The sequence below is a fragment of the Sander lucioperca genome, chromosome 20 (assembly GCF_008315115.2).
Source record: "Sander lucioperca isolate FBNREF2018 chromosome 20, SLUC_FBN_1.2, whole genome shotgun sequence".
NCBI classification, from domain to species: domain Eukaryota; kingdom Metazoa; phylum Chordata; class Actinopteri; order Perciformes; family Percidae; genus Sander; species Sander lucioperca.
The window spans coordinates 27824902-27969080 of record NC_050192.1 but is presented as its reverse complement, the minus strand read 5'-3'; the positions used below and the strand labels follow the sequence as shown (position 1 = coordinate 27969080).

The 144179-nt window shown below is 41.4% G+C and overlaps 2 long non-coding RNA genes and 33 other non-coding genes across 35 annotated transcripts; 15 read left to right on the top strand and 20 right to left on the bottom strand.

Moving 5' to 3' along the window:
- Positions 1-52470: 52470 nt before the first annotated feature.
- trnag-gcc lies at positions 52471-52541 on the bottom strand. The gene has a single exon. It is a non-coding gene; the product is annotated as a tRNA-Gly (tRNA).
- A 1185-nt stretch (positions 52542-53726) lies between these two features.
- trnag-gcc lies at positions 53727-53797 on the bottom strand. The gene has a single exon. It is a non-coding gene; the product is annotated as a tRNA-Gly (tRNA).
- A 1113-nt stretch (positions 53798-54910) lies between these two features.
- trnag-gcc lies at positions 54911-54981 on the bottom strand. The gene has a single exon. It is a non-coding gene; the product is annotated as a tRNA-Gly (tRNA).
- A 2127-nt stretch (positions 54982-57108) lies between these two features.
- On the bottom strand, positions 57109-57180 carry trnad-guc. Its single transcript has one exon. It is a non-coding gene; the product is annotated as a tRNA-Asp (tRNA).
- A 275-nt stretch (positions 57181-57455) lies between these two features.
- Positions 57456-57528, top strand: trnav-aac. Its single transcript has one exon. It is a non-coding gene; the product is annotated as a tRNA-Val (tRNA).
- Positions 57529-58988: 1460 nt separating this feature from the next.
- trnad-guc lies at positions 58989-59060 on the bottom strand. The gene has a single exon. It is a non-coding gene; the product is annotated as a tRNA-Asp (tRNA).
- Positions 59061-60853: 1793 nt separating this feature from the next.
- Positions 60854-60925, bottom strand: trnad-guc. The gene has a single exon. It is a non-coding gene; the product is annotated as a tRNA-Asp (tRNA).
- A 267-nt stretch (positions 60926-61192) lies between these two features.
- On the top strand, positions 61193-61265 carry trnav-aac. The gene has a single exon. It is a non-coding gene; the product is annotated as a tRNA-Val (tRNA).
- Positions 61266-62732: 1467 nt separating this feature from the next.
- On the bottom strand, positions 62733-62804 carry trnad-guc. Its single transcript has one exon. It is a non-coding gene; the product is annotated as a tRNA-Asp (tRNA).
- A 259-nt stretch (positions 62805-63063) lies between these two features.
- On the top strand, positions 63064-63136 carry trnav-aac. Its single transcript has one exon. It is a non-coding gene; the product is annotated as a tRNA-Val (tRNA).
- A 1467-nt stretch (positions 63137-64603) lies between these two features.
- trnad-guc lies at positions 64604-64675 on the bottom strand. The gene has a single exon. It is a non-coding gene; the product is annotated as a tRNA-Asp (tRNA).
- Positions 64676-64937: 262 nt separating this feature from the next.
- trnav-aac lies at positions 64938-65010 on the top strand. Its single transcript has one exon. It is a non-coding gene; the product is annotated as a tRNA-Val (tRNA).
- Positions 65011-66477: 1467 nt separating this feature from the next.
- On the bottom strand, positions 66478-66549 carry trnad-guc. The gene has a single exon. It is a non-coding gene; the product is annotated as a tRNA-Asp (tRNA).
- A 262-nt stretch (positions 66550-66811) lies between these two features.
- trnav-aac lies at positions 66812-66884 on the top strand. Its single transcript has one exon. It is a non-coding gene; the product is annotated as a tRNA-Val (tRNA).
- Positions 66885-68351: 1467 nt separating this feature from the next.
- On the bottom strand, positions 68352-68423 carry trnad-guc. The gene has a single exon. It is a non-coding gene; the product is annotated as a tRNA-Asp (tRNA).
- Positions 68424-68682: 259 nt separating this feature from the next.
- Positions 68683-68755, top strand: trnav-aac. Its single transcript has one exon. It is a non-coding gene; the product is annotated as a tRNA-Val (tRNA).
- A 1467-nt stretch (positions 68756-70222) lies between these two features.
- Positions 70223-70294, bottom strand: trnad-guc. The gene has a single exon. It is a non-coding gene; the product is annotated as a tRNA-Asp (tRNA).
- Positions 70295-70556: 262 nt separating this feature from the next.
- trnav-aac lies at positions 70557-70629 on the top strand. Its single transcript has one exon. It is a non-coding gene; the product is annotated as a tRNA-Val (tRNA).
- Positions 70630-72096: 1467 nt separating this feature from the next.
- Positions 72097-72168, bottom strand: trnad-guc. The gene has a single exon. It is a non-coding gene; the product is annotated as a tRNA-Asp (tRNA).
- A 262-nt stretch (positions 72169-72430) lies between these two features.
- On the top strand, positions 72431-72503 carry trnav-aac. The gene has a single exon. It is a non-coding gene; the product is annotated as a tRNA-Val (tRNA).
- Positions 72504-73970: 1467 nt separating this feature from the next.
- trnad-guc lies at positions 73971-74042 on the bottom strand. The gene has a single exon. It is a non-coding gene; the product is annotated as a tRNA-Asp (tRNA).
- Positions 74043-74322: 280 nt separating this feature from the next.
- trnav-aac lies at positions 74323-74395 on the top strand. The gene has a single exon. It is a non-coding gene; the product is annotated as a tRNA-Val (tRNA).
- Positions 74396-75862: 1467 nt separating this feature from the next.
- On the bottom strand, positions 75863-75934 carry trnad-guc. The gene has a single exon. It is a non-coding gene; the product is annotated as a tRNA-Asp (tRNA).
- A 268-nt stretch (positions 75935-76202) lies between these two features.
- trnav-aac lies at positions 76203-76275 on the top strand. Its single transcript has one exon. It is a non-coding gene; the product is annotated as a tRNA-Val (tRNA).
- Positions 76276-77742: 1467 nt separating this feature from the next.
- On the bottom strand, positions 77743-77814 carry trnad-guc. The gene has a single exon. It is a non-coding gene; the product is annotated as a tRNA-Asp (tRNA).
- A 280-nt stretch (positions 77815-78094) lies between these two features.
- Positions 78095-78167, top strand: trnav-aac. Its single transcript has one exon. It is a non-coding gene; the product is annotated as a tRNA-Val (tRNA).
- Positions 78168-79634: 1467 nt separating this feature from the next.
- trnad-guc lies at positions 79635-79706 on the bottom strand. Its single transcript has one exon. It is a non-coding gene; the product is annotated as a tRNA-Asp (tRNA).
- Positions 79707-79978: 272 nt separating this feature from the next.
- Positions 79979-80051, top strand: trnav-aac. The gene has a single exon. It is a non-coding gene; the product is annotated as a tRNA-Val (tRNA).
- A 1467-nt stretch (positions 80052-81518) lies between these two features.
- Positions 81519-81590, bottom strand: trnad-guc. Its single transcript has one exon. It is a non-coding gene; the product is annotated as a tRNA-Asp (tRNA).
- Positions 81591-81862: 272 nt separating this feature from the next.
- trnav-aac lies at positions 81863-81935 on the top strand. The gene has a single exon. It is a non-coding gene; the product is annotated as a tRNA-Val (tRNA).
- A 1467-nt stretch (positions 81936-83402) lies between these two features.
- trnad-guc lies at positions 83403-83474 on the bottom strand. Its single transcript has one exon. It is a non-coding gene; the product is annotated as a tRNA-Asp (tRNA).
- Positions 83475-83742: 268 nt separating this feature from the next.
- trnav-aac lies at positions 83743-83815 on the top strand. Its single transcript has one exon. It is a non-coding gene; the product is annotated as a tRNA-Val (tRNA).
- A 1467-nt stretch (positions 83816-85282) lies between these two features.
- trnad-guc lies at positions 85283-85354 on the bottom strand. The gene has a single exon. It is a non-coding gene; the product is annotated as a tRNA-Asp (tRNA).
- Positions 85355-86108: 754 nt separating this feature from the next.
- Positions 86109-86338, top strand: LOC118493995. The gene is made up of 2 exons (XR_004896052.1): positions 86109-86190; positions 86288-86338. It is a non-coding gene; the product is annotated as an uncharacterized LOC118493995 (long non-coding RNA).
- Positions 86339-87571: 1233 nt separating this feature from the next.
- Positions 87572-88362, bottom strand: LOC116034060. The gene is made up of 3 exons (XR_004100968.2): positions 88178-88362; positions 87931-88061; positions 87572-87761 (listed from the first exon to the last, which is right to left on the bottom strand). It is a non-coding gene; the product is annotated as an uncharacterized LOC116034060 (long non-coding RNA).
- Positions 88363-144179: the final 55817 nt, after the last annotated feature.

Below are 144179 nucleotides of genomic sequence, written 5' to 3'. Positions count from 1 at the left end.
TATTACAAGCATTTTCTGATCTGCCACCTCTACAGCTAAGGGTTAAGACATCTAAAACTACATGGTTAAAGTTATTGTCCGTAAGATTTTCATCTATAGTTAACTGTCTAGAAAGTACCTATCTATCAAAAAGTGAGTTAAAACAATGGTGATTGAGCATATGATCCACTGATGAAAGCGCTTGTATTTGCTGCTTTGTCAAGTAATACAATCTGTCTGCGGTGACTTTCCCACCCTAAATTAAAATTCAGCACACAGTGACACTTTTTACGTCAGTCAGCAGCGGTTGGTCTTTCCCCATCTGCTCAGGTGGAGCTTGGCAGTGCCGGTTATGCTGCGTTTTATTGTACACGGAAATTGGAAACTTCCGACGAGGAAAGATGCAAACAAACAGTAGGTTAATCGGCCGGGTGCTACATTTAATTACTGCTAACTCACAATGGCGGACCAACAGACGCTGTAGCAGTCATGCTATGCCCTGCTACACCCTGCTATGCCCTGCATTGCAGACATGGGGGACTCGAGTCACATGACTTGACTCGAGTTAGACTCGAGTCGCAAATTTTAGGACATGAGACTTGCTTGATAAACATTCATAAAAGACTCGACTTGACTTTGACTTGATATTCATGACTTGACTTAGACTTGAGTCAAATGACTTAAAATGACTTATTTTTTTTCCCTTCTGATATTGATGAGTTAACTTTACGATTTTAGTGCTGTTGAATGCACGGGAACCCGTTGATATGACGCAGCACGCGGCGGCAGACCTGCGGTAAACGAGACTGGCTACGGCTAGTAACTTAACATCATGGATCCCTCTGCACCGAAAATAATAAAGTTTGGCTATAAGGATTACACATCTGACCAGGCAAAGAAGAAACGAATGGCAGCTTGCAAGGTCTGCAGTACAAAAATGTCCGACGTCAACCACCACCACGTCGGATTTCATCAGACACTTCAAATCGGGAGAGATTCGGTTCCAGTCCCCATATTCAGCTGAACCACTTTTTGAACGTTTGTGATGGACAGAACTCCCTTCAGTTTTGGGCCATGAATAAGCACACCCTCCCCTCTTTGTTCAAGGTGGCGGTAAGAGCGAATAAAACTAGGCAGACACACGCATGCAGACGTATGTGAATAAAGCCAGGCACACATACACACACACAACACACTCTGCACTCTCACACACACGCACATGCACCTACACACATTCTCTCACCAATAATAACTTTTCACTCACTCTCTCTCTCAAACACGCACACATTCACTCACAAATACACTGACAAATATTAACATATACTATTCATTCCATGTGATAAATACACTCCAATCTCTCCAAATTACACAAAGGTGGTGGGATTCAGCTACTCTTAAAGAATGTTTTTTTTTTTTTTCTTTGAGAAGGAAAGGTTAAAGGATGTTTCTGTACCATAAAAGTGAGGCATGTTTGAAGAATATTATTTGACTTAGAAACCATTATACTTGAATTGTTTGAATTAATGTCATGATTTGATGTTATGTTTGAGGCATATTGAACAAATGTATGTTGATTTATTGTTGGCCTTTTTATCTGTATACATTTAAACTGAATGGATAAAATGGATGGATGGATGGATGGATGGATTTAAACTGTTCAGATGTATGTGGCTTGAACGCAATGTCTTTTGAATATTGAGTAGGAAAAAATGCAAATAAAACTCCAGCAGTTCATAACCACTGTCTTTAGCTTGTTTAAAAATGGAAACTTTGTATGACTTGACTTGAATTGCTTGATTGTCACAAAATGACTTGGACTTGCTTGAGACTTGAAGGTTAAGACTTGAGACTTGCTTGTGACTTGCCCATGTGTGACGTACTCCCATCTCTGCTGCATTGCCCTGCTACGCCATGAACTACTACAACAACTACTATTTCTAGTCATTGTTCCATTATGTTTATTGTGACTATAATTGCCACTGTTCATCATACCCCCAACCGGCACCGGCAGACAACCGCCTACCAAGAGCCTGGGTCTGTCCGAGGTTTCTCTCTAAAATTAAGTTTTCCTCACCACTCCAGGTTTCTGCATAAAAGGGAGTCTTTCCTCGCCACTGTCGCTCTCAATGCTTGCTCTTGGGGGAATTACTGGAATTGTTGGGTCTTTGTAAATTATAGTGTGGTCTAGATTTCTCGAGATAACTCTTATCTCGAGAAATATTTGATACTATAGATGAAATTGAATAGAATGAAAACCGTTCAACTCTGAGTCCAAATTTAAAAAAATAAAATAAAAAATTAACTCCCACACCCACAAGAGGACCGAGCTGATGCTGGCTGAGATGACATGTCAACCTCTTCCATCGACTGTAGCTGGTCTGTGTGCAGCTCAGGTGGGACATAGACACCTGACGCCCGGCCGGTATTGAACCACCCTCTCTGAGTCGCTTTTCGGGACAAATTCAGGACATGATAGCCGGCTGGGCTCTCATCTCACAGCAGCAAAATAATTTACCATGTAACATATGCGCAATATTTAATGAAAGACGGGGGATATAATCTAAGAGGACAATGTTCAAACAACCTCTTGTGCGAACTGCTGTTAAAAGCATGTGTGTTTCAGTTTATGGGGTGACCTTATGGAATGGACTGAACAATGACATCAAACAGAGCCATAATTTCATTCAGTTAAAAAATAGATTAAAGAAATCAATACTTGACCAATACAGAAAAGAATAGACTTTTCTTTTGCAACATTGTTGATTGTTCGAGATAAAAAAAAAAAAATGAAATGAAATCTGGGAAAATCACACGTAACAGAAATCAACTCCAAGCGGTGTGTTGAGTGTAATCTAATGCTCCTTTGATTGCCAAATAAGGTGAAAATCCAGGATGCGGGCTATATGCTCTATTTATATCAGACTTATTGTCATTCTTTCGTTAGAAAAGATGTGGTGTAATCATTTGAACAATGATTATATTTACCATTTAGTTTACTTGTCAAGGTAGAAAACGCTGAAAGTGATTATAATGTTTTAGCATCCGTTTCATGTCTTTTGTGTTTTACGCTGCAGGTTATACTCTGCTTACAACTCAGAACAGCATCAGAACCAAATATCATGAAAAACGCTTTTTATGCAGGAGTTGCTCACAATACCTCAGAGACTTTGTGTGTACTGAATTGAACGACGCACAGCGTAAATGACCGGACTATTACTGCATCGGATGGCAGCCAGAAAATACTTTTTTCTACAAATAGATATAGAAAAATAACACATTTAGGCTGAATCCCATTTCTCTGTCTTACCCCTAGCCCTTGGCCCTCGAAAATGAGTGGTAAGGAGTAGGGGTGAAAACATACCCCTATGAAATGAGACGCCACTTGGTTACATCATCATACATACTTAGGTCTGTTTGCAATAAATATTTGTATTAGGGCTGTCAATCGATTTAAAAAAATTAATTAATTACATACTCTGTAATGAATTAATCAAAATTAATCGCATGCATAATTAACGGTGCCTGAACCGATACTTTTTAAGAAAGTAAAAAAAGAAAAGAAAAAAAAAGGGTACTCAACAACAGTTGGTGACATTAAAGAACGGCTTGTTTATTGCTAAGGCCATATGGTCAAAATTAAATGATTTAATAATAATGTATAACAATAACTTATTTCACTACTAAATTGCTGTTGAACGACAAAAACAACCACCAGGTGGGAAAAGGACATTTACAATAACTTCAAATGCACCACGAGGATGTAGTTTACCAGTTTCATTGAACTGAAATTGTCTGTGTTGTTTTTCCGACGGCTAAAACACAGTCAAACTTTACACCGTTTAGCGTTAGCTATCAGCATTTTAACCGTATTTAATCCAGCTACTAGCTAGCGGTAGACTAACGTTAGCTGCTGTTGAGTATAGTGTTAACTAGCGTCACGTGCAGCGGTGTTTGTGTTGCCTGTATCGTCTGTTTCAGAGCATCAGAGAGAAGAGGGCAGACACATCAGTGGCAATAGATTTCGGTAGCCAGGGTTGGCAGGAAGAAGATTTTTACAAGTAAATGTTCCAATTAATGATCCAGAAATTAACTAAAATTAATTAATTAATTATTTTGACAGCCCTAATTTGTATACACACTGCATGGTGTGTTTATCTGTTTCAGTTATCACTGTTTTGAATGTCATTGATGTTCAGAAACTCTCTTAACAAAAAGCTGTCTTTATTGCCAAATAAAGTAAACATTATTACAACTATTACAACTATTAGAACCATAACTTACATGTCACACACATATAAAAAAGGCACTCAAATGTATAAAACTAAAAAAAGACACACAAGACCACAAACACTACAGCTATTCTGAAATTCCAGACCCCATTCTGATGCCTGTTGGCCAGTAATCTTTCCCTCCATACCCCATTTCTTTCATTAGTGTCCTGTATCATAACCAACAACAATGTACAGGTGCATGAACAGGAATGAATTGCACGTTTACAATAATAAAGTAACCAATACAATAATGAATGGCTACAACATGAACGCAGAAACTTCTGCTCGTTTTCAGCCCAGAAAGTGGATCAGCTGCTGGGTTTCCTCCGGCGTCCCTGTGTGATACAGGACGGTATATGTAAAGCACGTATCGATGTCTCCATACCAAGTAGTGTTATCCCCACTAACACAGAACGTTTAGGGAACGCTGGGGAACGTTAGTTTCTGGTTCCCTAAAGGTTAGTTCGAACCAGACCAAAAACTAACGTTTAGGGAACTTTCCCTCATGGTTATAACGTTCCCTAAACGTTAAGGGAACCAACCAACGGGAACGTTCTCCTGTGGTTGCACTGTACCTCCACACAACGTTCCGTTTGGTTGTTTTTGGTTGTTCTGAGTGCGGTTTTGAAAATGTTTTATACCAGCTCCATTTAAGTTTTTGAAGTAGCATATAAAAGGTTTGCAGTCACTTGATTTAGATTCACTCAAAAATGATTGGTCTTATAAAATCCAAGTAAGATAAACAACATAGCAAGAGAATGTATTTATTTTTAGGCTGATAATTTTGTTAAAAACAATAATTTGTGCTCGATTTCGTTTTTTTAACTGTATTAGGTGAAAATACTTAAAACAAGAATCTATCGATTTTCACAACTAAGAAAATTCACTTCTTTCATTTCACTTCTAACAAGTGGCTCAGTTCAGTGTAATTCAACCGTTACACCCCCACGCCAGTAGGGGGAAGACAGTGCTTCTGCTCTCAGGTGACCGATTCAAGTCCTGTCCTGACTTCCGTATACAACACCGGTATACATACCTGGCAAACAAGGCAGACAAAAGATCCGTTTGCTTGGTCCCCTATTCGAACTGAAATACTGCCATTGACTAAAACATATGCTGACTACACTTCACCGACGGTGTTATAACTCAAAGTAGGACGAAGATACCAAGAAAGAAATTGTCAGCGGTCAACAGTAAAGACTTTTCTCTGCTCAAGACTGCTAGCCCGTATGCTAACGCGGGAAACAAGTTAGCTTTCCACAGCTAGCTATGCCGTGAGCGCTGCTAGCCCCATGGATACATCAACGTTGGCCACAGAGACTGAGCCTTCCCTCGGTAATGTTTTAACCACCATAAGGAACCTGGACAACAAGGTGAGAGATTTTGGTAAACAACTTAAAGAAAGCTCCGACATGGTTGCCAGCATTATACAGCAACAATGGAGCTAGGAAGCTAGCTAACGTTAACTTAATATATTATGTGTCCCTAAGAGCCGATGTGGGTTCAGGGTTTAACACTTATCTTACGATACATCCGAGGGCTGTGTGCTGTAAAGCCTGTAACGTGGATGAGAGATAAAGCCATGGATGTATTAAGAGAAGCTCTATTCACCAAACTGCAGGCTAACCTAGCACGACATAATGATTACACCTCCTTGGTTGTCTAAATACATCCATCGTTTATTTAGATAATCATGGTAAGACCTTAAGTACAGACTATGTATTATTATTTACACTTCAAATATTCTTTTTGCAATCAGTACAAATTGTATGGTCTTTTATTTCAGATGAATCCATTCCACAAGCAAGAAAGCATTTCAGGATAGAATGTGTCTGGAAGCCCTGTCCGTAAGTTAACATTCATGCATGCGTTTAAGAAACCAGAGTCATATTTCCTACCATGGAACTACTGACACTCAACCTGGTGCATATCATGTGACTGTTCTGATGCGTTTGTCCCTTCCTGCCCTTTTTCAGGTCAGCAGATGTTATTGCCTCCACCACCTGCAGGTAAGTGTATTTTTTTTTTTTTTTTTAGCCATTGTCTAATGTAACAGCATAGGTTCATCTTTTGCAATGTCATGTGCAAGAAACTTACCATAAATGAACTGACCAATATTCATATCGACTTTCTTTTTAGATGAGTTAACACCACACAGGAAACCAGCCGGTCGCCCAGAGCTGGATGGGTCTATTGTAACGCAAGCTCTGCCTGTCACTTCATCTTGGGACCCAGTTGAAGGTACAGTGGCTGTGAATTTTCCATTTCCGATTAAATACAATTTCATGACAAGGAACTTGAGAGTAACTTAACTTTTTTGTTGTTGTAAACAGCAGAACTCATCACACAGAGAGGCAAGAAGACTCAGTTAAGTTGTTCACATATGAAAGTATATAATGTATAACAACTAAAACCATTCCATAGCCATGAGGACATCCATTGACACATTTGAGGAAAAGATGGATGAGCTGCTCATGCTTTTAAGGAGCTCCCAGTCACCTCCCTCTGCTCCAGTCGAAGACGTGTTGCTGTCGCCCTGCTCGACAGTCACTGAGCTGCAGGAGTTAGACAGGAGTCTCAGTCAACAGGAGAGGAGGAACAAAACGGTAATTAAGTGGCCCTACCCTGCCCTAAGATAACACTATATAATTGCATAAATTCAAATATCATTATAACTGAACTGACTTCTCTTACAAAATTATATTGTACAAGCTCTCCACTTTGTTCTACATGTGTAATTTGTATTTCTATATGTTTTACAGCAACTTTTCCTGACAACCTTTGGAGGTTCGACCGGAGGTACTGCCATCCGTCTCATGCTACAGCAAGTGGCAACCAATGACATAAAACCGTATAGCCTGCAGGGCAGAAAGACAAAGAAGGCCTTCCAGGACCTGACAATCTGCAGAGTTATAACAGGCAGGTGTTATTTTATTGTTCACATCAGTATTATGCTTAGCTTGGCTGATAAGAGGTTTTAATTTGACTTGTAACTTTGCTTCTACTTGCTACTCTAGCGGCCTCCCAGAAAAACTTCCCCGTGCGGGTTCTGGGCTCCATCATTTCCCAGGACCTGAAGTGGGAGTCTAACATCCTTAAAAAGGCTCAGCAGAGGATGTACTTCCTACGGCAACTGCGGAAGCATGGCCTTCCACAAGAGCTATTGGCCATCTTCTACACTGCTGCCATCCTCCTGCCTCGTCCCCTCTGGCAGGCCCTACAGATCCCTGCACACAAAAACAACCAGACACAAGAACAGCTTCTTTCCACTGCCATCACTCTCCTGAACTGCTGATGAGAGGGGTCATCCCCTCTTTTGCCATTCACCTACACATTACATACTTTATCATTCCAATATGCATTTTGCATACTACATTTGCACTATTACTTTGCACTCTACATTTATACAATATATTGTGTTAATGTGCCTATATGTATGTTGTCTCTATTGTACAGTATGTGTCTATATGGCCAATTAAACTGATTCTGATTCTTATATAAATATATATTTATGTTTTTATTTTTTGGTACCATGGTTGTTAAAAAATAACGTTAGGGGAACGTTCCATAAACTTACTTAAGGGTTATTATAGCCTTCACACTGGCAGTTGAAATCAGCTCCGAGGCGGCTTCGAAACGACCGGAAGTCATTCATTTCCTATGGAGATTCGCAGACTGCATGCGAATGGGTCCGAACGAGTGCGGTGCGAAAAAAAATCGTGTCAGTTGGTCATCCGGATGCGCTCAAAAATTGAACTCTTGCGAAAGGCTACGGACGGTTCCTATCCGACAATTCCAGCGTTGCTATGGTACTGATAAACCTGCTAATGTTAATTAGTTAGCTAGCAACAGACATCAAACTATTGACATTATACCGCTATATCGTGTTTTTGTCGTTTTTTAGTGTTACTAAAGCCTTTCCCAATGTTCTTTCCCTAAACCCAACCTTTATTTTTTTCTTTACAAGCGTGTGACGTTCTCGCAATAGCACGGCACGTTCTCTCGATAGCATGCCACGTGGTGTGTATGCTTACATCTGCTGTATACAGCGTAGACATACACGTGGATAGCTCAAAATGCGTACAGATAACACGCCATTTGGCTTTAGGAAAGTGCCGTGTATGTTTACGCAAAGTCATGATGCCATGTTGAGATAAGCTACCTGGCTGTGTATGGATTGTGGTGGCCAGCTGCGTAGCTGTGGGAGGGCCTATGTTGGCCTGGGCCCACCCATTTGGCACTCAGGCCCAACCAATAAGAAGGCTTCCTTCTTGCTTCTTGTTAACCATATGATGATGATGGAAGGTCAGATTTTTTGAGTAGCAGTACATTTCACAAATGCCAGATTGCGAGCAGGCCCTCCTCTTTCACTCATTGCACAGGCAGAGGAACAGAAGCCTTCGTTCATGTGCGAAACAAAGCAGTTTTCCTAAGTTGTTACAAAAAGACTCTGTAAGGGGCAGGAGGAAGAAAATTTAGCTCAATCCCAACCCATCATTTTTAACCCAGACACCTACTCCTGCGCGTGTAGCGCTAAGTAGTAACGACCATAGACTGTATATAAAGACAAAACTGTACAAAAGGACGTCTATCAGCAAGAGTCCATGTCGGAGAAAAGGGAGAAAGAAAAAAGAGACTGCCGCTGTCCGTAGGATAACTAGCCAGTTGAGATTGCGTGTGTGTGTCCTTGAAAACTGTAAGTCATATAATTTATGTTGTCAGTTCATTTAAGCCTGTTATTGTATTACTCTATAGTTCTTGCAACTTCAAAGTAAGTTAACTGGTGATTTGTGTTGTTTGTATTCTTCACCTGCTAGCTAAAATGCACGTGGCAGTTGATTCAATATAAAAGCAATTGTTGAACGCCCTTGTTCACTTTGTATTTTAGGTGCATTATTTACATGCTGAAATAGTTACACTGCATTAAGATAATGTAATTACTAGTGGGTCTATTGTTATTATTTGCTATTTATAATTTCTATGCATTGTGTATGGTAGCCTTTACAATTTTATTTATTTGCAGAACCACACACACACACACAAAACCATACCTAAGCTACCCACGCCCATGTTTTTACTGTTGCTTGATCTTAATAAAGCATCAAAAGAGAGAAGTTGTCTCCGTCTGTGTTTTAACAGACACACCTGGGGCGAAGTTGGAAACCAGAATCAGCTACAGTGAAGTTTAAATACAAGTCTCCTATTGTGGTCGGGTTGGATCAGTGAGAGGTTTATGCCTCGACGCAGAGGTCCAGGGTTCAGATCCAACCTCTGACGATTTCCTGCATGTCTTCCCCCTCTCTCTCCCCTTTCTCACCTAGCTGTGCTGTCAAATTACATTTTTATTTTACTTTTTATTTTAAAGTTAATATGAACCTTTTATGAACCTATTCTGTTTACACTTTATGCTAGTAGATTGTTTTTTTCAGATTCGTTTTTATTTCACACTTGCTAGAGAGAGAGAGAGAGAGAGAGATCTGCAAACAGATAGTCAACGAGACACACATGGAATCAGGCTCCTTAGATGTTGACTAAGTGGTCAACACTATGTATTTTCTTGCCTTTGTTTTGGTAGTTGTGGTGTTTGGTTTAGCTTCATCGTCTGCTTTATGTTTACTTGCCAGTCCTTTCACAAACTTGTCCATGCTTTGTTAACTGCACCATGAACCATGCAGCATTTATTTATATTTAGCCTGGCAGCGGGGAACCACTGATGTAGCCTAAGCTTTTATGATTATACTGGGTGCATTCAGACATAAGTATAGTTGTAATTACCTATTTAGGTTAACATATGTGTATCAGAACCTATTAAGTATGATTGGTCTTGGCTAGGCCCAAATGATTTTCTCTTTTGCCCACCCACACTGTGATTTCTGCCTACGCTACTGATGGGGGCTGTGTTTGTGTGTGTCCTTAGAGATGAAAATGCAACGCCAGAGAGCGAGACTGATGACGCCTTAATGGCCCATCAGCGCAGTATACAGACTCTAGGGCGTCGGGTTTGGTGGTTATTCATGGGAACCAAAGACGTCACTTCCACCGATCAAGTGTCACTTAGGACCAGCTAACCTCAGTAGCATGTTTTGGACCTGTCCTGCTCTCTCTCGGTTCTGGAATTCTGTATTTGACTCACTCTCGGCCATCACATCTACCAAAGTCCTCCAATGCCGCCAGTCCTCTGCCCGCTACCAACCCACTGCCATCCTACTTCACTGAACTGGTGGCTTTTCTCACATTATTAGCGAGGCGTGTCATTCTGATGCACTGGAAGAGCCTGTCTCCCCCCTCCCACAGCCATTGGATAAGGGATGCCTTGTCCTTCATGAAATTAGAGAAAATCAAACACTCCCTCCGTGGCTCCAATGACAATTTTTTTAAGATTTGGCAACCCTTTCAAGAGCATGTCCAGTCCCTCCGGCTGGATGCTCCCCCCACTGGCTAAACAGCTCCCTGAACTGCATGTTCTTGTGGCTCCTGGCTGGCTCACGTTCTCTGCCTGTACTAGCAGCACACAGTGTGTCTCGTCTGTGAGTGTCTTAAGTGTCTCGCGTTCTGTTTTTTTTTAAATTTATTTTTATTTTCTTGTTTTGTTTTCAGGTTTTGTTTTTTGTTTTTTTTTCCCATTGGTATGTGTTTCCAGGTTTGTGATTTTGTGTAAGTATTGACAAACTTTATCCTCTTGTTTTAAGTAACACCACTTTCTGTTATTAGTGCTTACCTCACCTCATTCAATGGTCTGTTGTATCTTACTCACTCAGATGTATATAAGGGTCTGTGTCGGTTCTTTTTGTTGAAAACTCAATAAATAAATCATAATTAAAAAAAAGACGTCACTTCCAACATGCCATTTTTGTTTCCGATACAGCAGGCTGTCTGATACTGATACTGACAGATACGCAAGTGTTTAGATACAGTCATGGCAACAGCACATCTAAATAAGACAGAAGGACGTCAATATTTGAAAAAGACAATGGATATTAGTTGTGATCCATATTTATTACCTCTAACTGTATTTTGTCCCTTAAAATATGCGAAGTATCTGCCCCAACTTACTTTTCCTTGTACATAATCCATCCCCATTCACCGGCGATAGCCTAAAGGCTTTCAAGAGTACATATGCCTATCGATACACCGTTGCAGGATGGGTAAATGACACCAAGATTTTTTTTTTTATATATGTATATATATGTATATATATGTATATATATATATATATACACACACACACACATATATACACACACACACACACATATATACACACACACACACATATATATACACACACACACATATATACACACACACACACACATATATACACACACACACACACATATACACACACACATATATATATATATATATATATATATATATATATACACATATATATACATATATATATGTGTATATATATATATATATATATATATATATATATATATATATATATGTATATATATATATATATATATATATGTATATATATATATATATATATATATATATATATATATATATATATATATATGTATATATATATATATATATATATATATGTATATATATATATGTTCTCATGAGAGAACAGTAAAATTTTGTGGCTTGTTTGGTGCATATTTATCCATGTAGCTCTCTCAGTCTCGGCCCCTATTACTAGCAGATGGGTCCCTCCTTATTTAGTCAGCCAGACAATTTGAGCTGTAGCTTTAGAGACCGTGGGATTTCCCAAATTGAATAAATCCCGCTTGCATATATAAACACAAAACTGCTTTGCTAGCTCCATTGTGTTGTAACTAAGACATCTGCTGAAAAAATAATTGTATTCATTAGCATGATTGCCGTACTGTTTAGTTAAAAAACATCCAAAACACTGTACGAAAACATACCAGACATAGGCTTTTATTTTGAAAAGTCGAAGCTTGCAGACAGCACCAAGCTGGGAGGGCATGAGACGGGAGGTTTCCAGGCTGTAGCCAAATTATCAGCTTTCGGTCCCGGTGATTATTTGTGAAATTGTGCAAACGACAGCCTTTTCAAGGCATTTGAGAAGGAAGGAGTGGTAGCATGCAAGCCCCCAAATTTACACTTGTCTGAGAAATGGAGTTTTGGCTAATGTTCAGCTTCGGCAAGCTTACCTGTGCTAAAATATACAATGACTGAGGAAGCCTAGTGACGAGTCCATAGCAACCAGTGTTGAATTTGTTATTTCCCAGTATCCTTTGTTGAATGGTCTCAATGTTTTATTGTTTTATTTCATGTGAATACTAGTTTACTAGATGAGTAACTTAGTATTTGAAGTAATGCAGTAATGCAGGAAGTGTGCATTTAGTTTCCATGCTTATTGTGTTTCCACAACTATGTTAGTGAGTAAATCTACTGAAATAGCCACCACACCCTAACAGAGGAGTATGATGCGTAAGATGAGAATGCAGAGATTTTATCACATACATAAGTCATGGCTGTAAAGAAACAATGGCTGTCTGTATATCTTTGCCAAGCGCAAACCAGTACAGAATGCATTAATACATTGTTGGGGAGGGTCATCCCTTTTTTCCATATCATTTTGGAGGGTCACCCAAAATGTATTGCTGGTGAAGCGAGGGTCAGGTCTTTTTTGATTAAAGATCCCAAAACTCCTCTGGTGGCCCCTGAAATAAATAACGAACAGTCCCTTAGTTGCGTACATAGATAAAGTATATGGGTCTTGTACCTGTGACTGGTCATAAAAATGGCAGCGACAAAGAACTAGTGACGTCAGGTGGTCCCTATGAATAGTACCCATACAGTGTCTGGCAGTGCTAGAGTTAAAGTCCTGTAAATGCGGGATGAAAATAATGTAAACTTTGAATTGAGGATTTGATCAGTGTACTTTGTTCTTTTGACTTGCTACACGTGTGATGGCTCTGTTGTTGAGGCCTGAGATAAAGGTTGTAGAAAATCTTTTTGAATTAGTATTGATTTGGCTCTACTGTGATGTCAACTAGATGAAAAATCAACATGATTTATAAAAGTTTTTGCTGACACACCTCACATTTTCCCCCTGGTCAAATGGAAATGGCTTTGGAAAACAAAGGTGCCCATCTTGCTGAATTACATCTAATCTCTCCCCCACCCCCCTACCTGCTTCATACCTAACAGGCTCATTTCAAACAATCCAGGGGCTGCTGTGGCTGCTATGAATACATTTGTGTCTTCTCTGCTGCCCCCAGAAGCCTATGATGTAAGAGGAGGGAGCCTGAGGGAAGTCTCCTCCTCCATAATAAAGGCACTGGGAAGTGAGAGCCTTCATCAGCTCTCCACACAATCAGGGCTTTGACCCACCAGTACAGAGCGCTCAGAATGGAAATGAACTCGCCAATGAAGTGATAGTGTGGTTGAAAGAGATTGTGTGAGAGAGAGTGAATTTGCAACAAAGGCCTATAGGTGTCTCGACAATAAGGAAGCACTTGGACTCTCTGTGGTCTCATTTCTTTTGAGTTTTGTTTCTGTTATCATCCTCAAGTGTTTGCAGTTACTCCAAATCTGGATGAAGGCGTCTTGCATACCTTGACAGCAGCCGAGGGTCACAGCATCAAGAGAGGACTTTCACCTACACAGCATCCATACTAATGCAGCAGCCAGAAGGGAATACTTAATCATGCTGCAGGGCATCCTCCTCATCCCTGCAGAGGAGTTACAGCACAAACACTGAAGGTCGTCATACTCATATGGCCCACGTGCACAACACCTCTCAAGTTACCTCAGTGACTTTCTCTAAATTGCTTTATTATTTGAAGGTCCCCAAAGAGGGGAGTGTTTTTTGAGGTGAGTGCTTAATATTTGTGGGTTGGATGACAAAAAGCAGAGGCAAACAAATCAATAAACGTGGGAGGGAAAGCAGCTTGGGGCAAAAATAATCTGTAACCAGCTATTATAGCAAATAGCTACACTTTTTTGTTAGTTTGGGAAAACACTAATTTGCTTTCTTCAGGGACGGATCTACAAGAGGACAAGTAGAGCATTACCCCCGCAGCTGCACCCCTAACTTTGGTGTTCCAGAAACTGTACTTGTAACAAGCTTCTCAAAGCAATGAAATAAACAATACATTGATCAAAAGTGAATAATTGGGGCCCGAGCGCTGACAGCGGTGAAGGCCCTATTGAAACTGAAGGAATTATTAGGGCCCGAGCGCCGACAGCGGCGAAGGCCCTATTGAAACTGAAGGAATTATTGTTCTTTTTCCTGGCAAATTAATTGCCTTTTTGAGGGGCTTAACACACTCAAAAACTCACCAAAATTGGCGGTCGCATCAGACTGGATGCGACACATTTACGTATTTTACGGGTTTCAGGAATTGGCGCACAAAAATTGCTCGCTGGTGCCCCCTAAAATAATTGAGCCCCTGCAGTACGTTTAACAAGAAACTTGGTACACATATGTAGCATGTCAAGACGTACAAAAAACGTCATTGGAGGCAAACCCTAAACCCAACAGAAAGTCTGTCATGTTGAATTGAAAGTTCGAAATTAGTGCGATTTTGGCCATTTCCATGTGTCGTACTTTAACGAACTCCTCCTAGAGATTTCATCCGATCAACTTCAAATTTGATCTGTACCATCTTAAGACGTTAAAGATGAAAAGTTATTAAAAGAAAAACATTTCGTCATAGGGCATGGCCGTGGCGGGGTGGTCATTTTGTGCGTTTCGCCATCGAAACAGGAAGTGGGTGTAACTTGAGTGTACATTGTCCAATAGGCTCGAAACTTTTCAGGATTCAAACTGTCAAACGGAGTGGGCGTGGCGTGGCGGCCATTTTGAGTGTTTAGGGATGAATGACAAAGTGGCTGTAACTACAGTGTCATATCTGCTTGAAATTTCCCACAATCAACAAGAGTCCAGGGGTCTCATTTATAAAATTGTCCGTAGGATCCTTACTATAAGTGTACGTACGCCCAAAAGCCCAAAATGGCATACGCCAAAAAAAAGTCAGATTTATAAAACCGTGTGTACGCACACCTGTAAGCAAAGTTCCCTTTATAAATCAGAGATTACCTACAAGTGTGCGTACTTGAATCCACCTCTTAACCCACCCTGTACACGCCCATTTTTAACCATAAATAGTCAATGCAAAGCACCTCGTGAATGCTGATCAGTATATGAATGACACTGGCAGTTGTTACACCGAATCATGACGACTGGCGGAGAAAAAGCAAAAAACTTCTCAGACGTTCAGGAATTGCTGCAAATTGAATTATAATTTCGGCCTGTTCTTGCACAGTGTAGGGAAACCTGGTCTATAACTACATGTAGCCTATTAATAATACGTCTAAAACAGCAGGCATTATGCCACTCGGGGACAGCTTCGATATACCAGACGTATATAATAAGATTTCACAGAACTATATATTATATCCAAACAAGCCTTAGTGATAAAGTTGAAGATTATATACAATACTTATTAATTTAATTTTAATTTATTAAAAAAAAACACTGTCTGACACTTCCCTCTGGAAACAGCCGGTTTCCCCCAGAGTGGCGAGGCCCTATATTTGTACCGGGATGGCACGGTTCCGGCGTGTTTCCCTACTGGACCCAATTCAATACATAAATCCAAGAGCTCAGCTTTAGGGAATCTAAATCGGCATATTAGCCAGTCATCGTCATGGTCCCTGAAGTCTCTTTTTCTCCTGATTCTTCCATTAGCGTAGTCCTCCTGCAGGGCCAGCTGTGCCATGCAGCATTACGCACAGGTTCACCGCAGTATTTGTTTACAACAATTTGTGATTGTTAACACCTTGCCAACACAGCATCAACTAGTGGTATCCCCCACCCCACCCCGAGATACAATTTGAAGACAAAGAAAGTCTAATAGGCAAACACACTTTTCTTCATGCAGGTTTTGTCACGAACAGTATTAAAGTTAGGACCAATAATGAGGACATTAAGTGTAACGATTGCGCGAGAGCTTAGCGGCTGTATTTCTAGACTTTGACATTTGATGATATATGCACAGTATTAAAGATATATATTTATTTATTTAGGCTACACTGTGTTCTGCCGTTATCTAATGCTAGGGTATTTAAATGTTATCATGTATTCCATGCAGTCGGGCCATCTCCTCCTCCTGCGCTCCGTAGTGGACAATGTGACGGTAAGACAGCGCCGATTAAACATTAAGAACACATTTTTATTAAAGATTTGAGTTGGATTTTACAAGGTGTTTATGGAACAAGTATCACTAAGTACAAGCGCAAATAACACTGCTGGATTTAATCTTCATGGTAACGTGGATGATAAAGAGTGATGAAATGTGCGTGAGTCATCAATACTTGAAAATATTACGAGTAATCGTTATTCCCTTTTACTTTCTGCAGTCTGACTTCAGTTCACCAGCTCACCATCTGCGTCGCCAATTCCTATTTTGTCTCCAAAATGTGCGTATGCATGGGTCAGAGTTTGCGTGGAGGACTGCACATTCTCCCGTCAAGTTTGTTTTTTATAAATCACAACCTTTGCATGGGAAATGGCGTACGCACATTTTCAGCCCCGTTTTGTGCGTATGCCACGTTTATAAATGTACAGGACATGTACAGTCCAATATTGACTTGTGTGAGGTGTCATTGAACTCAGCAGAGAGTTCCTTCTTCATTGGTGATGGTTTGGCCCGCCCCCTACGCTTAAACCACACCCCCTTTCATTATTGGTGACCCATTTAAGGTAGTCTTGTGTAAGGTATCATTGAACTCAGCAGACAGTATCTTTTTGATTGGTGATGGTTTGACCCGCCCCCTATGCTGTAGCCACGCCCCTTTTCATAACATTTGAACCATTTAAGGTAGAGTCTTGTGTGAGGTGTCATTGAACTCAGCAGAGAGTTCCTTCTTCATTGGTGATGTTTAGACCCGCCCCCTATGATTAAGCCACGCCCCCTTTCATAACTGGTGACCTGTTTAAGGTAGAGTCTTATGAGATATTAATGAACTCAGCAGAGACTTCCTTTTTTATTGGTAAAGGTTTGCCCCGACCCCTATGCTTTGGCCAAGCCCCCTTTCACAGCTAATGAACTGTATGAGGTGTTGTGTGAGGTATCATTGAACTCATTGGATTTATGTATTGAATTGGGTCCAGTAGGGCAATCATTGAACTCAGCAGGGAGCGCAAATCTATTTATAAATTTATCCGGCAAATTAATCACCTTTTTGAGGTGCTTAACATACTCAAAAACTCGCGGTCGCATCAAGTCTGGTGAAAATTTACTTATCGTAACGTCTAAAAAAGGCCAACAAAAAAGGGGACAAAAACTTCAAATACAAAGGCAACAAAAAGGCGACAAAAACGTCTAAAAAAGGCGACACAAATGCTACAAAAAGGCTACAAAAAATTCTAAAAAAGGAGACAAAAAGGCAAAAGAAGAGCCAACAAAAAAGGCAACAAAAAGGCGACAATAAAGGCGACAAAAAAGGCGACCAAAAGGCAACAAAAAAGGTGACAAAAACATCTAAAAACAACGATAAAAAAGGCTAAAAAAAATTCTAAAAACGACAACAAAAAAGTCTAAAAACGGGGACAAAAAAGTCTAAAAAAGGAGACAAAAAAGGAGACAAAAAGGCAAAAGAAGAGCCAACCAGAAGAACCAAAAGTTGTGACAATTTGTTGCGTTTTTTTATCGTCGTTTTTAGACATTTGTCACCTTTTTTGTTACCTTTTTTAGAAGTTTTTGTCGCCAATTTGTTTTTACTCAAAGACTCATTAAAGACGCATTTTTGTTTCCTTTTTGTCGCCTTTTTATGATGTTTTTGTCAACTTTTTTGTTACCTTTTTTAGAAGTTTTTGTTGCTTTTTTTTGTCGCCGTTTTGTCGGCTTTTTGTGACGTTTTTGTTGCCTGTTTAATCAACTTTGTTAGGAGTTTTTGTTGCCTTTTTTATGTTTTTATTGCCTTTTTTAGACGTTGTTGTCGCTTTTTTGTGACGTTTTTGTTGCCTTTTTGTGACGTTTTCGTTGCTTTTTTTGTTGCCTTTTGTAGACGTTTTTGTTACTTTTTTGTGATGTTTTTGTCGCCTTTTTGTGACGTTTTCGTTGTCTTTTTTGTCGCCTTTTTGTAGCATTTGTGTCGCCTTTCTTAGACGTTTTTGTTGCCTGTTTTAGATGTTTTTATTGCCTTTTTTGATGTTTTTTTTTTTCACCTTTTTGTGTTCTTTTTTCTTGGATCTTCTTTTGCCTTTTTGTCTCCTTTTTGTCTCTTTTTTAGACTTTTTTGTTGTCTTTTTTATCAACTTTGTTAGACGTTTTGTTGCCTTTTGTAGACGTTTTTGTCACTTTTTTATGACCTTTTTGTCGCCTTTTTTAGAGTTTTTTGTCGCCTTTTTTATCAACTTTGTTAGATGTTTTGTTGCCTTTTGTAGACGTTTTTGTCGCTTTTTTATTGCCTTTTCTGTTGCCTTTTTGTAGCATTTGTTAGACATTTTTGTTGCTTTTTTATGTTTTTTTTTTCACCTTTTTGTCTTCTTTTTTCTTGGCTCTTCTTTTTCTTTTTTGTCTCCTTTTTGTTACCTTTTTTAGACGTTTTTGTTGCTTTTTTTGTCGCCGTTTTGTCGGCTTTTTGTGACGTTTTCGTTGCCTTTTTTGTCGCTTTTTTGTCACCTTTTGTCGCCTTTTTGTCGCCGCTTTGTCGCCTTTTTTATCAACTTTGTTAGGAGTTTTTGTTGCCTTTTTTATGTTTTTATTGCCTTTTTTAGACGTTGTTGTCGCTTTTTTGTGACGTTTTTGTTGCCTTTTTGTGACGTTTTCGTTGCTTTTTTTGTTGCCTTTTGTAGACGTTTTTGTTACTTTTTTGTGATGTTTTTGTCGCCTTTTTGTGACGTTTTCGTTGTCTTTTTTGTCGCCTTTTTGTAGCATTTGTGTCGCCTTTCTTAGACGTTTTTGTTGCCTGTTTTAGATGTTTTTATTGCCTTTTTTGATGGTTTTTTTTTCACCTTTTTGTGTTCTTTTTTCTTGGATCTTCTTTTGCCTTTTTGTCTCCTTTTTGTCTCTTTTTTAGACTTTTTTGTTGTCGTTTTTAGAATTTTTTGTAGCATTTGTGTCGCCTGTTTTAGACTTTTTTGTTGTCTTTTGTAGACGTTTTTGTCACTTTTTTATGACCTTTTTGTCGCCTTTTTTAGAGTTTTTTGTCGCCTTTTTTATCAACTTTGTTAGATGTTTTGTTGCCTTTTGTTGCCTTTTGTAGACGTTTTTGTCGCTTTTTTATTGCCTTTTCTGTTGCCTTTTTGTAACATTTGTTAGACATTTTTGTTGCTTTTTTTATGTTTTTTTTTTCACCTTTTTGTCTTCTTTTTTCTTGGCTCTTTTTCTTTTTTGTCTCCTTTTTGTTACCTTTTTTAGACGTTTTTGTTGCTTTTTTTGTCGCTGTTTTGTCGGCTTTTTGTGACGTTTTCGTTGCCTTTTTTGTCGCTTTTTTGTCACCTTTTGTCGCCTTTTTGTCACCGTTTTGTCGCCTTTTTTATCAACTTTGTTAGGAGTTTTTGTTGCCTTTTTTATGTTTTTATTGCCTTTTTTAGACGTCGCTTTTTTGTGACGTTTTTGTCGCTTTTTTGTGACGTTTTTGTCGCCTTTTTGTGACGTTTTTGTCGCCTTTTTTATGATTTTTTTGTTGCCTTTTTTAGACGTTGTTGTCGCTTTTTTGTAAACCTTTTCGTCGCCTTTTTGGTCGCCTTTTTGGTCGCCTTTTTTAGACTTTTTTTGTCGCCTTTGTATCAGCTTTGTTAGATGTTTTGTTGCCTTTTGTAGACGTTTTTGTCGCCTTTTTGTGACGTTTTCGTTGTCTTTTTTGTTGCCTTTTTTGTCGCCTTTTTGTAGCATTTGTGTTGCCTTTCTTAGACGTTTTTGTTGCCTGTTTTAGATGTTTTTATTGCCTTTTTTGATGGGTTTTTTTCACCTTTTTGTCGTCTTTTTTGTTGGATCTTCTTTTGCCTTTTTATCTCCTCTTTTTCTCTTTTTTAGACTTTTTTGTTGTCGTTTTTAGAATTTTTTTGTAGCATTTGTGTCGCCTGTTTTAGACGTTTTTGTCGCCTTTTCTGTTGCTTTTTTTTTAGAAGTTTTTGTCGCCTTCTTTGTTGGCTCTTTTCATGCCTTTTTTTTCTCCTTTTTTAGACGTTTTTGTTGCTTTTTTGTAGCCTTTTTGCCACCTTTTTTAGACTTTTTTGTCGCCTTTTTTATCAACTTTGGTAGACATTTTGTTGCCTTGGTGGACGTTTTTGTCACTTTTTTATGACCTTTTTGTCGCCTTTTTTGTCGCCTTTTTGTCGCCTTTTTCAGACTTTTTTGTCGCCTTTTTTATCAACTTTGTTAGATGTTTTGTTGCCTTTTGTAGACGTTTTTGTCACTTTTTTATGACCTTTTTGTCGCCTTTTTTAGAGTTTTTTGTTGCCTTTTTTATCAACTTTGTTAGATGTTTTGTTGCCTTTTGTTGCCTTTTGTTGCCTTTTGTAGACGTTTTTGTCGCTTTTTTATTGCCTTTTCTGTTGCCGTTTTTTTTTTTCGCCTTTTTGTCGCCTTTTTTGTCGCCTTTTTTAGACTTTTTTGTCGCCTTTTTTATCAACTTTGTTAGATGTTTTGTTGCCTTTTGTTGCCTTTTGTAGACGTTTTTGTCGTTTTTTTGTAGCCTTTTTGTCACCTTTTTTAGACTTTTTTGTCGCCTTTTTTATCAACTTTGTTAGACGTTTTGTTGCCTTTTGTAGACGTTTTTGTCGCTTTTTTGTAGCCTTTTTGTCACCTTTTTGTCGCCTTTTTGGTCGCCTTTTGTAGACTTTTTTTGTCGCCTTTTTATCAGCTTTGTTAGAAGTTTTGTTGCCTTTTGTAGACGTTTTTGTTGCTTTTTTGTGATGTTTTTGTCGCCTTTTTGTGACATTTTCGTTGTCTTTTTTGTCGCCTTTTTTGTCGCCTTTTTGTAGCATTTGTGTCGCCTTTCTTAGACGTTTTTGTTTGTTTGTTTTAGATGTTTTTATTGCCTTTTGTTGCCTTTTGTAGACGTTTTTGTCGCTTTTTTGTAGCCTTTTTGTCACCTTTTTTAGACTTTTTTGTCGTATTTTTTAGACTTTTTTGTAGCCTTTTTTATCAACTTTGTTCGACGTTTTGTTGCCTTTTGTAGATGTTTTTGTCACTTTTTTATGACCTTTTTGTCGCCTTTTTTAGAATTTTTTGTCGCCTTTTTTATCAACTTTGTTAGATGTTTTGTTGCCTTTTGTTGCCTTTTGTAGACAGTTTTAATCTTACAGTAACGTTATTTAGTCAGACCCCTAACGGAAAATCTCAAGGCGCGCACACACACAGTAGCGCGGTTGTCGTCGCACTCGGTTGTAAAAAAAATAAATAAAAAGTTACAATTAAAAACGAGTCCGCGGATGTATTAGCTACAGCCTTGCGCTATAGATTGAGCTTATCCTGGCATTAAAAGTTATGGTCACTTAAGCCTAACGTTAACCGGCCGCTCAAAGCCATGTTCAAAATACATTTCACTGTGGCTACGACTAGTTGCTGGCACTCTCCCCTCTTCCCCTCCCCGCACACCGTGTCTAATTGCAGAGCAACTTACAAACTTGGTTGTACGTTTTATTTATTTATCGCCATTTCTTTTTACATGCAGCAAAAAAAACTATTACGATAAATAATGTACCCGGGTTGTAAATTATTGAAACCTAGCAAGGCGCAGTTTAGCTAACGTCAACGTTAACTAGCTAACGCTGAGAAAGGGTGACACACATTATTATATTGTAACATTAGCTAGGCCAAGAGAAAACTTGCACTGAGAAACGTCTCACAAGGGCCAACGACTATTATCACTCACCAAGTTAAATTAAATAAATTCATGTTTAAATATGGTCCGTGTACTTGGTGGCCAACGGATTTTCGTTTTGAAAGGAAAAAAACAAAAACGAAAAACGGCCAGTTTCCCAATTACCATTGTAAATAGGAAAACAAAAAACGGAAAACAACCCATTATTCGTTTTTTGTTTTGATATTAAAAAACGGAAAACGAAAAACAATCTCGTTATCCGATTATCTTTGATGTATTTGTAGATGGAACTCGGAAATTAAAATGTGTGTATAAATCTTATTCCTTTGTCAGTACCCGATCCGTACCGCCTGTAAAATCCGTTCTGTGCACTGCCTGATCAGTTCTACGCTTGCGCGAGCACCGGCAAACTTCACAGCTCTATGCACGCATTGGCTTAAGGATGTTTGGACATTCCCGGTTACCGGAAGAAAACATTAGACAGTGACAGTAGACCGTTATGATGGCAGAGATGAAGTTTACAAGGTGTTTGCTGGAGTTGCCTAAAGTATCTGTTAATGATATACGGAGGGTCGTCTGGCCATCCAGTACAACACCATGTAGCAAATTAAATAAAGGCTTCAAATTTTACGTTTCATCATTTCTTTGCAACTTTGAAGGTAATTTGCTAACGCTAGCTAGCTTGAGCTAGAAGCCTTGCTTTGGTGTTTTAAGTCATGACTCCATCCTGCTTCAGGTTAACCATGCTTTTAATAAAGTTTAAGCATGTGTATACCTCTCACTTCATGTGTTTGTACTTTTATGAAAGTATCGGGTAAAACAGGGCTACAAATGAGATCTCTGTGAGAGACCAGCATACTCCTAGCAAACTATTATGTAGCTTAATGCTGGACATTTCACCCCTAACTCCGGTCACTTTACTGTATTTGTATTTGTTTAGTATTTGGTTTAGAAGCCTTTATTGGTGATTTTTACGGTACAAAGTCCTGCTACATACGTACATAGCTAGCTATATGCTCCGCTATGTCGCGTTAGCATGCAGCTACAATAGTTAGCTATGAGTATGCTAACGTTAGCTTGTAGTGGAACGAAGCAGCACTTTCTAATGTCAAAAATCACAGATAAAGGCTTCTGAACCAAACACTACACAATCGGACATGTTTCAGCAGGAATGTGACCCGGAATTGGGGAGAATTTAACAACATTGCCAGCTAAGATGACCGTTAGCATGTAGCTACTATAGTGTTTACTGCCGTTGGCATGTAGCTACTAGTGGTATACAGCAGTGGTGGCTGGGAGAGCTGTCATCCCATCTTCAAAAGGACACTTATGTACGTTTACACTTCATCGCATTAATAATAGACAGTCTATGGTTATTAGTCAAGACGAAGTATTAAAGGTAAAAACATGAACGTAAACAACACAACAACGATGTCGCTACACGGTTTTGGATCAGTGACAAGTTTCAAATGTTTGTAGCTATGACTATTGTATAATAAAGATTTAATAAAAAAAGATTTAATAAAAAAGTTGTAATGTTTGTACCATGTAACACATGGTACAAACATAGACTGTAAATCGCACATGGACATTGTTAGTTTTCTACTACGTAATTATGCGCATGCACAGAACGGATCTTACAGGCCAATAAATGCTATTGAAGGGCGGGTCTTGGCGTGGCGGGAGTAACTTCCGGGTCACGAAAAAATACCAATGCAAAATTAAGGAATACGATTTATACACACGTACTTTAATTTCCGAGTTCCATCTACAAATACATCAAAGACAATCGGATAACGAGATTGTTTTTCGTTTTCCATTTTTTAATATCAAAACAAAAAACGAATAATGGGTTGTTTTCCTATTTACTAATGGTAATTGGGAAACTGGCCGTTTTTCGTTTTTGTTTTTTTCCTTTCAAAACGAAAATCCGTTGGCCACCAAGTACACGGACCAAATATACTGTATGTATTACTTACACATGGATGGCGGATGGGAAACAATGCAGCTGTAGCTAGTCATTCCCGTTAAAGCTGTGTGTCCTATCCAACGTCAGCGTCAAGTCCCAGCTTCCCATTCACTTCTATGGAGCAGCCGTGCAAAGCATTCTGGTAGCGTCGCGGGAAGCGGGGCGTCCAGTTGTCAGTGTCACTTCCCGATGTGAGTCGAGTGCAGATGTGAGTCGCGCATGCTCAGATTTAAACTGTTTACGGCAAAACGTGTCATACTGAAATTTGTGAAATCTATAAAATAATAAACGTTTCTCTTTACATACAATAACAGAAGATGGTAATCATTTCAAAAACGTTGTAGCTATCTATGACTGTTTGGTTGCTAACGTTAGCTCAAAACGCCATTCAAGTGACAGCCTTTGTTGTGTTTGATTGCTAACTTTTAGCTAGCAGTCATTTCAAAAACGTTGTAGCTATCTATGACTGTTTGATTGCTAACGTTAGCTCAAAACGCCATTAGGCGACAGCCTTTATTGTGTTTGACTGCTAACTTGTAGCCAGCAGCAGCAGTCATTCAAAAACGTTTTAGCTATCTATGATTGTTTGATTGCTAACGTTAGCTCATAGACTGTGCGTTAGCTCAAAAAGTCGTTAGCATCTTGTAGGCTACTTGTCGCAAAGTGACGCATGCGCGACTCACATCTGCACTCGACTCACATCGGGCAGTGACAGTCAGTACCCGATCCGTACCGCCTGTAAGAACCGTTCTGCGCATGCGAATGATTACGTAGTAGAAAACAAACAGTGTCCCTGTGCGATTTGTACCACGCATGCGTTGAAACACTTTACGACCAAACATCACAACTTTTGTATTAAATCTTTATTATACAATAGTCATACAAACAATCAAGACTTGTCACTGATCCAAAACCGTGTAGCGACGTCGTTGTTGTGTTGTTTATGTTAATGTTTTAACTTTTAATACTTCGTCTTGACTAATAACCATAGACTGTATATTATTAATGCGATGAAGTGTAAACGTACATAGCTAAGTGTCCTTTCGAAGACGGGATGACAGCTCTTCCAGCCACCACTGCTGTGTACCACTATAGTAGCTACATGCTAACGGCAATAAACATGTCATCTTAGCTGGCAATGTTGTTAAATTCTCCCCAATTCCGGGTCACATTCCTGCTGAAACATGTCCGATTGTGTAGTGTTTGGTTCAGAAGCCTTTATCTGCGATTTTTGACGTTAGAAAGTGCTGCTTCGTTCCACTACAAGCTAACGTTAGCATACTCATAGCTAACTATTGTAGCTGCGTGCTAACGCGACATAGCGGAACATATATAGCTGGCTATACATGTACGTATGTAGCAGGACTTTGTACCGTAAAAAATCACCAATAAAGGTTTCTAAACCAAATACTAAGCAAATACAAATAAAGTAAAGTGATCGGAATTTGGGGTGAAATGTCCAGCATTGAGCTACATAATAGTTTGCTAGGAGTATGCTGGTCTCTCACAGAGATCTCATTTGAAGCCCTGTTTTTACCCGATACTTTCATAAAAGTACAAACACATGAAGTGAGAGGTATACACATGCTTAAACTTTATTAAAAGCATGGTTAACCTGAAGCAGGACGGAGTCATGACTTAAAACACCAAAGGAAGGCTTCTAGCTCAGGCTAGCTAGCGTTAGCAAATTACCTTCAAAGTTGCAAAGAAATGATGAAATGTAAAATTTGAAGTCTTTATTTAATTTGCTACATGGTGTTGTACTGGATGGCCAGACGACCCTCCGTATATCATTAACAGATACTTTAGGAAACTCCAGCAAATACCTTGTAAACTCATCTCTGCCATCATAACGGTCTACTGTCACTGTCTAATGTTTTCTTCTGGTAACCATAGAGCTGTGCGCAAGCGTAGAACTGATCAGGCAGTGTCGTAAAACACGTCGACACTGTCACTGTCTAATGTTTTCTTCCGGTAACCGGGAATGTCCAAACATCCTTAAGCCAATGCGTGCATAGAGCTGTGAAGTTTGCTGGTGCTCGCGCAAGCGTAGAACTGATCAGGCAGTGCACAGAACGGATCTTACAGGCGGTACGGATCGGGTACTGACACCAGTCGCCCGCTCTGGCTCATTCTCATGTAGTTGAATCAGATGAATCCAACCAACGTTGTGCAAATGAGTAGCGGCCAGCTCAGCTCACCACCTCTCAAAATCTGACGTAAATCTTTCAAACTGACCTTTGTCGATCTGAAATGAAGACAGATTCAGCAACTGCATGGCCTATTTCTCGCTTAAAATGTTTTCAGAAACACGTTTCGGTTAACTATTTTCGTAAAATACGAGATTGTATACTCCCCGATCGAGCCGCCATTAAGGTTCTTTTTAAATTCCGGAGTAGCCAGAGCCACGTGACGCGTTTGTCCAATCAGCTGCCGGTCAAGGGCGTGGAGCAAGCGGTCGTTGTTTTGATTAATCCACTTCTCATTGCATTGATCTGTATGATAATGATTCATCAGATTTTTCTTTTAATCACGTTTTACAGACAAGAATGAATCATTAAACACCATTCATTCATGTAATTTAAGCAAATTCCTAATCAACACATGCCCAAGTCTATTTTTTGAGTGTTTGTTGTCTTTTTAAGAAGTTTTTGTTGCCTTTTATTTTTTACTCAAAGACGCAAGACTCAACGACTCATTAAAGAGCATTTTTGTTTCCTTTTTGTCGCCTTTTTGTTTCCTTTTTATCGCCTTTTTGTGAGATTTTTGTTGTGTTGTTGTGACGTTTTTGTTGCCTTTTTTAGTCGTTTTTATTGCCTTTTTTAATGGCTTTTTTCACCTTTTTGTCTTCTTTTTTCGCCTTTTTTCGACGTTTTTCACAACTTTTTGTGACGTTTTTGTCACCTTTTTGTTGCCTTTTTTGTTGGCTCTTCTTTTGCCTTTTTGGCTCCTTTTTGTCTCCTTTCTTAGACTTTTTGTTGTTGTTTTTTTGTCGTCGGTTTTAGACATTGTTGTCACCCTTTTTGTTGTCTTTTTTAGTAGTTTTTGTCGCTTTTTATTTTTTACTCAAAGACGCAAGACTCAAAGACTCATTAAAGATGGATTTTTGTTTCCTTTTGTCACCTTTTTGTTTCCTTTTATCGCCTTTTTGTGAGATTTTTGTTGCGTTGTGACGTTTTTGTCGCCTTTTGTCGCCTTTCTTGACGCCTTTTTTGTCACCTTTTTGTTGTCCTGTTTTGAATTTTTTGTCGCCTTTTTGTAGCATTTGTGTCGCCTTTGTTAGACGTTTTTGTTGCCTTTTTTAATGTTTTGTTCACCTTTTTGTCTTCTTTTTCGCCTTTTTTAGACTTTTTTGTTGTTTTTTGTCGTCGGTTTTAGACGTTCACCCTTTTTGCTGTCCTTTTTACAAGTTTTTGTCGCCTTTTTTGTTGTCCTGTTTTGAATTTTTTGTCGCCTTTTTGTAGCATTTGTGTCGCCTTTGTTAGACGTTTTTGTTGCCTTTTTTAATGTTTTGTTCACCTTTTTGTCTTCTTTTTTCGCCTTTTTTAGACTTTTTTGTTGTTTTTTGTCGTCGGTTTTAGACGTTCACCCTTTTTGCTGTCCTTTTTACAAGTTTTTGTCGCCTTTTTTGTCGCCTTTTTGTAGCATTTGTGTCGCCTTTGTTAGACGTTTTTGTTGCCTATTTTAGACTTTTTTGTTGTCCTTTTTTGAATGTTCTGTCGCCTTTTTGTATCATTTGTGTCGCCTTTGTTAGACGTTTTTGTTACCTTTTTTAGACGTTTTTATTGCGTTTTTTTAATGTTTTTTTTCACCTTTTTTCGCCTTTTTTATACATTTTTCACAACTTTTTGTGGCGTTTTTGTCACCTTTTCTGCCTTTTTTGTTGGCTCTTTTGCCTTTTTGCCTCCTTTTTGTCTCCTTTTTTAGACTTTTTTGTTGTTTTTTGTCGTCTGTTTTAGACGTTGTCACCCTTTTTTTTTTTTTTTGTGAGATTTTTGTTGCGTTGTTGTGACGTTTTTGTTGCCTTTTTGTCGCCTTTCTTGTCGCCTTTTTTGTCGCCTTTTTTGTCGCTTTTTTCTTGTCCTGTTTTGAATTTTTTGTCGCCTTTTTGTAGCATTTGTGTCGCCTTTGTTAGATGTTTTTGTTGCCTTTTTTAATTTTTTTTTCACCTTTTTTTAGACGTTTTTCACAACTTTTTGTGACATTTTTGTCTCCTTTTTTAGACTTTTTTTGTTGTCGTTTTTTGTCGTCGGTTTTAGACGTTGTTGTCACCCTTTTTGTTGTCTTTTTTAGAAGTTTTTGTCGCCTTTTTTGTTGTCCTTTTTTGTTGTCCTTTTTTGAATTTTTTGTCGCCTTTTTGTAGCATTTGTGTCGCCTTTGTTAGACGTTTTTGTTTGCCTTTATGTTTTTTTCACCTTTTGTCTTCTTTTTTCAACTTTTTATACATTTTTCACAACTTTTTGTGGCGTCTTTGTCACACCTTTTCGTTGCCTTTTTTGTTGGCTCTTTTCCTTTTTGCCTCCTTTTTTGTCTCCTTTTTTAGACTTTTTGTTGTCGTTTTTTGTCGTCTGTTTTAGACGTTGTCACCAAGAGTCAAAGACTCATTAAAGATGCATTTTTGTCGCCTTTTTTTTTCACAACTTTTTGTGACTTCTTTGTCACTTTTTTGTTGCCTTTTTTATTGCCTCTTCTTTGCCGTTTTGTCTCCTTTTTTTGTTTCCTTTTTTAGACTTTTCTGTCGCCTTTTTGTCGTCGGTTTTAGACGTTGTGTACCCTTTTTGTTGTCTTTTTTAGAAGTTTTTGTCGCCTTTTATAGTCAAAGGCGCAAGACTCAACAACTTATTCAAGATGCGTTTTTGTTTCCTTTTTATCGCCTTTTTGTGAGGTTTTTGTTGCCTTTTTTGTAGCTTTTTGTCGCCTTTTTTGTCGCCTTTTAGACTTTTTTGTTGTCCTTTTTTGAATGTTGTGTCGCCTTTTTGTAGCATTTGCGTCGCCTTTGTTAGACTTTTTTGTTGCCGTTTTTAGACTTTTTTTGCCTTTTTTAATGTTTTTTCCACCTTTTTGTCTTCTTTTTTCGCCTTTTTTAGACATTTTCACAACTTTTTTTGTAACCTTTTTGTTGCCTTTTTTTGTTGGCTCTTCTTTTGCCTTTTTGTCTCTTTTTTGTCTCCTTTTTTAGTCTTTTTTGTTGTAGTTTTTTTAGACTCATTCAAGATGTATTTTTATTTCCTTTTTGTCGCCTTTTTTGTCACCTTTTTGTAGCATTTGTGTCGCCTTTGTTAGACGTTTTTGCTTCTAAAAAAGGCATAAAAAGAGCCAACAAAAAAGCCGCCAAAAGGTGTCTAACAAAAGACGACAAAAAGGAAAGAAAAAATGAGTCTTTGAGTCTTGCGTCTTTGAGTAAAAACAAATGTGACAAAAAGGTCTAAAAACGACGACAAAAAACGCTACAACGTCTAAAAAAGGCGACCAAAAGGCAACAAAAGTGTCTAAAAAAGGCGACAAAAAGGAAATAAAAATGAGTCTTTGCATCTTTCAGGAAGCGACATAAAAGTGATAAAAACGTCTGAAAAAGGAGACAAAAAGGAATACAAGCGCCAACAAAAAAAGACAACAAAAGGTGACAAAAACTTGTGAAAAACGTTGAAAAAATGCGAAAAAAAGAAGACAAAGGTGAAAAAAAATAAAAAGCAATAAAAACGTCTCAAAAAGGTAACAAAAACGTCTAAAGGCGACACAAACACTACAAAAAGGCAACAACAAATTCAAAAAAAGGACAACAAAAAAGTCTAAAAAAGGCGACAAAAAAAGACAAAAAAGGCGACAAAAAAAAAAAGTGACAAATTATAAAAAAGCGACAAAAAGGAACAAAAATGCGTCTTTAATGAGTCATTGAGAATTTGAGTCTTTAATGAGTCCTTGAGTCTTTGAGTAAAAAATAAAGAAAAACTTCTAAAAAAAATGGAGACAAAAAAGGCAAAAGAAGAGCCAACAAAAACGCAACAAATACATCACAAAAATGCAACAAAACGTCACAAAAAAGCAACAAAAACGTCTAAAAAAGGACAACAAAAGGCTACAAAAAAGGCAACAATAATGTCTAAAAGAGAGACAAAAACGTCTAAAAAGGCGACAAATAAGGCAACGAAAACGTCTAAAAAAGGTAAATAAAATGCTAAAAAAAATCTTGGAGCGAAACATGTATTCAGAGCTTCTGATTAGAAACTACTGTAAAGCTGTTTAAATGACAGAAACATGGTTAGAAAATTATAAGAAGTTATGTTAAGGCCCAAACGCATCTTTACTGCATAGAGACATCTGTATTGGAACTTCTGCTAAGAACCTACTGTAAATCTGTTAAAGTGACAGAAACAGGGTTAACACATCATAAAAAAAACTCTGTGAAGGCCAAAACGCATCTTTCCAGCATAGAGATATATGTGTAAAGGCACTGTAAATTGCAGTAGTTGAGAAACTACTGCGATGCTGTTTAAGAGCCAGAAAAAGGGTTGTTTGCTTCATGATTCGAATAAATCTTGGAGCGAAACATGTTTTCAGAGCTTCTGATAAGAAACTACTGTAAAGCTGTTTAAATGACAGAAACAGGTTTAACACATCATAAAAAAAAACTGTGGAGGCCAAAACGCATCTTTCCAGCATAGAGATATATGTGTAAAGGCACTGTAAATTGCAGTAGTTGAGAAACTACTGCAATGCTGTTTAAGAGCCAGAAAAAGGGTTGTTTGCTTCATGATTCGAATAAATCTTGGAGCGAAACATGTTTTCAGAGCTTCTGATAAGAAACTAGTGTAAAGCTGTTTAAGTGACAGAAACAGGGTTAACACATCATAAAAAAAAAACTGTGGATGCCAAAACGCATCTTTCCAGCATAGAGATAAAGGCACTGTAAATTGCACTGTAAATTGCAGTAGTTGAGAAACTACTGCAATGTTGGTCTTAAACAGGGTTGTTTGCATCATGATTCGTATAAATCTTGGAGCGAAACATGTTTTCAGAGCTTCTGATGAGAAAAAAAGGGTCTTTATTGCATAGAGACATCTGTATTGGAACTTCTGCTAAGAACCTACTATGAATCTGTTAAAGTGACAGAAACAGGGTTAACACATCATTAAAAAAAACTCTGTGGAGGCCAAAACGCATCTTTCCAGCATAGAGATATATGTGTAAAGGCACTGTAAATTGCAGTAGTTGAGAAACTACTGCGATGCTGTTTAAGAGCCAGAAAAAGGGTTGTTTGCTTCATGATTCGAATAAATCTTGGAGCGAAACATGTTTTCAGAGCTTCTGATAAGAAACTACTGTAAAGCTGTTTAAATGACAGAAACATGGTTAGAAAATTATAAGAAGTTATGTTAAGGCCCAAACGCATCTTTACTGCATAGAGACATCTGTATTGGAACTTCTGCTAAGAACCTACTGTAAATCTGTTAAAGTGACAGAAACAGGGTTAACACATCATTAAAAAAAACTCTGTGGAGGCCAAAACGCATCTTTCCAGCATAGAGATATATGTGTAAAGGCACGGTAAATTGCAGTAGTTGAGAAACTACTGCAATGTTGGTCTTAAACAGGGTTGTTTGCATCATGATTCGTATAAATCTTGGAGCGAAACATGTTTTCAGAGCTTCTGATAAGAAAAAAAGGGTCTTTATTGCATAGAGACATCTGTATTGGAACTTCTGCTAAGAACCTACTATAAATCTGTTAAAGTGACAGAAACAGGGTTAACACATCATAAAAAAACTCTGTGGAGGCCAAAACGCATCTTTCCAGCATAGAGATATGTGTGAAGGTAAATTGCACTGTAAATTGCAGTAGTTGAGAAACTACTGCAATGTAGGTCTTAAACAGGGTTATTTGCATCATGATTCGTATGAATCTTGGAGCGAAACATGTTTTCAGAGCTTCTGATAAGAAACTACTGTAAAGCTGTTTAAGTGACAGAAACAGGGTTAACACATCATAAAAAAAAAACTGTGGATGCCAAAACGCATCTTTCCAGCATAGAGATATATGTGTAAAGGCACTGTAAATTGCACTGTAAATTGCAGTAGTTGAGAAACTACTGCAATGCTGTTTAAGAGCCAGAAAAAGGGTTGTTTGCTTCATGATTCGAATAAATCTTGGAGCGAAACATGTTTTCAGAGCTTCTGATAAGAAACTACTGTAAAGCTGTTTGACAGAAACAGGGTTAACACATCATGAAAAAAAAACTGTGGAGGCCAAAACGCATCTTTCCAGCATAGAGATATATGTGTAAAGGCACTGTAAATTGCAGTAGTTGAGAAACTACTGCAATGTTGGTCTTAAACAGGGTTGTTTGCATCATGATTCGTATAAATCTTGGAGCGAAACATGTTTTCAGAGCTTCTGATAAGAAAAAAAGGGTCTTTATTGCATAGAGACATCTGTATTGGAACTTCTGCTAAGAACCTACTATAAATCTGTTAAAGTGACAGAAACAGGGTTAACACATCATAAAAAAAACTCTGTGGAGGCCAAAACGCATCTTTCCAGCATAGAGATATGTGTGAAGGTAAATTGCACTGTAAATTGCAGTAGTTGAGAAACTACTGCAATGTAGGTCTTAAACAGGGTTGTTTGCATCATGATTCGTATGAATCTTGGAGCGAAACATGTTTTCAGAGCTTATGATAAGAAACTACTGTAAAGCTGTTTAAGTGACAGAAACAGGGTTAACACATCATAAAAAAAAAACTGTGGATGCCAAAACGCATCTTTCCAGCATAGAGATATATGTGTAAAGGCACTGTAAATTGCACTGTAAATTGCAGTAGTTGAGAAACTACTGCAATGTTGGTCTTAAACAGGGTTGTTTGCATCATGATTCGTATAAATCTTGGAGCGAAACATGTTTTCAGAGCTTCTGATGAGAAAAAAAGGGTCTTTATTGCATAGAGACATCTGTATTGGAACTTCTGCTAAGAACCTACTGTAAATCTGTTAAAGTGACAGAAACAGGGTTAACACATCATAAAAAAAACTCTGTGGAGGCCAAAACGCATCTTTCCAGCATAGAGATATGTGTGAAGGTAAATTGCACTGTAAATTGCAGTAGTTGAGAAACTACTGCAATGTAGGTCTTAAACAGGGTTATTTGCATCATGATTCGTATGAATCTTGGAGCGAAACATGTTTTCAGAGCTTCTGATAAGAAACTACTGTAAAGCTGTTTAAGTGACAGAAACAGGTTTAACACATCATAAAAAAAACTGTGGAGGCCAAAACGCATCTTTCCAGCATAGAGATATATGTGTAAAGGCACTGTAAATTGCAGTAGTTGAGAAACTACTGCGATGCTGTTTAAGAGCCAGAAAAAGGGTTGTTTGCTTCATGATTCGAATAAATCTTGGAGCGAAACATGTTTTCAGAGCTTCTGATAAGAAACTACTGTAAAGCTGTTTAAGTGACAGAAACAGGTTTAACACATCATAAAAAAAAACTGTGGAGGCCAAAACGCATCTTTCCAGCATAGAGATATATGTGTAAAGGCACTGTAAATTGCAGTAGTTGAGAAACTACTGCAATGTTGGTCTTAAACAGGGTTGTTTGCATCATGATTCGTATAAATCTTGGAGCGAAACATGTTTTCAGAGCTTCTGATAAGAAAAAAAGGGTCTTTATTGCATAGAGACATCTGTATTGGAACTTCTGCTAAGAACCTACTATAAATCTGTTAAAGTGACAGAAACAGGGTTAACACATCATTAAAAAAAACTCTGTGGAGGCCAAAACGCATCTTTCCAGCATAGAGATATGTGTGTAAAGGCACTGTAAATTGCAGTAGTTGAGAAACTACTGCAATGCTTTTAGAGCCAGAAAACAGGGTTGTTTGCATCATGATTCGAATAAATCTTGGAGCGAAACATGTTTTCAGAGCTTCTGATAAGAAACTACTGTAAAGCTGTTTAAGTGACAGAAACAGGGTTAACACATCATAAAAAAAAAACTGTGGATGCCAAAACGCATCTTTCCAGCATAGAGATATATGTGTAAAGGCACTGTAAATTGCACTGTAAATTGCAGTAGTTGAGAAACTACTGCAATGCTGTTTAAGAGCCAGAAAAAGGGTTGTTTGCTTCATGATTCGAATAAATCTTGGAGCGAAACATGTTTTCAGAGCTTCTGATAAGAAACTACTGTAAAGCTGTTTAAGTGACAGAAACAGGGTTAACACATCATAAAAAAAAACTCTGTGGAGGCCAAAACGCATCTTTCCAGCATAGAGATATATGTGTAAAGGCACTGTAAATTGCAGTAGTTGAGAAACTACTGCAATGTTGGTCTTAAACAGGGTTGTTTGCATCATGATTCGTATAAATCTTGGAGCGAAACATGTTTTCAGAGCTTCTGATAAGAAAAAAAGGGTCTTTATTGCATAGAGACATCTGTATTGGAACTTCTGCTAAGAACCTACTATAAATCTGTTAAAGTGACAGAAACAGGGTTAACACATCATTAAAAAAAACTCTGTGGAGGCCAAAACGCATCTTTCCAGAATAGAGATATGTGTGAAGGTAAATTGCACTGTAAATTGCAGTAGTTGAGAAACTACTGCAATGTTGGTCTTAAACAGGGTTGTTTGCATCATGATTCGTATGAATCTTGGAGCGAAACATGTTTTCAGAGCTTCTGATAAGAAACTACTGTAAAGCTGTTTAAGTGACAGAAACAGGTTTAACACATCATAAAAAAAAACTGTGGAGGCCAAAACGCATCTTTCCAGCATAGAGATATATGTGTAAAGGCACTGTAAATTGCAGTAGTTGAGAAACTACTGCAATGCTGTTTAAGAGCCAGAAAAAGGGTTGTTTGCTTCATGATTCGAATAAATCTTGGAGCGAAACATGTTTTCAGAGCTTCTGATAAGAAACTACTGTAAAGCTGTTTAAATGACAGAAACATGGTTAGAAAATTATAAGAAGTTATGTGGAGGCCCAAACGCATCTTTACTGCATAGAGACATCTGTATTGGAACTTCTGCTAAAAACCTACTATAAATCTGTTAAAGTGACAGAAACAGGGTTAACACATCATTAAAAAAAACTCTGTGGAGGCCAAAACGCATCTTTCCAGCATAGAGATATATGTGTAAAGGCACTGTAAATTGCAGTAGTTGAGAAACTACTGCGATGCTGTTTAAGAGCCAGAAAAAGGGTTGTTTGCTTCATGATTCGAATAAATCTTGGAGCGAAACATGTTTTCAGAGCTTCTGATAAGAAACTACTGTAAAGCTGTTTAAGTGACAGAAACAGGGTTAACACATCATAAAAAAAAACTGTGGAGGCCAAAACGCATCTTTCCAGCATAGAGATATATGTGTAAAGGCACTGTAAATTGCAGTAGTTGAGAAACTACTGCAATGCTGTTTAGGCCAAAACAGGGTTGTTTGCTTCATGATTCGTATGAATCTTGGAGCGAAACATGTTTTCAGAGCTTCTGATAAGAAAAAAAGCTACTGTAAACTGCTGTTTAAGTGACAGAAACAGGGTTCACACATCATAAAAAAAAACTGTGGAGGCCAAAACGCATCTTTCCAGCATAGAGATATGTGTGAAGGTAAATTGCACTGTAAATTGCAGTAGTTGAGAAACTACTGCAATGTTGGTCTTAAACAGGGTTGTTTGCATCATGATTCGTATAAATCTTGGAGCGAAACATGTTTTCAGAGCTTCTGATAAGAAAAAAAGGGTCTTTATTGCATAGAGACATCTGTATTGGAACTTCTGCTAAGAACCTACTATAAATCTGTTAAAGTGACAGAAACAGGGTTAACACATCATTAAAAAAAACTCTGTGGAGGCCAAAACGCATCTTTCCAGCATAGAGATATATGTGTAAAGGCACTGTAAATTGCAGTAGTTGAGAAACTACTGCGATGCTGTTTAAGAGCCAGAAAAAGGGTTGTTTGCTTCATGATTCGAATAAATCTTGGAGCGAAACATGTTTTCAGAGCTTCTGATAAGAAACTACTGTAAAGCTGTTTAAATGACAGAAACATGGTTAGAAAATTATAAGAAGTTATGTTAAGGCCCAAACGCATCTTTACTGCATAGAGACATCTGTATTGGAACTTCTGCTAAGAACCTACTATAAATCTGTTAAAGTGACAGAAACAGGGTTAACACATCATTAAAAAAAACTCTGTGGAGGCCAAAACGCATCTTTCCAGCATAGAGATATATGTGTAAAGGCACTGTAAATTGCAGTAGTTGAGAAACTACTGCAATGTTGGTCTTAAACAGGGTTGTTTGCATCATGATTCGTATAAATCTTGGAGCGAAACATGTTTTCAGAGCTTCTGATAAGAAACAAAGGGTCTTTATTTAGCATAGAGACATCTTATTGGACTTCTGCTAAGAACCTACTATAAATCTGTTAAAGTGACAGAAACAGGGTTAACACATCATTAAAAAAAACTCTGTGGAGGCCAAAACGCATCTTTCCAGCATAGAGATATATGTGTAAAGGCACTGTAAATTGCAGTAGTTGAGAAACTACTGCAATGCTGTTTAAGAGCCAGAAAAAGGGTTGTTTGCTTCATGATTCGAATAAATCTTGGAGCGAAACATGTTTTCAGAGCTTCTGATAAGAAACTACTGTAAAGCTGTTTAAGTGACAGAAACAGGGTTAACACATCATAAAAAAAAACTGTGGAGGCCAAAACGCATCTTTCCAGCATAGAGATATATGTGTAAAGGTAAATTGCACTGTAAATTGCAGTAGTTGAGAAACTACTGCAATGTTGGTCTTAAACAGGGTTGTTTGCATCATGATTCGTATAAATCTTGGAGCGAAACATGTTTTCAGAGCTTCTGATAAGAAAAAAAGGGTCTTTATTGCATAGAGACATCTGTATTGGAACTTCTGCTAAGAACCTACTATAAATCTGTTAAAGTGACAGAAACAGGGTTAACACATCATTAAAAAAAACTCTGTGGAGGCCAAAACGCATCTTTCCAGCATAGAGATATATGTGTAAAGGCACTGTAAATTGCAGTAGTTGAGAAACTACTGCATGCTGTTTAAGAGCCAGAAAAAGGGTTGTTTGCTTCATGATTCGAATAAATCTTGGAGCGAAACATGTTTTCAGAGCTTCTGATAAGAAACTACTGTAAAGCTGTTTAAGTGACAGAAACAGGTTTAACACATCATAAAAAAAAACTGTGGAGGCCCAAAACGCATCTTTCCAGCATAGAGATATATGTGTAAAGGCACTGTAAATTGCAGTAGTTGAGAAACTACTGCAATGTTGGTCTTAAACAGGGTTGTTTGCATCATGATTCGTATAAATCTTGGAGCGAAACATGTTTTCAGAGCTTCTGATAAGAAAAAAAGGGTCTTTATTGCATAGAGACATCTGTATTGGAACTTCTGCTAAGAACCTACTATAAATCTGTTAAAGTGACAGAAACAGGGTTAACACATCATTAAAAAAAACTCTGTGGAGGCCAAAACGCATCTTTCCAGCATAGAGATATATGTGTAAAGGCACTGTAAATTGCAGTAGTTGAGAAACTACTGCGATGCTGTTTAAGAGCCAGAAAAAGGGTTGTTTGCTTCATGATTCGAATAAATCTTGGAGCGAAACATGTTTTCAGAGCTTCTGATAAGAAACTACTGTAAAGCTGTTTAAGTGACAGAAACAGGGTTAACACATCATAAAAAAAAACTCTGTGGAGGCCCAAACGCATCTTTCCAGCATAGAGATATATGTGTAAAGGCACAGTAAATTGCAGTAGTTGAGAAACTACTGCGATGCTGTTTAAGAGCCAGAAAAAGGGTTGTTTGCTTCATGATTCGAATAAATCTTGGAGCGAAACATGTTTTCAGAGCTTCTGATAAGAAACTACTGTAAAGCTGTTTAAGTGACAGAAACAGGGTTAACACATCATAAAAAAAAACTCTGTGGAGGCCAAAACGCATCTTTCCAGCATAGAGATATGTGTGAAGGTAAATGCACTGTAAATTGCAGTAGTTGAGAAACTACTGCAATGTAGGTCTTAAACAGGGTTGTTTGCATCATGATTCGTATGAATCTTGGAGCGAAACATGTTTTCAGAGCTTCTGATAAGAAAAAAAGTGTCTTTATTGCATAGAGACATCTGTATTGGAACTTCTGCTAAGAACCTACTATAAATCTGTTAAAGTGACAGAAACAGGGTTCACACATCATAAAAAAAACTCTGTGGAGGCCAAAACGCATCTTTCCAGCATAGAGATATGTGTGAAGGTAAATTGCACTGTAAATTGCAGTAGTTGAGAAACTACTGCAATGTTGGTCTTAAACAGGGTTGTTTGCATCATGATTCGTATAAATCTTGGAGCGAAACATGTTTTCAGAGCTTCTGATAAGAAAAAAAGTGTCTTTATTGCATAGAGACATCTGTATTGGAACTTCTGCTAAGAACCTACTATAAATCTGTTAAAGTGACAGAAACAAGTTTAACACATCATAAAAAAAAACTCTGTGGAGGCCAAAACGCATCTTTCCAGCATAGAGATATATGTGTAAAGGCACTGTAAATTGCAGTAGTTGAGAAACTACTGCAATGTTGGTCTTAAACAGGGTTGTTTGCATCATGATTCGTATAAATCTTGGAGCGAAACATGTTTTCAGAGCTTCTGATAAGAAAGAAGTGTCTTTATTGCATAGAGACATCTGTATTGGAACTTCTGCTAAGAACCTACTATAAATCTGTTAAAGTGACAGAAACAGGGTTAACACATCATAAAAAAAACTCTGTGGAGGCCAAAACGCATCTTTCCAGCATAGAGATATATGTGTAAAGGCACTGTAAATTGCAGTAGTTGAGAAACTACTGCAATGTTGGTCTTAAACAGGGTTGTTTGCATCATGATTCGTATAAATCTTGGAGCGAAACATGTTTTCAGAGCTTCTGATAAGAAAAAAAGTGTCTTTATTGCATAGAGACATCTGTATTGGAACTTCTGCTAAGAACCTACTATAAATCTGTTAAAGTGACAGAAACAGGGTTAACACATCATTAAAAAAAACTCTGTGGAGGCCAAAACGCATCTTTCCAGCATAGAGATATATGTGTAAAGGCACTGTAAATTGCAGTAGTTGAGAAACTACTGCAATGCTGTTTAAGAGCCAGAAAAAGGGTTGTTTGCTTCATGATTCGAATAAATCTTGGAGCAAAACATGTTTTCAGAGCTTCTGATAAGAAACTACTGTAAAGCTGTTTAAATGACAGAAACATGGTTAGAAAATTATAAGAAGTTATGTGGAGGCCCAAAAGCATCTTTACTGCATAGAGACATCTGTATTGGAACTTCTGCTAAAAACCTACTATAAATCTGTTAAAGTGACAGAAACAGGGTTAACACATCATTAAAAAAAACTCTGTGGAGGCCAAAACGCATCTTTCCAGCATAGAGATATATGTGTAAAGGCACAGTAAATTGCAGTAGTTGAGAAACTACTGCGATGCTGTTTAAGAGCCAGAAAAAGGGTTGTTTGCTTCATGATTCGAATAAATCTTGGAGCGAAACATGTTTTCAGAGCTTCTGATAAGAAACTACTGTAAAGCTGTTTAAGTGACAGAAACAGGGTTAACACATCATAAAAAAAAACTCTGTGGAGGCCAAAACGCATCTTTCCAGCATAGAGATATGTGTGAAGGTAAATTGCACTGTAAATTGCAGTAGTTGAGAAACTACTGCAATGTAGGTCTTAAACAGGGTTGTTTGCATCATGATTCGTATGAATCTTGGAGCGAAACATGTTTTCAGAGCTTCTGATAAGAAAAAAAGTGTCTTTATTGCATAGAGACATCTGTATTGGAACTTCTGCTAAGAACCTACTATAAATCTGTTAAAGTGACAGAAACAGGGTTCACACATCATAAAAAAAACTCTGTGGAGGCCAAAACGCATCTTTCCAGCATAGAGATATGTGTGAAGGTAAATTGCACTGTAAATTGCAGTAGTTGAGAAACTACTGCAATGTTGGTCTTAAACAGGGTTGTTTGCATCATGATTCATATAAATCTTGGAGCGAAACATGTTTTCAGAGCTTCTGATAAGAAAAAAAGTGTCTTTATTGCATAGAGACATCTGTATTGGAACTTCTGCTAAGAACCTACTATAAATCTGTTAAAGTGACAGAAACAGGTTTAACACATCATAAAAAAAAACTGTGGAGGCCAAAACGCATCTTTCCAGCATAGAGATATATGTGTAAAGGCACTGTAAATTGCAGTAGTTGAGAAACTACTGCAATGTTGGTCTTAAACAGGGTTGTTTGCATCATGATTCGTATAAATCTTGGAGCGAAACATGTTTTCAGAGCTTATGATAAGAAAAGAAGTGTCTTTATTGCATAGAGACATCTGTATTGGAACTTCTGCTAAGAACCTACTATAAATCTTTTAAAGTGACAGAAACAGGGTTAACACATCATTAAAAAAAAACTCTGTGGAGGCCAAAACGCATCTTTCCAGCATAGAGATATATGTGTAAAGGCACTGTAAATTGCAGTAGTTGAGAAACTACTGCAATGCTGTTTAAGAGCCAGAAAAAGGGTTGTTTGCTTCATGATTCGAATAAATCTTGGAGCGAAACATGTTTTCAGAGCTTCTGATAAGAAACTACTGTAAAGCTGTTTAAATGACAGAAACATGGTTAGAAAATTATAAGAAGTTATGTGGAGGCCCAAACGCATCTTTACTGCATAGAGACATCTGTATTGGAACTTCTGCTAAAAACCTACTATAAATCTGTTAAAGTGACAGAAACAGGGTTAACACATCATTAAAAAAAACTCTGTGGAGGCCAAAACGCATCTTTCCAGCATAGAGATATATGTGTAAAGGCACAGTAAATTGCAGTAGTTGAGAAACTACTGCGATGCTGTTTAAGAGCCAGAAAAAGGGTTGTTTGCTTCATGATTCGAATAAATCTTGGAGCGAAACATGTTTTCAGAGCTTCTGATAAGAAACTACTGTAAAGCTGTTTAAGTGACAGAAACAGGGTTAACACATCATAAAAAAAAACTCTGTGGAGGCCAAAACGCATCTTTCCAGCATAGAGATATATGTGTAAAGGCACTGTAAATTGCAGTAGTTGAGAAACTACTGCAATGTTGGTCTTAAACAGGGTTGTTTGCATCATGATTCGTATAAATCTTGGAGCGAAACATGTTTTCAGAGCTTCTGATAAGAAACTACTGTAAAGCTGTTTAAGTGACAGAAACAGGGTTAACAAATCATAAAAAAAAACTGTGGAGGCCAAAACGCATCTTTCCAGCATAGAGATATATGTGTAAAGGCACTGTAAATTGCACTGTAAATTGCAGTAGTTGAGAAACTACCGCAATGTTGGTCTTAAACAGGGTTGTTTGCATCATGATTCGTATAAATCTTGGAGAGAAACATGTTTTCAGAGCTTCTGATAAGAAAAAAGTGTCTTTATTGCATAGAGACATCTGTATTGGAACTTCTGCTAAGAACCTACTATAAATCTGTTAAAGTGACAGAAACAGGTTTAACACATCATTAAAAAAAACTCTGTGGAGGCCAAAACGCATCTTTCCAGCATAGAGATATATGTGTAAAGGCACTGTAAATTGCAGTAGTTGAGAAACTACTGCGATGCTATTTAAGAGCCAGAAAAAGGGTTGTTTGCTTCATGATTCGAATAAATCTTGGAGCGAAACATGTTTTCAGAGCTTCTAATAAGAAACTACTGTAAAGCTGTTTAAATGACAGAAACATGGTTAGAAAATTATAAGAAGTTATGTGGAGGCCCAAACGCATCTTTACTGCATAGAGACATCTGTATTGGAACTTCTGCTAAAAACCTACTATAAATCTGTTAAAGTGACAGAAACAGGGTTAACACATCATTAAAAAAAACTCTGTGGAGGCCAAAACGCATCTTTCCAGCATAGAGATATATGTGTAAAGGCACTGTAAATTGCAGTAGTTGAGAAACTACTGCAATGTTGGTCTTAAACAGGGTTGTTTGCATCATGATTCGTATAAATCTTGGAGCGAAACATGTTTTCAGAGCTTCTGATAAGAAAAAAAGGGTCTTTATCTAGAGACATCTGAATGGATCTCTGCTAAGAACTACTATAAATCTGTTAAGTGACAGAAACAGGGTTAACACATCATAAAAAAAACTGTGGAGGCCAAAACGCATCTTTCCAGCATAGAGATATATGTGTAAAGGCACTGTAAATTGCAGTAGTTGAGAAACTACTGCAATGTTGGTCTTAAACAGGGTTGTTTGCATCATGATTCGTATAAATCTTGGAGCGAAACATGTTTTCAGAGCTTATGATAAGAAAAGAAGTGTCTTTATTGCATAGAGACATCTGTATTGGAACTTCTGCTAAGAACCTACTATAAATCTGTTAAAGTGACAGAAACAGGGTTAACACATCATTAAAAAAAAACTCTGTGGAGGCCAAAACGCATCTTTCCAGCATAGAGATATATGTGTAAAGGCACTGTAAATTGCAGTAGTTGAGAAACTACTGCAATGCTGTTTAAGAGCCAGAAAAAGGGTTGTTTGCTTCATGATTCGAATAAATCTTGGAGCGAAACATGTTTTCAGAGCTTCTGATAAGAAACTACTGTAAAGCTGTTTAAATGACAGAAACATGGTTAGAAAATTATAAGAAGTTATGTGGAGGCCCAAACGCATCTTTACTGCATAGAGACATCTGTATTGGAACTTCTGCTAAAAACCTACTATAAATCTGTTAAAGTGACAGAAACAGGGTTAACACATCATTAAAAAAAACTCTGTGGAGGCCAAAACGCATCTTTCCAGCATAGAGATATATGTGTAAAGGCACTGTAAATTGCAGTAGTTGAGAAACTACTGCAATGCTGTTTAAGAGCCAGAAAAAGGGTTGTTTGCTTCATGATTCGAATAAATCTTGGAGCGAAACATGTTTTCAGAGCTTCTGATAAGAAACTACTGTAAAGCTGTTTAAATGACAGAAACATGGTTAGAAAATTATAAGAAGTTATGTGGAGGCCCAAACGCATCTTTACTGCATAGAGACATCTGTATTGGAACTTCTGCTAAGAACCTACTATAAATCTGTTAAAGTGACAGAAACAGGGTTAACACATCATTAAAAAAAACTCTGTGGAGGCCAAAACGCATCTTTCCAGCATAGAGATATATGTGTAAAGGCACAGTAAATTGCAGTAGTTGAGAAACTACTGCGATGCTGTTTAAGAGCCAGAAAAAGGGTTGTTTGCTTCATGATTCGAATAAATCTTGGAGCGAAACATGTTTTCAGAGCTTCTGATAAGAAACTACTGTAAAGCTGTTTAAGTGACAGAAACAGGGTTAACACATCATAAAAAAAAACTCTGTGGAGGCCAAAACGCATCTTTCCAGCATAGAGATATGTGTGAAGGTAAATTGCACTGTAAATTGCAGTAGTTGAGAAACTACTGCAATGTAGGTCTTAAACAGGGTTGTTTGCATCATGATTCGTATGAATCTTGGAGCGAAACATGTTTTCAGAGCTTCTGATAAGAAAAAAAGTGTCTTTATTGCATAGAGACATCTGTATTGGAACTTCTGCTAAGAACCTACTATAAATCTGTTAAAGTGACAGAAACAGGGTTCACACATCATAAAAAAAACTCTGTGGAGGCCAAAACGCATCTTTCCAGCATAGAGATATGTGTGAAGGTAAATTGCACTGTAAATTGCAGTAGTTGAGAAACTACTGCAATGTTGGTCTTAAACAGGGTTGTTTGCATCATGATTCATATAAATCTTGGAGCGAAACATGTTTTCAGAGCTTCTGATAAGAAAAAAAGTGTCTTTATTGCATAGAGACATCTGTATTGGAACTTCTGCTAAGAACCTACTATAAATCTGTTAAAGTGACAGAAACAAGTTTAACACATCATAAAAAAAACTGTGGAGGCCAAAACGCATCTTTCCAGCATAGAGATATATGTGTAAAGGCACTGTAGATTGCAGTAGTTGAGAAACTACTGCAATGTTGGTCTTAAACAGGGTTGTTTGCATCATGATTCGTATAAATCTTGGAGCGAAACATGTTTTCAGAGCTTATGATAAGAAAAGAAGTGTCTTTATTGCATAGAGACATCTGTATTGGAACTTCTGCTAAGAACCTACTATAAATCTTTTAAAGTGACAGAAACAGGGTTAACACATCATTAAAAAAAAACTCTGTGGAGGCCAAAACGCATCTTTCCAGCATAGAGATATATGTGTAAAGGCACTGTAAATTGCAGTAGTTGAGAAACTACTGCAATGCTGTTTAAGAGCCAGAAAAAGGGTTGTTTGCTTCATGATTCGAATAAATCTTGGAGCGAAACATGTTTTCAGAGCTTCTGATAAGAAACTACTGTAAAGCTGTTTAAATGACAGAAACATGGTTAGAAAATTATAAGAAGTTATGTGGAGGCCCAAACGCATCTTTACTGCATAGAGACATCTGTATTGGAACTTCTGCTAAAAACCTACTATAAATCTGTTAAAGTGACAGAAACAGGGTTAACACATCATTAAAAAAAACTCTGTGGAGGCCAAAACGCATCTTTCCAGCATAGAGATATATGTGTAAAGGCACAGTAAATTGCAGTAGTTGAGAAACTACTGCGATGCTGTTTAAGAGCCAGAAAAAGGGTTGTTTGCTTCATGATTCGAATAAATCTTGGAGCGAAACATGTTTTCAGAGCTTCTGATAAGAAACTACTGTAAAGCTGTTTAAGTGACAGAAACAGGGTTAACACATCATAAAAAAAAACTCTGTGGAGGCCAAAACGCATCTTTCCAGCATAGAGATATATGTGTAAAGGCACTGTAAATTGCAGTAGTTGAGAAACTACTGCAATGTTGGTCTTAAACAGGGTTGTTTGCATCATGATTCGTATAAATCTTGGAGCGAAACATGTTTTCAGAGCTTCTGATAAGAAACTACTGTAAAGCTGTTTAAGTGACAGAAACAGGGTTAACAAATCATAAAAAAAAACTGTGGAGGCCAAAACGCATCTTTCCAGCATAGAGATATATGTGTAAAGGCACTGTAAATTGCACTGTAAATTGCAGTAGTTGAGAAACTACCGCAATGTTGGTCTTAAACAGGGTTGTTTGCATCATGATTCGTATAAATCTTGGAGAGAAACATGTTTTCAGAGCTTCTGATAAGAAAAAAGTGTCTTTATTGCATAGAGACATCTGTATTGGAACTTCTGCTAAGAACCTACTATAAATCTGTTAAAGTGACAGAAACAGGTTTAACACATCATTAAAAAAAACTCTGTGGAGGCCAAAACGCATCTTTCCAGCATAGAGATATATGTGTAAAGGCACTGTAAATTGCAGTAGTTGAGAAACTACTGCGATGCTATTTAAGAGCCAGAAAAAGGGTTGTTTGCTTCATGATTCGAATAAATCTTGGAGCGAAACATGTTTTCAGAGCTTCTAATAAGAAACTACTGTAAAGCTGTTTAAATGACAGAAACATGGTTAGAAAATTATAAGAAGTTATGTGAAGGCCCAAACGCATCTTTATGCATAGAGACATCTGTATTGGAACTTCTGCTAAGAACCTACTATAAATCTGTTAATGTGACAGAAACAGGGTTAACACATCATTAAAAAAAAACTCTGTGGAGGCCAAAACGCATATTTCCAGCATAGAGATATATGTGTAAAGGCACTGTAAATTGCAGTAGTTGAGAAACTACTGCAATGTTGGTCTTAAACAGGGTTGTTTGCATCATGATTCGTATAAATCTTGGAGCGAAACATGTTTTCAGAGCTTCTGATAAGAAAAAAAGGGTCTTTATTACATAGAGACATCTGAATTGGATCTTCTGCTAAGAACCTACTATAAATCTGTTAAAGTGACAGAAACAGGGTTAACACATCATTAAAAAAAAACTCTGTGGAGGCCAAAACACATCTTTCCTGCATAGAGATATATGTGTAAAGGCACTGTAAATTGCAGTAGTTGAGAAACTACTGCAATGCTGTTTAAGAGCCAGAAAAAGGGTTGTTTGCTTCATGATTCGAATAAATCTTGGAGCGAAACATGTTTTCAGAGCTTCTGATAAGAAACTACTGTAAAGCTGTTTAAGTGACAGAAACAGGGTTAAAACATCATAAAAAAAAACTGTAGAGGCCAAAACGCATCTTTCCAGCATAGAGATATATGTGTAAAGGCACTGTAAATTGCACTGTAAATTGCAGTAGTTGAGAAACTACTGCAATGTTGGTCTTAAACAGGGTTGTTTGCATCATGATTCGTGTAAATCTTGGAGCGAAACATGTTTTCAGAGCTTCTGACAAGAAAAAAAGGGTCATTATTACATAGAGACATCTGTATTGGATCTTCTGCTAAGAACCTACTATAAATCTGTTAAAGTGACAGAAACAGGGTTAACACATCATTAAAAAAAAACTCTGTGGAGGCCAAAACGCATCTTTCCAGCATAGAGATATATGTGTAAAGGCACTGTAAATTGCAGTAGTTGAGAAACTACTGCGATGCTATTTAAGAGCCAGAAAAAGGGTTGTTTGCTTCATGATTCGAATAAATCTTGGAGCGAAACATGTTTTCAGAGCTTCTAATAAGAAACTACTGTAAAGCTGTTTAAATGACAGAAACATGGTTAGAAAATTATAAGAAGTTATGTGAAGGCCCAAACGCATCTTTATGCATAGAGACATCTGTATTGGAACTTCTGCTAAGAACCTACTATAAATCTGTTAATGTGACAGAAACAGGGTTAACACATCATTAAAAAAAAACTCTGTGGAGGCCAAAACGCATATTTCCAGCATAGAGATATATGTGTAAAGGCACTGTAAATTGCAGTAGTTGAGAAACTACTGCAATGTTGGTCTTAAACAGGGTTGTTTGCATCATGATTCGTATAAATCTTGGAGCGAAACATGTTTTCAGAGCTTCTGATAAGAAAAAAAGGGTCTTTATTACATAGAGACATCTATATTGGATCTTCTGCTAAGAACCTACTATAAATCTGTTAAAGTGACAGAAACAGGGTTAACACATCATTAAAAAAAAACTCTGTGGAGGCCAAAACACATCTTTCCTGCATAGAGATATATGTGTAAAGGCACTGTAAATTGCAGTAGTTGAGAAACTACTGCAATGCTGTTTAAGAGCCAGAAAAAGGGTTGTTTGCTTCATGATTCGAATAAATCTTGGAGCGAAACATGTTTTCAGAGCTTCTGATAAGAAACTACTGTAAAGCTGTTTAAGTGACAGAAACAGGGTTAAAACATCATAAAAAAAAACTGTAGAGGCCAAAACGCATCTTTCCAGCATAGAGATATATGTGTAAAGGCACTGTAAATTGCACTGTAAATTGCAGTAGTTGAGAAACTACTGCAATGTTGGTCTTAAACAGGGTTGTTTGCATCATGATTCGTATAAATCTTGGAGCGAAACATGTTTTCAGAGCTTCTGATAAGAAAAAAAGGGTCATTATTACATAGAGACATCTGTATTGGATCTTCTGCTAAGAACCTACTATAAATCTGTTAAAGTGACAGAAACAGGGTTAACACATCATTAAAAAAAAACTCTGTGGAGGCCAAAACGCATCTTTCCAGCATAGAGATATATGTGTAAAGGCACTGTAAATTGCAGTAGTTGAGAAACTACTGCGATGCTTTTTAAGAGCCAGAAAAAGGGTTGTTTGCTTCATGATTCGAATAAATCTTGGAGCGAAACATGTTTTCAGAGCTTCTGATAAGAAACTACTGTAAAGCTGTTTAAATGACAGAAACATGGTTAGAAAATTATAAGACGTTATGTGAAGGCCCAAACGCATCTTTATGCATAGAGACATCTGTATTGGAACTTCTGCTAAGAACCTACTATAAATCTGTTAAAGTGACAGAAACAGGTTTAACACATCATTAAAAAAAAACTCTGTGGAGGCCAAAACGCATCTTTCCAGCATAGAGATATATGTGTAAAGGCACTGTAAATTGCAGTAGTTGAGAAACTACTGCGATGCTGTTTAAGAGCCAGAAAAAGGGTTGTTTGCTTCATGATTCGAATAAATCTTGGAGCGAATCATGTTTTCAGAGCTTCTGATAAGAAACTACTGTAAAGCTGTTTAAATGACAGAAACATGGTTAGAAAATTATAAGAAGTTATGTGAAGGCCCAAACGCATCTTTATGCATAGAGACATCTGTATTGGAACTTCTGCTAAGAACACTTGTGGGATCAGCACAAGTGTTCTGATCCCACACTCCCTTTCAAATGGTGCCCAATTTGTAAGGAACATGCATTTGTGGGATAAGAAGCAGCGCTGAGTGGGTTGCGCCCATGAAAAATGTTCATCTTCTCTGCCAATGCCAAAAAGCTTATTCTGCCATTGACTCATTTGGTGTTTGGTGGATTGGGTGATTGAAGTTTGAAGAAACAAGACATATTGTCAATTTAACAATTTATTCATTTTACAAACAGGAGCCTCAGTAGCATGTGGAAGAACCATACACAGACACAACAGCCTGGCACCTCCTCCTCATGCTGGTCACCAGCCTGATCACACACTGCTGTGGGATGGCATCCCATTCTTCAACCAGCATTTGTCGCAAGTCAGCCAACGTAGTTGTGTTGGTCACTCTGGCACGAACAGCACACTTGTGCTGATCCCACAAGTGTTCAATTGGGTTGAGGTCAGGACTGCGGCAGGCCATTCCATCCTCTCCACTCCCACATTCTGGAGGTAGTCTCTGATAAACCCTGTGGGGGCGAGCGTTGTCATCTTGGAGGATAAACTTTGGTCCCAGACTGTGGAGATATGGGATTGCCACTGGTAGCAGAATCTCATCTCTATCACTGCATGAAAAGTGGGATTTTCGTCAGTAAGCGGCACTGTAGATTGTTGTGGAAGACTGTAAACGGCAATTTACAGGCGGCAACACCGAAAACTGCTGTTAATTGTCGGAAATTGACGTGGGCCTTGCTTGGCAGTTGTCCCCCCATGACATCACTAATTCTAGGGGAGGCTTTAACATGTAAATGAAAATGCTGTGAGCTATACAAATGCAAATCAGGGTAGCAGCAGGGGGAGTTTTACCCCAGGTGACATTTTTCTAAAAGGTATTAACTTAATTTTAAGAAGATCTCTGGTATAAATAGATCAGGCTCAGGCCCCATCCACACGGAGACTTTTTAGGTGCAAACGCACATTTTTAGCATCGTTTGGGCCGATCGTCCACACAAATGCAGTAAACGTATTATAGCATTGTATTTATTCGAGTGGATTGCTTGTATTTAATTAAGGGTGTCCACTTGATTGCATGAACTTTCTCTGTCATTTCTTTCTCTTTTACCCTAATCGATATGTTTATTTTGGACCATTGCCGTTTTTATTTTTTATTCACTTTTGAGTCTTCCTTTTTTCTGCCTGTAAACGCACTTTTTTGAAACCGGGTCCCAGGGTGAAAAAATTCGAACGGCTCTCTTTTGGCTTCGTCTGGATGGTGAAGCCGGCTTTTTATCGTATCGATGATGTCATCGCCACACCCCTCGACCTCTCACCCGCAGTCCCGCACTAGTGACTAGTGCACGGCCATACACGACTGCGGTGAAGCTAGCGAGCATATCCCATCTCAATGGTCAAACCAGCTCACTTCATCTAGCTAAATAGTTTGTCTCTGCTCCCTGACACTGTCCTCTGCTCTGCCGGTCCTGGATTCTACACAAGATATATTGCTAACGTTATGTAGCTAATGTCGCTTAAGTAGCTGACCGCTACAGCAGCGACGTAACGTTAACGTTAGCTGCTATGGTTAGCTAGCTGTTTATAAAGTGGAAGCTAGCTAGCTAATCTGTCTGCTTATCAACTCCTTGAACGGATTATAGTAACTTTTACCACGGCTTATTGTAGAAAAGCTACTGCAAGAAAAACGTGTAGATTATCAAAAAGACATTGGATCATTGATGTTTGTTTGACTGCCGATGTTAGCTCAGTATAGCCTAATTATAGACTCTTACATATTTTAGCTTGAATTGATTTATTTAATGAAAGTATGCCAGATTAATTACTGTGTATGTCATTAGCAATGGCCAATGTTATGTAAAAAAGATACACAAAACAATTTATTTCAACAATTAGTTTTAATCAGGCTTTGCCACAAAGGTAAAATGTGCATTCCATGCAAACAACATCACAGTCTCCTAGAGCTCATCCACTGTGCATAGTGGCATGACTACAGTGACCTTTCTTTGGTCTTGCTCATCCAAGATTGTCTGGTGGAATGGAGACAGAGGCACCACTGTACAGTTTTCTAAGAGAAGTCTTTCTGCTGACACCAAAACACTGTGCTTCACATAAAGCATATCAGCTTTGGCATTGCATGACAAAGTCCCAACCATTTGTCTTCTTAAAATACTGGCAAAGTCAGCACCATATTCACATGTCCATGGCATATGAAGCTGTTAGCTCTGCTGAAATGGCCTCATAATCTGGACTTAGATTGTCCTATTGTTATTTTCTTTCCCAGTATTCCATTAAAACTCACTGTAATTCACCTCCACACCAGTCCTCTTTGTCTTTCTCTATCACTCTGCCCCTACCCCCACCTCACTGCTTTGATTTGAAAAATAGTGGAGGGATATGACTCCTCCGAGAGTTAGAGCTGAGCAAAAGCTTCCAAAGTATGGGAGTATTTCAGGCCAACTGGTAAAAGAGTTGTCTGTACACTCTGTCAAACTGCACTTGCTTATCATGGAATTACAACCACGCACCTAAAAAGGAAACACGCAGGAGTTGTTCAAGATGTGCGGATGTGCGGCTCCGTAAAGATGCGGCCACAGAAAACGTAAGTATATGATTATTAATGAAACGGTGAGCTAGTCTGTATTGTTTATTAACTCTTGAGAAGTACAATGACTGTCTTTTGATTTGGGAGTAATGTTTTAAACCCCACAATGCATGCAAGTTTAAACGCGAGCAGCACAGAGCTGTGTGGCTGCTTTCAGCGCGATTCATTATTAGGCAGAGCTAATAAGCGGGACCAGTGTAAGTTGCTTTATAAAAGTGTATTTTTTTGGTCTTGTAATCTACAGGAAGCAGTACGCCGTCTTCACAACTCAAAGACAAATTGTAGGCGCTACGAACGCAAGGGTAAGATTTAAAAAATATGCTTTCATTCTGCTGTATAAGGAAATAGATACGTTAATAGACCGACCTTAACCGTACATTTTGTTTTTACAGACCAACCTCGCATCATAACGAGGCCGGCCCGTGACCTATTTGCTCGGAGCTAATGTCTGCAAGTCCAAATTTACATGATGTTGACGATGACGGCATTGTGTGTAAGTAACTTTTCCTGTTTTCTCATTCCTTGTTTAATTTTACTGTGACTTGTGTTTTTTTATTCATGCCACTCTCATTTAATTGTTTTCCAGCTCCCTGTAATTACGAGACAGTAAGCAGGAGCTTCAGGTAGAAACAATCTTGCATCGCAGGCGGAAGCTGTGAAGACTTCAGCTCAGTGTCCAGCGAGAAGAAAGAGGGTAAGATAGATCCGTTTTGGTCAATGTGACTTTTTTTAATGAATTAATAGATCTGTTGTGTCCATACGCAGTGCATCGCGTGGTATTGATTGCCTTTATTGATTGTTTTTAGAGCTGCTGGAAGTGAGACAGAGTGTGCTGGATGGATTGTGTGTCCTTTTCGCAGCCAGCAGAAGTACAGGGCAACGCGCCACAGACATCTGCAAAACGGACCGAATTAAGACAGAATGCCGCCAGTTACATACTATAGCATACATATGTCAAGGATGTATAAATTAAATAAACTTCAGCTGGAGTCTGATTTACCATGGCAACACTGTTGACTGCATCAGTGATCTCTTTCCATTCCCCATTCTTTCTACAGCCTTTAATACCAGTTTTCAGGCTGCCAAATCTACAAACGTAAGGGCAAGTGAACGTGAGATATCAGGGTTTCAATCTCCACCTCTGAAAAGTGCTGCTTCTTAGCCAGATTATGTATCTCCATGTCGTAAATTGTAGGGGCGAGGCCTCAAAACCGAGAATATATAGGGGCGTGATATTTAAATTACGATCGTTTCCAGCCGCTGCATTTATCAATGCACGACCATTCTTACGCTCTGATTGGTGTGATACGACCATTCATGAATCACACGTGAAGCCTGTCGTAAGATGATTTCTGCGCTCATATCTGCGCTGGTTTCTACGTTAGGTTGATAAATGAGGGCCATTATGTTTTCACAAGTGTCAGCAAAAAGTTAATTGTATTCATCTTCCATCACACATGCATCACAGACTCTCGGGCTGCCTACTGCACCTAGAGGTCAACATGACCACAAATTAGCAGTTTGCCTTCACAGCAATATGCTGTATTTACGTGAGGGCTTATTCCAAAGAGTAGTAAAGGAAGGCTGCATTGGCCGGGAATCGGACCCGGGTCTCCCGCGTGGCAGGCGAGAATTCTACCACTGAACCACCAATGCTTGCCTAGGCATATGAACCACATGTCTGTCTGGCCAAATTATGACTTCATGAGTGTCAGCAAAAAGTTAATTGTGTTCATCTTCCATCAGACACACATCACAGACTCTGAGGCTGCATACTGCACCAACAAACAAAACGGAGCTGAATCTTACGACTGAAATCTAGAGGTTAACATGACCACAAATTAGCAGTTTGCCTTCACAGAAACATGCCTTATTTGCCTGAGGGCTGCTTTCAAGGCGTCGAAAGGAGCCAGTTGAGGTGGTTCGGGCATCTGGTAAGGATGCCCCCTGGGGAGGTGTTCCAGACACGTCCAGCCGGGAGGATGCCTCGGGGAAGACCCAGGACTAGGTGGAGGGATTATATCTCCAACCTGGCCTGGGAACGCCTCAGGATCCCCCAGTCGGAGCTGGTTAATGTTACTCGGGCAAGGGAAGTTTGGGGTCCCCTGCTGGAGCTGCTACCCCCGCGACCCGATACTGGATAAGCGGACGAAGATGGATGGATGATTTCAAATAGTAGTAAAGGCAACCTGCATTGGCAGGGAATCGGACCCGGATCTCCCGCGTGGCAGGCGAGAATTCTACAAATAAACCACCAATGCTTGCCTAGGCATGTGACCATGTTAGAAATGCAAACCACCTGTCTGCATGACCACATCATGTTTTCACAAGTGTCAGTAAAAAGGCAATTTATATCATCTTTCATCACACATACATCACAGACTCTCGAGCTGCCTACTGCACCGACAAACAAAATGCAGCTAAACCTCATAACAGAGATCTAGAGGTTAACATGACCAGAAATGAATTGTTTGCCTTGACACAAACATGCCTCAGTTGTGCAAGGGCCGATTCCAAATAGCAGTTAAGCCAAGCTACATTGGCTGGGAATCGGACACGGATCTCCCGCATGACTGGCGAGAATTCTACAACTGAACCACCAATGGTTGCGTAGGCATAAAATTATGTTTTCACGAGTGTCAGCAAAAAGTTAATTGTATTCATCTTCCATCACACATACATCACAGACGCTCGGGCTGCCTACTGCACCAACAAACAAAATGCAGCTGAACCTCACAACTGCAATCTAGAGGTCAACATGACCACAAATTAGCAGTTTGCCTTCACAGAAATATGCCGTATTTACGTGAGGGCTGATTCCAAATAGTAGTAAAGGAAGGCTGCATTGGCTGGGAATCGGACCCAGGTCTCCCGCGTGGCAGGCGAGAATTCCACCACTGAACCATCAATGCTTGCCTAGGAATGTAAACCACATGTCTGTCTGGCCAAATCATGACTTCATGTGTGTCCGCAAAAAGTTAATTGTATTCATCTTCCATCACACACACATCACAGACTGCCTACTGCACCAACAAACAAAATGGAGCTGAACCTCACGACTGAAATTTAGAGTTCAACATGACTACAAATTAGCAGTGTGCCTTCACAGAAATATGCCATATTTATTTGAGGGATTACTCCAAATAGTAGTAAAGGCAAGCTGCATTGGTCTGCAATCGGTTCCAGGTTTCCTGCGTGGCAGGTGAGAATTCTACCACTGAACCACCAATGCTTGCCTAGGTATATGAACCACATGTCTGTCTGGTCAAATTATGTCTTCATGAGTGTCAGCAAAAAGTTAATTGTGTTCATCTTCCATCAGACACACATCACAGACTCTCAGGCTGCATACTGCACCAACAAACAAAATGGAGCTGAACCTCACGACTGAAATTTAGAGGTCAACATGACTACAAATTAGCAGTTTGCCTTCACAGAAATATGCCATATTTACGTGAGGGCTTACTCCAAATAGTAGTAAAGGAAAGCTGCATTGGTCTGGAATCGGATCCAGGTCTCCTGCGTGGCAGGCAAGAAGTCTACCACAGAACCATCAATGCTTGCATTAGCATGTGAACCACATGTCTGTCTGGCCAAATCATGACTTCATGATTGTCAGCAAAAAGTTAATTGTATTCATCTTCCATCAGACACAAATCACAGACTCTCAGGTCTCATACTGCACCAACAGCCAAAATGGAAGTGAACCTCACGACTGAAATCTAGAGGTCAACATGACCAGTTTGTCTTCACACAAACATGCCCTATTTGCATGACAGCTGATTCCAAATAGTAGTAAAGACAAGTTGCGTTGGCCGGGAATTGGACCCGGGTCTCCCACGTGGCAGGCAAGAATTCGACCACTGAACCACCAATGCTTGCTTAGGTATATGTCACAACTGACCGGGAGTTGAACCTTACAACTGAAATCTAGAGGTTAACATGACCACAAATTAGCAGTTTGCCTTCACACAAACACGCCCTATTTGCATGAGAGCTGATTCAAAGTACTACTAACGACAAGCTGCATTGGCCGGGAATCGGACCCGGGTCTCTCGCGTGGCAGGCGAGAATTCTACCACTGAACCACAAATGCTAGCCTAGGCACGTGAACCACATGTCTGTCTGGCCAAATCATGGCTTCATGAGTGTCAGCAAAAAGTTAATTGTATTCATATTCAATCACACACACATCACAGACTCTCGGGCTGCCTACTGCACCAACAAACAAAATGGAGCTGAACCTTACGACTGAAATCTAGAGGTCAACATGACCACAAATTAGCAGTTTGCCTTCACAGAAATATGCCGTATTTACGTGAGGGAGTAGTACAGGTAAGCGGCATTGACCGGGAACCAGGAATTGGACCAGGGTCCCCGGTCTTCCATGTGACAAGTCCACTATACTAACGAGGACTGGCCAAGCGCTAATTTTGGCACGTCATTCGCTAGGTGGCGCTCTTCCAGCGTTTACAGGGAATACATGTAGAAGCATTAACTTCAATTATACATTTATTTACTGTCACTCAAATACATGACAAAGCAGCTGTGACTGAATCAAGTTCACAATCTCTCAGAGTCAAAAATGAACATGTCTACCAACATTTTAAGCGTTTGCAGTTAAATATGAATGGTGCATTGTCAGACGCAGGTGCGAAACAGTCTTTTTTTTTTTTGTTTTTAAAAACAGTTTCCGTAGTGTAGTGGTTATCATGTTCGCCTAACGCGCGAAAGGTCTCTTGTTTGAAACAGGGCGGAAGCATGTTTCTTTGGTCGTGTTTGCTCCACACAATCAATCTCTGCTGAGCTGCAATCTCAGTAACCTGGATAATAATGGCCAGTTAACAGAAAAGTCTCCCGCTGGGGAATCGAAACCTGGCCTTCCGAAATTTACGTAGCGCAGTAGTCATCGCGTTCGGCTAACGTGCATAATGTCCCGGATTGGAAACCAGGTGGAAAACATTTGTTTTCAAATTTTAACTCTAAGTTATACAATCAAACAGTTCAGTCAAATCACCAGTCACTGTTAAGCTTTATTTGACAGCATGAACATGCTCAATGCTGCTGTGCAACTTTTGTCTTTCTTGGTGAATAATCAGTAGCTGGTAGAAAGCTATCCCGGTCGGTGAATCGAAGCCCTCTTTTCCAAAGTTTCAGTCGTGTAGTGGTTGTCGCATTCACACAAGTAGCACTGTTTGAAATGTGCTATCTTGAAATGTAGCGCTTGGCGCAGCAACTCACTCCCAACCCGATGGAAGCAATCCTCTGCTTTCCGGCAGAGAACCACAACCTGAGACTTGGAGGCGCTGACTCTCATCCCGACCGCTTGGCACTCGACTGCGAAATGCTCCACTGTGTCCAATGCAGCCAACAGAATCACATCATCTGCAAAGAGCAGAGAATCAATTCTGAGGTCTCCAGACTTGACAATCTCCCACCCTCCCGCTGCACCTCGAGACGTGTTGGTCGTGTTCAGGAGTTCCTTAAAGTGCTCCTTCCATCGCTTGACAATATTCCCAGTCAAGGTCAGGAGTTCTTCTCCCCTGCTGAACACAGCCTCAGTCAAGGCCTGCTTTGCCCTCATGAGTCGTCCAACGGTTTGCCAGAACTTCCTTGAGGCCAACCGAAAGTCCTCCTTCATAGCCTCCACCAGAAATCAAAATGTGGTAGGAATATCACATTCTATGGACTAATAATTTCATGTAACAAGATGTTGGAAATGGTGAATTTGGGCGAATAACATTCGTGGCTGTCACACTCGCCTTACACTCAAAAGGTTTCGGACCTTCTTGCATTTCTGGATCCTGAGGTAGGTGAACATATCGCCAATGTACAGCTCTATTTGACTGCAGCACCACACTCAATGCTGCCGTAAACTTTTGTCTTTCTTCGACTACATCCACACTGTTTTTTTTTTGTTTAAAAACCCATAGCTTTTTCTACGTTTACACCTGGCATCCACACTATTCCACGCTTTGCATCCACACAGCAGAGTAACGTTGGACAATGTGCTTTCTGTTTACACTGGCACGCACATGCTCAGTGTATGCGAATGGTCATGTGATATGCCTTGTCAGAAGTTTTAATATGGACCGAGATCATTTGTGATATGGAGCTTAAGCGCTTATGTGGACGGACAGAGATGATTTTTCTTTAAAAACGCCGGTAAAAATCAGCTGGGTGGACTTGGCCTTAGCAAATAACCAGCAGCTGGTAGATTTATCTCCCCGTCGGGGAATCGAACCCCGGTCTTCCGCGTGACAGGCAGAGATACTGTCCACTATACTAACGAGGACTGGCCAAGCTCTATTTTTGGCACGTCATTCGCTAGGTGGCGCTCTTCCAGCGTTTACAGGGAATACATGTAGAAGCATTAACTTCAATTATACATTTATTTACTGTCACTCAAATACATGACAAAGCAGCTGTGACTGAATCAAGTTCACAATCTCTCAGAGTCAAAAATGAACATGTCTACCAACATTTTAAGCGTTTGCAGTTAAATATGAATGGTGCATTGTCAGACGCAGGTGCGAAACAGTCTTTTTTTTTTTTTTTTTATTAAAAACAGTTTCTGTAGTGTAGTGGTTATCATGTTTGCCTAACGCGCAAAAGGTCCCTTGTTCGAAACAGGGCGGAAGCATGTTTCTTCGGTCGTGTTTGCTCCACACAATCAATCTCTGCTGAGCTGCAATCTCAGTAACCTCGATAATAATGGCCAGTTAACAGAAAAGTCTCCCGCTGGGGAATCGAAACCTGGCCTTCCGAAATTTACGTAGCGCAGTAGTCATCGCGTTCGGCTAACGTGCATAATGTCCCGGATTGGAAACCAGGTGGAAAACGTTTGTTTTCAAATTTTAACTCTAAGTTATACAATCAAACAGTTCAGTCAAATCACCAGCACTGTTAAGCTTTATTTGACAGCATGAACATGCTCAATGCTGCTGTGCAACTTTTGTCTTTCTTGGTGAATAATCAGTAGCTGGTAGAAAGCTATCCCGGTCGGTGAATCGAAGCCCTCTTTTCCAAAGTTTCAGTCGTGTAGTGGTTGTCGCATTCACACAAGTAGCACTGTTTGAAATGTGCTATCTTGAAATGTAGCGCTTGGCGCAGCAACTCACTCCCAACCCGATGGAAGCAATCCTCTGCTTTCCGGCAGAGAACCACAACCTGAGACTTGGAGGCGCTGACTCTCATCCCGACCGCTTGGCACTCGACTGCGAAATGCTCCACTGTGTCCAATGCAGCCAACAGAATCACATCATCTGCAAAGAGCAGAGAATCAATTCTGAGGTCTCCAGACTTGACAATCTCCCACCCTCCCGCTGCACCTCGAGACGTGTTGGTCGTGTTCAGGAGTTCCTTAAAGTGCTCCTTCCATCGCTTGACAATATTCCCAGTCAAGGTCAGGAGTTCTTCTCCCCTGCTGAACACAGCCTCAGTCAAGGCCTGCTTTGCCCTCATGAGTCGTCCAACGGTTTGCCAGAACTTCCTTGAGGCCAACCGAAAGTCCTCCTTCATAGCCTCCACCAGAAATCAAAATGTGGTAGGAATATCACATTCTATGGACTAATAATTTCATGTAACAAGATGTTGGAAATGGTGAATTTGGGCGAATAACATTCGTGGCTGTCACACTCGCCTTACACTCAAAAGGTTTCGGACCTTCTTGCATTTCTGGATCCTGAGGTAGGTGAACATATCGCCAATGTACAGCTCTATTTGACTGCAGCACCACACTCAATGCTGCTGTAAACTTTTGTCTTTCTTCGACTACATCCACACTGTTTTTTTTTTGTTTAAAAACCCATAGCTTTTGCTACGTTTACACCTGGCATCCACACTATTCCACGCTTTGCATCCACACAGCAGAGTAACGTTGGACAATGTGCTTTCTGTTTACACTGGCACGCACATGCTCAGTGTATGCGAATGGTCATGTTATATGCCTTGTCAGAAGTTTTAATATGGACCGAGATCATTTGTGATATGGAGCTTAAGCGCTTATGTGGACGGACAGAGATGATTTTTCTTTAAAAACGCCGGTAAAAATCAGCTGGGTGGACTTGGCCTTAGCAAATAACCAGCAGCTGGTAGATTTATCTCCCCGTCGGGGAATCGAACCCCGGTCTTCCGCGTGACAGGCGGAGATACTGTCCACTATACTAACGAGGACTGGCCAAGCTCTATTTTTGGCACGTCATTCGCTAGGTGGCGCTCTTCCAGCGTTTACAGGGAATACATGTAGAAGCATTAACTTCAATTATACATTTATTTACTGTCACTCAAATACATGACAAAGCAGCTGTGACTGAATCAAGTTCACAATCTCTCAGAGTCAAAAATGAACATGTCTACCAACATTTTAAGTGTTTGCAGTTAAATATGAATGGTGCATTGTCAGACGCAGGTGCGAAACAGTCTTATTAAAAACAGTTTTCGTAGTGTAGTGGTTATCATGTTTGCCTAACGCGTGAAAGGTCCCCTGTTCGAAACAGGGCGGAAGCTGGTTTCTTTGGTCGTGTTTGCTCCACACAATCAATCTATGCTGAGCTGCAATCTCAGTAACCTGGATAATAATGGCCAGTTAACAGAAAAGTCTCCCGCTGGGGAATCGAAACCTGGCCTTCCGAAATTTACGTAGCGCAGTAGTCATCGCGTTCGGCTAACGTGCATAATGTCCCGGATTGGAAACCAGGTGGAAAACGTTTGTTTTCAAATTTTAACTCTAAGTTATACAATCAAACAGTTCAGTCAAATCACCAGCACTGTTAAGCTTTATTTGACAGCATGAACATGCTCAATGCTGCTGTGCAACTTTTGTCTTTCTTGGTGAATAATCAGCAGCTGGTAGAAAGCTATCCCGGTCGGTGAATCGAAGCCCTCTTTTCCAAAGTTTCAGTCGTGTAGTGGTTGTCGCATTCACACAAGTAGCACTGTTTGAAATGTGCTATCTTGAAATGTAGCGCTTGGCGCAGCAACTCACTCCCATCCCGATGGAAGCAATCCTCTGCTTTCCGGCAGAGAACCACAACCTGAGACTTGGAGGCGCTGACTCTCATCCCGACCGCTTGGCACTCGACTGCGAAATGCTCCACTGTGTCCAATGCAGCCAACAGAATCACATCATCTGCAAAGAGCAGAGAATCAATTCTGAGGTCTCCAGACTTGACAATCTCCCACCCTCCCGCTGCACCTCGAGACGTGTTGGTCGTGTTCAGGAGTTCCTTAAAGTGCTCCTTCCATCGCTTGACAATATTCCCAGTCAAGGTCAGGAGTTCTTCTCCCCTGCTGAACACAGCCTCAGTCAAGGCCTGCTTTGCCCTCATGAGTCGTCCAACGGTTTGCCAGAACTTCCTTGAGGCCAACCGAAAGTCCTCCTTCATAGCCTCCACCAGAAATCAAAATGTGGTAGGAATATCACATTCTATGGACTAATAATTTCATGTAACAAGATGTTGGAAATGGTGAATTTGGGCGAATAACATTCGTGGCTGTCACACTCGCCTTACACTCAAAAGGTTTCGGACCTTCTTGCATTTCTGGATCCTGAGGTAGGTGAACATATCGCCAATGTACAGCTCTATTTGACTGCAGCACCACACTCAATGCTGCTGTAAACTTTTGTCTTTCTTCGACTACATCCACACTGTTTTTTTTTTGTTTAAAAACCCATAGCTTTTGCTACGTTTACACCTGGCATCCACACTATTCCACGCTTTGCATCCACACAGCAGAGTAACGTTGGACAATGTGCTTTCTGTTTACACTGGCACGCACATGCTCAGTGTATGCGAATGGTCATGTGATATGCCTTGTCAGAAGTTTTAATATGGACCGAGATCATTTGTGATATGGAGCTTAAGCGCTTATGTGGACGGACAGAGATGATTTTTCTTTAAAAACGCCGGTAAAAATCAGCTGGGTGGACTTGGCCTTAGCAAATAACCAGCAGCTGGTAGATTTATCTCCCCGTCGGGGAATCGAACCCCGGTCTTCCGCGTGACAGGCGGAGATACTGTCCACTATACTAACGAGGACTGGCCAAGCTCTATTTTTGGCACGTCATTCGCTAGGTGGCGCTCTTCCAGCGTTTACAGGGAATACATGTAGAAGCATTAACTTCAATTATACATTTATTTACTGTCACTCAAATACATGACAAAGCAGCTGTGACTGAATCAAGTTCACAATCTCTCAGAGTCAAAAATGAACATGTCTACCAACATTTTAAGCGTTTGCAGTTAAATATGAATGGTGCATTGTCAGACGCAGGTGCGAAACAGTCTTTTTTTTTTTTAAAAACAGTTTCCGTAGTGTAGTGGTTATCATGTTTGCCTAACGCGTGAAAGGTCCCCTGTTCGAAACAGGGCGGAAGCAGGTTTCTTTGGTCGTGTTTGCTCCACACAATCAATCTATGCTGAGCTGCAATCTCAGTAACCTGGATAATAATGGCCAGTTAACAGAAAAGTCTCCCGCTGGGGAATCGAAACCTGGCCTTCCGAAATTTACGTAGCGCAGTAGTCATCGCGTTCGGCTAACGTGCATAATGTCCCGGATTGGAAACCAGGTGGAAAACGTTTGTTTTCAAATTTTAACTCTAAGTTATACAATCAAACAGTTCAGTCAAATCACCAGCACTGTTAAGCTTTATTTGACAGCATGAACATGCTCAATGCTGCTGTGCAACTTTTGTCTTTCTTGGTGAATAATCAGCAGCTGGTAGAAAGCTATCCCGGTCGGTGAATCGAAGCCCTCTTTTCCAAAGTTTCAGTCGTGTAGTGGTTGTCGCATTCACACAAGTAGCACTGTTTGAAATGTGCTATCTTGAAATGTAGCGCTTGGCGCAGCAACTCACTCCCATCCCGATGGAAGCAATCCTCTGCTTTCCGGCAGAGAACCACAACCTGAGACTTGGAGGCGCTGACTCTCATCCCGACCGCTTGGCACTCGACTGCGAAATGCTCCACTGTGTCCAATGCAGCCAACAGAATCACATCATCTGCAAAGAGCAGAGAATCAATTCTGAGGTCTCCAGACTTGACAATCTCCCACCCTCCCGCTGCACCTCGAGACGTGTTGGTCGTGTTCAGGAGTTCCTTAAAGTGCTCCTTCCATCGCTTGACAATATTCCCAGTCAAGGTCAGGAGTTCTTCTCCCCTGCTGAACACAGCCTCAGTCAAGGCCTGCTTTGCCCTCATGAGTCGTCCAACGGTTTGCCAGAACTTCCTTGAGGCCAACCGAAAGTCCTCCTTCATAGCCTCCACCAGAAATCAAAATGTGGTAGGAATATCACATTCTATGGACTAATAATTTCATGTAACAAGATGTTGGAAATGGTGAATTTGGGCGAATAACATTCGTGGCTGTCACACTCGCCTTACACTCAAAAGGTTTCGGACCTTCTTGCATTTCTGGATCCTGAGGTAGGTGAACATATCGCCAATGTACAGCTCTATTTGACTGCAGCACCACACTCAATGCTGCTGTAAACTTTTGTCTTTCTTCGACTACATCCACACTGTTTTTTTTTGTTTAAAAACCCATAGCTTTTGCTACGTTTACACCTGGCATCCACACTATTCCACGCTTTGCATCCACACAGCAGAGTAACGTTGGACAATGTGCTTTCTGTTTACACTGGCACGCACATGCTCAGTGTATGCGAATGGTCATGTGATATGCCTTGTCAGAAGTTTTAATATGGACCGAGATCATTTGTGATATGGAGCTTAAGCGCTTATGTGGACGGACAGAGATGATTTTTCTTTAAAAACCACGGTAAAAATGTAAAACCCAGCTGGGTGGACTTGGCCTTAGCAAATAACCAGCAGCTGGTAGATTTATCTCCCCGTCGGGGAATCGAACCCCGGTCTTCCGCGTGACAGGCGGAGATACTGTCCACTATACTAACGAGGACTGGCCAAGCTCTATTTTTGGCACGTCATTCGCTAGGTGGCGCTCTTCCAGCGTTTACAGGGAATACATGTAGAAGCATTAACTTCAATTATACATTTATTTACTGTCACTCAAATGCATGACAAAGCAGCTGTGACTGAATCAAGTTCACAATCTCTCAGAGTCAAAAATGAACATGTCTACCAACATTTTAAGCGTTTGCAGTTAAATATGAATGGTGCATTGTCAGACGCAGGTGCGAAACAGTCTATTAAAAACAGTTTCCGTAGTGTAGTGGTTATCATGTTTGCCTAACGTGTGAAAGGTCCCCTGTTCGAAACAGGGCGGAAGCAGGTTTCTTTGGTCGTGTTTGCTCCACACAATCAATCTATGCTGAGCTGCAATCTCAGTAACCTGGATAATAATGGCCAGTTAACAGAAAAGTCTCCCGCTGGGGAATCGAAACCTGGCCTTCCGAAATTTACGTAGCGCAGTAGTCATCGCGTTCGGCTAACGTGCATAATGTCCCGGATTGGAAACCAGGTGGAAAACGTTTGTTTTCAAATTTTAACTCTAAGTTATACAATCAAACAGTTCAGTCAAATCACCAGCACTGTTAAGCTTTATTTGACAGCATGAACATGCTCAATGCTGCTGTGCAACTTTTGTCTTTCTTGGTGAATAATCAGCAGCTGGTAGAAAGCTATCCCGGTCGGTGAATCGAAGCCCTCTTTTCCAAAGTTTCAGTCGTGTAGTGGTTGTCGCATTCACACAAGTAGCACTGTTTGAAATGTGCTATCTTGAAATGTAGCGCTTGGCGCAGCAACTCACTCCCATCCCGATGGAAGCAATCCTCTGCTTTCCGGCAGAGAACCACAACCTGAGACTTGGAGGCGCTGACTCTCATCCCGACCGCTTGGCACTCGACTGCGAAATGCTCCACTGTGTCCAATGCAGCCAACAGAATCACATCATCTGCAAAGAGCAGAGAATCAATTCTGAGGTCTCCAGACTTGACAATCTCCCACCCTCCCGCTGCACCTCGAGACGTGTTGGTCGTGTTCAGGAGTTCCTTAAAGTGCTCCTTCCATCGCTTGACAATATTCCCAGTCAAGGTCAGGAGTTCTTCTCCCCTGCTGAACACAGCCTCAGTCAAGGCCTGCTTTGCCCTCATGAGTCGTCCAACGGTTTGCCAGAACTTCCTTGAGGCCAACCGAAAGTCCTCCTTCATAGCCTCCACCAGAAATCAAAATGTGGTAGGAATATCACATTCTATGGACTAATAATTTCATGTAACAAGATGTTGGAAATGGTGAATTTGGGCGAATAACATTCGTGGCTGTCACACTCGCCTTACACTCAAAAGGTTTCGGACCTTCTTGCATTTCTGGATCCTGAGGTAGGTGAACATATCGCCAATGTACAGCTCTATTTGACTGCAGCACCACACTCAATGCTGCTGTAAACTTTTGTCTTTCTTCGACTACATCCACACTGTTTTTTTTTGTTTAAAAACCCATAGCTTTTGCTACGTTTACACCTGGCATCCACACTATTCCACGCTTTGCATCCACACAGCAGAGTAACGTTGGACAATGTGCTTTCTGTTTACACTGGCACGCACATGCTCAGTGTATGCGAATGGTCATGTGATATGCCTTGTCAGAAGTTTTAATATGGACCGAGATCATTTGTGATATGGAGCTTAAGCGCTTATGTGGACGGACAGAGATGATTTTTCTTTAAAAACCCCGGTAAAAATGTAAAACCCAGCTGGGTGGACTTGGCCTTAGCAAATAACCAGCAGCTGGTAGATTTATCTCCCCGTCGGGGAATCGAACCCCGGTCTTCCGCGTGACAGGCGGAGATACTGTCCACTATACTAACGAGGACTGGCCAAGCTCTATTTTTGGCACGTCATTCGCTAGGTGGCGCTCTTCCAGCGTTTACAGGGAATACATGTAGAAGCATTAACTTCAATTATACATTTATTTACTGTCACTCAAATACATGACAAAGCAGCTGTGACTGAATCAAGTTCACAATCTCTCAGAGTCAAAAATGAACATGTCTACCAACATTTTAAGCGTTTGCAGTTAAATATGAATGGTGCATTGTCAGACGCAGGTGCGAAACAGTCTTTTATTAAAAACAGTTTCCGTAGTGTAGTGGTTATCATGTTTGCCTAACGTGTGAAAGGTCCCCTGTTCGAAACAGGGCGGAAGCAGGTTTCTTTGGTCGTGTTTGCTCCACACAATCAATCTATGCTGAGCTGCAATCTCAGTAACCTGGATAATAATGGCCAGTTAACAGAAAAGTCTCCCGCTGGGGAATCGAAACCTGGCCTTCCGAAATTTACGTAGCGCAGTAGTCATCGCGTTCGGCTAACGTGCATAATGTCCCGGATTGGAAACCAGGTGGAAAACGTTTGTTTTCAAATTTTAACTCTAAGTTATACAATCAAACAGTTCAGTCAAATCACCAGCACTGTTAAGCTTTATTTGACAGCATGAACATGCTCAATGCTGCTGTGCAACTTTTGTCTTTCTTGGTGAATAATCAGCAGCTGGTAGAAAGCTATCCCGGTCGGTGAATCGAAGCCCTCTTTTCCAAAGTTTCAGTCGTGTAGTGGTTGTCGCATTCACACAAGTAGCACTGTTTGAAATGTGCTATCTTGAAATGTAGCGCTTGGCGCAGCAACTCACTCCCATCCCGATGGAAGCAATCCTCTGCTTTCCGGCAGAGAACCACAACCTGAGACTTGGAGGCGCTGACTCTCATCCCGACCGCTTGGCACTCGACTGCGAAATGCTCCACTGTGTCCAATGCAGCCAACAGAATCACATCATCTGCAAAGAGCAGAGAATCAATTCTGAGGTCTCCAGACTTGACAATCTCCCACCCTCCCGCTGCACCTCGAGACGTGTTGGTCGTGTTCAGGAGTTCCTTAAAGTGCTCCTTCCATCGCTTGACAATATTCCCAGTCAAGGTCAGGAGTTCTTCTCCCCTGCTGAACACAGCCTCAGTCAAGGCCTGCTTTGCCCTCATGAGTCGTCCAACGGTTTGCCAGAACTTCCTTGAGGCCAACCGAAAGTCCTCCTTCATAGCCTCCACCAGAAATCAAAATGTGGTAGGAATATCACATTCTATGGACTAATAATTTCATGTAACAAGATGTTGGAAATGGTGAATTTGGGCGAATAACATTCGTGGCTGTCACACTCGCCTTACACTCAAAAGGTTTCGGACCTTCTTGCATTTCTGGATCCTGAGGTAGGTGAACATATCGCCAATGTACAGCTCTATTTGACTGCAGCACCACACTCAATGCTGCTGTAAACTTTTGTCTTTCTTCGACTACATCCACACTGTTTTTTTTTGTTTAAAAACCCATAGCTTTTGCTACGTTTACACCTGGCATCCACACTATTCCACGCTTTGCATCCACACAGCAGAGTAACGTTGGACAATGTGCTTTCTGTTTACACTGGCACGCACATGCTCAGTGTATGCGAATGGTCATGTGATATGCCTTGTCAGAAGTTTTAATATGGACCGAGATCATTTGTGATATGGAGCTTAAGCGCTTATGTGGACGGACAGAGATGATTTTTCTTTAAAAACCCCGGTAAAAATGTAAAACCCAGCTGGGTGGACTTGGCCTTAGCAAATAACCAGCAGCTGGTAGATTTATCTCCCCGTCGGGGAATCGAACCCCGGTCTTCCGCGTGACAGGCGGAGATACTGTCCACTATACTAACGAGGACTGGCCAAGCTCTATTTTTGGCACGTCATTCGCTAGGTGGCGCTCTTCCAGCGTTTACAGGGAATACATGTAGAAGCATTAACTTCAATTATACATTTATTTACTGTCACTCAAATACATGACAAAGCAGCTGTGACTGAATCAAGTTCACAATCTCTCAGAGTCAAAAATGAACATGTCTACCAACATTTTAAGCGTTTGCAGTTAAATATGAATGGTGCATTGTCAGACGCAGGTGCGAAACAGTCTTTTATTAAAAACAGTTTCCGTAGTGTAGTGGTTATCATGTTTGCCTAACGTGTGAAAGGTCCCCTGTTCGAAACAGGGCGGAAGCAGGTTTCTTTGGTCGTGTTTGCTCCACACAATCAATCTATGCTGAGCTGCAATCTCAGTAACCTGGATAATAATGGCCAGTTAACAGAAAAGTCTCCCGCTGGGGAATCGAAACCTGGCCTTCCGAAATTTACGTAGCGCAGTAGTCATCGCGTTCGGCTAACGTGCATAATGTCCCGGATTGGAAACCAGGTGGAAAACGTTTGTTTTCAAATTTTAACTCTAAGTTATACAATCAAACAGTTCAGTCAAATCACCAGCACTGTTAAGCTTTATTTGACAGCATGAACATGCTCAATGCTGCTGTGCAACTTTTGTCTTTCTTGGTGAATAATCAGCAGCTGGTAGAAAGCTATCCCGGTCGGTGAATCGAAGCCCTCTTTTCCAAAGTTTCAGTCGTGTAGTGGTTGTCGCATTCACACAAGTAGCACTGTTTGAAATGTGCTATCTTGAAATGTAGCGCTTGGCGCAGCAACTCACTCCCATCCCGATGGAAGCAATCCTCTGCTTTCCGGCAGAGAACCACAACCTGAGACTTGGAGGCGCTGACTCTCATCCCGACCGCTTGGCACTCGACTGCGAAATGCTCCACTGTGTCCAATGCAGCCAACAGAATCACATCATCTGCAAAGAGCAGAGAATCAATTCTGAGGTCTCCAGACTTGACAATCTCCCACCCTCCCGCTGCACCTCGAGACGTGTTGGTCGTGTTCAGGAGTTCCTTAAAGTGCTCCTTCCATCGCTTGACAATATTCCCAGTCTAGGTCAGGAGTTCTTCTCCCCTGCTGAACACAGCCTCAGTCAAGGCCTGCTTTGCCCTCATGAGTCGTCCAACGGTTTGCCAGAACTTCCTTGAGGCCAACCGAAAGTCCTCCTTCATAGCCTCCACCAGAAATCAAAATGTGGTAGGAATATCACATTCTATGGACTAATAATTTCATGTAACAAGATGTTGGAAATGGTGAATTTGGGCGAATAACATTCGTGGCTGTCACACTCGCCTTACACTCAAAAGGTTTCGGACCTTCTTGCATTTCTGGATCCTGAGGTAGGTGAACATATCGCCAATGTACAGCTCTATTTGACTGCAGCACCACACTCAATGCTGCTGTAAACTTTTGTCTTTCTTCGACTACATCCACACTGTTTTTTTTTGTTTAAAAACCCATAGCTTTTGCTACGTTTACACCTGGCATCCACACTATTCCACGCTTTGCATCCACACAGCAGAGTAACGTTGGACAATGTGCTTTCTGTTTACACTGGCACGCACATGCTCAGTGTATGCGAATGGTCATGTGATATGCCTTGTCAGAAGTTTTAATATGGACCGAGATCATTTGTGATATGGAGCTTAAGCGCTTATGTGGACGGACAGAGATGATTTTTCTTTAAAAACCCCGGTAAAAATGTAAAACCCAGCTGGGTGGACTTGGCCTTAGCAAATAACCAGCAGCTGGTAGATTTATCTCCCCGTCGGGGAATCGAACCCCGGTCTTCCGCGTGACAGGCGGAGATACTGTCCACTATACTAACGAGGACTGGCCAAGCTCTATTTTTGGCACGTCATTCGCTAGGTGGCGCTCTTCCAGCGTTTACAGGGAATACATGTAGAAGCATTAACTTCAATTATACATTTATTTACTGTCACTCAAATACATGACAAAGCAGCTGTGACTGAATCAAGTTCACAATCTCTCAGAGTCAAAAATGAACATGTCTACCAACATTTTAAGCGTTTGCAGTTAAATATGAATGGTGCATTGTCAGACGCAGGTGCGAAACAGTCTATTAAAAACAGTTTCCGTAGTGTAGTGGTTATCATGTTTGCCTAACGTGTGAAAGGTCCCCTGTTCGAAACAGGGCGGAAGCAGGTTTCTTTGGTCGTGTTTGCTCCACACAATCAATCTATGCTGAGCTGCAATCTCAGTAACCTGGATAATAATGGCCAGTTAACAGAAAAGTCTCCCGCTGGGGAATCGAAACCTGGCCTTCCGAAATTTACGTAGCGCAGTAGTCATCGCGTTCGGCTAACGTGCATAATGTCCCGGATTGGAAACCAGGTGGAAAACGTTTGTTTTCAAATTTTAACTCTAAGTTATACAATCAAACAGTTCAGTCAAATCACCAGCACTGTTAAGCTTTATTTGACAGCATGAACATGCTCAATGCTGCTGTGCAACTTTTGTCTTTCTTGGTGAATAATCAGCAGCTGGTAGAAAGCTATCCCGGTCGGTGAATCGAAGCCCTCTTTTCCAAAGTTTCAGTCGTGTAGTGGTTGTCGCATTCACACAAGTAGCACTGTTTGAAATGTGCTATCTTGAAATGTAGCGCTTGGCGCAGCAACTCACTCCCATCCCGATGGAAGCAATCCTCTGCTTTCCGGCAGAGAACCACAACCTGAGACTTGGAGGCGCTGACTCTCATCCCGACCGCTTGGCACTCGACTGCGAAATGCTCCACTGTGTCCAATGCAGCCAACAGAATCACATCATCTGCAAAGAGCAGAGAATCAATTCTGAGGTCTCCAGACTTGACAATCTCCCACCCTCCCGCTGCACCTCGAGACGTGTTGGTCGTGTTCAGGAGTTCCTTAAAGTGCTCCTTCCATCGCTTGACAATATTCCCAGTCAAGGTCAGGAGTTCTTCTCCCCTGCTGAACACAGCCTCAGTCAAGGCCTGCTTTGCCCTCATGAGTCGTCCAACGGTTTGCCAGAACTTCCTTGAGGCCAACCGAAAGTCCTCCTTCATAGCCTCCACCAGAAATCAAAATGTGGTAGGAATATCACATTCTATGGACTAATAATTTCATGTAACAAGATGTTGGAAATGGTGAATTTGGGCGAATAACATTCGTGGCTGTCACACTCGCCTTACACTCAAAAGGTTTCGGACCTTCTTGCATTTCTGGATCCTGAGGTAGGTGAACATATCGCCAATGTACAGCTCTATTTGACTGCAGCACCACACTCAATGCTGCTGTAAACTTTTGTCTTTCTTCGACTACATCCACACTGTTTTTTTTTGTTTAAAAACCCATAGCTTTTGCTACGTTTACACCTGGCATCCACACTATTCCACGCTTTGCATCCACACAGCAGAGTAACGTTGGACAATGTGCTTTCTGTTTACACTGGCACGCACATGCTCAGTGTATGCGAATGGTCATGTGATATGCCTTGTCAGAAGTTTTAATATGGACCGAGATCATTTGTGATATGGAGCTTAAGCGCTTATGTGGACGGACAGAGATGATTTTTCTTTAAAAACCCCGGTAAAAATGTAAAACCCAGCTGGGTGGACTTGGCCTTAGCAAATAACCAGCAGCTGGTAGATTTATCTCCCCGTCGGGGAATCGAACCCCGGTCTTCCGCGTGACAGGCGGAGATACTGTCCACTATACTAACGAGGACTGGCCAAGCTCTATTTTTGGCACGTCATTCGCTAGGTGGCGCTCTTCCAGCGTTTACAGGGAATACATGTAGAAGCATTAACTTCAATTATACATTTATTTACTGTCACTCAAATACATGACAAAGCAGCTGTGACTGAATCAAGTTCACAATCTCTCAGAGTCAAAAATGAACATGTCTACCAACATTTTAAGCGTTTGCAGTTAAATATGAATGGTGCATTGTCAGACGCAGGTGCGAAACAGTCTTTTATTAAAAACAGTTTCCGTAGTGTAGTGGTTATCATGTTTGCCTAACGTGTGAAAGGTCCCCTGTTCGAAACAGGGCGGAAGCAGGTTTCTTTGGTCGTGTTTGCTCCACACAATCAATCTATGCTGAGCTGCAATCTCAGTAACCTGGATAATAATGGCCAGTTAACAGAAAAGTCTCCCGCTGGGGAATCGAAACCTGGCCTTCCGAAATTTACGTAGCGCAGTAGTCATCGCGTTCGGCTAACGTGCATAATGTCCCGGATTGGAAACCAGGTGGAAAACGTTTGTTTTCAAATTTTAACTCTAAGTTATACAATCAAACAGTTCAGTCAAATCACCAGCACTGTTAAGCTTTATTTGACAGCATGAACATGCTCAATGCTGCTGTGCAACTTTTGTCTTTCTTGGTGAATAATCAGCAGCTGGTAGAAAGCTATCCCGGTCGGTGAATCGAAGCCCTCTTTTCCAAAGTTTCAGTCGTGTAGTGGTTGTCGCATTCACACAAGTAGCACTGTTTGAAATGTGCTATCTTGAAATGTAGCGCTTGGCGCAGCAACTCACTCCCATCCCGATGGAAGCAATCCTCTGCTTTCCGGCAGAGAACCACAACCTGAGACTTGGAGGCGCTGACTCTCATCCCGACCGCTTGGCACTCGACTGCGAAATGCTCCACTGTGTCCAATGCAGCCAACAGAATCACATCATCTGCAAAGAGCAGAGAATCAATTCTGAGGTCTCCAGACTTGACAATCTCCCACCCTCCCGCTGCACCTCGAGACGTGTTGGTCGTGTTCAGGAGTTCCTTAAAGTGCTCCTTCCATCGCTTGACAATATTCCCAGTCAAGGTCAGGAGTTCTTCTCCCCTGCTGAACACAGCCTCAGTCAAGGCCTGCTTTGCCCTCATGAGTCGTCCAACGGTTTGCCAGAACTTCCTTGAGGCCAACCGAAAGTCCTCCTTCATAGCCTCCACCAGAAATCAAAATGTGGTAGGAATATCACATTCTATGGACTAATAATTTCATGTAACAAGATGTTGGAAATGGTGAATTTGGGCGAATAACATTCGTGGCTGTCACACTCGCCTTACACTCAAAAGGTTTCGGACCTTCTTGCATTTCTGGATCCTGAGGTAGGTGAACATATCGCCAATGTACAGCTCTATTTGACTGCAGCACCACACTCAATGCTGCTGTAAACTTTTGTCTTTCTTCGACTACATCCACACTGTTTTTTTTTGTTTAAAAACCCATAGCTTTTGCTACGTTTACACCTGGCATCCACACTATTCCACGCTTTGCATCCACACAGCAGAGTAACGTTGGACAATGTGCTTTCTGTTTACACTGGCACGCACATGCTCAGTGTATGCGAATGGTCATGTGATATGCCTTGTCAGAAGTTTTAATATGGACCGAGATCATTTGTGATATGGAGCTTAAGCGCTTATGTGGACGGACAGAGATGATTTTTCTTTAAAAACCCCGGTAAAAATGTAAAACCCAGCTGGGTGGACTTGGCCTTAGCAAATAACCAGCAGCTGGTAGATTTATCTCCCCGTCGGGGAATCGAACCCCGGTCTTCCGCGTGACAGGCGGAGATACTGTCCACTATACTAACGAGGACTGGCCAAGCTCTATTTTTGGCACGTCATTCGCTAGGTGGCGCTCTTCCAGCGTTTACAGGGAATACATGTAGAAGCATTAACTTCAATTATACATTTATTTACTGTCACTCAAATACATGACAAAGCAGCTGTGACTGAATCAAGTTCACAATCTCTCAGAGTCAAAAATGAACATGTCTACCAACATTTTAAGCGTTTGCAGTTAAATATGAATGGTGCATTGTCAGACGCAGGTGCGAAACAGTCTTTTATTAAAAACAGTTTCCGTAGTGTAGTGGTTATCATGTTTGCCTAACGTGTGAAAGGTCCCCTGTTCGAAACAGGGCGGAAGCAGGTTTCTTTGGTCGTGTTTGCTCCACACAATCAATCTATGCTGAGCTGCAATCTCAGTAACCTGGATAATAATGGCCAGTTAACAGAAAAGTCTCCCGCTGGGGAATCGAAACCTGGCCTTCCGAAATTTACGTAGCGCAGTAGTCATCGCGTTCGGCTAACGTGCATAATGTCCCGGATTGGAAACCAGGTGGAAAACGTTTGTTTTCAAATTTTAACTCTAAGTTATACAATCAAACAGTTCAGTCAAATCACCAGCACTGTTAAGCTTTATTTGACAGCATGAACATGCTCAATGCTGCTGTGCAACTTTTGTCTTTCTTGGTGAATAATCAGCAGCTGGTAGAAAGCTATCCCGGTCGGTGAATCGAAGCCCTCTTTTCCAAAGTTTCAGTCGTGTAGTGGTTGTCGCATTCACACAAGTAGCACTGTTTGAAATGTGCTATCTTGAAATGTAGCGCTTGGCGCAGCAACTCACTCCCATCCCGATGGAAGCAATCCTCTGCTTTCCGGCAGAGAACCACAACCTGAGACTTGGAGGCGCTGACTCTCATCCCGACCGCTTGGCACTCGACTGCGAAATGCTCCACTGTGTCCAATGCAGCCAACAGAATCACATCATCTGCAAAGAGCAGAGAATCAATTCTGAGGTCTCCAGACTTGACAATCTCCCACCCTCCCGCTGCACCTCGAGACGTGTTGGTCGTGTTCAGGAGTTCCTTAAAGTGCTCCTTCCATCGCTTGACAATATTCCCAGTCAAGGTCAGGAGTTCTTCTCCCCTGCTGAACACAGCCTCAGTCAAGGCCTGCTTTGCCCTCATGAGTCGTCCAACGGTTTGCCAGAACTTCCTTGAGGCCAACCGAAAGTCCTCCTTCATAGCCTCCACCAGAAATCAAAATGTGGTAGGAATATCACATTCTATGGACTAATAATTTCATGTAACAAGATGTTGGAAATGGTGAATTTGGGCGAATAACATTCGTGGCTGTCACACTCGCCTTACACTCAAAAGGTTTCGGACCTTCTTGCATTTCTGGATCCTGAGGTAGGTGAACATATCGCCAATGTACAGCTCTATTTGACTGCAGCACCACACTCAATGCTGCTGTAAACTTTTGTCTTTCTTCGACTACATCCACACTGTTTTTTTTTGTTTAAAAACCCATAGCTTTTGCTACGTTTACACCTGGCATCCACACTATTCCACGCTTTGCATCCACACAGCAGAGTAACGTTGGACAATGTGCTTTCTGTTTACACTGGCACGCACATGCTCAGTGTATGCGAATGGTCATGTGATATGCCTTGTCAGAAGTTTTAATATGGACCGAGATCATTTGTGATATGGAGCTTAAGCGCTTATGTGGACGGACAGAGATGATTTTTCTTTAAAAACCCCGGTAAAAATGTAAAACCCAGCTGGGTGGACTTGGCCTTAGCAAATAACCAGCAGCTGGTAGATTTATCTCCCCGTCGGGGAATCGAACCCCGGTCTTCCGCGTGACAGGCGGAGATACTGTCCACTATACTAACGAGGACTGGCCAAGCTCTATTTTTGGCACGTCATTCGCTAGGTGGCGCTCTTCCAGCGTTTACAGGGAATACATGTAGAAGCATTAACTTCAATTATACATTTATTTACTGTCACTCAAATACATGACAAAGCAGCTGTGACTGAATCAAGTTCACAATCTCTCAGAGTCAAAAATGAACATGTCTACCAACATTTTAAGCGTTTGCAGTTAAATATGAATGGTGCATTGTCAGACGCAGGTGCGAAACAGTCTTTTTTTTATTTATTTTTTTTTATTAAAAACAGTTTCCGTAGTGTAGTGGTTATCATGTTTGCCTAACGTGTGAAAGGTCCCCTGTTCGAAACAGGGCGGAAGCAGGTTTCTTTGGTCGTGTTTGCTCCACACAATCAATCTATGCTGAGCTGCAATCTCAGTAACCTGGATAATAATGGCCAGTTAACAGAAAAGTCTCCCGCTGGGGAATCGAAACCTGGCCTTCCGAAATTTACGTAGCGCAGTAGTCATCGCGTTCGGCTAACGTGCATAATGTCCCGGATTGGAAACCAGGTGGAAAACGTTTGTTTTCAAATTTTAACTCTAAGTTATACAATCAAACAGTTCAGTCAAATCACCAGCACTGTTAAGCTTTATTTGACAGCATGAACATGCTCAATGCTGCTGTGCAACTTTTGTCTTTCTTGGTGAATAATCAGCAGCTGGTAGAAAGCTATCCCGGTCGGTGAATCGAAGCCCTCTTTTCCAAAGTTTCAGTCGTGTAGTGGTTGTCGCATTCACACAAGTAGCACTGTTTGAAATGTGCTATCTTGAAATGTAGCGCTTGGCGCAGCAACTCACTCCCATCCCGATGGAAGCAATCCTCTGCTTTCCGGCAGAGAACCACAACCTGAGACTTGGAGGCGCTGACTCTCATCCCGACCGCTTGGCACTCGACTGCGAAATGCTCCACTGTGTCCAATGCAGCCAACAGAATCACATCATCTGCAAAGAGCAGAGAATCAATTCTGAGGTCTCCAGACTTGACAATCTCCCACCCTCCCGCTGCACCTCGAGACGTGTTGGTCGTGTTCAGGAGTTCCTTAAAGTGCTCCTTCCATCGCTTGACAATATTCCCAGTCTAGGTCAGGAGTTCTTCTCCCCTGCTGAACACAGCCTCAGTCAAGGCCTGCTTTGCCCTCATGAGTCGTCCAACGGTTTGCCAGAACTTCCTTGAGGCCAACCGAAAGTCCTCCTTCATAGCCTCCACCAGAAATCAAAATGTGGTAGGAATATCACATTCTATGGACTAATAATTTCATGTAACAAGATGTTGGAAATGGTGAATTTGGGCGAATAACATTCGTGGCTGTCACACTCGCCTTACACTCAAAAGGTTTCGGACCTTCTTGCATTTCTGGATCCTGAGGTAGGTGAACATATCGCCAATGTACAGCTCTATTTGACTGCAGCACCACACTCAATGCTGCTGTAAACTTTTGTCTTTCTTCGACTACATCCACACTGTTTTTTTTTGTTTAAAAACCCATAGCTTTTGCTACGTTTACACCTGGCATCCACACTATTCCACGCTTTGCATCCACACAGCAGAGTAACGTTGGACAATGTGCTTTCTGTTTACACTGGCACGCACATGCTCAGTGTATGCGAATGGTCATGTGATATGCCTTGTCAGAAGTTTTAATATGGACCGAGATCATTTGTGATATGGAGCTTAAGCGCTTATGTGGACGGACAGAGATGATTTTTCTTTAAAAACCCCGGTAAAAATGTAAAACCCAGCTGGGTGGACTTGGCCTTAGCAAATAACCAGCAGCTGGTAGATTTATCTCCCCGTCGGGGAATCGAACCCCGGTCTTCCGCGTGACAGGCGGAGATACTGTCCACTATACTAACGAGGACTGGCCAAGCTCTATTTTTGGCACGTCATTCGCTAGGTGGCGCTCTTCCAGCGTTTACAGGGAATACATGTAGAAGCATTAACTTCAATTATACATTTATTTACTGTCACTCAAATACATGACAAAGCAGCTGTGACTGAATCAAGTTCACAATCTCTCAGAGTCAAAAATGAACATGTCTACCAACATTTTAAGCGTTTGCAGTTAAATATGAATGGTGCATTGTCAGACGCAGGTGCGAAACAGTCTTTTTTTTATATTAAAAACAGTTTCCGTAGTGTAGTGGTTATCATGTTTGCCTAACGTGTGAAAGGTCCCCTGTTCGAAACAGGGCGGAAGCAGGTTTCTTTGGTCGTGTTTGCTCCACACAATCAATCTATGCTGAGCTGCAATCTCAGTAACCTGGATAATAATGGCCAGTTAACAGAAAAGTCTCCCGCTGGGGAATCGAAACCTGGCCTTCCGAAATTTACGTAGCGCAGTAGTCATCGCGTTCGGCTAACGTGCATAATGTCCCGGATTGGAAACCAGGTGGAAAACGTTTGTTTTCAAATTTTAACTCTAAGTTATACAATCAAACAGTTCAGTCAAATCACCAGCACTGTTAAGCTTTATTTGACAGCATGAACATGCTCAATGCTGCTGTGCAACTTTTGTCTTTCTTGGTGAATAATCAGCAGCTGGTAGAAAGCTATCCCGGTCGGTGAATCGAAGCCCTCTTTTCCAAAGTTTCAGTCGTGTAGTGGTTGTCGCATTCACACAAGTAGCACTGTTTGAAATGTGCTATCTTGAAATGTAGCGCTTGGCGCAGCAACTCACTCCCATCCCGATGGAAGCAATCCTCTGCTTTCCGGCAGAGAACCACAACCTGAGACTTGGAGGCGCTGACTCTCATCCCGACCGCTTGGCACTCGACTGCGAAATGCTCCACTGTGTCCAATGCAGCCAACAGAATCACATCATCTGCAAAGAGCAGAGAATCAATTCTGAGGTCTCCAGACTTGACAATCTCCCACCCTCCCGCTGCACCTCGAGACGTGTTGGTCGTGTTCAGGAGTTCCTTAAAGTGCTCCTTCCATCGCTTGACAATATTCCCAGTCTAGGTCAGGAGTTCTTCTCCCCTGCTGAACACAGCCTCAGTCAAGGCCTGCTTTGCCCTCATGAGTCGTCCAACGGTTTGCCAGAACTTCCTTGAGGCCAACCGAAAGTCCTCCTTCATAGCCTCCACCAGAAATCAAAATGTGGTAGGAATATCACATTCTATGGACTAATAATTTCATGTAACAAGATGTTGGAAATGGTGAATTTGGGCGAATAACATTCGTGGCTGTCACACTCGCCTTACACTCAAAAGGTTTCGGACCTTCTTGCATTTCTGGATCCTGAGGTAGGTGAACATATCGCCAATGTACAGCTCTATTTGACTGCAGCACCACACTCAATGCTGCTGTAAACTTTTGTCTTTCTTCGACTACATCCACACTGTTTTTTTTTGTTTAAAAACCCATAGCTTTTGCTACGTTTACACCTGGCATCCACACTATTCCACGCTTTGCATCCACACAGCAGAGTAACGTTGGACAATGTGCTTTCTGTTTACACTGGCACGCACATGCTCAGTGTATGCGAATGGTCATGTGATATGCCTTGTCAGAAGTTTTAATATGGACCGAGATCATTTGTGATATGGAGCTTAAGCGCTTATGTGGACGGACAGAGATGATTTTTCTTTAAAAACCCCGGTAAAAATGTAAAACCCAGCTGGGTGGACTTGGCCTTAGCAAATAACCAGCAGCTGGTAGATTTATCTCCCCGTCGGGGAATCGAACCCCGGTCTTCCGCGTGACAGGCGGAGATACTGTCCACTATACTAACGAGGACTGGCCAAGCTCTATTTTTGGCACGTCATTCGCTAGGTGGCGCTCTTCCAGCGTTTACAGGGAATACATGTAGAAGCATTAACTTCAATTATACATTTATTTACTGTCACTCAAATACATGACAAAGCAGCTGTGACTGAATCAAGTTCACAATCTCTCAGAGTCAAAAATGAACATGTCTACCAACATTTTAAGCGTTTGCAGTTAAATATGAATGGTGCATTGTCAGACGCAGGTGCGAAACAGTCTTTTTTTTATTTATTTTTTTTTATTAAAAACAGTTTCCGTAGTGTAGTGGTTATCATGTTTGCCTAACGTGTGAAAGGTCCCCTGTTCGAAACAGGGCGGAAGCAGGTTTCTTTGGTCGTGTTTGCTCCACACAATCAATCTATGCTGAGCTGCAATCTCAGTAACCTGGATAATAATGGCCAGTTAACAGAAAAGTCTCCCGCTGGGGAATCGAAACCTGGCCTTCCGAAATTTACGTAGCGCAGTAGTCATCGCGTTCGGCTAACGTGCATAATGTCCCGGATTGGAAACCAGGTGGAAAACGTTTGTTTTCAAATTTTAACTCTAAGTTATACAATCAAACAGTTCAGTCAAATCACCAGCACTGTTAAGCTTTATTTGACAGCATGAACATGCTCAATGCTGCTGTGCAACTTTTGTCTTTCTTGGTGAATAATCAGCAGCTGGTAGAAAGCTATCCCGGTCGGTGAATCGAAGCCCTCTTTTCCAAAGTTTCAGTCGTGTAGTGGTTGTCGCATTCACACAAGTAGCACTGTTTGAAATGTGCTATCTTGAAATGTAGCGCTTGGCGCAGCAACTCACTCCCATCCCGATGGAAGCAATCCTCTGCTTTCCGGCAGAGAACCACAACCTGAGACTTGGAGGCGCTGACTCTCATCCCGACCGCTTGGCACTCGACTGCGAAATGCTCCACTGTGTCCAATGCAGCCAACAGAATCACATCATCTGCAAAGAGCAGAGAATCAATTCTGAGGTCTCCAGACTTGACAATCTCCCACCCTCCCGCTGCACCTCGAGACGTGTTGGTCGTGTTCAGGAGTTCCTTAAAGTGCTCCTTCCATCGCTTGACAATATTCCCAGTCTAGGTCAGGAGTTCTTCTCCCCTGCTGAACACAGCCTCAGTCAAGGCCTGCTTTGCCCTCATGAGTCGTCCAACGGTTTGCCAGAACTTCCTTGAGGCCAACCGAAAGTCCTCCTTCATAGCCTCCACCAGAAATCAAAATGTGGTAGGAATATCACATTCTATGGACTAATAATTTCATGTAACAAGATGTTGGAAATGGTGAATTTGGGCGAATAACATTCGTGGCTGTCACACTCGCCTTACACTCAAAAGGTTTCGGACCTTCTTGCATTTCTGGATCCTGAGGTAGGTGAACATATCGCCAATGTACAGCTCTATTTGACTGCAGCACCACACTCAATGCTGCTGTAAACTTTTGTCTTTCTTCGACTACATCCACACTGTTTTTTTTTGTTTAAAAACCCATAGCTTTTGCTACGTTTACACCTGGCATCCACACTATTCCACGCTTTGCATCCACACAGCAGAGTAACGTTGGACAATGTGCTTTCTGTTTACACTGGCACGCACATGCTCAGTGTATGCGAATGGTCATGTGATATGCCTTGTCAGAAGTTTTAATATGGACCGAGATCATTTGTGATATGGAGCTTAAGCGCTTATGTGGACGGACAGAGATGATTTTTCTTTAAAAACCCCGGTAAAAATGTAAAACCCAGCTGGGTGGACTTGGCCTTAGCAAATAACCAGCAGCTGGTAGATTTATCTCCCCGTCGGGGAATCGAACCCCGGTCTTCCGCGTGACAGGCGGAGATACTGTCCACTATACTAACGAGGACTGGCCAAGCTCTATTTTTGGCACGTCATTCGCTAGGTGGCGCTCTTCCAGCGTTTACAGGGAATACATGTAGAAGCATTAACTTCAATTATACATTTATTTACTGTCACTCAAATACATGACAAAGCAGCTGTGACTGAATCAAGTTCACAATCTCTCAGAGTCAAAAATGAACATGTCTACCAACATTTTAAGCGTTTGCAGTTAAATATGAATGGTGCATTGTCAGACGCAGGTGCGAAACAGTCTTTTTTTTATTTATATTAAAAACAGTTTCCGTAGTGTAGTGGTTATCATGTTTGCCTAACGTGTGAAAGGTCCCCTGTTCGAAACAGGGCGGAAGCAGGTTTCTTTGGTCGTGTTTGCTCCACACAATCAATCTATGCTGAGCTGCAATCTCAGTAACCTGGATAATAATGGCCAGTTAACAGAAAAGTCTCCCGCTGGGGAATCGAAACCTGGCCTTCCGAAATTTACGTAGCGCAGTAGTCATCGCGTTCGGCTAACGTGCATAATGTCCCGGATTGGAAACCAGGTGGAAAACGTTTGTTTTCAAATTTTAACTCTAAGTTATACAATCAAACAGTTCAGTCAAATCACCAGCACTGTTAAGCTTTATTTGACAGCATGAACATGCTCAATGCTGCTGTGCAACTTTTGTCTTTCTTGGTGAATAATCAGCAGCTGGTAGAAAGCTATCCCGGTCGGTGAATCGAAGCCCTCTTTTCCAAAGTTTCAGTCGTGTAGTGGTTGTCGCATTCACACAAGTAGCACTGTTTGAAATGTGCTATCTTGAAATGTAGCGCTTGGCGCAGCAACTCACTCCCATCCCGATGGAAGCAATCCTCTGCTTTCCGGCAGAGAACCACAACCTGAGACTTGGAGGCGCTGACTCTCATCCCGACCGCTTGGCACTCGACTGCGAAATGCTCCACTGTGTCCAATGCAGCCAACAGAATCACATCATCTGCAAAGAGCAGAGAATCAATTCTGAGGTCTCCAGACTTGACAATCTCCCACCCTCCCGCTGCACCTCGAGACGTGTTGGTCGTGTTCAGGAGTTCCTTAAAGTGCTCCTTCCATCGCTTGACAATATTCCCAGTCTAGGTCAGGAGTTCTTCTCCCCTGCTGAACACAGCCTCAGTCAAGGCCTGCTTTGCCCTCATGAGTCGTCCAACGGTTTGCCAGAACTTCCTTGAGGCCAACCGAAAGTCCTCCTTCATAGCCTCCACCAGAAATCAAAATGTGGTAGGAATATCACATTCTATGGACTAATAATTTCATGTAACAAGATGTTGGAAATGGTGAATTTGGGCGAATAACATTCGTGGCTGTCACACTCGCCTTACACTCAAAAGGTTTCGGACCTTCTTGCATTTCTGGATCCTGAGGTAGGTGAACATATCGCCAATGTACAGCTCTATTTGACTGCAGCACCACACTCAATGCTGCTGTAAACTTTTGTCTTTCTTCGACTACATCCACACTGTTTTTTTTTGTTTAAAAACCCATAGCTTTTGCTACGTTTACACCTGGCATCCACACTATTCCACGCTTTGCATCCACACAGCAGAGTAACGTTGGACAATGTGCTTTCTGTTTACACTGGCACGCACATGCTCAGTGTATGCGAATGGTCATGTGATATGCCTTGTCAGAAGTTTTAATATGGACCGAGATCATTTGTGATATGGAGCTTAAGCGCTTATGTGGACGGACAGAGATGATTTTTCTTTAAAAACCCCGGTAAAAATGTAAAACCCAGCTGGGTGGACTTGGCCTTAGCAAATAACCAGCAGCTGGTAGATTTATCTCCCCGTCGGGGAATCGAACCCCGGTCTTCCGCGTGACAGGCGGAGATACTGTCCACTATACTAACGAGGACTGGCCAAGCTCTATTTTTGGCACGTCATTCGCTAGGTGGCGCTCTTCCAGCGTTTACAGGGAATACATGTAGAAGCATTAACTTCAATTATACATTTATTTACTGTCACTCAAATACATGACAAAGCAGCTGTGACTGAATCAAGTTCACAATCTCTCAGAGTCAAAAATGAACATGTCTACCAACATTTTAAGCGTTTGCAGTTAAATATGAATGGTGCATTGTCAGACGCAGGTGCGAAACAGTCTTTTTTTTATTTATATTAAAAACAGTTTCCGTAGTGTAGTGGTTATCATGTTTGCCTAACGTGTGAAAGGTCCCCTGTTCGAAACAGGGCGGAAGCAGGTTTCTTTGGTCGTGTTTGCTCCACACAATCAATCTATGCTGAGCTGCAATCTCAGTAACCTGGATAATAATGGCCAGTTAACAGAAAAGTCTCCCGCTGGGGAATCGAAACCTGGCCTTCCGAAATTTACGTAGCGCAGTAGTCATCGCGTTCGGCTAACGTGCATAATGTCCCGGATTGGAAACCAGGTGGAAAACGTTTGTTTTCAAATTTTAACTCTAAGTTATACAATCAAACAGTTCAGTCAAATCACCAGCACTGTTAAGCTTTATTTGACAGCATGAACATGCTCAATGCTGCTGTGCAACTTTTGTCTTTCTTGGTGAATAATCAGCAGCTGGTAGAAAGCTATCCCGGTCGGTGAATCGAAGCCCTCTTTTCCAAAGTTTCAGTCGTGTAGTGGTTGTCGCATTCACACAAGTAGCACTGTTTGAAATGTGCTATCTTGAAATGTAGCGCTTGGCGCAGCAACTCACTCCCATCCCGATGGAAGCAATCCTCTGCTTTCCGGCAGAGAACCACAACCTGAGACTTGGAGGCGCTGACTCTCATCCCGACCGCTTGGCACTCGACTGCGAAATGCTCCACTGTGTCCAATGCAGCCAACAGAATCACATCATCTGCAAAGAGCAGAGAATCAATTCTGAGGTCTCCAGACTTGACAATCTCCCACCCTCCCGCTGCACCTCGAGACGTGTTGGTCGTGTTCAGGAGTTCCTTAAAGTGCTCCTTCCATCGCTTGACAATATTCCCAGTCTAGGTCAGGAGTTCTTCTCCCCTGCTGAACACAGCCTCAGTCAAGGCCTGCTTTGCCCTCATGAGTCGTCCAACGGTTTGCCAGAACTTCCTTGAGGCCAACCGAAAGTCCTCCTTCATAGCCTCCACCAGAAATCAAAATGTGGTAGGAATATCACATTCTATGGACTAATAATTTCATGTAACAAGATGTTGGAAATGGTGAATTTGGGCGAATAACATTCGTGGCTGTCACACTCGCCTTACACTCAAAAGGTTTCGGACCTTCTTGCATTTCTGGATCCTGAGGTAGGTGAACATATCGCCAATGTACAGCTCTATTTGACTGCAGCACCACACTCAATGCTGCTGTAAACTTTTGTCTTTCTTCGACTACATCCACACTGTTTTTTTTTGTTTAAAAACCCATAGCTTTTGCTACGTTTACACCTGGCATCCACACTATTCCACGCTTTGCATCCACACAGCAGAGTAACGTTGGACAATGTGCTTTCTGTTTACACTGGCACGCACATGCTCAGTGTATGCGAATGGTCATGTGATATGCCTTGTCAGAAGTTTTAATATGGACCGAGATCATTTGTGATATGGAGCTTAAGCGCTTATGTGGACGGACAGAGATGATTTTTCTTTAAAAACCCCGGTAAAAATGTAAAACCCAGCTGGGTGGACTTGGCCTTAGCAAATAACCAGCAGCTGGTAGATTTATCTCCCCGTCGGGGAATCGAACCCCGGTCTTCCGCGTGACAGGCGGAGATACTGTCCACTATACTAACGAGGACTGGCCAAGCTCTATTTTTGGCACGTCATTCGCTAGGTGGCGCTCTTCCAGCGTTTACAGGGAATACATGTAGAAGCATTAACTTCAATTATACATTTATTTACTGTCACTCAAATACATGACAAAGCAGCTGTGACTGAATCAAGTTCACAATCTCTCAGAGTCAAAAATGAACATGTCTACCAACATTTTAAGCGTTTGCAGTTAAATATGAATGGTGCATTGTCAGACGCAGGTGCGAAACAGTCTTTTTTTTATATTAAAAACAGTTTCCGTAGTGTAGTGGTTATCATGTTTGCCTAACGTGTGAAAGGTCCCCTGTTCGAAACAGGGCGGAAGCAGGTTTCTTTGGTCGTGTTTGCTCCACACAATCAATCTATGCTGAGCTGCAATCTCAGTAACCTGGATAATAATGGCCAGTTAACAGAAAAGTCTCCCGCTGGGGAATCGAAACCTGGCCTTCCGAAATTTACGTAGCGCAGTAGTCATCGCGTTCGGCTAACGTGCATAATGTCCCGGATTGGAAACCAGGTGGAAAACGTTTGTTTTCAAATTTTAACTCTAAGTTATACAATCAAACAGTTCAGTCAAATCACCAGCACTGTTAAGCTTTATTTGACAGCATGAACATGCTCAATGCTGCTGTGCAACTTTTGTCTTTCTTGGTGAATAATCAGCAGCTGGTAGAAAGCTATCCCGGTCGGTGAATCGAAGCCCTCTTTTCCAAAGTTTCAGTCGTGTAGTGGTTGTCGCATTCACACAAGTAGCACTGTTTGAAATGTGCTATCTTGAAATGTAGCGCTTGGCGCAGCAACTCACTCCCATCCCGATGGAAGCAATCCTCTGCTTTCCGGCAGAGAACCACAACCTGAGACTTGGAGGCGCTGACTCTCATCCCGACCGCTTGGCACTCGACTGCGAAATGCTCCACTGTGTCCAATGCAGCCAACAGAATCACATCATCTGCAAAGAGCAGAGAATCAATTCTGAGGTCTCCAGACTTGACAATCTCCCACCCTCCCGCTGCACCTCGAGACGTGTTGGTCGTGTTCAGGAGTTCCTTAAAGTGCTCCTTCCATCGCTTGACAATATTCCCAGTCTAGGTCAGGAGTTCTTCTCCCCTGCTGAACACAGCCTCAGTCAAGGCCTGCTTTGCCCTCATGAGTCGTCCAACGGTTTGCCAGAACTTCCTTGAGGCCAACCGAAAGTCCTCCTTCATAGCCTCCACCAGAAATCAAAATGTGGTAGGAATATCACATTCTATGGACTAATAATTTCATGTAACAAGATGTTGGAAATGGTGAATTTGGGCGAATAACATTCGTGGCTGTCACACTCGCCTTACACTCAAAAGGTTTCGGACCTTCTTGCATTTCTGGATCCTGAGGTAGGTGAACATATCGCCAATGTACAGCTCTATTTGACTGCAGCACCACACTCAATGCTGCTGTAAACTTTTGTCTTTCTTCGACTACATCCACACTGTTTTTTTTTGTTTAAAAACCCATAGCTTTTGCTACGTTTACACCTGGCATCCACACTATTCCACGCTTTGCATCCACACAGCAGAGTAACGTTGGACAATGTGCTTTCTGTTTACACTGGCACGCACATGCTCAGTGTATGCGAATGGTCATGTGATATGCCTTGTCAGAAGTTTTAATATGGACCGAGATCATTTGTGATATGGAGCTTAAGCGCTTATGTGGACGGACAGAGATGATTTTTCTTTAAAAACCCCGGTAAAAATGTAAAACCCAGCTGGGTGGACTTGGCCTTAGCAAATAACCAGCAGCTGGTAGATTTATCTCCCCGTCGGGGAATCGAACCCCGGTCTTCCGCGTGACAGGCGGAGATACTGTCCACTATACTAACGAGGACTGGCCAAGCTCTATTTTTGGCACGTCATTCGCTAGGTGGCGCTCTTCCAGCGTTTACAGGGAATACATGTAGAAGCATTAAACTTGCCTGGTTTCAAACTAATAACTTGGCTCGTAGCAGGTAACTTGCGTCTAGTGGTCCGGGTCAACAGAGCCGAAGCACAAAACAGTGAGGCGTCGATTAGTTGCAGTAATGAACTCGGGTTTTATTACTCACAGTGGTACACATTCACGGGCACAAAAGGCACTTTTCTTGCTAGCGTTCGGCTGGAGCATGGACTGCGTTACTATTACATTCGCGCCGTAGGCTCAGACTGATTACGTTAGCCACTAATGTTAGCTTGCTGGCTCACTAGCTAACTGGTCAGCTAGCTACCAATACAGATTGAATCAAGAAAAACGTAATTATGTTGGGGAAACTGCAGCTATTTTATTAGCATGACATGAATAAACGTTACTAAACGTAACGTGAATAAAATTGAATGGGTAAACTCGTCCGTGAACTGATGCATTCTAATCGACGATAGTGTTTAGCAATAAAAACTCCCATAATTCCACGCAACTTCCCAACGTCATCAAACGTCTGTGTTTACCATCCATTGTTTTGCTTGAGAGACCCCTAGCGGCAGAAAGTTACATATTGTACGTTTAAATATTATAAAATAAATAAATAATATACAATTACTGATACAAATAAAATAAATACAATTACTGATACATTTTCTTTGTGTCATGTTTTTAAACACCATAATACGATGCCATCCCTACATTGCTTGATTGCATCAACCCGCCACCTCTTGCCTCTCCTCCTCTATAAAGGCAGAAATGAAGTAAAGGTAAGAATGACAATTGAGGACAAGAACAGTACAAGTTGTTCTTCATCTAACCTTAAATGATCCACTGAGATTAACTGACTGACTTAATCTTCCAAAGCTGAGAGAAGGCACTCTGAGGAGCACGAAGAAGAGAGGGACATTGTAGAGATAGAGGGGGAGACAGAGACAAAAAAACAGAGGAGACACTTTAAGGGATAGAGGATATGACAGAGGAGGGAGCAGTAGCAGAAGGAGAAAGAGAAGGAGCAGTAGCAGTAGGAGAAGGAGAAGGAGAAGGAGCAGTAACAGAAGGAGAAGGATAAGGAGCAGTAACAGAAGGAGAAGGATAAGGTGAAAGAGAAGGAGCAGTAGCAGAAAGAGGAGAAAGAGCAGTAGCAGAAGGAGAAGGGAAAGAGGAAAGAACTCAAGAGGGACCCGAAAGGAGAGAAAATGACACAAATGGAGGAACAAAAGAACAGGCTCATGCTCAGGTGACCATTCCCCAGCCTTAAAGGTGGAGGACTAAAGGACAAGGTGATGTTCTGAGCTTATTCAATTTCAAGATTGTGACTAGCATTCTCACAGAATCAAATAAAGATGCCTTTTTGTTATTACAGAGAATTGCAGAACTAGAGGCAAAGGTTGCACGGCTGAAAAGAAGAAGGAAGTCAGCTACTAAGCCTAAACAACCCAAGTAATGTACTTCCAAGTCTGTGCACCATACGTAGGGCTAGCGTGACGTGTGATGTAACATGAACACAAAGAAAAGTTTAGTTTAACCCCTAGACAAATTCGAGCTGTGACCTCCTGCCCTGTAACACTGCCTTTGGAATTATAAAGCTTTGTTTTCACAAAATCTTTGAATCTTAAAACCTACATCCTGTTCGTCCGTAGTCCTCATGACATTCTGGAAGAGATGCTGCAGAGCTGTCCTGAAGGCTGGGAAAAAGCGAAGAGTAAGGAGGTTTAACCAACATCTGAAAAACCTGCGTCTGCAGATACTCCACAGCAGCCCAAAGGCTTACAGATACTTGCGAAGCATGTTTGCTCTACTCTCCAAAGCCACAATACGCCGATATATTACAGGACGTGTGGGATACTTCTCTGTAAATACCAATTTAATATAGACTGCTTGACATTGCCCAGTTTCACAATTTCAAAATGTACATAAAACTGTTCATTTAACTTGCTTGTTCCAACAGCCAGGCTTCCTGCAAGGAATCATTTCCCAAATGGCCACCATGACCCCTGCGGAAAGAATGTGCACTCTAGTTTTAGATGAGATGGCCATCAAGAGGCAATTTGACTACGACAAGAGAAATGATGCCATTTATGGCGCATCTCCCTCAGGCCATGCTGCAAAACAGGCAATGGTCATCATGGTTAGGTGCATTTTGGGGAAGTGGAAACAGGCAAGCCAACAACAACATTTTTTGTTGTTTTTAAGACCAACATTTATTTATTTTTTGCTGTGTATATTAAAAACATTTACCAAAAACTTTGTCCTTCAACAGGCCATGGGTTATTTCTTCTCCCCCAGTTCCATGCCAGCCGTGGAAATTGCCAGCATCATTAAGGATGCCATTCGGAAGCTAGAACATATAAGGCTGACAGTATGTACTGCACAGACGTTTAAACAGCAACATTAACAATGTACAATTACACTCAAACCATGTATTCACACAATGTATTAACCTATTTGCAAGGTGCAGGCAGCAATATGTGACCAGGCAACGACTAACGTCAAAGCTTTGCACCTACTTGGGGCCACCCTGGATGCTCTGGGTGGCGAGGATTCCCACTGCATTCTGGTGGGGGTTCAGAGGGTTCCTGTGGTGTTCGATGTCCCTCACCTACTGAAGTCTATCAGGAACAACTTCTTTAAGTATGGTCTAACGGTAAGCACAATAAACACAGCAAATACATTTGTAATGATTTGTCTATGAAATGGTTTCATGAAGATGAATGGAATGATTAAGATACAACATTATTACAATGATTCTCATACCAGGTCATATTTATTTACATCCTTAGATCCAAGGCAAAGATGTTCTTTGGCATCATATCTTGATAACTAATAATATCTTCATAACTTTTATGCGCTCGACAAGCTCCACACTGTTCGCATGGCGCCAAAGCTCACTGAGAGGCACATATCTTTGCCTGCATTTTTTAAAATGCGTGTTAGTTTGGCAACACACACTGTAAAAAGGAAAACATTGCTATTGTTCATTTGATTTGTATTTTCTCATTACAGTAGCCTAAAAATATTAGATTGTTTACTTGAATTAAACTTTCTAATTTATGTGTATAATGAACCTATTTTTTTAGTTGGATACAATGTAAAATGTCAACTTGGCAGTTGACCTGAAATTATACATTGATCAAAGGACTTTTATTAGATTAAGCATGATTCGCGCATGCGCATTTAGAGACCGAACGGTTAGAGCTAGGGAGCATTTTACATATACGTAGGTTAGCTAATGGCAGTGACCACTAACCTAAGCGTTTGCAGGCTAGCGCGACCTAGCTAGCATAATGTAATGGGGAGACTCGTTCAGCATTTGAATAGCATTAATGAGCTAATGGCAGTGACCGCTAACGTAAGCGTTTGCAGACTAGCGCGACCTAGCTAGCATAATGTAATGGGGAGACTCGTTCAGCATTTGAATAGCATTAACGAGCTAATGGCAGTGACCACTAACGTAAGTGTTTGCAGGCTAGCGCGACCTAGCTAGCATAATGTAATGGGGAGACTCATTCAGCATTTAAATACTTGAATAGCATTAACGTCATATTATTTTAATGAACAGACACGCAGATTAGAAATTATAACGTTAATTTTGACATTAGCGGTATAGCGTTAACATGGCGCCATTTTACAGCTAACGTTAAACAATAGCAAGGAACATGCTAACGTTAACTTAACGTAATGCTACTTCTGTGATGAAAAGATACCAGTCAGTAAGCCCGCAGGGGCATTATTTCAGGTAATTGAAAGTGAGCCGTCATGCAAAAATTTGCTGCATGTAAATCCAGGCTAAACAGCACCATATGTACACACTCAAGGTGTTTTATTGCCCTTTCCACTTGTATAATAAAATCACATTTGCAGCATTTAGAGGCATGACCAATGCAGTGATTTTTTTGGGTCGGACCTAATTTGACTGAGTCGGCCGGGTTATGTTCACGGCAAACAAAAATAATGCTAAGGATGGCCTAATGTTTAAATTTGTGAATGAGGAAATTGGTTTGTGTTAGTTTCTGATGACAATTTCATATTGGACTGGGAAAAACTAGGCCTAATTGATTATGTGCTGGTGAATTGGGCCATTTACTACCACATCCTAACAGATTTGAAATTTGAGTTGAGTTGTGCTCTAATCCGCAAACTAAAGATACCTCTTGCATTTCTGTATCATGTTTCCTCAGTAATCAATTTATGTGGAAATGTAAAGACTGTGGGGACTGTTTTTTAAGAAGAAATTAAGTACTGAAGCACATCAGACTTCGCCATCGTTATGGTCGGGGGCATGCCTACCCCTGTATTTTCTAGCATTGCCCGTGCAAATGCAAGACATGGAGGGCTCTTATTGCCCATCTGAACAAGTTATATCCAGCTGAACAGTCCCAAAGAAGTTGTTTTTCAACCTTTAAATGTCATATCTGCAACAACCGTCAACTTGCATCTGAAACTGAGTATTTTCAACACATTGGGAAACATTTGAGAAACCATGAACTGGTCAGTTGTATGTTTAATGGTTGCTCTTACCAAACAAATTTATATGGAGCTTTCTACACACATAGATGGAGAAAACACACCCCCTACACAATTAGAGATTTCAAACCTGAAGCTATTCATGGATCTGGTGAGAGCCCTCTTTTGGAGTCTTTGGAAAAAGGTGATGCTGAGCTGATAGATGATGTACCATATGAAGATTTAACATTTGAAGAGCATACTGTTGTACCAGAAGATTCCCCAAAAGATATTGAACTGAAATTGGTCTCAGTATTGCTTAAATTAGAACATTCTTATATTGTGCCAAGTGCACCTGTGAATGAACTTCTGGAGGAGCTGCAGTATATAATCGGTATGGACTCTGTCTTTCACTCAAAAGACTATTTGTGACTTTGTGCAAAAACAAAATTGGGAAGTTCAGGGAGTTCTGTTGTAAAGGAGTTGGCTACTGTTCTTTGCACTGAGAATCCCATTCAGGCTGCAATAGGAAACCATGGTCCACTGTCAAGCGCTTGGAAACGCAAGGCATACTACAGGAAAAACTTCAATGTTGTGGAACCAGTAGAATATATATTAGATCATCAGAACAGAAAGTCTTTTCAGTATGTCCCTTTACTAAAATCCCAGAGCAACTGCTAAATTGTGAAATTACACTCAGTAAGGCTGTAAATTTGAAAGAGAAATTTCAAACAGAAGAGGGTGGGAAACTCGTGTACAGATCATTTTGGGAATCAAATAACTGTAAAATAAATGGTATTCTCTCCCAAGAATGTGCAATTTCGCTGATCTTGTATATTGATGATTTTGAAATGTGTTACCCCCTTGGGACTTCACGAAAAAAACACAAAGTCTGTGCATTGTATTGGACTCTGGGCAATCTACCCCATGGCTACCACTCCTCTTTATTCAGCATTTAATCTAGCTGCTCTGATCAACAGTAATGACGTCAAAGCTTATGGTTATGATAAAGTCAGAAAGTTGGATCTGTTAGTTTCCCTCTGAGAACTGAAGACACTCACACAGATCATCTTAAGACCATTGAAGACAATAAATCATTGTGAACAGCTATTTTGGTGTCAAAGCTAAATGTGTTCTGTCAGAAAAACTTTACTTTGATGTAACTACTGGTTCCCCGACATCCCTCATGTTATTTGAGGAAATAGTTCCTTTTGAAATTTCCCTATGTTTAACTGTTTTAATTTCAAAAAAATATTTTACTTTGTCAATAAGGCAATAGGAGATTTTCCTTACCAACAACAAATTGCCCCCATGCTGTTCCATTGACGTTTGCTTCCAGGAAAACAGTTAGGGGTAACTGCCATGAAAATTGGAGTTTAATCAGATTTTTTCCTCTATTAATCGGACAGACTGTGCCTGCAGGAGAACCAGCCTGGCAACTACTCTAGGAATCCATTGCATACTTGAGCTTTAAGATCACTGAACACCGAGTCAGATTTAAGCAGGTTTTCCCTGACTCAAACTTCTTGCCGAAACATCATTTTTTTGCAGCACTACCCTCAGTTAATTTGTGAGTTTGGACCTTTAGTTGAACTATGAACCATATGCTTCGAAGCAAAGCACAGTTTCTTCAAAAGAGTAGTGCGACACACCAGCTGTTTCAAAAATGTGCTGCTTTCTTTAGCAGAAAGGCATCAATTTGCCATGGCGCATCAGCTTTACATCTGCAGCATACCTTAATCTCCTTTACAAGTAGCACAGGGTTCATCAGTTCCCCTTGATGTTTTGAAAGAGGACATTGCATTTGCCATCAGGCAGAGATACACAGACTTGGATGCAGTGTTCTTGACTCAAAATGCATCTTACAACGGCCTCAACTACAGGAACGGGATGATTGTTCCTCATGGCTCATTGGCAGGGATGCAAATGAATCCAAATGCATAGGGTAATTCAAGACTTAAGTTTCATGCACCCATTTTTCATGTGTAACATTTTATATTAGTCCAGTGCTGACAACATTGATTTCCCAATTAGGCAGCTAGCCACATGCATCTCAATGTCCTTGCATGTGTTCCAGTATTTCACCATTCAAGTGTAGCCTGTTGTCGCATTTTGTTATTTGAATAGGCCTATAAGTTTAGGTTTTACTTTGTGCTGATTGTCTAAATGTCTAAAGATGTTATGGTCTTTCTCTCCCTATTTCCCACTCTCTCTCATTCTGTTTTTCTGTCTCTACTCTGTCCATCTACTGTCTTTACTTTTCTAATTTCTCTCAGAACACCATGGCGGAAATAGCGCCTGTGCGCTTGCTAGTCATCCTCCATGATTGTATGAGAATGGAGCTGCACATTCCCGATACTATGGAAGACCTCATTGAGGATGTGAAGAATGCATGTGGACTAGGAGGCCATATACGGCTACAGTATAAAGACACTGACTTTGAAGACATGTTTATTAATGTGACCTCAACATCTGTAATTAAGGACCTCACCGTTCTTAAAGTGATCCAGCTAGACCCTGACGTCACAATTGTTTTTCTGTACCCAGTTAATACCCCAATGAGTAGCACCCTTTCTCTTGACATAGATAGTGAAGACTGCCCCAGCTTGTTGTCTGCATTGCCTAGTGACACTGAACTACCTACACAGCAAAATCACCAGTGTTAAATCAACTCTGAGTGTTAAATTTAACACTAGGAAAGTGTCTCTATGCGTCCACTCTATTACTCTACACTAGTGTCAGTGTTACAAATTCTAAACTACCAGACTACACTGGACTCCAATGTATAACACTCATAGGTGTAACAAAATTTACACTGAGGGTGTAAAATGTTGTGGACACCGGGAACTTTGTAACTGTTTCCAAAAAGCTAAACCACACCAGGAAGGTTTTTACAGAGATGTAAATGATGGCTCCTTCTTTAGGAACCACAGTTTATTCTCACAACAAGAAAATGCTCTACTACAATGATTTTGAGACTGCTAATCCATTAGGCTCAAAAAAAGGAGTGCACAAACTTGGCTGTATTTATTTTGAGAAATTTTCCCCCTGAAGTTTAATTCTGTGTTAATTAGCATACATCTTGTAGCACTCTTTCACTCAGAGGACTTAAAGAAATATGGGTTTGATCTAATTCTAAAACCACATATCAATGATTTAAAGATTTTAGAGCCTGAAGGAATGCAGGTGCCCTTTTCAACCAACCACACCAGGTTCCGTTTTTTAAGGTTACAGGTGACAACTTGGCTATACATGGCCTTTTTGGATTTGTCGAATCATTCAGTGCAAAGTATGCTGTCGATTTTGTTTAACTGAAAAGGGAGAGATGCAGTCAGTTTTCAGTGAAGATCATCCAGGTTTAACTCTGCGTTCTAAAGCCCTTCATTCAGAACACTGTGCTGTCATTCAACAAAATTCTGCTGTGTCCTCAACATTTGGTGTGAAACAAACTTGTCCACTCAACTCCCTCCAGCTGTTCCATACTGTAGACAACTACGTAGTAGATATGATGCACGATCTACTGGAAGGAGTAGTGCAGTATGAGTTAAAGCTTGTGTTTCAGTACTTGATAAAGAACTCGATATCCGTAGGTTCATTGTCAGAGAGAATTATGAGCTTTAATTATGGATTTACACAGAGAAAAAACAGGCCAAGTGGGCTAAAACTGGATCATACTAGCAACAATCTTGGCCTTAATGCTGTTAGTCATGGTGCCTTTTGCGCAACACACCGTTGATGTTTGGAGATTTAGTAAGCAGGAATGACAGCTGTTGGAACTTGCTGCTCCTCTTAATACAAATTGTGAACATTGTGTTTTCACCTATCGTAACCCATGGTATGACTTTCTATTTGAAACATCTGATTTTTGATTATCACAAGCTTTTTAAATTTCTCTTTCCAGACCAAAATTTAATTCCAAAGCACCATCTAATGATACATTACCCAGGGTGTATTAGGAAGATTGGGCCACTAAGGCTACGTTCACACCGCAAGTCTTAATGCTTAATTCGGATTTTTTGCTCAGATCCGATTTTTTGTTGGGCTGTTCACATTACCTTTTAAAATGTGGCCTATATCAGATTCCAGTGTGAACTGTTTGCGGTTTTGAAATGACCCGCATGCGCAAAAGAACAATAACAATGACATCAGACACAGCACGCTGTTGCACTAAAGTTAGGGAGGTTATGGGGGGAGTCAGCATTTTCGCTTTTATTTCAAAATGTTTGTGTAATGGCAGCCATAACATTAATGAGCAGGTGCTGAGAAGGAGAAGAATGAAGAGAAAGAGAGCCAAATTGGCTATTTTGGCCTTTCCTCTGGCTTTGCCAGGGTGCACCCGAACCCCAGGGACCGGGATCCCACCTCAGCTGGCGCACGCCGGCCCTCACTTTCATTGCGCCACGGGGCGACCCGCTGACTCGCGCGCACGTTAAACTCCTTGGTCTGTGTTTCAAGACGGCTCGGGTGGGTTGCCGACTTTGCCTTTTTTACGTGAGCCGATCCCCGCCCTGGCAACGCAACGCGGTTGGGGCACACTGAGAACAGTCCGCCCAGGTTTATAGCTGCACTGGGAGCAAGGGGCCCCGCCCCTCCCTGCGGGGAGAGAGGGCACAGCGAGGGTTATTGAGGTAAAAGTTGCATCAAATCCGCCTTGGTTGTTCACACTGCAGCCGCATTGAAAAAAATCTGATCTGGGTCTGATTCAGGACCACATATGGAAGTGGCCTGAATCTGATTTGAAAAAAAAATCAATTTGGGCCACTTTTGCCTGCAGTCTGAACGTAGCCTAATACACATGTGGTGCATGAGGTTTGAAGGCAAGTACAACTTTTTCAAAAAGTCTGTAAAAAAATTTAAAAACATCACAAAATCACTAGCAAAGAGACAGCAAGTCAGTCTGGGTCTTACATGGAATGGCCTTTTGGTCCGGGATGATGTAAAAGTTCTGGATGCTGTTTTTTCTTTCTCCAACACACAGGAGAAAGGACTGAGCAGGGCCAGTTTCCTTGAGGAAGGTGTCCATGCTTCTCCCCACCTAAAAGAGTGAGAGAGAGAATAAATGACATGGAATAAAATTTGGTGTTGAGTGCCAGCACCGTTTCCTAGAATTAGGATAAAACTTGTCTGGAGGAGCACAATAATGTGCAATGTGCAGTTCATTTTAAAGTAGACAAAGCTGCTCCTGTGTTGTAACACCAACCCTGTAAGAAAAAGTAACAAATATCTGCAACTTGTAGGGCCCCTATGCCACTTCAGAATTACTATCAGTGAAATATGCTTAATATACAATTCTAAGAACATACCTTGAGGAACTTCATCAGGCGGTCAGCAGCATCCTTTGCGCTAATCTTTGCAGACTTCTTGCCTTTGGATGTTGGAGGCAACAGGTAAAGCAGCAAAAAAGATGGCGGTCACCTCACAATCCCATACTACAGAAAAATTAACATAATTGCAATTACTTCAATAACCTTACCAATGTTCGCTCAATGTTCACTGCCAGAGACTCTGAATTAGCTTGAGATAGTCTTATATATATTTTTATTTATGCAAGTTTCAAGTCTCTTGAAGTTGATTTCCATACCATATTAAAATGAATAGAAAGCAAAGGCTGCCTAAAAATTGCCGATACATTTTAAATCAGCAATCTTAAAGAACCACAGCTTAAATTTGAAAATTACCAGCAGTAATGTGTGGTGGAAGTTTTCTTTGCAGCAGGTGTAGAGGTTTTGGAAAGAAAATAGAATTGTGAAACAAAAATAAAGAAACAGTCGAAGACTAAACCAAGTTAGGTTTTTGTATTTTATTAAGTATATTTGCAAATATAGGAGGAACACATTTCACAGAAGGCACAGGTGTGGAAAGGCTCTTCAAATGAGTGAACAGAAACACTGAGCTTAAATACATCTTCAGAGTGACAGCACACATGCACTTGGCTTATTATGACTCTACATTTCTCACAGGCAATCTGATACACATAAAGACAATCAAAAAACACAAGAGACATCTTGGAGCCATTTTGCTTCCTTCCCCCTGTACGACTTTCACCCCCCCCCCCCCCCCCTCCCCCCCAGTTGCAGCTCAACTGGCATGGGAGAACTAAATGTATCAGGAGAGAGTTTTAGGGTGACCTTGTAGCCCCTATCTGTTCAGACAAACAGTGCTCACATTATCTTCCAGACTTTGTGATTCTCACTTAGTTAGAATCAGATTCTACATGTGGAAATGAGATAAACTCCCTTTCAGCATTGTGAGAGAAAGCTAATAGAGAAGAAAAATATATAGAAAATCATGCTTACAAGAAATTTCGCCATTACATTCCACTCTTTTTGATTACAACCTAATCATAATAATCAAATTACATGCATTCAGAGGATATATTTTTCACACAATTATGTGAAACAAAGCAAACAAAAAGGTAACTTAATCAAGAAGTAACAAAAATCACATTGTGTCTTGTCATGCCGCTTGAAAACGTGTTCTACTTTGTTTCAGCAGTTCAGTGTGGTTTGTTTATCTTTGTAACCATAGTAACGTAGTACCAGTGCATGTTGGGAAACAGGAAGTAAAATTGCCATGCGGTAATCAGCTACAGGAATGCGTGAGCTCTACCAGTCGTCAGTTTCTGAGTCGATCGCTTTTCTTTCTCCCTTTTTGCTAAGGCAACGTCTGTAAGTATTTCTCATCATGTAACATTAGGTTACTGCTTATTCTAATTTTGTAAGATTATTGAGACGGCCAAGAAGCTAATTAGTTCGTGCTAGGCTAAGTTAGCTTTATGTTTATTACTGCTGGTTGTTTTTACTAGCTTGACTGTGTTTATCATATAGGCTACACTGCTATGTTAGCTAAGCGGTGCTATTTACACTGTTGCTGTGTATTTGGGTTTGATTAATAATATAGACATCTCATTGTACTGTATTGCAGTTTCACAAAATTCCCAGTAAACTTCATGGAAATGAATCAGCTGTGTCCTGGAGTTTCTTGGGAGTGTTTAAGCTGAATGGAACATAGCCCATGACAGTGAAAAGACGGCAACACAGCTAACGAGGGACACAAGGATTGCCATCCTACGGAGCAACTCAATACCAAGAGATAAGTGGCTAACGCTACAGCTTCCTGTCAGCTACGCACTAGCTTCCTTCTCCTGATGTTGAAAACGCGGTAGGTCACAATGTCACAACGTAGCAACAGTAAAAAAGGAAATGGAGATAACCAGTCTGAGACTGTGCGCTCAAGAAGCAGTCGCTCATCTGGTACATCGTCCAGCTCAAAGATTAGCATGGCTGTCGCCATGGCAAAGGCAAAAGCTGAAGCAGCGCAAGCTAGAGCAGCACATGCGCAAAAGGAAATTGAACTTAAAGTGGAGCAGGCACGAGTTCAAGCTAATCTTGATGCATTAAACGATGAAAAAGAAAAGGATGCTGCCATAGCAGAGGCAAATGCTCTTGTGGCTGGTTTGCAAGATATGGGCTTTGAAGTATGCAGTGAGGTTAACAGCCCGGTTCCCCAATCGGTCAAAGACCAGCGCGTCGCCGCCTATGTGTCGGCACAAGCCAGCCTATGCAGCAAGGGTCTACCTGTCAGAAGAGGGAGTGACTATGCTTCACCAACGCTTCATCCTCCACACCCTCAACCAATCAATGTTATCCCTTCAACACAACACCCACTCAATGCAAGTCAAACCCAAGCTGCTGCTTCTGCTGACATTATGCCACACCAAGTTCCTCAGGCCCCTCAGACCAGTGGGGCACCGCCACAACAAAGCTTCAATCAGCCTCTCAACTCCTCTCCAGCTCCTCAGCTTGGTGGGAATCGTCTGCAACAGAACTTCAAACAGGATTCTTCATCTCCTGCGCACCCGCCTGCTCAAAGGACGCCTTATGGAGCTAGCTATGACCATTCTACGTCCACTGGAGACCTCATCAAATACCTTGCTCGCAGCCGCCTGGTCACTTCAGGCCTCACCACATATGATGACCAGCCAATGAACTATTGGGCCTGGAAAACATCGTTCCTGAACGCTATCGCCAATCTAGACTTGTCCGCTGCAGGAGAACTCGACCTCCTCACCAAGTATCTGGGAAAAGAGTCAGCAGAACAAGTAAGAAGAATAAAAACAGTCAACATTAAGGATCCAGCAACTGGACTGCACATGGCATGGGGGCGCCTTGACGAAATATATGGCTCGCCAGAAGCCGTTGAACAGACTCTGTTCAACAAACTAGAAAACTTTCCAAAGGTCACAACAAAGGATCCACAGAGATTCAGGGATCTAGCCGACCTGTCAGAGCTACAAGCTGCCAAGGAAGACGGCTACCTTGCAGGCTTGTCGTACTTGGATACCTCCAGAGGAATTAAGCCTATCATTGAGAAACTCCCATACAACATACAAGAAAAGTGGCTTTACTTTGGTACAAGATACAAACAGGAACATTTTGTTAGCTTCCCACCTTTCTCCATGTTGGTAAACTTCATCGCCACAGAGGCAAGGGCTCGCACTGACCCAAGCTTTAACCTCTTCATGCAAGCGCCAGCAGAGAGAAAGAGTAAGTGGGAGAGGCCTACAAAGACATCCATATATGTTCACAAGACGCAGGTCTCAGGAACTGCTAAGGCCGAGTGTAGAGAAAGTATGGAACGGATTGATCCAAATAAACATTGTCCTCTGCATAAAAGCCCCACCCTCTGAGGAAATGCAGAGGCTTCCGTGAGAAGAGCATAAATTATCGCAAACAGCTTTTGAAAGAGCATTACATCTGCTTTCGCTGTTGCTCCTCCACAGAGCATCTTGCAAAGAACTGCACCGCTGAGATAAATGTACAGAGTGTGAGAGCACTGCTCATGTGACAGCGCTTCACCCCTGCCCACCTACCTGGAAATCTAAGTCGTCCCCTTCCACTTCAGAGGACGGCGGGGAGGAGGACAGAGCAGACATCCAGGAGGTCAAGTCAACGTGCACACAAGTATGTGGTGAAGGACTGCCTCGTCAGCGTGTTCCCAAACGGATACAGGGAGGAGTCCAAGAGAATGTACGCCATACTGGATGAGCAGAGCAATCGCTCCCTGGCGCGGTTGGAGTTCTTTGAGGTTTTTAAGATCTCTGGAAGTTCCTACTCATATACTCTCAAGACCTGTGCGGGGCGTACAGAGACAGCGGGGAGGAGAGCCAGTGGTTACACTGTGGAGCCGGTGGACAAGAAAGTAAGCATTCCTCTGCCTACACTCCTCGAGTGCAACCAAATCCCTAACGTTAGCGCCGAGATTCCTACACCGGAAGCAGCCTACCATCATGCCCACCTGAAGCACATAGCCAACAAGATTCCGCCTCTAGATCCGGATGCCAAAATACATCTTACGGGCGCACAAGGTCCGAGAGCAGATAAGTGGCCCAGGAGATGCACCGTTTGCTCAAAGGCTTGACCTAGGATGGGTCGTCATCGGTGATGTGTGCCTTGGAGGTGCTCACAGACCACCTGAGGTGAGGAGTTACAAAACAGCCATCTTAGAGAATGGTCGTACGAGTCATCTTCAGTCATGCAACAACCAAATCAGAGTGAAAGAGGTATTTGGTCGAGTGCCTAAACATCAGCATCATCTAGCACCAACCTCCACCCGCAGCTCAATGATGCTCAGTGGAGACCGCTTGGGGCAGACTGTCTTTGCTTGTACTCCCGAAGACCACAGACTTGCTCCATCCATGGAGGATCTAGAGTTTCTGAAGATAATGGAAGCTGAGTGCTACCAGGACAGCTCCAAAAGTTGGGTTGCACCTTTACCCTTTCAGTCGCCGAGACAGCGGCTGCCTAACAACAGGAAACAGGCTTTCGACCGTCTTGTCTCACTCCGGCGCTCATTGGAAAAACGACCACAGATGAAAGCTGATTTCCTAGAGTTTATGGAGAAGATGCTCAAGAAGGCACACGCAGAAGTTGCCCGGCCAGTGCAGCCTGGACAAGAGTGTTGGTACCTGCCTCTGTTCGGTGTGTATCATCCTAGGAAGCCAGATAAGATCCGTGTGGTCTTCGACAGCAGCGCGTCATGTGAAGGAGTATCGCTCAACGATGTCTTGCTCACTGGCCCTGACCTTAATAATAGCCTGCTAGGTATTCTTATGAGGTTCAGGAAGGAACAGGTGGCAATCACTGCCGACATCGAGCACATGTTCCACTGCTTTGTCGTTAAGGAGGACCACCGTGATTTTCTCCGCTTCCTGTGGTATAGGAACAATGACCCTACCTCCGACATCGTGGACTACAGAATGCGGGTTCACCTTTTTGGGAACAGTCCCTCGCCTGCCGTTGCAGTGTATGGTCTGCGACGGGCAGCTAAGGAAGCAGAAACCGACTATGGCAGTGATGCAAGAAGATTCATCGACCGCGAGTTCTACGTTGACGACGCTTTAAAGTCCTTTGGCACCGAGGAAGAGGCCATCAGCGTCCTCGGGCGAGCACAGAAGATGCTTGCAGCTTCTAACCTCAGGCTGCACAAAATTGCTTCAAATCGACCGGCAGTCATCGAAGCATTTCCATCTGAAGATCGCACCAAGGACGTTAACAGCCTAGATCTCTTTGTTGATGATCTGCCCATCCAACGTAGCCTTGGATTGTTCTGGAACATGCGCACAGACACCTTCATGTTTGAAATCAAAGATGACCAGAAGCCATTCACTCGCAGAGGGGTACTCTCGACCGTGAACAGCCTCTACGATCCTCTAGGGTTCCTTGCCCCCATCACAGTTCATGGAAGACTGATACTCAGGGAACTCACCATGCAAGCAGAGGACTGGGACTCACCTCTTCCCAAAGACATGGAGAGTGAGTGGACTAGATGGAAACAGTCACTCCAAGATTTAGAGGGGCTCCAGATACCACGCCCTTATACGTCCTTCTCCACCGCAGGCACGTTAAGAAGAGAACTCTGTGTCTTTGCAGACGCATCAGTTAAGGCCATAGCAGCTGTAGCCTACATCAAGGTGACAAGCCACCAAGAACAGACTGAGATAGGCTTTGTCTTTGGGAAGGCAAAGTTGGCCCCCCAGCCTGGCTTAACTATCCCGAGACTTGAGCTCTGTGCGGCTGTGCTCGCCGTCGAAATCGCCGAGATGGTAGTCACAGAGATGGACACAACATTCGACAACATCACCTACTACACAGATAGCAAGGTTGTATTGGGGTACATCCAGAACCAGTCAAGGAGATTTTATGTCTACGTACACAACAGGATCCAACGAATCCATCAATCACCTTGTTCCGGCCAGTGGAAGTACGTCCCAACGCACCTCAACCCAGCTGACATTGGGTCAAGAACTGTGACACCAGCCTTGCTTAGCAGCACAATTTGGCTCAAAGGACCAGCCTTTCTCCATGATGCATCTTTGCATTCACCTGAGCTTCAAGAGACTTATAACCTTATCGACCCTGACACTGACTCTGAAGTGCGTCCCCAGGTGGTGACAAGTCTCACATATGTTACCAGAGATGTGGTACACCCACAACGCTTTGAACGTTTCTCCAAGTTCAGCACTCTCCTCACAGCCATAGCACACCTCATCCACGTGGCTCGTTCTTTTGCCCACTCCACCCAGAGTGAATGTCAGGGGTGGCACATCTGTCGCTCTACAGAGGAAGAGTTGCTGAGGGCCAAAGTGTGCATTGTGAGGAGTGTTCAGAATGAGTGCTATACAGAGGAACTTAAGTGTATCAACTCAGGATCCAACATCCCATCTTCCAGCAGCCTGTGGAAATTGCACCCCACCATGGACCAAGATCAACTTCTTAGAGTGGGAGGTCAGATTGGACAGTCAGATCTGAGCACGAACGAGACTCACCCCATCATCATCCCTGGCCGGCATCATCTTGCAACCCTGCTTGTGTCTCACTATCATGAAGCAGTGAAGCACCAAGGAAGACATCTGACTGAAGGTGCCATTCGAGCAGCAGGGTTCTGGCTGGTGGGAGCTAAACGCTGCGTTAGCAGTCTGCTTCACAGATGTATCACTTGTAGAAGGCTGAGGGGAAAGACCGAACATCAGCAGATGGCAGCTCTGCCAGCAGAACGGCTACAAGTAGTACCTCCCTTCACCTACGTAGGTGTCGACGTCTTTGGACCATGGGACATTGTCTCACGTCGCACAAGAGGAGGAGTTTCCAACTCTAAACGATGGGCTGTGATGTTCTCATGCATGTGCTCAAGGGCAGTTCACATCGAGGTAATTGCAGCAATGAGTACCAGCAGCTTTATCAACGCCTTGAGGAGGTTCTTTGCAGTCAGGGGCCCTGCAAAGCAGATCCGCTCTGACTGCGGAACTAACTTCATCGGCGCCTCTCGTGAGCTAGAGATGGACAAGACTAATCCAGGCTTCAACAGTGTGGAAGAGTACCTGGACACACAGAGCTGCACCTGGATATTCAACCCGCCCCACGCGTCTCATATGGGTGGTGCGTGGGAACGAATGATTGGCATTGCCCGCCGTATTTTGGACTGCATGCTGCTTGAGGAGAGGAGGTCTCACCTGACACATGAGGTTTTAACCACACTCATGGCCGAGGTAGCTGCAATCATGAATGCTAGACCGCTCATCCCAGTGTCATCGGATCCAGAATCGCCTCTCATCCTCACCCCAGCAATGCTCCTGACTCTCAAGACAGGCTCTGCACCTCCTCCTCCGTCGGGAAGCTTTGAGGAAGCGCATCTCGTCAGAGAGGAGTGGAAGCGGGTTCAGGGCCTAGCAGACATGTTTTGGAACAGGTGGAAACATGAATACCTCAAAACATTGCAGCTTCGGCACAAGTGGCAAGAAAAAAGGCCGAACCTCTAAGAAGGAGATATAGTTCTCCTGAAAGACAATCAGGCAAAGAGAAATCAATGGCCTAAGGGCATCATCGCAAAAACCTTTCCAGGAGAAGATGGATTGGTTCGGAAGGTTCAGGTGGAAGTCGTCAAGGATGGAATCAGAAAGACTTTTTCTCGGCCCATTACAGAAGTGGTTCTGCTTCTCTCTCCAAAGACTGATTCTGTTAATTAATGTGGGCTCTTTAAAGACCCCAAGCGGGGAGTGTCATGCCGCTTGAAAACGTGTTCTACTTTGTTTCAGCAGTTCAGTGTGGTTTGTTTATCTTTGTAACCATAGTAACGTAGTACCAGTGCATGTTGGGAAACAGGAAGTAAAATTGCCATGCGGTAATCAGCTACAGGAATGCGTGAGCTCTACCAGTCGTCAGTTTCTGAGTCGATCGCTTTTCTTTCTCCCTTTTTGCTAAGGCAACGTCTGTAAGTATTTCTCATCATGTAACATTAGGTTACTGCTTATTCTAATTTTGTAAGATTATTGAGACGGCCAAGAAGCTAATTAGTTCGTGCTAGGCTAAATTAACTTTAAGTTTATTACTGCTGGTTGTTTTTACTAGCTTGACTGTGTTTATCATATAGGCTACACTGCTATGTTAGCTAAGCGGTGCTATTTACACTGTTGCTGTGTATTTGGGTTTGATTAATAATAGAGACATCTCATTGTACTGTATTGCAGTTTCACAAAATTCCCAGTAAACTTCATGGAAATGAATCAGCTGTGTCCTGGAGTTTCTTGGGAGTGTTTAAGCTGAATGGAACATAGCCCATGACATGTCTGATGCATTGTCTAACTCATCGTCAAAGCCATAACTGCGGAGGTCAAAACCGTTAAACCCTTTAGACTCAGTGTGTTGTTGCTGTAAGGCCTGATATTGAACCATGTGTAACAAGAACAATGAGGAGAACAACTTTCCTTCCCACCCTCCTAGGATGAGGGCCCAGTGTCCTTTTCCTCTGCAGTTGAAACAAGTGTTTTTATCCACTTCTGGAGTGTTGCCACGGCTTCGTACTTTTTCTCTTCCCCTGCCCCTCACCTGACTTCTGGGATGTGCTATGCCTCTGCCAGCCGTTGCTGACATGGTTTTCAGCAGTTTCAGCTGGGCTTCAGCATTTTGTCTTTGTCTTTGTCTTTCAGCTTTTTCAGCTGTCCGCTCATTGTGAAACCTAATGAGAAGCTCAGTGAGGTGTGCGTCAGAGTCTTTGCGTGGAGGCAGGTGACTAGTTGTAGTTCTAACACTAGTCTCTGTACAGGGTCTGTATTCAATCCCCGCAGCTCCTCTTTCAAGTTCTTGTTGTGGAGGGGCTGAGGCAGAGAATTGCCCAGCATTCCTGCTGTCTTCCTTCTCTCTCATGCACTTGGTCTGCATCTGAGAGGACACCATTGGTTCTTCTTTCCTCTCTCTCTGCGGCGGGTGGAATGGTTCACGGTGGAAGGCTTTCGAGTAGGAAATCCACGACACTAAGACTTGGATACAGAAGACAACGTGCATTAGTAACAGCATTCTTTTGTATGTTATCAGTGTCATGAATGTTCAACAGAGTTAACTCTTGCTGCATCTGTTTTCTCTCCCTAGTGTTTGCTTCCTTCATCCATTTTTTAAGGCATTTTTTGTTTTAATTGTTGATTTTCCCATTAGTTTCTTTTCTTCCTCTTCTAAATCCTGTTTTAACACCTTCAGTTTTTCCGTACTAAGACTGCCGTTTTCAGGAAAACCAAACCGTTTTGACCAATATGGTAAACATTCAACACATTTCAATCCATATCTCCTAACCATCTCCTCCACCACAGGCCCTTTCGGAAATGGTGACGTCTGGTTGGAGCCCATTCTTTCAGAATGAGGGAAGTTAACTTCTTAACCTTCGAACAACCGTCGTTGCAAGGCAGCCTCATCTGTCTCGGAAAAAAGCCACACAAATCCGTTAACAGTTCACTTACTGCTAATAGGGGTTTACCTCTGAGAAACCCACACTAAAATCCGGGATAGTTTACCTACTGTCAGCGTGTGTAGATTTAACTAAAAATCTACCGTCACGCCTGGTTGAGGAGACTTTTTCCAGAGATATAGTTGAATGTGCCGAATGTTATTTACCCAAAACCCTTAAACACAAAGAACCCAACAAGGCTATTAGTCTTTTTTTTTTCAAACGACTGTGTTTTGTTTCATCCAAGTTCACAGGTCAATTGGAATTCTTTTTCAAATTAATTCATTTAAATCTTTATTTTACCCTGCTGCTTGAAATGGCTTCTGTCTTTTAGATCAGTATGGATTCGGTGGAGCCCTCCGTGGTACTGATCCCCTCTCTCTGAATGCTTTTTAGGCGAGGTATGAGGCGGCCTTGATGCCGGATAGCAAGTCCTCAGTTTTATCACGGAGAGTCTCCCCCAGAATTCCAAGACTGGATCCCTGCCAGAGACAACTCCAGAATTGTGGTGGAAGTTTTCTTTGCAGCAGGTGTAGAGGTTTTGGAAAGAAAATAGAATTGTGAAACAAAAATAAAGAAACAGTCAAAGACTAAACCAAGTTAGGTTTTTGTATTTTATTAAGTATATTTGCAAATATAGGAGGAACACATTTCACAGAAGGCACGCAGCATTGAGGGCCATATTGTGTGCGAAGGGATCCAGTCCACCTTCGTGACAGGGCTAGCGTCTTTTTTTTCATGTTTTTACATCTTTAACCTACAGTACCAAGAGGAGGCAGCCTGCACACTTGAATTCATCCAGAGGTAAGATTTTGTCTGTTAACACCTGCATTTGTTCTGGCCTAGCTGTTGCTCAAGCATGGTTTCAACAGGTCTGGTGATGGGATTTAGCAATTAACTTTGCTTTAGAAAGTTTTAGTGCAACTTACAATATTCATAGACACATAGGATAGTGCATGTTGAGGATAGTTCATGTACATTTGTTGTCTTTGTTGTGCTGTTAGTGCTGTGTGAATTACTAGATTTCCAACCAGTGTATAATTTTTCAGACGCTTTGTGGGTATAAACCCAGAAAAAGGGATTTTTGAACATGTTGGGTCAGCCAAAATGACGGGACACACCAAACAGACTCGAGTCACCGACCTCGCCAGACGGTCCGACGGCCGATAATCGGGATGGTGTGTCTCCTCTATTAGGGACACCTACATGTCGAGTCAGTCGGTCCAGTGAGTCCACACAAAGCAAACTAGTCCCTTCCATATACAGTATAACCAAACACGGACGTAGCTGGATCCCTTCTCACCTCGACCACAAATGGCCTCCAGGCCCATTTGGGTCCGTGTACTTGGTGGCCAACGGATTTTCGTTTTGAAAGGAAAAAAACAAAAACGAAAAACGGCCAGTTTCCCAATTACCATTAGTAAATAGGAAAACAAAAAACGGAAAACAACCCATTATTCGTTTTTTGTTTTGATATTAAAAAACGGAAAACGAAAAACAATCTCGTTATCCGATTGTCTTTGATGTATTTGTAGATGGAACTCGGAAATTAAAATACGTGTGTATAAGTCGTATTCCTTAATTTTGCATTGGTATTTTTTTCGTGACCCGGAAGTTACTCCCGCCACGCCAAGACCCGCCCTTCAATAGCATTTATTGGCCAGTACTGCCTGTAAGATCCGTTCTGTGGATGCGCATAATTACGTAGTAGAAAACTAACAATGTCCCTGTGCGATTTGTAACTGTCGGTACACGATCCGTTCTGCCTGCACGATAGACTGTATATAAGTAACATGTGTCAACACTTTATGACCAAACATTACAACTTTTTTATTAAATCTTTTTTTATTAAATCTTTATTATACAATAGTCATAGCTACAAACATTCGAAACTTGTCACTGATCCAAAACCGTGTAGCGACATCGTTGTTGTGTTGTTTACGTTAATGTTTTTACCTAATACTTCGTTTTGACTAATAACCATAGACTGTCTATTATTAATGCGATGAAGTGTAAAGGTACATAAGTGTCCTTTTGAAGATGGGATGACAGCTCTCCCAGCCACCACTGCTGTATACCACTATAGTAGCTACATGCTAACGGCAGTAAACACTATAGTAACTACATGCTAACGGTCATCTTAGCTGGCAATGTTGTTAAATTCTCCCCAATTCCGGGTCACATTCCTGCTGAAACATGTCCAATTGTGTAGTGTTTGGTCTGCGATTTTTGACGTTAGAAAGTGCTGCTTCGTTCCACTACAATCTAACGTTAGCATACTCATAGCTAACTATTGTAGCTGCATGCTAACGCGACATAGCGGAGCATATAAAGCTAGCTATGTACGTATATAGCAGGACTTTGTACCGTAAAAAATCACCAATAAAGGCTTCTAAACCAAATACTAAACAAATACAAATACAGTAAAGTGACCGGAATTAGGGGTGAAATGTCCAGCATTGAGCTACATAATAGTTTGCTAGGAGTATGCTGGTCTCTCACAGAGATCTCATTTGTAGCCCTGTTTTTACCTGATACTTTCATAAAAGTACAAACACATGAAGTGAGAGGTATACACATGCTTAAACTTTATTTAAAACATGGTTAACCTGAAGCAGGACGGAGTCATGACTTATAACACCAAAGCAAGGCTTCTAGCTCAGGCTAGCTAGCGTTAGCAAATTACCTTCAAAGTTGTAAAGAAATGACGAAACGTAAAATTTGAAGCCTTTATTTAATTTGCTACATGGTGTTGTACTGGATGGCCAGACGACCCTCCGTATATCATTAACAGATACTTTAGGCAACTCCAGCAAACACCTTGTAAACTTCATCTTTGCCATCATAACGGTCTACTGTCACTGTCTAATGTTTTCTTCCGGTAACCAGGAATGTCCAAACATCCTTACGCGTGCATAGAGCTGTGAAGTTTGCCGGTGTTCGCGCAAGCGTAGAACTGATCAGGCAGTGCACAGAACGGATTTTACAGGCGGTACAGATCGGGTACTGACAAAGGAATAAGATTTATACACACATTTTAATTTCCGAGTTCCATCTACAAATACATCAAAGAAAATCGGATAACGAGATTGTTTTTCGTTTTCCGTTTTTTAATATCAAAACAAAAAACGAATAATGGGTTGTTTTCCGTTTTTTGTTTTCCTATTTACTAATGGTAATTGGGAAACTGGCCGTTTTTCATTTTTGTTTTTTTCCTTTCAAAACGAAAATCCGTTGGCCACCAAGTACACGGACCCATTTGCTTCGCTGTTTGCTCCGGTATTAGCTGTTAGCTTCGCCGTTAGCGTGTGAAGCTAACACCAAAACTCGCCAACTGCTCTGTGTAACCGAAGCTGCTCTTTTAACACCCCTGCTATGTGCATTCACATATGAGAGCAGCGCTTGTCTCCCATATCACACTACTAGCTGATGGTCTTATTTAGTTTACAAGTTCCAGATGGAGTCTGGAGATGATGCAGGGTACTTATTGTTTACTGTTTACATCTTACTTTATACGCTTCAAGCTGTTACAGCTAGCTCAGTGGACAGCCTGAGAGATGCACAATAAAAAAAAATTGCCTTCTGTATTTTTGTTATGCTTTTCGCTCCATTGTACCGAACCATTATGTCTGAACCGAGGTATGAACCGAACCGTGACTTCTGTGTACCGTTCCACCCCTATTGAACAATGTATTTGGGTTTAAAAAATTTATTTGCTACTTTTTAAGCCATGAACATGAGAACATGAGATTTATTTGTGATTAATCAGCCTGTGTAACATTTTTGAGTGACCAGGAGTCAAAGGGAATGTCCTTGGTTTGAGTCTTTTTTCCTGAATTTTAGCAGTTCAGGGAACATTAAATGTTGAGGTTTAGGGCCCTGTCTTGCTAGTTTAAGACCGACGCAGTTGTCAATTTCCTGTCTAGCGCCCACGTCGTTTAAATAGCAAATTCACCTACACCCATCTGTGCGCCCATGGGCGTGCTGGTCTTAAAGGGAGGTGTGTTCAGGTGCATTCTGGGCGTGCTGGTCTTACAGGGAGGTGTGTTCAGGTGCATTCTGGGCGTGCTGGTCTTACAGGGAGGTGTGTTCAGGTGCATTCTGGGCGTGCTGGTCTTACAGGGAGGTGTGTTCAGGTGCATTCTGGGCGTGCTGGTCATACAGGGAGGTGTGTTCAGGTGCATTCTGGGCGTGCTGGTCTTACAGCGAGGTGTGTTCAGGTGCATTCTGGGCGTGCTGGTCTTACAGGGAGGTGTGTTCAGGTGCATTCTGGGATCTTGAGGCACCGGGAAGTGATCGCACCATTGACCAACAAAAACCTGGTCTAAAGTCAATAACGCAGCATTTCATTGTTATTTTAACAGCACATTAGTAAAATGCTCCTAGGCTCGTGCACAGTGCATGCACACTATGCTTGTTACACACACAGGGACGCACAGCAGCACGCACACACACACACACACACACACACACACACACGGACACACAGCAGCACACACACATGCAGAAGATTACTAATAAAAATATTACGGTGCAAATCCTCCATCATAATAGCAATGCTCCAAGGTCCTAACGCGCCTGGCTTTTAAAGGGAATGGGAGATGATCTCTGATTGGTTGATTGCATGTTACGCCCAAAACACACCTCTGATTAATCAAGACACTAAGTACAACCCTTTAGAACCATACGCCCGGTGCACAGACCCTTTTTATCAGCCGTCAAACCAGCAAAAGTGGATTTGGACACGCCCTAAACGCACCTGCACCAGGCGCTTCACGCCGTGCGCTCAGATCGTTAAAATAGGGCCCTAAGTGTTTTAGATGTCAGCAATGAACATGATATACTGTATTTTTCTGTGATTGATCCGATCTATGTGTGCCTACATTTGTAAGTAATTAACTTTCAGTGTTTGTATTACAATATATAAGTTAATTTCAACACGGAACTATTTGTTTTCTTTCACTTAAGTGTTATGTGATGTATTTTGCCTATTCTTGTATTAACTAAAGCTAGAATATGTATATTACAATCAGTGGTACACATTACTATGCTAAAATAATTAACAATAAATTTAAAAAGCAATATTTAATGGAAACAAAATAAATGGTGATTTAACATGAAAATAATGGTAACCATGGAGTAATTTCCACCATGCAGTAATTTCCTGTTTTTTTCTGTGATTTACAGTAAAGTCCTGTTAAAAAACATTACGGGGAGTGCACTGTAAAAAAACATTAACAGGAATAAACTGTTAAAATTATTAACAGGAATAAACTGTTAAAATAACATGAAAATAATGGTAACCCTGCTGCCAAATTTTGTCTGACTGTGTGTCGGAATTCAGTGGCTGGTGCTGCCTGTGTTGCTGCCTCGCCGCCCAGCCTGCCTTCCTTCACAGACCCCGGCCTGCTGTGAGCTAGATGGAGCTCCGTCACAGCCGGCAGCCCACGGTGCTCCGTACCCTCGCAAAGTCACTGTTTCTGGGTTACTGGACTACCAAACTCCGCTGCCCTGATAGAGCTCCAGGCCTGCAGCTCCCCTCTTCCTGCTAAATGGCCGGTGTGTGTGAGTGAGAGCGCGGTCAGTGAGCTTGTTACGCCCGTAATCGCTTACCACATGTTCCAGTTAATCTTATAATGGATATGTGTGTTGAGTTATTTAAACAAACGATCGGGGAAATAAATTATATGATGATATAATATCATTGATAGACCCCACGGCTGGATAGAGCTCTATCAATTAGAGCTAGCTAGCCTCCTCCTAGACCTCTGAAATTCACAAAAATGCATTAAATTGAAATCGGACAGAAGTGTTAGCTAAGCTTTGTAAGGGACTGTTCGTTATTTGTTTAAGGGGCCACCGGAGGAGTTTTGGGACCTTTAGGCTAGAAAGACTTGACCATCCCCTCACCAGTAATACTTTTTCTATGACCCCACAAAATGATTTTAAAAAGAGGCATGACCCTCCCATTATGTGCTAGTTTGCACTTAGCAAAGATATACAGATGCCATTTGATTTTTTACAGCCATGACATACATTAACCTCTGCATTCTCATCTTACACATCACACTCCTCTGTTACCCAGTGGACACCTTGATATCAATTTGACGTCAAATATTAGTCAAGACTTGATCAAGATGCTGTATAACATAATTTTATATTCAGTTTGGATGCAAATTTCTTCCAGTGGTAATTGGGTGAAATAGGAAGTTAATCCAACACTGAAATTGGTATTTGTAGGCCATTATGTTTGACGTTCAATTTACGTCAAATCAATGTGTGATTTTACACGACAAATTGATGTCATATAGACATCACATTGACATCAATGATTAGTATGTTTAATTAGGATTTATATACATTTTTGCCGTAATATGATTTTGTCTGCAGCTTGAATACGTTTAATTAGCTTTTTTTTCTTAACTGAGGCCTCGAAAACACATCCTTTTGAACAGTTGGATTTGTGTAGTGCCCTTGAACTGTATGTGGCATGGACTATCCTCTATAACTTAAATTAACAAAACAAATATGTATTTCAGACTGGTTTCCAATTTAATTTGCATAAAAGTATCCTTATTCTTTGTATTTATAGTGTAGTTTTTATTTATTCATGTTTTATTTATTTTATTATTTATGTATTCATGTCTGAAGAACAAAAACAGGTTCATATTTTACATAGTTTACATATTTTTTTTAATTCTGATTTTCTTTGTGCATTTCAACCATAGAACTATATATTAGACTTTTCTTCTGTTTAAAACCACACCTTTAGATGGCGCTATAGCCTCTGGTTCGTATAGGATTGATTCTTTATATTTATTATTGGCCTATTGAAAATTTTAATTAAATGAAGTTGTTCCGTTTTCTCCGAAAACTCCGCCCCCTGGGATTGATAGTACCGTACGTGCTTTGAGAGGGAAAGCCTGCACACTTGGACATCCTTCATTTTCTTTCTCATTTTTGGAAAAGCTGTTGCGGTTTGGAGCTCTACACTGTGTGTGTTAAGGTAATTAGCTAAACCTTTAAAATAAAATGCTTGTTTTAAATGGAGTTTAGCTCACTTGAATGTGTACGTTTTCACTGAGGTAATGTTTTGCTGGTCATTAATATCGAGCAACATGCTAATGCTTAGCTAATTATGCTAGGCTAGAGAGCTAACAGGCAAATAGCTGCCGTTGGATTATGTGTATTAACGTTTTGAATTGTGTGCTATCTCGTGTATTGCTTCTATTTATGCCGACTAATTTATAGAACATATTCGTGTCAGAGGAAGAGAGACTGTTAACTGGTGGCTCTAAAATGAAACTAGTGCATATAAGTTAGGGGAAGGTCCGTAACCGAACGTTATAGCGCTGACTTTGAAACACACCGCCATTACAACCCCGCAAGCGTGCATGTCCTGCTTCCCGTAGGCTAGGTTTTAGCTTAGCTTTCCTGCTTTTTATCTGCAGTCTGCAGTAAGGGGCAGAGAGAGGAGCAGCACATATGTGTATATTTCTTGTATATATGCCGACTAATTTATAGAACAGATTTGTGTCAGAGTAAGAGAGACTGTTAACTGGTGGCGCTAAAATTAAACCAACTAGTGCAGGTTAACATTAGGGGAAGGTCTGTAACCGAATGTTATAGCGCTGACTTTGAAACACGCCGCCATTACAGCCCCGCAAGCGCGAGGTCCTGCTTCCCTTAGGCTAGCTAGGTTTTAGCTTAGCTTTCCCGCTTTTTATCTGCAGTCTGCAGTAAGGGGCGGAGAGAGGAGCAGCACATTCAGTTTAAAAAAAAAATATATATATATATTCCTAGGTATTTATTTCATCAACCAGTAGGGTTGGTATTGGTAAAATAGGACAGCTGGCAAAATGGGACAGTCAAAATTTTTTGTTACTATATTTTATTGTTTACACATACATAACACGAAACCAGTGCTTAAAAAGGCATTTTTTTAATAAAACAAGTCAGTGGTATGACGTCATCAACGTGGGGAGACATCTGTGCAGTGATACTTAACACCAAATTCACAATGGTATGTGAAATGACAGCGTTCTGAGGTTAAAATTGTTAAGTATGTAAAATTCTTATTGTTTAATTCCAAAGTAGTGTATAATGGAATCTAAGTGTGAATCAAAATTACTATGAATTTTATTCATACTCACCTCACATTTTTTGAACATGTACATTTTGAGAGTGTCCCATTTTGTATAGTTTATATATAGCCAACGATTATGTGAAATCTCTGTGGTAAATTAACTGCTTTACCTCTATTGCAGGAAAAAAGACCTTTCACATAAATGTGAACTTGTGTCCAGCTCTCTTTCTGACACTTTATCAGGTGGGTAAATGTGTTGACATGCTTGTCATTCTCCCATAACATCTTTGTAGATGAATGTAGATGTACTAGAGATGCATGTGTATGACTTTGCCTATATTTTGCAGCTACTCTTAAATAATGGCATACTACAGAAACTGGCGGAAACGTAACACAGAAGTGCTGGCTCTTGCAGCTGATGATTCAAATAGCAGTGATGCAGATGGGTTGCTGGGGGCACAGTTCAGTGAGGATGAAACTGCCTCTTTGTCACCTTCAGCTTATGGCAACATCTCTTATTACGACTCTGATGCATTAGTGCTCTCTTCTGACATTGAATCTGAGGTTGCTGACAATCTGTCTGTGGATTCTGCAGAGGAATCTGCTCCTGATCTGGGCGAGGAAATTGCAGCTTGGGCAGCTACCAACAAATGCAAGCGGTCTGCAATAAATGAGCTGCTAGACATTCTAAGACGCCAAGGACATCGCCTTCCCGAGGATGCCAGAACACTGCTGAAGACCCCCAAAAGAGTGGCAACAGTTGAAATGTGCGGTGGACAATATACTTACTTTGGTATTGCATCTGGCATTTTGAAAGTTTTAGCCCATAGACATGTGCATTAACATTGATGGCATTCCACTGTTTAAATCATCAAGTATGCAAATGTGGCCAATCCTGTGCAGTTTCCATACTTCTGCACCCTTCATTGTGGCACTCTTTTGTGGACAAGCAAAACCCAGCCCAGTTCAAGATTACCTGTCTGATTTTCTTCAGGAGTTGCAGAAACTTAAGCAAGACGGTATAGTCCATGGAGAGAAAACACTTCAAGTAACTGTAAAAGCCTTCATTTGTGATGCACCAGCCCGATCATTCCTGAAGTGTATAAAGAATCACAATAGCTACTTTGCTTGTGAGCGCTGCACAGTTAGAGGCACCTATGTGGGACGAGTTGTTCTTGGTGCTACAGCACCTGGTGTTGTTGCGAGGTCTGAAGCAGAATTCAGTAGACTTGCCTACAAAGACCACCAAATTGTGAAATCCCCACTGACTTTAGCTGGAATTCCATGCATTCAACCATTTGCATTGGACTACATGCACTTAGTGTGTTTGGGTGTAGTTAGGAGAATGCTTCACTACATGAAGGGAGGACCCAACATATGCAGACTGTCTTTTCAGCAAAGGAGTGAGATTTCGGATAAACTAAAGGCATTGAATGGAGAACTGCCTAGTGAGTTTGCTCGGCAGCCTAGGAGTTTACTGGAATTGGACAGGTGGAAGGCTACAGAACTCAGACAGTTTCTCCTTTATACTGGACCAGTGGTTCTGAGAAAAGTGGTTTCACCTGCTGTATACAATCACTTTCTTTCCTTGATGGTTGGGGTGTCAATCCTGTTGAATTCTGATGATGCAGAGCGTGAGGAACACTTGGACTATGTCAGAGAGCTACTCATGTACTTTGTGAGGAAGTGTGAGGATATATATGGAAACACCTTCACTGTGTACAATGTGCACTCACTCACTCACTTACCAGATGATGTGGAGTACTTCAGATGTTCACTGAATGATGTTTCATGCTTTCCATTTGAAAATTACTTGCAGACTCTAAAGAAAATGGTCAGACAATCTCGTAATCCTATAGCCCAAGTTACCAAACGTCTAGCAGAACTAGAACAGTCTACAAAATGTAGGTCCTTTACCAAAGAGAGGTTTACTTGCATCTCCACAAGGTCACGAGATTGTTGTTTCATCCTTCAGAACAAGGACTTTGTCTTTGTGAAGGAAATACGTGAAGAAGGCACCTTGGTTTGTGATGTCCTACGCCAATGCCACACAGAGAGTTTCTTCAATGATCCTTGTGATTCTAAACTGCTCAACATCGTCTGTGTTAGAGACCTCAGCAGAGCTAGACGTCAACTGATCAACAGCAGTTGAATCGTAAAGTTGTGTGTCTGCCAGCCAACCCTGGTGAAGCTGACACAGGGTATATTTTGTTCCCCATGCTGCATCATACAGAACGCCACTAACTGAATTGTAAGTGCGTACTAAAACTTTTCCAGAAATTATCTTTATCAGGATGTGGAGGTTGTATGCAATGCTTGTTCTGATGTGTTCTGGTTCTTGCACAGTTCTCACAATGTGGGTCAGGGCAATTTGGACAGAGTCAAATGGAGAAGAGGAGGGAGTAATCCCGGAGGTTTGGGTGAAGGAAAACATGGTTTGGTGGCCAACAGGGGCTAATGTAACCAAAGCAGCCAAAGACGATGAGACAGCCAGCAAGCAGCTGGAATAAGTTTCCCCTGCTGAAAATCAAAATCAAGTCAAGTAAGTTATCATCAATTTTTTAAAAGCTAAATCTGTGTTTTTCTACTACTCAAATCAAGTTAGTTATTAAAAGCATGCCTGTTGTCCATTTACTTTAGTGAAGCGGGAAGTGTGTGAAGCATTCGACCAAACAACAACTACAGAGCTAAGTGAGGAAGAATCCAGTCCTGTCAGGAGGGTATCGAAGAAGAAAAAATACCCAGGGTTTATCTTAGGTATAGAATAAGTGCACAATATAGACAGGTCCCCATTTTCTGGTGCTGGAGGATATTATATATTGTGACACTATGCATTGTAATAATGGTTTCTTCTCTTACACAGATGAGGATGAAAGCAGTCTAGATGGTGCTGGAATTGTATGTAATGTGTGGAAGCGGTGTGTGGAAGGACAATCACAACACAGTAAGCAAACGGTTAACTTTTATACATATTTTCGAAAATTTGGCACTTTTTAAAAGAAATTTAAAAAAAACGATACTCTGTTGGGTGGACAGAATTCGGTCGGTGCCAAGTGGCGCAGTTTTTCAATACTCAACCCTACTAATTGTTCCATTTGTTGGATGTCTTTCATCCATCAGGTCCGTCCTTGCCAAAAGCACCAAGGGTTTGGCAAAAGTCAGTCCAAGCATCAGGGTCAAGAGAAAATACTTCTAGATCCAGGTCCGGCAGTCCTCCCCACGTCTCTCACGCTCTGCTCCAGAGCTCCCACTCTCCACGCCACAGCACTCCACGCCAGCAGTCACGCTCTCCGCACCAGAGCTCCCGCTCTCCACGCCACAGCACTCCACGCCAGCAGTTACGCTCTCCGCACCAGAGATCCCGCTCTCCACGCCACAGCACTCCACACCAGCGTTCCCGCTCTCTGCGCCAGAGATCCCGCTCTCCACGCCACAGCACTCCACACCAGCAGTCCCATTCTCCACGCCACAGCACTCCACACCAGCAGTCCCATTCTCCATGCTACAGCACTCCACACCAGCAGTCGCGCTCTCTGCACCAGAGATCCCACTCTCCACGCCACAGCACTCCACACCAGCAGTCCCATTCTCCACGCCACAGCACTCCACACCAGCAGTCGCGCTCTCCGTGCCAGAGATCCCACTCTCCACACCAGCAGTCGCGCTCTCCGCGCCAGGGACCCCGCTCTCCACGCCACAGCACTCCACACCAGCGTTCCCGCTCTCTGCGCCAGAGATCCCGCTCTCCACGCCACAGCACTCCACTCCAGCAGTCCCATTCTCTGCACCACAGCACTCCACACCAGCGTTCCCGCTCTCTGCGCCAGAGATCCCGCTCTCCATGGCACAGCACTCTACACCAGTGGTCCCATTTGCCGCGCCAGAGCTCTCCACACCAGCCCTCCCGCTTTTCTCATCTGTGGTCCCAGTAGTGGTGTAGTGGGAACCAGCACCGAGAGGGTAGTGACCTATTCCCATTAAATAATGCAAGTTAGTATACCTCCTTATTTTCTTACTAATAGTGGTGGTGTTGCAAATGGAACAAATATTTTTTTTCATTCCGATTTGACCTTCAGAGTTCCAAAGACGGGTCCTCTATCTGCTGACCGATATACGCGAAAAGCTGTCCCAGGTGGGCCAAAACTGTGAGCCCCCAGACTCTCAGTTCCACCTGGAGAAGATGAACAGCAGGCGTGAGCTCAAAAATTTGGAAGGGCAACTGGCTGATGAAGGAAAGAAGAATATTATGGTCAGTTTAACTATGCCAGGTCAATAGTAATACTGTTATCTGTGTTCCTGATGGGGCGAAATTGTAAATTTTTAAAAAAATGTTTTCAGATGTCTCGGCTGGTCAAGATTGGGGGTGCAGACCTTGAGGACTGTGTGAAAAATATGATGAAACTTCATAATTTCTTCAGAATCTGTAGATTGTATTGTTCATTCAACTAAACATTGACCTTTGGCCTAGGGTGCTCTGGTACCAAGTACACTTATGAGCATCCCTATGTTCGAACATGGTGTTCGTTATAGACAATCCATGACTAGCACAGAAGTCCAACAACAAACAACCACTCTGGTTTAGATCAGGGAGGCCGTTCCTCCCAATCACGCCTCTCCATGTGTCTCCATCATTGCCCACGTGCGCGTTGAAGTCCCCCAGCAGAACTATGGAGTCCCCTACTGGAGCCCCATACAGGACTCCATTCAGGGTCTCCAAGAAGGCCGAATACTCCGAGCTCTTGTTTGGTGCATACGCACAAACAACAGTCAGAGTTTTCCCCCCCACAACCCGCAGGCGTAGGGAGGCGACCCTCTCGTCCACCGGGGTAAACTCCAACGTAGCGGCGCTCAGCCGGGGACTTGTGAGTATCCCCACACCCGCCCGGCGCCTCACACCCTGGGCAACTCCGGAGAAGAAAAGAGTCCAACCCCTATCCAGGAGTATGGTTCCAGAACCGAGACTGTGCGTAGAGGTAAGCCCCACCAGATCCAACTGGTAGCGCTCCACCTCCCGCACAAGTTCCGGTTCCTTCCCCCACAGAGAGGTGACGTTCCACGTCCCCAGAGCCAGCGTCTGCTGCCCGGGTCTGGTCCGTCGAGGCCCCTGACCTTCACTGCCACCCATGTGGCAGCGCACCCGACCCCAGCGGTTCCTCCCACAGGTGGTGGGCCCATGGGTTGGAGAGAGAGGTGCCACGTAGCTTTTTCGGGCTGTGCCCGGCCGGGCTCCGTGGCAAACCCGGCCACCAGGCGCTCGCTGACGGGCCCTCCATCTGGGCCTGGCTAGTAACTCGTAGCCTCGAGATACGTATCTCGTGGCCTCAAGATAGTATCTCGTGGCCTCAAGATAGTAACTCGTGGCCTCGAGATACGTATCTCGTGGCCTCAAGATAAGTGTATATAAAAGGAGAATGCACAATGGAGCAGCTTTTCTCCCCAAAGCAGAGAGTGCAGAGAGTTTCTCCTAAAACCAACCTCCGCCATCCCATTATTGTGGCGGGTCCCCCGCGGCCGTCTCCCGGCACGTAAGGCGCCCTTTCCCCGTTATGTTTCTCCTAAACCCAACCTCCGCCATCCCGTTATTGTGGCGCGTCCCCCGCGGCCGTTTCCCGGCGCGTAAGGCGCCCTTTCCCCGTTATGTTTCTCCTAAACCCAACCTCCGCCATCCCGTTATTGTGGCGGGTCCCCCGCGGCCATCTCCCGGCGCGTAAGACGCCCTTTCCCCATTATGTTTCTCCTAAACCCAACCTCCGCCATCCCGTTATTGTGGCGCGTCCCCCGCGGCCGTCTCCCGGCGCATAAGGCGCCCTTTCCCCATTAGGTTTCTCCTAAACCCAACCTCCGCCATCCCGTTATTGTGGTGCGTCCCCAGCGGGCCGCCTTGCGGCCGCCTTACAGCCACCTTGCGGCCACCTCCCAGCTTACAGAACATCATTTTCGGCCGTTTCCCAGCCGTCTCCCGGCGTCCTTTCCCCGAGAAAATAACGTGACATTTACACGAACTGGCGTGAGACTGCATATCCATAGTCCTTTATAATTCTTCTTCATATTTTATAGCCTATATTTATACTTTTTACATGTATATACTTGTTTATTTACCAACTTCTATTATTATTTATATTCCTTTAAATGTCTTGATGCATTCTCTGCTTTGGGGAGAAAAGCTGCTCCATTGTGCATTCTCCTTTTATATACACTTATCTTGAGGCCACGAGTTACTATCTTGAGGCCACGAGATAGTATCTTGAGGCCACGAGTTACTATCTTGAGGCCACGAGATACTATCTTGAGGCCACGAGTTACTATCTTGAGGCCACGAGATACTATCTTGAGGCCACGAGTTACTATCTTGAGGCCACGAGATACTATCTTGAGGCCACGAGATAGTTATAATTCATTTTTTTTTACAAAGTGGGACCAGGGGGGCTCCGTAGTATCACTTTTTCTAAATCACTTTTCTAGTATGATTAGAGGATGTAGGGTCTACATAGGTCAGCGTTTACTCATTGCGCACAAAGCTTTTTAGACACTGCAGATGCACAACGGCAATACATAAGAAATAGTCTACTCAACTCCGCTACACTATTCATTCTCACTTGGGTCACTTGGAAAAAATAGTGATGATCACTGGTGTGCTTGTTTAGAGAGTTTTATTAATGGTGGATTGCTATATTAGTATGAGTGATGGTTGCTGAAAATTTTAAGTTAATGCTGTACTTTATAATGTCTTAAAACGAGTCTTGCTCCATCTTCATTTAGGTGCTGTACAGCAGTCCAACCCAGCATCATCAGAGGCTGATATCAAAAAACACATGAAGAACTTTCTCCGGTCTGCTCCTGACAGATATGGGGGTATGGGACGCCAAAAGGGCCAGACAGCAGTTGATCTGTGTTCAGATTCAGAATAGGTAGCAAAAAAACTTTTTCTTGCCACCGGCAGTAGAATTTACTATTTGGTTCATGATCAGTTGAGTTTGACTTATCCAAAATATCATAAACATCATTAAGATTCATCTCCCAAGAGTAAGTACTGTTATTAGTAAAGTATGAACTAGAGCTGGGCAATTTATCGATATTATATTGATTTCATGATATGAGACTAGATATCGTCTTAGTTTTTGGATATTGTAATATGGCATAAGTGGTGTCTTTTCCTGGTTTTAAAGGCTGCATTACAGTAAAGTTGTCATTTTCTGAACTTACTAGACTGTTGTAACTGTTCTATTATTTGCCTTTACCCACTTAGTCATTATAGCCACGTTACTGATGATCATTTATCAAAAATCTCGTTGTGTAAATATTTTGTGAAAGCACCAATAGTCAAAACTACAATATCATTGCGGTATCGATATCGAGGTATTTGGTCAAAAAAATTGTGATACTTGATTTTCTCCATATTGCCTAGCCCTTTATGAACTAGTTGGGTACCATGCCTGTTTCTTTGTTGTCTCCATTGTTACTGAACACTCCATCTCTAACACATTTGTTCTCTTTTAATCCCCTCTGTCTATCTATACTTAGACGGTTTTGTGTACCACACCCAGTTATCCTTCCTTAAAATTGTTTTCAAATTCCTTCCTGATGTCTTGTAATAAACAGGCATTGTTTAACAAGTTTAAGACCTCAGACATTTTATTAGCAGGTGTTATTTGTTATGATGCTGAGAACAAAATAGTTTTAATAAAATGTAATGCTTTATTTTTAACCAATTCATTATATTAAAGTAAAAAATCATTGGGCCTCTTTGTATGTTGCATCACGACCCTGCAACTCTCCAAACAGGACGCTCTGGAGTTTGCCCGCTTTCATCCTCCAGCAGCTGCGGTATGGGATATGCCAAAAAGGCAGACAGCAGTTGATCTGTGTTTACATTCAGAATAGGTAGTATTCATCCATAGGCCTATCATCTATTTCTTTTTTTTTTCCCATCATAGTCCATAGTATATACTTTTAGTTTGTTTGTATTTTTGCATTTTTAGATTAAATACTCATTTTCTAACATTTCATTACTTTTGTGTCGTTATTTTGGTGGTCAAGAATTGGACAGTGTGTTGATGTCAAATGAACATCAAGTTTTTGACATCAGTTTGATTTGCATTTTTGACCTGTTTTTTGATGTCGATGTTTGATGTTGATTTGATGTCTTTTCAACATCAAGTGCCCACTGGGTATGGTGTGATGGCCATTTCAGGAGATTTACTCACTAACATTATTGTGGAAACACAATAAGCATGGAAACTAAATGCACACTTCCTGCATTACTTCAAATACTAAGTTCCTCCTCTAGTAAACTAGTATTCACATGAAATAAAACAATAAGAGACCATTCAGCAAAGGACACTGGGATATAACAAATTCAACAATGGTTGCTATGGACTCGTCACTAGGCTTCCTCAGTCATTGTATATTTTAGCACATAGGTAAAGCTGCCGAAGCTGAACATTATATTCCAAAACATATATGTTTATTTTTAAAGCAGATTTTAAATTACATTGTAACAATTTAACAGTTCGCCCTTATGAAATCCAATCGCAGCACGGCTGTCTTGGAACGCAATAGACAGACGGTGGCAGGATGCCCCGACACTTAAATTCAACTAAAGTGTAACAGTGAACACTCAGTGTTCGACCTACAGTCTGTTGAGATGCCTCTCCAAACGCAGAAACCAAGCGCAGTCACACCATAAAACGTTAAGACACGTTGAGAAAAAGATCCGTATTTTGCCGTAATCCAATGACACGGAAAAAAAGTAATCCACAGCGATCAGTGGATCCACAGAAAGGGTCACAGTGTATCCAGCAAGGCCTATACGAGCGTCACATTCACCAGCCAGCTCCAAACAGGTGAACGAGGCCTCTCCACTTTTCCGTTTAAACAAAGTGGAATAAACGTATAAAAGTCCAAATCTACACAAAACCCGCAATCAATTAGTAAGCTGACATCACATTTATATACAGGGCATTTAGGAAACCTTTATTGCAACGTTGGCACGGCAAGATGTTCAGACTAGTGCAACAGTAACTTTCGTTTTTTGCGTCCTGCTGCTCCCATCGTCAGCCAGGTAATATTTTTTTTACTAAAGCAGTATATGGAATCTGATGTATTACCTACCACCATTTAGTTGTTTTGTGTTTTTTTTATTAGTTTTGTGTGGATGACCCTCCCCTCAAAAAAGACTAAAAGACATGACCCTCCCCTATTTTCCTCCGGTGGTCCATTTCATAAATACCGAACGGTCCCTAAGGCCTGTGATATACTTGCCGTGACGAAATTCAAACTGTAAATATTCTCTAGTTATGCCGAAAGTGGAGCTAACTAGCTGCGATCTTTACCCATAGGATTGAAGGGACACTAGCAGCTAACGAAACCCCTTATATTCACAAAAATGCATTAAATTGAAATCGGACACAAGTTTTAGCTTTGTAATACCTTGGGGTAGCTCTAATATAAGTGGCGTGACAAAATTCAAACTGTAAATATACGATAGCTATGCCAGCAGCTGGCAGCCAGCCAGCTCTGCGGAGCCCCGGTAGTCTAGTAACCCAGAAACGGTGACTTTCACTGGGTATGGAGCCCAGCAGGCTGCCGCTTTCTTGTCAGACTGTGTGGAGCTCCTAAAGTCCAACACGTCTTACCAAATTTGCAATTAGCCATCAATTTTACTCTCACAAAATTATGTGAGAAATCTCACATAAAATTTTCGTAAAACGGCCCATATTTGAGCTTTATGTAGTTACATAAAGCTCAAATATGGGCCGTTTTACGAAAATTTTATGTGAGATTTCTCACATAATTTTGTCAGATTATGTGAGATTTCTCACATAAAAAAGTATCAGAAGTGAATTTAATTATGAAATAGCAGACAAACATATAGATTAAGGAAACAACAGGCGGAGAGAACAATTTCCAAAATTAAACATCCTGAAACAAACCAAATTGAAACTAGCCTAGAACAAATACATCAGTGTTTTGAGGAGTATTATCGGAAACTATATTCTAAGCTTCAATTAAGAAGTACTACTGAAACTGACACATTTTTATCTTCACTAAATTTACCTCAAGTCACAAATGATCAGAACAAGAAGCTAATTTCAAAAATTACTAAAGAAGAAATTATATATCCGCAATTAAGAAATAAAAAAACGGAAAAGCCCCCGGTGCAGATGGATTCAATTCCGAATGGTATAAACTCATGCAGGATCACTTGGCACCGACATTAATGAAAGCGTTCAATAGGGTACTTGAAACGAAGACTATTCCTCCATCGTGGAGAGAGGCTATTATTTCTATTATCCCCAAAGAAAATAAAGACAAACTTGACTGTGGAAACTATCGCCCTGTGAGTGTACTCAATATCGATTACAAATTATTTACTTCCATATTATGTAAACGTCTCGAGGTAATATTACCTGAACTCATACACAAAGACCAGACAGGCTTTATTAGAGAGAGGCAGACGCAAGACAATATTAGGAAAGCGCTTCTGATAATGAAACATGTTAGGCAATGCAAATTAGAAACTCTTATGATAAGTTTGGATGCAGAAAAAGCGTTCGATTCAGTACGGTGGACATTTTTATATAAGGTACTGGATGCGTTTGGCTTTCATTCTGACTTGGTTGAGATAATTTCTGCACTGTACAACAAACCTACTGCCAGAGTTAAAATAAATGGGGATATATCCAAACCTATTAAATTAGAAAGAGGAACCCGCCAGGGCTGTGGAGCATCGGCACTACTTTTCTCTTTATTTATTGAACCCTTAGCTCAGTGGATTAGGCAGAGCACAGAAATTCATGGGGTTACTTTAAAATCAGGGGAACAAAGATTAGCTCTATTTGCTGATGACATATTAATATTTTTGACGGATCCCACTCAGTCACTTCCTAAATTAATGAAAATGCTGGAGGAATACGGCTCTTTTTCAGGCTATAAAATCAATATTACTAAAACTCAGGTTCTAAGGCTGTATTACAATCCGCCTATACAGATCAAAAATACATATAAATGGAAATGGGAATCAGATAGCATTAAATATTTGGGAGTTGTTCTGACAGAAGATCCGTCTAGAATGTTCGATGCTAATTATGGGCCTTTAATCTCAAAAATAAGATTTACAAAGGTGGAACAATGTCCCATTTTTGAGTTTACACGCTAGGGTGGATTCAATTAGAATGAATATCCTCTCTCGTTTCTTGTACCTCTTCCAATGTCTTCCTATTTGGATAACTCAAAAACATTTTGATGAGTGGGATAACATATTGGCAAAATATATTTGGCAAAATAAAAGGGGTAGGATAAAATATCAAACAATGCAATTGGTGAAGGAGAAAGGGGGGCTGGGTCTTCCCTGTCTCAGGGACTATTATTATGCTGCTCAAGTTAGACCTTTAATCTGTTTATGTTCATCCACTTACTCGGCTGGATGGAAAGATGTTGAAGGGACTACTACGAAAGATATACCCATTATGGCCCTTTTAAATGACAAAAAACTGCAAATGAGTATCAATATGATTGAAGATGTTATGTATGAATCTCTTCTGAAATCCTGGAATAGAATAATGCAAATATGCAACCTAAAAAAATTGTCTAGAATTCTAAGGTGGTGCGCGTATGATTCTGACTTCAGACCAAATGCCCTTGATGAAAGATTTAAAGGTTGGGTCTCAAAAGGAATTACAACCTATTATTCTTTCATGCACAAGGGAACATTTATGAGTTTTGAATTCTTACAGAACAAATATGGTTTAGGTCAAGACGATTTCTATAGATACCTACAGGTTAGGCATTATTTTAATCAAAATATAAAAATAACAAATCAAAATAAGTGCAACTTGGGGTTCCTACAGACTTTCTTAGCATTAATTACATCATTTTCTCTAAATAAATTAGTTTCTAAGTTATACAAAGCCATTCAGAAAGGCAAAAAAACTAACACAGAGTACATTAAGAGGAGATGGGAAATGGAAGGTAATTTACAAATTTCAAATGAAAGTTGGATGAATATATGTAGAGTACAATGGAGTACTACTGGCTCGAACACCTGGCGAGAGTTTTGTTGGAAGAATATAATCAGGTTTTTTATCACACCTATTCAAAAGAGACACCAGGGTAGTAGAGACTCATGCTGGAGGCTCTGTGGGTTCTCAGGAGCCAATCATTTCCACATTTTCTGGGACTGCCCATTGTTAAGCCCTTACTGGTCACAAATATGTGAACATATTAATCATACATTTGGTAGTATAATACCTTGCAATTTTGAAAATGTGTATTTGGGCAACGTGGATGTTAATAACTGGAGAAATAAGGACAAGAGGTTGCTTTGGACATTACTGGCAGCGAGTAAGAAAACCATAACCAGGAAATGGTTAAAACCGGACCTTCCGACCATCGAAGAGTGGATCAACATAATCCAAGAAATCTACATTATGGAAAAACTTTCATTTACTTGTTTTACAAAATCTGGACAAAGTGGTCTGAGTATGTCAAGCCCATAAGGTCAGACTTTGTTTGAGTGTTATAGTTTTAAGTGTAAGAAAACTATTTCTGTACGGTTGCTCTTCCCATAACTGTTCATATTAAAAGATGTTTTAAAATTAAAAAAAATATATATATATAAAAAAAAAAGAAAAAAAGAAATAGCAGACAAACAATGTATAACTTTGCAGTGTCTGAAATATGAGACCTGCTGTCTGGTCTCCAATGTATGTGTATGTGGTTCGCTCAAACCAATCAGCGTGCAGCTCATCTAAATATTCATGAGCATACCATATTTGGAAGAAAAGCTCTTGTTACAAATAGGGCCATATTCACAGGGTAGTTAAGGGCCCATAAAATAGCACTTGGGCAATTTTCAGCCCAACCAATGTTACATACCCTATTAGGAGACCTTAAAGGAGAATTCCAATTTTTACGTTAATCTTGATCGCTATAGCTATGCGAGTACTTTCGATAGAAAAAACCCCGACCTGAATCAGTGCAGGTAACACGGAGAAGCTGCAGCTACGTACTACAAGCTTCCCCTGAGCTAAAACAGCAGTGGTCGGGGCAAGTTTTAGATTGCCTTTGTGCCTCTTAACAGACACAAAATGCAATTAATATGTCTGTGCCACATGAACAGGGCCCTTGCGTGTCAACAAGATGCGTTTTCAACTCAGACATTGTTTAAATTCACCTACCCTGGTCCCTGTCTCGATCCTGCCGGTTGCTAGCTTGCCCTGCTAGCTGATAGCCGTTAGCCGTTAGCTGCTAGCTGCCGTCCAGTGAGTGTATTCAGACAGTCTTCTGTGACAAACATCCCAATAACAAGCCATGGAGGGGCGGTGGTGTGGATATGTCCTCCAGAGGACAGGTCATGTCACGTCTTGAAGTGTATTCCCCCCTAAAAAAACAGTAGTGCGGTGGTAGCTGTTAGCTGCTAGCTGCCCTCCGGTGAGTGTGTACAGCCAGATAGCCGTTAGCTGTTAGCTGCTAGCTGCCGTCCGGTGAGTGTATTCAGCCAGGCCTCTGTGATAATTATCCCAATAAAAATACACGGAGCGCCCGGTGGTCTGGTGGATGTCCTGCATAGGACAGATCATGCCTTCGCAGCGAAAGGTTTAGATTATTTCCCCCTCAAAATAGGTAATTGAGCACTGTAGTGGTTATGACCATATCAGTGACTATGTAACTACATGGAAACGGGATAAATGATGTCTGTGGCTTGCACAGTAATAGCATTACTGAAGCTTAGCTGTAGCATTGCGCTGTCTCCTGGGAATTCAGTTGTAGCAGGAAAAGGTAAACAGTAGTGTGCAGATTGGAGCGTAGTGTGTGAAGAGTGAAGAGCTGAGTTGTTTATAAGGGAAGAAGCTTGGAGTAACGTAACTATGGAGAATATAGCAGATATACAACACACGGAAGAGCCTTTTGAGTTTGATGGTCATCCTTATTTATTCGAACCCGAGTATACAGACGAAGAACTAGCCTCACAAGAGTTGGAAAGAACGAGACAGACAGAGGGGCAACAGGCAGATGAACTTGCTGCTCCAAGCGCAAGCTAAAGCTAGCCTTCAGTAACTGGACGACATAGCCACACCACCGCCGCTCCGTGAATTGTTATTGGGATGATTATCACAGAAGCCTGGCTGAATACACTCACTGGACGGCAGCTAGCAGCTAACGGCTAACGGCTATCAGCTAGCAGGGCAAGCTAGCTACCGGCAGGTCGATACAAGGACCAGGGTAGGTGAATTTAAACAATGTCTGAGTTGAAAACGCATCTTGTTGACACTTAAGGGTGCTGTTCATGTGGCACAGACATATTAATTGCATTTTGTGTCTGTTAAGAGGCACAAAGGCACTCTAAAACTTGCCCCGACCACTGCCGTTTTAGCTCAGGGGAAGCTTGTAGTACGTAGCTGCAGCTTCTCCGTGTTACCTGCACTGATTCGGGTCAGGGTTTTTTCTACTCGCGTAGCTATAGCGATCAAGATTAACGTAATAATTGGCCGGAATTCTCCTTTAAGGAACAGTGTGAAATACCCTATATAACCATTCTATCACCCCTTTAAATTAAACTCCCAAACAAAACGAGACTTACAAGCAAAATATTCTGTGAATAAGCATGATACCTATGGAGTCATAGGAGTGCCATAAAAAAAGAATAAATCTGTAAAATAATAAGAAAACAGTTCAGTAGAAAACAAAAGATTTCTACAAATCAAACCAACTCTCTACAACCTGTAATTTTTTTTCACCGATGCCGAATTCAATTCTGACAGACTTATGATGTAGATTTTCTTTCTGAAACAAAAGTTTCAATACAACAAAGCTCAGTTTTAGACTTTAAGTTTAATAATTTAGTCTCATCCTCAGAGCCTCAGTTGACCTTACTTGAATAAAAAAGTTCAATACAACACAAATCTGATATCAGAGAAGCTCGTATACAGCTCGTATACATGCACACAGATTTACCAAAAACTTAAAGTAACATCACATTCACTCAGCTTTATACAGTGTATCCTCAGGTAAAGAGTCAGCTGATGACAGAAATCATAGTGTTTCTAGTTAAACAGTTAAACAGAGAGCCAGCAGGACAGTCCAAATACACTGCTACTGTAGTATCTAAAGGCTTATAAGTTTGTTATAAAGGGTTCAGATGGACATTGTTCCATTTTGCTGAGTCATCATGACAGAGGGCTAACATACCAGAGGGGCTCCCCTAAAGGGGGGTGACTCTGTTGGGGCTATTCCATGTGGAGGTTACCGATTGGTTGCTCCTTGCTCCTATTATATACTTCCACATCATCACTTCTTATGTTACACAAAGCATAGGATATATACTATGGCTGTGTCTCAAACCGCCTACTTCCGTCAGTACACTGTTAATGTGCACTGACCACTTACTGCCGTAGTGCCCACTTTCGATGGTTAGTATTGTCCCAAAAGGAACACTTACGTTAAAATACTTACCGGAAATGACGAGCGGTCGGCTCGGCTCGCCGCCTCTCAAAATCTGACGAAAATCTTTCAAACTGACCTTTGTTGATCTGAAATGAAGACAGATTCAACAACTGCACGGCCTATTTCTCGCTTAAAATGTTTTCAGAAACACGTTTCGGTGAACTATTTCTGTAAAATACGAGATCGTATTCTGAACGAGCCGCTGTTAGAAATAAATATAATCAGTCAAGCTGGCTGTGCTTTATGAGAATACAAATTATAAGTTGAATAGTATTGTGTGTTTAGTGGAAAAGTACTGTGACAGCTTAGTCATGCAAAATGAGGAAAAGACACTGTTGTACGTGCAGAATGCAGCACTGATGATGGTGGTCAGAGAGAAACAAGAGTGCAGCAACAAAGTTAATATCAGTTTGATATCAGTTTGACCATGAAGTTACTCCTCAATCTGTGACAGATAACAGCGCACTGTTCTCTCTGACCGCCAGCATAGTTAAAGTCTGCCTAGCAACTGATGAAGAGGGCGTGTGCCAAGAGACTGGGACTAGTCTGTGCACCAACCAGGGGAGGCTAAGTTCAAACCACCTTTAATAAACTAATCAAAATGCTCTTAGAGACTGTTATATGAATTCATGTATAAGCCAGGAAATTCAGTCTGATGAGAGAAGCCTGAGTGCCTGCTCAACTCAGACCCCGTGTACACGTATATACTCTTATGATTTTACTTAAATAAATACTTGTTAAACTTTTAAATCCTCTCCTTGCCTACTTGGTGGATTTTAACACGCACACCGCCATTATGCTCGGTTGTGAAATCCGGGAGAAGCCAAAGCCACGTGACGCGTTCGTCCAATCAGCTTGCCGGTCGACGTCCCTGGTCCCTCCCCTTTCCGCTTTGTAGTCAAGATGGCGCCCTTTTAGTGCGCGTAGTGTCCATCGTTCCACACTGACCTTTTTGACCGTTTTTAGGGGGTCATCCGGGTACTTTCAGTGCACTGACTTTTTGCGTTATCTCCACTATATACTTAAAACTAAGTGTTTGAAGTGTGCAAGTAGGCGGTTTGAGACACAGCCTATACAGCAGCAGAACTTTAGAGCGGCCATTTTTGGGATTGGCTTTGTCGCTCTCCAGATTCTGCAGGGTCTGTAAATTGATGCTGAAATCTTTGATGTAATAAACTTTTAAAATCAAGAACAGTGTCAAGCGGATTTCTTATCAACACATCGTCGCAGCATTGTTGTTCGGACACCACACTACTCTATCACAGAGTTTTTCTTGAATGTTTTCGTGAATGTTCACTGAGCGCTAGATTTGCCAGAAGTAAGGGTATATAGGCATATAGCCATATCCCATTATTATCAATATTACTATTTCTTCCTAATGCAACCAAAGTTAATTTGACAGCAGCGCTACAACGTGGCTCACAGCAGAACACGAGCCAGGGTGGAAATGACCCTTGGGATGCTCAAGGCCAGGTTCCAGTGCCTTCATAGGCTCAGGGTCTCCCCAGAAAGGGCTTGTGACATAATTGTGGCATGTGTGGTTTTCCACAACATTGCCACAATTAGAGGAGAGCATTGTCCTGCCCATCCAATTATGGATGATCCTGAAAATTATCATATCCACCCTTCTGATGCAGAAGATGGAAGAGCAGTCAGAGACACAGTCTGCTACCAGCATTTTTCATAGTTAACCAATGTGTTACTGATGATTCTTTGTCTTCCCATAAAAACAACAAATCACAATGGCTGTTTTATGAAGTATTCTTTATTTCCTTAAAGTACAAATGCAGTACTATTTAATATTTGTCATGTTGTTCATCATGTTGGTGAAACAATTAAAATCATCCACCTCACCCACCTTTAACTGATGTTGTAGCAGTTGTATTTCAATATCTGTTTTTGTCATTTAAAGCTTTATTGATTCCATTTCTAGACCCACTTTTTGAATCTTTTTCTCCAGGTACACTTTGTATAGCTATTTCACAGGCAGCTATAGGGAACAAAATGACATAGAATTTTACAGTGCCTGGCCTTCTAAATTTCACTATTAAGTCATGGGCTAATGCTAAACAGCTTACAGAGCCAAGTTGGGCTGTGGAAGTGGATGGCTCTTCCTCGTGATCCCCAGCATTGCTCTGTTTAAGAAATAATAGGTGCAAGTTTTATCATGGTACACCATCAGTTAGACTGTTATTTTTAAAGGTGTAAACCTCAGTATGCCTTTCAGTATCTTCCCTCGTGGCAGCTGACACTGTTTTTTCATCATCGTCCTGTAAGAAATAATTTAAAACATTGTTTCACTCTCTAAACCATTATGAACCATCTGTGGAGTTTTACGAGTACTTACAGCTGCATGGTCTGTTATATCAGACGCCACCAGACTGATTACACCATCTGTAACTGGAGTAAAACAAAAAAGATAAGTCTTAATATAATTCAAACAGTGCAGCTTCAATGTCAATTGAGTCACCTTCAAGTGTGATGTCTTTAGGATAATAATTTGAGATTGAGATAATTAAAATGAGAATCTAAAAAAGTAACAGCCATCAGTTAGGCCTACAAATATTTGTAGCGCTATCGAAAATCAGTGTGCTGAGTTGTGTCTATGATTATAAGTGGGATAGTGAGCTAACACTAACAATAGTATGACTGTACATTTAAATAGCTAACCTGTTATGTAGGTCTGTGTGTCCTGGGGGGGTCAGCAGACGAGCGTCCACCAGAGATGCACTCAGCCATAGGTCGCCCGCTGTTCTGGCTGAGGACCATTGTTTCAGCCTCTGTCAGTGGTGGCGGTGGGGGGGCCCCCTCCTGTTTTTCGGGCCTTCGCTTTTTTTCTATTGGCCATAATGAATTTGTCCATTAAGCAGACATTTGGAGACTTAGGCTACGCTACATGCATTAAAGGTCCATTATGTAATACTGACAGATAGTGTTTAAAATAGTTACTGCAGTACAAATTCAAAATACTGGAGAGAGTCGTCTCCCCCACCCCCTCCTGCCCAGACTCGAAGTTCACGTTGGTTGTGTAGGATTTTAATCTAAAATGTGACCGTTTTGACCGGTCTGGCCCTAAAAAGGCCAGACTTAATCTGACTCCAATTCTTTGGTCACTATTTGTGTTCGTTTACTGGTAGATCAGAGAAATAAAACTCAGGAATCAAATCAAGACCAAGATTCGTACAGTTAAAGTTAATAACAAGTTTAGTGAAAGATATTGCATAATACAAGTACATGTACATGGATCTGATACACAAAGGCAGAGTCTCTATCTCCTAACGAACTGACAGAGTTTCCCCTGGCATCAGGTGCTGCTAAGTTAAGATACTGTCTATTTATCCATTTCTGTCCCATCCCTGGTGGTGCTCTCATCAGTTTGGATCCAGTCCAGATCTTCTGGCTCCAGCCGGCTCCTAACTAATTTGTAACACTGTATAAAAACATGACCTTGACTTCCAATTCTCAGCTCAGAAGAAGCAAGCCGCTATTGTTGGATTTTGAACACCTGTGTTTTAATCTCCAGCAAACTTTAAGGAGTTTTCATGAGAGCCAGGTCATTTCCATACAGTGTCACAAATCCCGCGCTTGCATAGTGCTGACCATTGTTTGCCTCGTTCCCTCCCCTGATCAGAGAGGATCTTTCTCACCCTTCCTTTATAATGTCTAATCACTGTAAAACTAGATGGACTCTCATAACCCAGGGAAACAGAGGCACTGAGGTCAGCCCCATGAACTCTAAAACCTTTTCTTAACACTTTCACAAAATATATTCTAACAGTTGCCAGGCTGAGACCGCAGCATCCAACAATGTTAGTCAGTGGAGTAGCTAACGTTAGATGCTGGCTATATTGACAGTCATAAAAGCCCGTGCTCACGCGGAGCTCTGTACCTAACTGACAGTTTTTCAGCCTAGAATTACAGTAGGAACCGCTAAAAACCCAACAACCTCGCCATCCTCTCCACACGCCAAGATAGGAATGCTAAAAATAGCACTAACTTGCCGTCCTATTCCACCCGACTGAACACACTTCATTGGCTTAGAATTGCTAAACACACTGCAAACTCACGGTCCTCTCTTCCCGATTCACAGCCTCCCTCTCTTAGCTTAAAAAAACTCACCATTGTACATGTTGTAAACAGCTGTTTACTCCGGTAATGTTAGCAGTTAGCAGGGTTAGCATGGCGTCGTTAGCCAGGACCAGTCTGGATCACTTTACTGGCTATGTCTCAATTGTTTTTGCGAGTAACCAACTCGGGTACTCTAGCTATATAATTCAATGTGAGTACACAAATGTTTAAATTACATAAAATGCCCGTCCCTTGTAGCTGTGATAAATTAGCCCGAAGCTAATGCTTACCTGTTCAGGAGTAAATTAGCCAACTCAGCATCCTTTTGGGCTCTAAGCTGTCTCCATCTTTCAAATAGATCTCCAATATTTACCCGGGGTGTGTTACATCTCTGGTCACGCAACTGTTAGAAACACGCCTTTTTTTATGTCATGTAGAATCTATCTCCGTTGATCCCGTTCGCTTGTGTGCTGCTTTCATGGCTGTACTAACATTACAGCAACAGCGCGCTGGGTTTACGTTTTTACAGGTATATCTGGCAACCCGTCCTGGCTGTCAAACTTGGCCGTTGATAACAACACACAGGCCAAAACATAAACATAAATTCCGTCACGGAACGTACATTTCAAAAAGAAAAAATACTGACATTAGCATTGTTGTCAGAAAAGATAATATTTCAGCTTAACATGTTTCCTTAATATCTGATGAGGCATTGGTGTCATTTTTGGATTTATTACAGTAAATATATTACATATTGGTCCTTTAATTTTACTTTCAAAGACACTATTAAATATGGGCAGATTAGGATGGCTGAAAATTATATTTATGTTGCTTAGAATCCCACTTCTATAATGCTGAATAACATTACAATTGCTTGAAATTACAATCATACCTATTGATGTATATTTTTATATTTCATCTTGAGTTGCTGCCAAGTGCGTTTGGTGCCTGCTGGGTTTGAACTGAAAAAATATGAAGACGCGCATAGACACAAATGTTGAATAAGTGTAATACCAAAGAATTTCTAATAAGGGAAGAAGTTGCACTCTCTCGTTACTTCCTGCTTCTTAACTGGTTGCAGTTCCACCAGAGTTCCATATAGGGGGCGCTCACAGGCCAGTGCAGAATGAATGGGACTCTATGGAGCTATACCCCTCAAAATCCACTTTTCTCAGGATATAATTTTTGGTCTAGTAATTTGAATGTTGCATTCGAAAGGGGAGGCTAAGAAAATACACACTGCTGGGTGTTAGATTATTTTAAAGTGGCTTTTTTGTTCTAAAAAGCCTTTTGAAATGTCAGTGATGTCATACACATATACGGCCAGAGATACTGCTTCACAGAAAGCTCTGAGTCACTTCCTTTGTTCTCTCGAAGCATCTCTCCCTGTTAATACAACACAGCTAACAGGTTAGACTCTCCCTGTCAATACAACACAGCTAACAGGTTAGACTCTCCCTATCAATATAACGCAGCTAACAGGTTAGACTCTCCCTGTCAATATAACACAGCTGACAGGTTAGACTCTCCACGCCGAAATATTCACTCTGACATTCTGGTTCTGCTTTCGAAAGGACATAAGTACTCGTTCATTCAACTTTCGACCTATAGACTTCCGGCTTTGCAATGTAAGAGGACGGTCACGCTTTGGGACAGCTCCCGCATACTTCACAATTTAGGTGCACTATTTCGGCGTTTGCCCTATTTAAAAAAAACAAAACAAAAAAAACTTCATTTTGCAACGACTCAACTGGCTTACAATGTCGAGACAACAGCGACAGGGAAAGGATTCTGCTGCAACTCAAGCGGCATCAGCAGCTAAGATGGTGGACTCACTAACCGTTACCAGCCTGGTGCAGGAACTTGAAAAACACAAAGAAAGCTTGGCCGCAGAACTCAAAACGTTCCACTCGACATCATTAGAGGCCTCCCTTACACCTATACGGACGTCTCTCGAAAATATCAGCGCTGCTTTGGACTCTCACAACCGAAAGATAAAGACCATTGAAAATACACTCACCACCCATAGCGATGTGCTAACCGAGCTAACAACCAGACTTGACCAGCTGGAGAAAGCCAACGTGGCATTAGCATCCAAAACGGAGGATCTTGAGAATCGTTCCAGAAGACAAAATTTAAGAATTGTTGGCTTACCTGAAGGTCTGGAAGGACATTCACCGCTGGAGTTCGTTTCGGAGCTTCTCCAAACAGTTATTGGAAATAATGTTTTCCCCACGTCTCCAGAGCAGGACAGAGCGCACCGTACGCTAGCTCCAAAGCCTGACTTGGGTCAACGTCCGCGAACCATCATCGTTAGATTCCATCGCTATCAGGATAAGGAGCGTGTGCTCCGATGGGCAAGGTCACAGAAGAAAGACATAAAGTTCGACGGCAACAGAATCCTATTCTTCCCAGATATGAGCGCAAGCCTGGCCAAGCAACGAGCGACGTTCAAGGACATCAAGGCTAAACTCTATATCGCTGGAATCACATTCTCCCTACGCCACCCTGCTCGCCTGTGCATCACTGTCAACGGGGACAAACATATCTTCGACACCCCTGAAGCAGCAGAAGCATTCTACAATCAGATGAAAGGGACATTTCCAGCCAACACTGATGAAGAACAAGGCTAAATGATACCTGCCACATCTGAAAGGTTTGAGATAGGCTAACAGTAAATAGCCTGGGTTATAAGCAAGGGGTCATCCCTATGTTCCCCGGGTCCTATGTTCCCCTGTAGCAATACATACCGGGGAGCATAGGACCCTTTTTCTGGAAAAGGGTCCTATGTTCCCCGCAATCTTTCAATCTTTGTCTGCTAGGGTTAGGGTTAGCCATGGAATTTGGCAGTAATGGTGGAAAAAGTAACAGACCGAGGAACATAGGACCCTTTTTTTGAAAAAGGGTCCTATGTTCCCCAGTCTCATACAAAGAGGGGAACATAGGACCCGGGGAACATAGACACGCTCCCATAAGCAATTACCTGCTGATTTTGGATAATTAATAGAACGCCTGAATCGCACTTTGGACTATGAAACTTGAAGGCGAGTTTTGTGTTGAGTGGAGTGAATTGGGTTAACGTAGAAAGAAGCATAACTTTGAAAATATAAAAAAAAATTTTTATTGTTAGTGCACTTGCATTGCAGGCTTTCAGTAATCGGAGCAGATCCCTTTTTGTGTTAGATTAAAGGATAGTTTGTATTGTATTGTTAGGCGGGGATTTGTGTAGTAGACCTGCAGCTCGCTTCCAAGGAAGGACTAGCATAGGCTTTGAAAAACACCAGCAGACTGTTCTAATGCTGCTGGGTTTATTCTTTTTCAGTTTTTCTTTATGGGGAGGGACGTGTAAAGGGTTATATTGGTCACACACTTTGAATACAAATGTCAGATGTATCTACTGTTATATGTGCAACCGGTTTCATATACTGTCTTTAGTTGTTAATTAGAGTTGAGCCGGATACTCGGATACAATTATTTTACTTCATAATTGCAACCGCATGTGTTGTTTTCATTGTTGCAAAACTTGTTCTGTATATAGTTTGTTATCGTGATCAAAACCATTGATCTGAAGCTCAATGCTGATGCTGTCATGTAAATAGTTTTCTAATCAGCAATAAATATATCAATTTCTGATCAACCCATATCAATTGCATGCTTAAAATAACATGAAGCCCTGCCCATTTCAAGACAACCCGACCCACTTCCGGGTTAAATCCTGTCCACTTCCGGGTTAGGCCCCGCCCAGTCTGAGTACAGATACAGATAATTCATATGGTTAACAGATACAGATAATGCTGTACTCGCTCATCCCTATTGTTTATCCTATCTTTTCAGTCATTGCATACAATTCACACTACATGAGTGAATTAAATACTCATGGTAGGATAGATAAGCTACAGGTCAAATTAATTTCATGGAATGTGAGAGGACTAAATGGTCCTGTTAAGAGGGCAAAAGTTTTTCAACACCTTAAACTACATAGGGCGGACATTGTCTTCCTCCAGGAGACCCATCTCAAGATAAATGATCATACAAGGCTTAGGCATCCATGGGTAGGACAAGTATTTCATTCATTATCTGATTCAAAAGCCAGAGGGGCTGCCATTTTAATCTCTAAAAAAAATCAGTTTATATCAGAGAGCATAGTACCTGATCGTAATGGGCGCTTCATCATTGTTTCAAGCAGACTATTCCACTTACCTGTTACATTAGTCTGTGTGTACGGTACGCCCCTAACTCTTATCCACTATCCCAAATATGGATACCCATCATTTGATCTTCGGAGGGGACCTGAATTGTGTAATGAACACTCAGCTTGATCGCTCAAGTACCAGAGTGACCAATCTATCAAAAATGGCAACAACACTGCAGTCATTCATGGAGGATTATGGAATCTGTGACCCCTGGAGATTCTTTCATAATGACACCAGGGCCTACTCATTCTACTCACATGTACATCATGCCTTCTCAAGGATAGATTATTTTTGTATAAATATATAAATATAAGACGTATATTAAATATTATCTCTGCCTCATCCAATGCAATAAAGCCTGAAATAGTGCTCTCATTAGATGCAGAAAAGGCTTTTGACAGGGTAGAGTGGGAGTACTTGTTTGGGGTGCTGGAAAAATTGGGGTTTGGGAAACAATTCATAGCATGGATACGCCTCCTTTATTCATCACCACTTGCCCGGGTTAACACAAACAGGCAGTACTCAACATGCTTTCCTCTGTCTCGTGGAACCCGCCAAGGGTGTCCACTGTCACCTCTGCTGTTCGCCCTTTCTATTGAACCGTTAGCCATTCTACTGAGAACATCAACACATCTGCAGAGTATCAGACGGGGAAATATTGAGCATCGTGTCTCCTTATATGCAGATGATCTACTAATTTATATAACGGATCCTGTCACCTATGCTAATAGAATCATACAGCTACTAGAGGAATTTGGTACATTTTCAGGCTACAAGTCAATAAGTCAATCTCCAAAAAACAGTGTGTTTCCCTATAAACTCTGAAGCCAAAACACTCACACAGGGACAAATTCCTTTCAATCTTTCACCAGACAGCGTTCAATATCTAGGGATTAACATTACCAATCAATTTCAGGCGTTACATAAAAATAACATTGGCAAACTAATGACTAAAGTGAAAGCCAACCTACAGAAATGGTCCAGGTTGCCAATGTCATTAGCAGGCAGAGTACAAATTATAAAAATGAATGTATTACCCAGATTTTTGTTTCTTTTTCAATGTCTACCTCTCTTCCTGACAAAATAATTTTTCAAGAAGCTTGACCAAATTATCCTCCCATTCTTGTGGGCAGGCAAAGTTGCCAGGATTAACAGAAACACCCTGCAGGCAGCAAAACAAGAGGGTGGCCTGGGCCTACCTAATTTCATGTTCTACTACTGGGCAGCAAATATACAAAAAATTCTCAGCTGGCGGTATGAGAGTGAGCTAGACTGGTGTAAAATGGAGTCCCTTTCCTGCCGCACCTCCTCACTTGTAGCTCTGACATGCTCCCCTCTACCACTCTCAGCCACAAGTTATACCTCAAACTCTGTAATCCTGTCAACCTTGAAAATATGGTCACAGTTCCGCAAACACTTCAAACTAAACAATTTAATCCTCCTTGGTCCATTATGCCATAATCATAATTTCTTACCTTCCATACTAGACTCTGCATTTACACTTTGGAAAAAGAAAGGTATCACATCATTCCGAGATCTGTTTTTAAATGGGACATTTGTTGAGTTTGTCCCATGATCACGACTTACCTCAAAGCAACTTCTTCCGTTATCTTCAGGTACGCAGTTTTGTTAAAGACCATTGCAGCACATTCCCGTCTCTGCCTACAGACTTACCAAATATTCTTGACAGACCTGAAAGCCTGACAAGGAAGTTGTCTAAATTATACACATATATCCTTCAATCCAGCCCCTCCCCGCTGATCAAAGTTAAACAGGAGTGGGAAAACGAGCTAGGAGTCCAATTCCAAGACTCTTGGTGGGACAGGGCCAAATTACAAGTGAATTACTCTTCATCCTGCGCCCGTCTTAACTTAATACAATACAAAGTACTACACAGAATGCATTTCAGCAAAGCCAAACTGGCGAAGTTTTTCCCTGGCACCAGCGAGGCCTGTAATAGATTACATACTACAGTTTTGCATATATATATATATATATATATGTATTTTTATTTTGGGTTATTAGTGCTGTTGTTGCTCTCTTCTTTCTTCTCTTTTGTTCTCTCTTCTCTACCTTTTTCTACATCTATGTTTGTTTATAAAGAAAAAAAAATTGTTGATGGTCACACATGTAAACGGACAAGATTTATGTCATTTGATGTGATGTGTTCCAATAAATAAATTTATAAAACTTTCGACCTATAATCCATGTTGAACTTGCAAAAACTACAGTCTGAGATTTCTCAACGACAATCAGGCGAAAGAGACAAATTTAGCCGTCTAGCTCCATAGAGTCCCATTTATTTAGCACTGGACTGTGATCACCCCCAGTGGAACTGCAACCAAATTCGGTACAATGGGGCTGAATAGGGAGTGGAACGGCTTTCCGTAGACGGGCTTTGGTAATACTCCAGATAGAAGTTAATTTCTGCTTTAAATTAATACTCACGCATTGACTCGGTCAGCAATGTTTTGCCATGCCCGCTCTCATTCTTTTGCTGCAGCGACAGTGTTACTTTTTTTGGTGAATATATGCTCATATTCCTCATAAGCATTCAATAAAATCTCTAACTCCACAGAGGTGAAGTATGAAGTATGTTTTTTCAGTCCTGTTGCCATGATGAATCATGTTATCAGCATTCCATTGATGAGGGCTTTTTATATGCTCCTGCACACACTTAACCCAGGTTTAACTTGACTCGGAGTTCATTGACCTAATTCGTATCACCTGTTCTGAAACCAGAAACTCAGAGTTTCCCATCTCAGGGTAAATCAACTCAGAGATCAGGGTAGACTCAGAGTTTGTTAAACCTCCTTGAAACGGGCCCCTGTTCCCCCTCAATCGATAATTTCAACATTCCCTGTTTACCATCCACTTCAATTGTCCCCAATGGCCTCACAACAAGCACACTGTCTGTCTCCTGTAGGGAAGAAATGAACCTTTGTTAAGACAGGGAAGACCACCAGCATCTTTTAAAACACCTCTTCGTGCACATTTATCATGTAAGGACGGGGCAATCACAATGCCTGAGATTAAATCTGAGATTTTTACATCACTTTTATTGGAACAAGGTAAAAATCTTAAAACATTTTAAGAATATGAGAATATATATATATAAAAAACTGATTATGCTTTTCCTGTCAACATACTGATATCTACAAATGTGTCTACATTAAGTTATTATTAAAATTATAAGTTTTAATTAAAATAATAATAATAATAATAATTGAATGGCTCTTTACTGATTATTGTGGTAATTATTTAAGTTGGTTGAATATTAATAATTATTTTAGTTTTGTAAATGATTATAAATTATTTTGTTTTGGATTTTAAGGTGTATACGCCTACATGTGTGTGTTTTTCATCTTTAGATTAACAATCAAATAATGTATGAAATCATAAAAAACCTACCTTGATTGGAAACGGTGTCCCTTCAGGTGTATCAGCCTGGCCTCGTCCCCTATAGCAAAAGAGAACAGGGCTGCCTCCCTCCACAGACGGATGGCCACCTGTGCGTTGTCCTTTAAAAAAAACTATATATATATATATATATATATTTCTTTTTTCTTTTGTTTTTTTTGCTCCCATTTCCATTAATATTTCCTCAAAATAAAAGCGGACGAAGCAAAAGTGGCATTTACAGCCTGAACAAGCTACATATTCAACACAACATATCAACAAATGCACTGTGATCAGAGTACATTCACAGAAATAGATTGACTCAGCGGTCACAATCATAGATTAATAAACCAAACGCGCGCCAGTAGTGCTTATCGATCACATTAACGGTAAACAATGGCAACATTAGCCTTTACACATTAATAAACATACTGTGTTCTATCTCTGCCCAGAACACTAAGCCTTACTGTATGTAGTCTGTATCAGTCCGTAAGTTTCCACGAAAAATCCGGCTGCTTGTCAATGGGCGCGGACAAGCTGCGTGCTCCTCAGGGCAGCGGGGCACAAGCTAGGTCGACTTGATGAGAGGATAAGAAAAGTGGTGTCCACTGTTATCCGATTTTCTGGTGGAGAAATGTTTTCTCTTCTGCAGTTTTGGAAGCACGAAGTGCATGTTTTACAGGATCCAGTAGTCTTCTTCAGCTGCGGGGAAAGACATTAGTTTCTGTGTGTCAGAGGGTTTTATAGTTTAAGGCCCCATGCTGTGTTTATGGTCCCGCTGAACCAATGGGAAAAGTCAAAGCTCTTGAAGGTGTGAAGACTACAAACCTGTAGTTCTCTGACTTCCGGCCAGTTGTGAGGCTCTTTCCCTCTTGACTCGGACTTTCGCATAGGGGTGTGAACTCTCCAGGCTGGAGCTCTTGCAAGTAGGCCTGTCTTTTGTCTCAGGCTCTTTGTCTCTGAGCACATGCTGGCCACGTGTTCCTTTGTTTAAGATCAGTTTAATCCTTACTTTCCTCGGTCTTCATCTTCAACTTCATCCCTGAACTGCCCAGAATGAACTTCTCCACGGACAGAGACTACATTCACTGGTCACGTTCCACAGCAACACACATGCTGAATCACTGGTTGGAGGTTTTAAAATAGCTGTCCCCACGAATGCAGTTCCACAGACGGGGGGTAAGAATGTTGTGAATCCGTGTAAATACTTCACATTAACTGCAGCACAATTATCTTTTTTGAACAGGGGTCTGAATTTTATTCCAACTGTGTGTAGCCAAAATAAGAGTGTAAGTGTGTTAGGGACCAAATTAGATTTGATATCCAGCAATACCACAGAAGGCTGAAATTAGCGGTCTATTCTGAACACAAACCAGACTCAGACTGTCTACCTTTTACCACCAAATCAAACTGGGCACCCTCTGATGCTCAACTGCCTCCCAAAGTCACAGCTAGGGATGAGCGAGTACAGCATTATCTGTATCTGTATCTGTTAACCATATGAATTATCTGTATCTGTATCTGTACTCGGACTGGGCGGGGCCTAACCTGGAAGTGGACAGGATTTAACCCGGAAGTGGGTCGGGTTGTCTTGAAATGGGCGGGGCTTTAACCGGTACGTTATTTTAAGCATGCAATTGATCTGGGTTGATCAGAAATTGTTATATTTATTGCTGATTAGAAAACTATTTACATGACAGCATCAGCATTGAGCTTCAGATCAATGGTTTTGATCACGATAATAATCTATATACAGAACAAGTTTTGCAACAATGAAAACAACACATGCGGTTGCAATTATGAAGTAAAATGTAATGAACAACAGTTTTCATAGACACAACAGTCAGCTACCCAATGAGGATTTTTATTCAATCCGAGCACAGATATTGACTCGTATTACTCGTATAATACTCGTACTCGGCAAAAGTGCTTTATCTGTACCGGATACTCGTTTCAGCCGAGTATCCGGCTCAACTCTAGTCACAGCAGCGATGAAGGCTGATACTTAGCATTTTCACAACTATTTCAGAATTGGCTTGTCAAAACAAAATTTGAATAATTTTGAGTCTGACTCATTTCACTAAGTGATAACAAACATATTATCATTAAACCGGCAGACAAAGGGAGCACAGTGGTCATCATGGACGTTTAACAGTATGTTTGGGAAGGTTACAGAAAATTAAAGGATAAAACTTATTATACCAAACTTAATAAACTATTTATAAGGATACTATACCTATTGTGGACAAGATTATTCAATCATTATATGATAAAAAAATGTATTAATAATAAACAACAATTAAAGCTGCAAGCAGTGTTGGACGGGCCCTCGTGCCTCTGCGCCACCGCGAATCGTCACCAATGAAAAGGGAACTCTCTGCTGAGTTCAATGATACCTCACAAAAGACTCTACAACATAGTTCATTAGCTGTGACAGGGGGCGTGGCCAAAGCATAGGGGTCGGGGCAAACCTTTGCCAATAAAAAAGGAAGACTCTGCTGAGTTCATTGATACCTCACATAAGACTCTATCTTAAACGGGTCACCAGTTTTGAAAGGGGCGTGGCTTAAGCATATGGGGCGGGGCAAACCGTCACCAATTAAAAAGGAACTCTTTGCTGAGTTCAATGACACCTCACACAAGTATCTACTTTAAACGGTTCAAATGTTATGAAAGGGGGCGTGGCCTGAGGAAGGTGGCATGGTTAAAGTATAGCGGACGGCTCAGTATCACATGTTCCGTTTGATGAAAAGTTTTTCTTTTAATAACTTTTCATCTTTAAAAAGTCGTCTCATGATGGTACAGACCAAATTTGAAGTCCATCGGATGAAATCTCTAGGAGGAGTTCGTTAAAGTACGACGTGGAAATGGCCAAAATCGCACTAATTTCGAACTTTCAATTCATAATGGCGGACTTCCTGTTGGGTTTAGGGTATGGCTCCAATGACGTTATTTGTACGTCTTGACATGATACATATGTGTACCAAGTTTCGTGAGTCTATGTTAAACGTACTGCAGGGGCTCAATTTTTGTACATTTGTAGGGGGCGCTAGCGAGCCATTTTTGTGCGCCTATTCCCAAAACACTTAAAATACGTACATTTTCACCAGACTTGATGCGACCGCCAATTTTGGTGAGTTTTTGAGTATGTTAAGCTCCTCAAAAAGGTAATTAATTTGCCGGTAAAAGAATAATAATAATTCCTTCAGTACCAATAGGGCCTTCGCTGCTGTCGGCGCTCGGGCCCTAAATATATCTACAAGGTGACATTGAGCTGAGACCGAGACTTTTTTATATGCTTCCAAAAATTCATAAAGCTAGCTCGGCCTGGAGCAAACCATATGAGATCCCACCTGTACAGTGTTCATTTTAGGACATCTTCAGGTGTCAGACTCAAACGAAACGGCCTTAGTGTCAGAAAAACCTCTGTTTTTAGGTTTTTCTGACGGTGATGCCTTTTCGTTTGAGTGAGATCAGAGGATGTCCTAAAATGAACACCGTACACCTGGCAGACCCATTGTGTCAGATTGTAGCAGTGAAACTTATCATACAGCAGAATTTATTGACTATTATTTAAATCCCCTCTCGACAGTACATGCCAGTTACATTAAGGACAAGTATGATTTTGTAGATAAAATTAAGAAGTCATTCTTCTTAATGCATTCCTTTTTAATATGGACATTGAGAGCCTCTACACCAACATTGATATTAAAGAAGGTTTACAAAACATAAAAAATATATTTCTAAAATACCCAGATATTAAAAGACCGGATAAGGAACTTGTACAATTACTGGAAATGAATATTACTAGGAACGATTTTGATTTGATGGTCAATTCGATCTATAAATTAAAGGAACGGCTATGGGAAAGAAATTTGCTCGGAGTAGGTTCTGCTCAACAGTTTGGAGAGGGCTGAATTTGGTCAGAAGAAACCATGTGTAAGTTTCGATTTACAACATTTATAATTCATTCTGAACATTTGGATGCCATGGTCCTCAGAAGTCTCAGAAGGACGGTTAACCTTAGATGTGAGATAATGGGTGTTTCTCAATCTCAAGAATGCAAAGAATGGACTTGTGTTCTTCGGGAGAACGTTCTTGCTGGTTGTTCTTGGAAGAATTAACCCAACAAGTTCACAAGCACAGAAAATGCTGTTAACAGTGTGAGACGATGCCTTCTTCCTGTTATTGCTCAACACCCCCAGCACAGAGGCTACCTGCAGGGCTCCAAAATACCAGCTAGAAATAAAAACCACAACAATATAACCACTTTGTACTAAAACAATCTCCGGACAAGAAAACCTCCTAATGCTACAACTATTGCAATAATATTGAAAAACAAAACTTTTTG